At 36.2% G+C, this 144,179-nt stretch overlaps 4 protein-coding genes across 4 annotated transcripts in view; 2 read left to right on the top strand and 2 right to left on the bottom strand.

Annotated features, from left to right (window-relative positions):
• LOC117316363 overlaps nt 1-26,130 on the top strand; it is a 39,586-nt gene extending 13,456 nt beyond the window's left edge. Inside the window, exon 3 of the mRNA XM_033870904.1 lies at nt 25,956-26,130. Within this exon, the coding sequence (XP_033726795.1) occupies nt 25,956-26,130 (175 nt within the window). The remainder of the gene's footprint in view (nt 1-25,955) is intronic.
• A 34,685-nt stretch (nt 26,131-60,815) lies between these two features.
• On the bottom strand, nt 60,816-86,372 carry LOC117316844 (calmodulin-like protein 4). The gene is made up of 5 exons (XM_033871625.1): nt 86,272-86,372; nt 77,213-77,249; nt 71,320-71,463; nt 67,719-67,949; nt 60,816-61,143 (listed from the first exon to the last, which is right to left on the bottom strand). The coding sequence occupies exons 1-5, from the start codon at nt 86,272-86,274 to the stop codon at nt 61,109-61,111; spliced, it is 450 nt and encodes a 149-aa protein (XP_033727516.1). The 5' UTR covers nt 86,275-86,372; the 3' UTR covers nt 60,816-61,108.
• A 3,070-nt stretch (nt 86,373-89,442) lies between these two features.
• LOC117316744 lies at nt 89,443-95,578 on the top strand. Its single transcript, XM_033871505.1, has 8 exons — nt 89,443-89,714; nt 91,679-91,849; nt 92,325-92,499; nt 92,831-93,116; nt 93,795-93,902; nt 94,239-94,487; nt 94,848-94,973; nt 95,298-95,578. The coding sequence occupies exons 1-8, from the start codon at nt 89,546-89,548 to the stop codon at nt 95,511-95,513; spliced, it is 1,500 nt and encodes a 499-aa protein (XP_033727396.1). The 5' UTR covers nt 89,443-89,545; the 3' UTR covers nt 95,514-95,578.
• A 413-nt stretch (nt 95,579-95,991) lies between these two features.
• Nucleotides 95,992-132,578, bottom strand: LOC117316743. The gene is made up of 2 exons (XM_033871504.1): nt 132,267-132,578; nt 95,992-98,273 (listed from the first exon to the last, which is right to left on the bottom strand). Exon 2 carries the CDS (start codon nt 98,207-98,209, stop codon nt 97,157-97,159), a length of 1,053 nt encoding a protein of 350 aa, XP_033727395.1. The 5' UTR covers nt 98,210-98,273; nt 132,267-132,578; the 3' UTR covers nt 95,992-97,156.
• Between the last annotated feature and the right edge of the window lie 11,601 nt (nt 132,579-144,179).

The raw sequence follows: 144,179 nt of genomic DNA, 5'->3' as shown, positions 1-144,179 counted from the left end.
ACAAAATTCCTGTCGACAAAGTCCATCATTTTTGTTTACCGATAAACCAAATTCTGCATCAAGACCCTCTCCCGATAGAGTTATTTTTCGTCATTTATGTGGCTTACAGAAACTGCTTGACTGCAAAAAGTACGAATATGAAGCGCATATAGACATTTAATATATCTAAATGACAGGGTCTGTATGTAAAAAAAAAGCCATATCCGTGCACCAGACACTAATCCATTTGGTCTATGTTGTAATGCAATTATATTGTGCTTGTTATAATTGTGTCCGTCATATTTTTTTCTTTAATCCAGATAACATTTTATCCCCAGACGTCTGGCTTTTCTGTATAGGGTCACATGACACATTCTTTTCAACGTTCATAAGACGTAATTAGACAAGGAAAGTTGCACCAAACCACATTGCAATATGATAAAGGCACTGCAGATCAGCCATATGATTAAAAAAAAACCTAAGTCGACCGTATTGGTAAATATCAGTTGTGCGAGAATATTGAAAGAGGCATTTTCTTGAGAGTCGAACGTTAATCATGGTTTTTTTTAAAGAAATTTCGCTTTTTAATATACAATATATGTCTGTTTTAATATTGGACCAATTCCTTTGAGATAGCTACACTGTCTCAATATGAATACGAATAGCGAAACCATCGTTTATTTAATGATATGGTGCTTCGATCACGAATTTCACTTTCGAACTCTGAGTACAATGTTTGCTTGTGTACCTGTAAAGTGAGAAACGAAAGCAATTCGAAACGAAACGAAAAACAACGAAACGAAAAAAATTCAACCGAAACGAAATCAAACGAAACGAAATCAAACGGTACGAATAAGGGAATAACTGTGCATAGGCCTAAGTGTCCCATTTTCACAGGTGTAAAAACAACACACAGGAAATAATAAATTAATCGCAATATTCACCCAGTTCTTTAAATATAAAATAACTCTATTCAGATAATATGCTTAGTCCACGCTTTATAGTCATGCACATCGTGTAGTGTATTGGTGCACGCTCGATCTAAAATCACGTGACATAGGTGGTTGTAAGCAACTCCTTTAATGGTAGGAAAGCCAGGTGTGACTGTGAAAAGTAAGAGTTTAGGGAAAATTGCTGAACTTGAAAGGCGCGATTTGTATAAAAAAAACTCTGGCTTAACGCGCTGTTACCATATTGCTGGTCTGGAGTGTGGACAGAAAGGAAGCATTAGAGAACGACTCCATTTCTGTAACGTTGATGGACTATGAAAACATTCTGGATATGTTTAGACAATATTTAAGTACTGGATTTGTTAAGTGGATTTCCTATGGTCGAAAAAAAGGAATACATATTATTTCATCTCAGCTTTGCTCGAATATTTTTAGCTTTTAACTTGTTCTTTTTGTTTAAACCCTAGGTCAGACAAGCATTAAATAACGTACGTTAACTAACGAGTGAAAACCAAACACGTGCTGTTGTTAGACAACGTCCCTTCATTTTGAAAGTGAGTCTAGTTGGTTATCAGTGATTATTGATTAGCAGGTGGGTGGAAAATACTTTATATAGTTTATCATTATACTGTTATTGGTACAAATATTATACAGTCAAACCTGCTCTAACAGCCACCTTGAATAAGCGGCCACCTCCGTTAAGCGGCCAGTCTGTGATCCGCCAGATGGAAAACACTATATAATGAACCTTAAATAAGCGGCCACCTGTCTAACGCAGCCAACGACTACAAAAATCTGCCTAGAATCGTTGTATCGTCCTGTATTAAGCGGCCATTTTGTCCGGAAGTAGACATCCGCGATGATCATATGGCCAGGTATTTTTATCAAATTCTTCAAAACTTTGATCTTTGTTGGTTTTCATTTCAAAATACACTGTGTACGGTATATTGTTATCAATATCAATAAGTGCATTATAATATCATAAATTCAATGAACTGTTATAAAAAGAATTGGGCAACAGGCCGTTTCTGGCCAACCTGGTTTAAACAGCCACCTGTCTTAAGCAGCCAATTTATATCGGTCCCTTGGGTGGCCGCTTAATACAGGTTTGACTGTACCCATAAATTTGTAATTATGTTTGGTAAAATCAAATGTTTAGTATTCAAACTGTTTGTACACCCAATACACTACGCGATAAATCGTAGACTAAGTATATACTTCTAAATAGAGTTATTTTGTATTAAAGAACTGAGTGAATATTGCAATAAATTCATTCTTCATGTTTGTTGATTTTACCAAGATGAGAATGGGAAACTTAGGCCTGTGAACAGTGTAATATCTTCTTTATTTTTTCCATTTTTTTTTTCAATGTTTCCTTTTTGGTTTCGTTTCGTTTCGTTTTGCTTTCGTTTCGCACTTCACAGGTACCCTGTTTTCTTCAATAGGAAATAGACTCTTCAAGTTTAGACTCACAGAATACAATATATACTTAAATAGAAAATGGATTCTTCAATCATGAACTCATAGAATACAATGCATACTTCAATAGGAAATTGTTTCTTCAATCATACAAGCAGAGAATACATTGCAAACTACTTACACCACCGTGTGCGGATACTCTTACAACATTATAATACATCTAGTATTGTATGACGTGTTGCCATCCTGGCTACACCACCCTTTATGGGCACTCTTGACAAACAATAGCTCTCACGAAGAAAAAGCAGAGAGAGATCGCGTTTATACCAAAAGGAGGGCCTTCTGTTCTATGGCTTTCTCACTTTCCACTTGATAAATTATTGCTTTGACAAGTCACCAGACGTGCAGATGGTAAATAATTCTTTTCAGAAAAAAAAAATACTGTCGAATAGCATCACCTACTGAAATGTATGGTTCATGCATTTGTTATATCTTATGGTCTACGACACAGAATTATTCAAATTATCTGAACTGTCATACATGTATAAGTTATTATAGGACAAACGTTCCTGGTTTACGACAGCGAAAATGTTAAGAGTCTCAATATATTTCAACTTGTTAGAAATACCTAAAAAAAACTAATATCAATATTCTCTTCTCATTTTGAGTTAATGTTGATTGAACGAAATAATAATCTACAATCTACATGTTGAAGTACATTTGAACATTTCCCTTTACTGACGCCTTGACATGTTTTTACCAGTAGGAGAGAGACTTCTGGTGACCTGAAGATTGGTTCCTTATTAAAAAGTGGTTGGATGGACCAGAGAACTAAATGTTATATGTGTGTCTTAGAATGACACATTATTGTTTATTCTGGAATAATATAGAACACGTTCCTGTAAACTTCCACTAGGGACATGACAGGATTAGTTTTGGTTTATTTTGTTTAGAGTCCTATTAACAGCCAGGGTCATTTAAGGACGTGACAGGTTTTGGAGGTGGAGGGAAACCGACTACCGGAAGCAAAAACACCGGACTACGGTCAGTACTAGGCACTTGCCCCATGTGGATTTCAAGCTCGCAGCCCAGAGGTGGAGGGCTTGTGATGAAGTGTCAGGCCACCTTAACAACTTGACCACCACGGCCCAGTGATAGGGACACAAACATGGCGTCCACAAAACATAGCAGGATAGTGTAAAATTCCAAACAGACATTTTATCCTTATTGATACGCCATTCGTTATTGTATATATTTGCGATAATATCGTTATTCATAAGTCTAAACTTGGTGACAACGGTGTGTACTTCCGGTTATGGTATTATATATCCCATTTAAATACATGTAGTCTAATCAATTATTAACACCAAATTAATAATACTTTGGCACAAAACACTTTGCTACACTATTCCACCGCTTCACGTAACCTATTTCGAACATGGCGGCATTGGTTGTAAAAATACGGAATGCATGTACCAAGCGGAACAAATATAAAATGCAAAGGAAATAGCTTTTCGTTTGTTTTTGACATATATTCCATTTTTGTAGTTACCAGGCCGTCATTTTCAATCCGATTTGTTACAGGAAAAGCAGGGGAAATTAAAGGATCGTCATTGTGTGGATTTAATGACGGATTCATGAAAAAGAAGTAATATCATGACACCGTTAAACACTAAAACGTAAATAATATGCTTGACATGATCATAATCCTGACTTTGAGAATTTGACATTCAGTTGTGTAAAAGTCAACTTTGACGAAGCGTCGACGTCTTTGTTACAGCTCGTGTTGTGGATCTGGATTGAGATTCTATGTTCTGTACTTTGTTCTAGGGATGTAAGAACATTGTTGTGGATCTGGTTTGAGATTCTATGTTCTGTACTTTGTTCTAGGGATGTTTAGAACATTGTTGTGGATCTGGTTTGAGATTCTATGTTCTGTACTTTGTTCTAGGGATGGTTAGAACATTGTTGTGGATCTGGTTTGAGATTCTATGTTCTGTACTTTGTTCTAGGGATGTGAGAACATTGTTGTGGATCTGGTTTGAGATTCTATGTTCTGTACTTTGTTCTAGGGATGTAAGAACATTGTTGTGGATCTGGTTTTAGATTCTATGTTCTGTACTTTGTTCTAGGGATGTAAGAACATTGTTCAAGAGTTCTAGAACAGTAAAGAACAGCGTTCTTGCTGTCACCCAGAGACACCAGTCTCTGGTCAAATCTTTTTATATGGATGCCAGCTTCATCACCATTATAATGTTTAGTGTTTATATGGGAAATAAAACGCTTTTCCCGATTGTTCATATGATGTAAACTGTATGCTGCTATCGTTTATTTTGCATTGTATAACCGATGTGTATCGGACATTTGTAGTCATTGGCATGGTGTGTGTGACAATGACTAGTAGCTCCCGGTTTCCTATTCTCGCGGTACAGATGTTGTGAGCATTGACTTCAGATAAAAACAGTGTGATAAATGATTTTATTAATAATTGCAACTTAAGCAATTTGAAATATCACGTGACCTATTATGATTCTCACAGTACCAAAATAGATCGCCATGGTCCATTGGTGCGTTATGTGTTATGGACACAAATGATATAAAATCGCCATATTAGATAGGAAACGTACACTACCCAACCATGTGTGCCTTTTGTCGAGTGAACTTTTTTTTATCTCTTCATCTTTATACAAAAACACTTCATATTTGATATCCTTTCAGTCTTGAAAATTTCTTTCCAAAACGATAAAGAAAAAGTAAATTGTATTGCGAAACAACATACATGTAATATAAAAAGATAAACTTGGATTCTATATCTATATAAGGATTTAAACTTAGTCTAGCTAATACATGTACTATAATTTAAATAGTTCGTTAACTACTCTTTTCTCTTTTTTTGAAAACAGCGGATCGGTGGACAATGTTTTATATTTATATTTCCACTTAATTCAGACTCAAGGAACCTATCACAGTTAACTCAAGTCATTTTCAATGAACTATATCAAGTCCGGCGTAGGAATACATTTGTCATTCTGAAAGTAGGGGACTTTATTTTTTAATTCCTTTTAAAAAGTGATCATATTTATATGAAATAAATTCCATTAAAAATAATGTTTGTTTTAATTCGTTATTAAGTTTGATCACGAAAGAAATCCTGAACGTAATAACCATATGTAGACGAAGAGTGATGGCGTACATTTCGGTAAGTTCCGTGGTAGACTTGAACAAGTCCCTATTTGTCAAGGATATAATATTATACAAAAATATCAAAAAATATAAATATAAAGGATTTAATAAAGTTATGTTGAGGTGTATGGAGGTATAAACCTCCATAGGTCTTGAGAGAAATTTATTATCAACTGAAGACCTAATGAGATTGATACCCCCATGTACCTCAACATAACTTTATTCAATCCTTTTAGGATTTAAGTTGTATTCTTGGTCAAAAAGCGATGTGAACTCGAGAATTTTGAAAGCGGCCACTGTTAGGTCAAAAAAGGTAAATATTCGCCATAGCTCTTTGTATTCCTCCGGATATTTGAAGATTGTTTCAATATCTGAATTATATTTTTGTGACATTTTGTTGACCTTTGAGGTATTGTACACATGTGATTGATAACTGTCGGAACATTCTGACCAATGTGCGTGATAACATTTGCTTCCGTTGCTCTATCCTCTCCCCTCTGAGCCTTGTAACTTAATCAAAGCGGTCGATCCCAAATTACAGCGGTATGTTCACAAGTTATTAGATGAACGGCGTTAATTTATATAGGTGAAGTGCCATTGCGTTAAATCCATTGTGAATTAACCTTTATTCTGTTCCAGATTTTGTGACCTATATAACAGTCTATGGCTTAGTGATATGATTAAATGTTTTGTATGGAAGTTCACATCGGATGAACATTTCTCTACCTTCAATGTTATTAATGGATGATTAGTTACAATGACTTCATATTAATCGCATTAAAAGGGGAAAATATATACATCAGGCAGTATGCATGTAGATTAATCTTCATAAATCTGTTTAGTGTATTTTGTATATACTTGTTGATATTAATTTGATTTCAAAGTCAAATTAAAACAAAAGTATTTATATAAATAGTGTGTTGCTGATCAGATACATATGATAACTAATAAACATAACAGATATAATGATACGATGCTGTTTTCATCATGTCTATACTGTTATGTAACGTCAATCTTTATATATATAGGTGTCAGCATTATATAAGTGTCTCCTTTTCCTGTTTGTATCATGTATATGTCGTTTGCAGATTGTTACATGAAAATTGACAAATACCACACAATTTTAACCAACAGAACAGATACTTTATATCGTATGTAAACTACACATGTCGATAGGGCAGTCCGATGTTAAGGATGAGGCTCTCATCCTTCTGGAACGCAAGGTCTTGTTATAACATGACTTAGGAAGCGCGTCCATGCAAATATATAATTAGTTCATGTTTTCTGTATTTTAAGACACATATAAAAGAAAATAATACTGGTGTTCAAACAACATGCATATATATATAGGAGTACACATATACTGTTATTTATGTCAATGTTATAACGTATTTGTAGCCAATAACAGACAACATATACCGCGTATTACTTCTACAAAACACAAGGTTAGCAAAAATGGAAGAGATGCTTGAAAATTGTAATAATACCTTGTTCTTTCAGAAGTCGTACAGTTATATATTTCACACTGATTATACAAATGTATCTACACCCCATGTTGTATTGATTATAATATTCATACTACAATTTGAATAATACCTTCTTTAATGGAAACCATAGATCATAATATACATGTATTTAGTATTTGTTCGATTGTAATACCACTATATCACCATGTTTGTTTAAAATTAAAATCAACCCGTACTTATATTGCATTCAGATGTCATAGAGTATGATTGTATTTTTACTCTGTTACCCTGTCTGATAACTACAATGTATTAAGTTTTCTTTATTTTGTAAACAACATTGTATCTTTACTCTGTTACCCTGTCAGATAACTACAATGTATTAAGTTTTCTGTATTTTGTAAACAACATTGTATCTTTACTCTGTTACCCTGTCTGATAACTACAATGTATTAAGTTTTCTGTATTTTGTAAACATCATTGTATTTTTACTCTGTTACCCTGTCTGATAACTACAATGTATTAAGTTTTCTGTATTTTGTATACATCATTGTTTCTTTACTCTTTTACCTTGTCTGATAACTACAATGTATTAAGTTTTCTGTATTTTGTAAACATCATTGTATTTTTACTCTGTTACCCTGTCTGATAACTACAATGTATTAAGTTTTCTGTTTTGTGTAAACATCATTGTATCTATACTCTGTTACCCTGTCAGATAACTACAATGTATTAAGTTTTCTGTTTTGTGTAAACATCATTGTATCTTTACTCTGTTACCCTGTCAGATAACTACAATGAATTTAGTTTTCTGTATTTTGTATGTATCATTGTATCTTTACTATGTTATCCTGTCTGATAACTACATATGTGCTGTTTTCTATATTGACCTCTTCTTGCGCATAAGTAACTAAATCATCCATCAATATACTTAAAATTTATAAATCATCCATCAATATTTTCTAAGTTTATAAATTACCATAATTATACTTTAAGTGAATAAATCATCCATTAATGTACTTTAAGTGAATAAATCATCCATCGATATACTTTAGATCAACAGATCATCCCTCAATATCCTTTAAATTAAACAATCATCCATTTATATACGTTGTACGTTAAATCAATAAATCATCAATCAATATACTTTAAGCCAGTAAATAATCCATCAATAATAAATCATCCATCAAACTACTTAAAGTTAATAGATAAGCCATTTATATACTTTAAGTCAATAAATAATCCATCAATATACTTTAATATACATCATCCAGGAATATATTTTAAGTTAATACATCATCTGTATATATATATATATACAATACGAATACATCATTAAGACGACAAATGTTTGCTGATTCTCCTAAAAACTGTTATGAGAATCCTGATAATGCGATTGTGTTCCTGAAGTTTGTGAGTCTGTAGCAAATGGAGCAGCATGTTTAAAGATGTATGGAAGATAAACACATAATTGCGTAATCATTACGATTGAGTGACTCATCACCATTTAATTACCTGAAAAACAATCAAAGGTCTGACAGTTAATAGAACAATGGTAATAATTGATTCCTCTTTTACTGTTTTTGTTACATTAACATCCACAAACTACAACATAAATGATATATCACGAAACTGAATGTTACATACTTTTGTAATACATTATAAATACGTATGTACAAAGATCAAATAAAACGTCTAGATTATATTATTGAGATTAATCAAAAATGGTTTACTCCGTAATTTGTTAAATTCGTTGTCTGTATTAACAGAACATTCATTGTGTGTGTATATCTCTCTCTACTTCTCCACCATTAACACCAATCTGTTACATCATAGTTTTTAAAGGATTGACACAATTTTCCATGCCGTCACTTCATCCGCTATGTCAATAAACTCATTACGCTGCGAGGAAGATAATTATTAAGGGAAACGTCTCGTTTGAAATCCTCATTAAGTATGATCTATGGGCAGAGTACAGAAAAAGACGGCGTGTAGAAGTAAAAACAACACACCTCAATCATAATAATATAATTGTGCGAGTACAAGGAATGTGAATCATGTCACTAGTACGAAAAATAATTACGAATAAGCGGTACCCACGTAGTCATAGACCGTCAGAAATTCTTTATACACAACATCTTCTATTGATAACAAAACTTTTATAAATATGTTATGCCACCTCCCTCAGGAGTACATATACAACTGAACAACAGAAGTTGCTAGTATTAGGGAGCCTTGGGGTTAGACCCACCTCCACCCCCATCCCCAAAACCTCACCGAAGTATTAATGCTTCTTTTTTTCTTCCTTCAGTATTCTGTATTTTTCAGCTAGAGTGACACTGTTTAAAGCTGAAATCAGAATCAGTTCAGAAGTTCCCTTCCTCTACAACATCTGTGTTATTGTAAACAGTATAATTCGGACAACATTGCTCAAGATTAATATTACTATCATATGATATCAATAGCTTTGTTATTGTTCGAACATTTCCTGATCTACACTAATTGAATATATTTAACGAAGAACTTGATTGGTTATGCCAGGTAAAAATAATTAATGGATTAACGCGCACCAAATTAGTAACTCCATAAATCTTTTCTTATCTCAATAAAATGAGAATGGCATGACACCACTCTGCCATCAGTTGTATCGACTTGGCTTTTAACATATTTTAGAAATAATTCTCTCACAAGAAACTGCGAATTAGGTAATTACTGAAATTAGATCTCATTACTATCTTCACGGTTCATAAATCCTCAGTTAAATTGAAAACAAAGTGTTCGGCAGCGAAATACGAAACCCCGAGAGATGCTAAAGATGTATCTGGATATAATGTTACGGCGGTACGTGCTACCAGAGTAATTACCGTATGGATATCGCTATAACGATTATTTATAGTATGTAACACCTACCTATTGAACCGTTTTCATTTATAGCTGTCAGAAATATTTAGACGTTATATGGACTCTTGTCGGTCCTTCCGGCTCTCGGTATCATAGATTGGCGTGATGGATATCGTAGATATGTCTGACTCTCGTGTTGTCGCCTGTTCGGGAACGTGTTATGGGATGTAGCATCTTCGCACCATCACAGGTCATGTGACTATGGCAATACGGCTGTCATGGAGATACCCACAGCGCACGTCATGTGATCATGGCGGTAAAAGGATCACCTTATATCAGAATACTCGTAATAGTATGGCATTATATGAAATTAAAGATAATTTACAAAATAAAAGTACATTCACATTTCAGGCGGTCTAAACTAGATTGTCAATATGAATAATGTTAGAATGTATTCACGAGCCAACAAAAAGAGATAAGTCGGTCAAAACAGCTTATGACTTAAAATATTTGCCGAGAAACTAAGTAATCAGAGTTAGTAGTTTCATGATGTAGAGTGAAGGGAAACTGTTAATATTGAAATATAACTGTTATCTTCCTCATCTTTACAGATGCTAGTTCAAATCTGCCGCTTCTTGTCTATTAGCTTTCGCTAAGTTTACTACTCAGATGTATTATTATTCCGCTGAATTTTGTACTTCTAAATCTTGGACAAAAAAAATATATAGATTAACATAAGCAAATGCATACAATACGAGTACACAGCAACTATTAAATGCAACAATATTTGGATCAATAAAATTCTTTTCTTCCACTAAATGATTATTGAAAGGTGTAATTATATCATCGTCAACACAACTGACAAACATCGCTAGGCGTGGGACATGTCTATGGATATGAACCGTAGAATTACCTACATGTACTGAAGCTGTTTAGATGATAGACACTACAGATAAATACCAACAAACTTTGTTTATTGAAAATAACAAGATAATTGTATTATGTGTGCTGTATTCAATCACTGTCAATGTCAGAAAATAGTCTTATTCGTTTGTACTGCGTTCTAAATGTAGACGGAGCAGGATCCAAATCGAGAGGTGACAGTTACTTCGGGTTTGATCTTCTTGATATTTATACTGTGGTCTGATTGGTCAAAAGCTTATATTTTTTTCTGTACATTTACTGCGAAACATGTAAAAAGATTTTGGTTCTTGTGTTTAAGGAAGCATAAATATATTAACGCTACATTTGATAAGGATGGTATCGTCACTGTTAAGTCTTAGAGTCTAATCTTTTCAAAGGTTATGTTAATAGTTCTTCCTCGAAAAAAATACTTTGCTTTTAAATGTCGACTTAGTCATGACTTTACCAATATTGCTAACTTAATCATTGCAGAAGCATACACCCCTAGTTCTTGAATCCCATAATCCCAACAAACGGATTGAGACGCAAGAGAGAAAATGTACACGGTACTAAACCATGCAGAAGATATTTAATTTAGAACTAATTACATGAGAACGACAGTTTAGACGATCTCATTAGAATTTAACCAACAAAGGCAATATATGCTACTAACTAGTGCGATCTTTAACAACACGCCCTAGAGATTAGACACTGACAAGCGAAGCTACTTCAATAAATACACGTTCGACCTATGTTTTCCATTGTTGACGAGAGGAACGCCGGACTGTGCTATGTAAATAAGACCTGGCTAAGTGCTAACACACCGCCATTCAATGTTACAATAGAGATGTTTGTGATGAAAATAATACCGTCTGGCTGTGTTATTGTATTCGTATATAATTATCAGAATCTCGATGGCTTTGCCGGAAGCGGAAATAAAGACCATCCTGTATTATACCCGGTGCTGTATGTTGGTGAAAAAAGCTCGGTGATTGACTGATAAGATTGAATAAAGTACATTTTAAGTACATCTCGCTTATAATCAGTTCACCTGGTACTTTTTGTTTAAATGGAATATCCATCATTCGATAAAACGGCGATAGAAACGCAAATTCAACTGTTCGTGATTGTGTGAACGTAATTATGTCACTGGCTCCCGAAACATCCTGTCACTCGTCCTCAAGTGGACATGTGAGTCTAGTTGTCACTAGCCATCGTGACATCCCATCACTCGTCATCATGCCGTCGTTTGGGTCGAGCTGTTACTAGCCATCGTGACATGCCGTCACTCGTCATCATGCCGTCGTGTGAGTCTAGCTGTTACTAGCTGCCGTGATATCCCGTCACTCGTCATCATGCCGCCGTGTGAGTCTAGCTGTAACTAGCCATCGTGACATTCCGTCACTCGTCATCATGCCGTCGTGTGAGTCAAGCTGTTACTAGCTCCCGCGATATCCCGTCACTCGTCAACATGCCGTCGTGTGAGTCTAGCTGTAACTAGCCATCGTGACATTCCGTCACTCGTCATCATGCCGTCGTGTGAGTCTAGCTGTCACTAGCCATCGTGATATTCCGTCACTCGTCACCATGCCGTCGTGTGAGTTTAGCTGTTACTAGCTCCCGTGATATCCCGTCACTCGTCACCATGCCGTCGTTTGGGTCGAGCTGTTACTAGCTCCCGTGATATCCCGTCACTCGTCATCATGCCGTCGTTTGGGTCGAGCTGTTACTGGCTCCCGTGATATTCCGTCACTCGTCATCATGCCGTCGTGTGAGTCTAGCTGTTACTGGCTCCCGTGATATTCCGTCACTCGTCACCATGCCGTCGTTTGGGTCGAGCTGTTACTAGCTCCCGTGATATCCCGTCACTCGTCACCATGCCGTCGTGTGAGTCTAGCTGTTACTGGCTCCCGTGATATCCCGTCACTCGTCACCACGCCGTCATTTGGGTCGAGCTGTTACTAGCTCCCGTGATATTCCGTCAGACGTCCTAAGACGTGTGGGTCGAGCTGTTACTAGCCCCCGTGATATTCCGTCACTCGTCATCATGCCGTCGTGTGAGTCGAGCTGTTACTAGCCATCGTGATATCCCGTCACTCGCCATCATGCCGTCGTGTGAGTCTAGCTGTTACTAGCCATCGTGATATCCCGTCACTCGTCACCATGCCGTCGTGTGAGTCTAGCTGTTACTAGCCATCGTGATATTCCGTCACTCGTCATCATGCCGTCATTTGGGTCGAGCTGTTACTAGCTCCCGTGATATTCCGTCAGACGTCCTAAGCATTCCGTCACTTGTCCTAATGTGGATGTGTGGGTCGAGCTGTCACTAGATCACGTGATATTCCGTCACTCGTCACCATGCCGTCATTTGGGTCGAGCTGTTACTAGCTCCCGTGACATTCCGTCAGACGTCCTAAGCATTCCGTCACTTGTCCTAATGTGGATGTGTGGGTCGAGCTGTCACTAGATCACGTGATACCTCGTGACAAAAACGATTGCATTGACATTAAAAGTAAGAGAATATCAACATATCAAGATAATCTTCTGTTTCATCAACGAAACCTGTCACGTAAATTCACACCAAATCCAATTTTGTCAGGCCTTCACAATGAAAACAAAATCAGTAAAAATAACGAAACTCCATTCCATACAAATGAGAATCTTAAAAGTTAAACGTGACATTGCATAATAAAACAGAATGCTTCAAAGTGACATTAGAATAAAAAGGACAAATACTACCATAAATGGTAATATATATATCAGAAATTGTAGCGTCCCTAAGGATCAGCTGAAGGGCTGCGTGGACCAAGGGATTCAATCATGACCAATTAAAATCGTACAGTTTTATTGAAACATGAGCATTGAAATTATCAATAGTCCATGCAGGAGAACACAATTCAATTGAGCATAAAATGTTGTTATCCATTGGTGTCAATGGGAGGTAATATATTTTAGTGATATAATAGAAGCAGGGGATTTTTAAACAATGTCAGTATGAAACAATGTTGGAATAAACGTCACTGCAGGGACTAGATATAAATCTAGTTATATCACGCGGCGACAGAAAAGTGGTGCTGATTTGTCGAAACAGATAAAGCGATACGACTCCGTCACTGAGACAGGTCCCCTTGGGAGCAGAGTTATCCTGTCAACAAGACGCATGTCTTCACATACGTTCTGAGGCTTCTGAATGTGTGTTACTTGTCTAAATAGATTGGTGTTTGTATTCCCAATTCAGCTGGGTGGGCATCGAGGTGATACTGACAAGGCTCGAAAGGAGTCAAAGACTTTGATAGCACTAAACCACTTAAATTCTTGTTTGTAAAAATAAATGTTTTTAGCATGCAATATACCGATGATGCTCAATATCATTATGCAATGACAGTTCTAAACGATCCTATATTCATTGATGTTGACACTTAGCCTGAGGGTACACCATTACTAGACTATCCCTACTGCTTTTTATCGTGTCTCTGAGACGCTGAATATGGTATTTTACAGCTGCATCGGTATGCCTGGAGAGGTATTCGTCTGAAATACATATAGCCATCAAATAAGGCGGAATTCAATGACCTGATGGAAAAGTAAAAACTGTTAAGGACACCATTGCGTAATGAGTATTATTTGATGTATCAGAATTAGAATATAGCGGATAATGAGTGCAGTTGTTTCTGCTGCTATTTCATATGAACCGAAAGTGCAAACCAATAAGGAAAGTTAAGACAGTGTTAAAGATAGATAAAGGATGTAATCCTGTATATGTGCACGTCAATTTTTGTACCATTCCAAAAGTAACAGGCAAGATTCTCGGAAAACACTCGGAGATTATGCATCACCTGTATATATATTTTTAAAGTTGATTATTATATTTCTCACTTCCTACCTGGATTTCCTCGCCGTTCAGGTCATGTACGGCAACAGACACAATGTCATTATATTTCTCACATACTTTTATACGAGTTGTGATATCTTTAAAGTGCCAACAACTTTACTGACCATGTCGATCGGATATTTCCTACAGAAATCACAGATACTACATGATCAGGGTGATTGAATTTAACTAAGAATGTACAACAATAATAAGAAATGAGTCCCGGAGGTGTAAGCGTCTTTTATTTCGTAAACTGCGACTAACATGCAAATCTAGGTCAAATCCGGATGATGTTTCAATCTCAAATGAGAGAGGCTAGAATGCTTACAACGGAACCGCTCAACATACATGTAGGATTAGTTATACAACACGTCCGAACTTATATCGCATAAGGGAACTATCGGTCCAAGTCTTGTGTTGTTGATTTCTTCGTCAGTAGTAGACATCTGTCACGGAAATCGTTTTAACGGGACATGTTAACACCGTAAGGGATGCAGGGATGTTGCTATCTAGAAATGGAAAATTTACAATTTGGAAACTGAAATAATCATGCTTATCATATACCTTAGTTGTAAGCTGTACCGGTTGGTCATGTTTTAAGTAAAGGTCGAGGTTAGCGGCTGATGTATTTACAGTGTCCATGATTGGAAGTTATGCATGGTAGATGTATATACGATGTATGTATCAGATTGACATATTCAAACGATCTTTGTTACTTAAAGGAGAAACTGAAGGTCTCAACAAGGTGTCTTACCCATTCGTTAAGTTCTTACATTAAATAAAATCATCTGTAATTGAAAAAAAACGAATCGGCCATCAGTAGGGCAGTTTTTCCCAATGGGTATATCAATAGTCTGTCGGAAGATCTTGGCCCAGGTTTTCACTTGATTAGTAAAAATCTATTTTTTCCTTTACTGCAAAACCTGATTGTGTGTATTCCTTGAAGTGGATAGATGGGAAGAGATTGACGAGAGTTGTTGTTTACTAAAAGTTCGTCAATATAGTTATACCAGAAATTGTTTCATCGAGATTTTTGAAATTGTTGTTAAAGTGTGATTAGCCTAATCACCTTTTAAACAGTTGGGCCCTGGTCATCAAACTCAACGAAGATCTTACCGAAAAGACACTCAATCATTTTAACAATTCCATCTCGTTTTCGGCGTATTGTCTATGAACTTTGTTGGAAAAGAAAGCTCTCGTTTCAAGATAACGAAGGCAATCCTGAAGTTTGGAATTGGGAATGGTAGCATTAAGAGTAGATTCATCAGACATGTTGATGGGGACCAGATGTAAATGATTAATCAAACGATCTTTTGAGTCTTTCAAAATCCACATTATATTAAATTCATTTCCGTTGTTAATATTATCCTAATTACACTACAGTTCAGACTTAATAGCACTTAAACAGTAATAAGCAGTTTAGATAAAGACTTGGTTAGACAGCTACTCAACCCAGCACTAGAACATAATTATATCTATTTCTTTTTAATGTATTAAAGTATATTTATAATTTGATAAGTAACAGAAAGCTATAAGCTATAGCTTTGTTAAACATTACATACTTTATGGAATTATCAAATATATGTATGGGAATAGGGATATGTTTTGCAAGTGTACGTGGTTTTATGTAAATAGACTGTGTTCACCTTGGAACATTGTCTGGTACAAAGATGGAAAACACCCACACCAACACTGTGTGATACACTATTGTCTTCGGTATTGTTGGCTTTGTTTACATCACGGAAACAATACAATACTATTTATATATATTGTTTACAGTATTATGTCTTTCGTGCGGTGGCCGAGTGGTTAAGGTGTCCCGACACTTTATCACTAGCCCTCCACCTCTGGGTTGCGAGTTCGAAACCTACGTGGGGCAGTTGCAAGGTACTGACCGTAGGCCGGTGGTTTTTCTCCGGGTACTCCGGCTTTCCTCCACCTCCAAACCTGGCACGTCCTTAAATGACCCATGCTGTTAATGGGACGCTAAACAAAATAAACAAAACAAATCGTGCACTCATCAGTGATATCAGGGAGTCATTGCCTCTAAATCCGGAGAGGAAATCACAGAAAATCAAAGTGAATGGCTGAATGTAGTAATAATTGAAATTTAGACGAAGAGTCACGTACATCAATAGTAGGGCTGGTACAGTTCATATTTCGACTAGGAATGGCATGATCTTCAGTTTCGTATCCTGCTTCATCAGTGACATGCTTGTCATGAAAGGTTTTCAAACATCAACTCAAAGATATAAAATCTCTAAAAGAAATTGATATCAGGACATCGAGTATTCTAGTTAAGTATCGCGGTAATTGATTCTTTGTAAAACAGTTCCTATTTTATCGATACAGGTTGGTACCCTTGAAAGTTTACTCTGAATAAATTTCCAATCCGATTGTCTTCCGTTGTATAATTTTGGATATTGGTACATAAACAATGGCCGTCTTGTTATTCGTACGAATACTTGACAGACAATCCTGCGGAAAACACATTTGGTTAATGTATCTCACCAATGTTATTAATGATGTTAATTATATATCTAGTCCCCACTCAATATTTCGTCACTGATAACACGTAGTTGACCGGTGGCACTTTAGAAGCATTGTTGAATGCTTCATAATCCTGGTATTATGCCGTTATACTGCATACAAAAGCCCACATTTATGTTTTATTGTCACCAGTTAAAAACAGTAGTATTTTATTTATCTATTTATTTCTATATCCATTTTTACAGATTTTATTAAATCATTATTCCACTACAGCTCCGTATATATTGACCTATTTCTTTATGACGTTTACGAATTCACTGCCTTCCCCCGTGGACGTCTATACTCTTCATCAATGTGTGACACTATTGGCACGTAAATGTAGTTCCCTATAGGTGGTCGTGTGGCACAGGTGCGTGCTAACACTTCTCTGACTTTATCCTATTCTCCCACAGCAAGACCCTTGCGTGCTTTCTTCTGAGCCAACAAATGAGATTGATATAATTAATATAACTTATTTCGCAATTGCTGTTTAATAAATAAAGCGTACACTATATGTGTGATCTTCCTGCGTATTTTTTTATTTTTTTTTTATAAAATCGTTGACACAAGCAAATAGATATAATAAATCAGATTTCTACCACAATGGGTGGGTGTTGTTCAACTCCCAAGCCATGAAAGATAATTTCAACTGTTAAGCAACGTTCATTTTATACCACATATTGAATAAACTGTAGATGCGCTTTGATTGGTTTACATAGTGATCTTTAACCGGGACTGTTTCTATAATCACCAGATTTAATGCATTTTGATTTGCAACCTCTTGTAAGCCGCTTCATAGGATATCGGAAATGATAACGCTCAAGAAGTAGTTCGCAGTTGTTTTTTGTCATATCTTTAATACATGTATATGTTTCTATCAATTTAATGTTTTAAAAAGAATAAACCTGCTTATTATTTGTTATGATGTGTAATGCATTGTTATATATCAATACGTTTCCGAAATTGTCATTTTGCATATTACTTAGCGTCAACTCGTTTTCAGAATAGCGTTTCTATTGTGGTAGAAACAGATCACGCAAACTCTTGATTGTTTATATGTTGTTTTTTTCACTCGTGTTACATGTTTTCAAAGTACATATGTACCACAAAACACTCGTTTTTTTGTTTTCTGTTTTTTGCTTTTTTTTTTTTTTTTATATATATATTTTTTATCAAAGACGAGTGAAATAAATACCACTTGTTGTGTAACCTTTATTAAGTTTATTGATATTTTTGACATTTTTTAAAACTATTTTCGTTGAATTATTTTCCATTTCTTTCTCAATATGGAAACAATACATTTCCTTTATATCAGATATGTATATTGATATTCTGTTGTTTACAGCTTTGTTGTCCTTCCTGTACCCACCAGTGAAGCGATTGTCTAGAAATCCGGAAAGTAAGCCAGTGAAAATCATACTGAACCCAAACAAGAGCTAGATGTATGAGAGAGTTGCCCTTTATTGAGATATAACGTCCACATACATCATTGGATAGGACAGTTCTCTACATCGACTCAGAATGGCGTGACCTTTACTTTCGTATCCGACTTTATCAGTAACATGCTTGTCAGGGAAGGTTTTAAAACGTCAGATCAAAGATAAAACATGTCTAAAAACGCCGTGTTCTTTTATCTTCATCTCTTTGTATTAGGACATCAGTCATTTTTACAAAACATGTCACATCATACAGCTATATTTCGGTATACGAGACATAGATGTCCTGTGGTGTCTTAGAGAATCATTGTATGCTGTAGCTTTGCGTGTAACGTTTGAATTCACATGAAGTGTCACTTGTTTTGAAATAAAAGAAAGGATATAATCTTCTTTTAAAATTGTTCAATATCATTTTTTTACAAGATTTATTTATTGGCACTACCCATATGTGTTTCACCATTGATCATGAGTTCTCTACCTTTCCTCCTGACGTAATAACTCACGCCAAGATCCAGACAACTCCTACCTATTAATTGGAAAACTGTTAACGCTTAATCATTCGATATATTTATCTAGTAATATAATTAATTATCTAATTAATTGATAAATAATTAATAAGATGCATGATCTGTCTATATATTCATGTGCAATGATTCACATTTTGTAGAGGTATTATGTATAACTAAGAGTGTGAAAGAATGAAAGAAAACGGATGGGAATATAGAACACCGAAATGAATACCTTCGTAATATGAATATATCATGGGTGTCTGTCCAATAGACCAAACTATTTGACACGAGGTACTGCTAATCGTTTTATTAGATAATCACTAAAACGCACTTAGAATCACTGAAATGTCGACTTTCCTGTAGGCCTAGAGTCGTCTGGCAGTGTTGACATCTGAGTGACGTAGGTGCTTGAAAGGGAAGGACTAAATTCCGCAACATTATAGGTGTTTAATAGTTCTTACGTGACCAAATTCCGAAGCGTCACAGGTGTTCAATAGCTCGCACGTGACCGTGCAATAGTCATTTTAGTCGTGTAATAGTTTAGAATATACCTTATGCGTATAGTTAAGGAATATAAAACGCATTTTGTAATAATAACAATTATAATATCAATGTGAATGTAGAATGTATGTGGAGAAATATGAATGACAGGAGAAAGCCCTCCTGTGTGAGCACAATGTTTGTAATGCTGAAATCAAAGTGGTTTTACAATAAAAAATCCATATTTTCTTTCAATAAAACATACTCAACGTGTATTTTTTTCATCATTTGAAGCAAAATAAAAGTCAAAATAATTAAGATTTGATTGGTGTGTAATATAGACAAAAACATTCTATAAATAACTTGTTGACTTTGTTGATTTGTTTTTCTGACGATGAATAGATAATACAACATACACGTATACTGTAAATGATAAGATTTTCCCTACATCAGATCCACGATTGTTAATTTTTTTATTTGGTTTGGATCATTCGTCATTGAAATAACAATAGTGAAAATTTGATTTGATTACCAAACAGAAAGGCCATCGAATCTTGATATATATTTAACTAGAACTATGTAAGACGAAAACACTTTTGAAGCATACTCTCTCAGAGTAAGTTTAAAGGAGCGGAGACATATTGCATCGAATTTTTCTGTTCCCGTTCCGTGAACATCACCAGCTGAAGAAACGTTCGAGAAAGCTGCTAGTGCAAACTGGTTTTATCGCCCCGTGAACAGGGTTATTTGGAGGCGGGATGTCTTTGCAGTAGATGATGGCTGCCTCACTGAACAACATACAGGATGTCTGTCGCATGTCATCCACAGCAATAAGGATGAAGTGTCTTCCCCCAAGGACACAACCACGACAGCACAGACTGGCCCGTTTCTCAGCTTCCCAAGAAACACAAACCGACGCGGATAGACGGCGTCGAACCCTGCACCGCAGATCTTCATATGAGGTCACGTGGTACACGCTCTGACCAACTGACCAATTGTGACCCCAACATTCGCATTATTCAACCTACTTCATACTTAAAATGTTTAATAACATCAAAATTCGAATTTGTCCTAAGGGAATTTAGAAAATATACAAGTACATGTATAAAAAGGATTTAATTTCAGCACTCGGCACAGAATATGCAGGAAAATGAAAACGAAAATATATAATACAACATTTGTTTTACTTTAAAGTACTCAACTATACATGTGATGTTACAAGTCCGTTGTCACGAAGGTAACATTTGAGAAGTCGAATATCATTATTTAGATAGAACGTCAGCATACAACAATGGTCTGGTATTGTAATATCGACCAGGAATCACGTGACTTCTACTTCATCAGTGACATTCTTGTTAGGGAAGGTTTGAAATACGTCAGATCAAAGATAAAAAAATCCTAAAAACGGCAGTGTTCATTCATCTCTATCTTGTGATATCAGGGCACAGTTTATTCTCGCGAGGTAACACGATAACGATTTTTTTTCGTAAGAAATAAAATATTGAGGTCATATTCATTTGAAAGCTTTTGGTATATGAGAACGAGTCAAGTTCAGTAAATTGATTATGTTGGAGAAAGATAAATATGATACAAATAACATGATAGAAACTGATAAATGACAATATTTCTGATTAAATTCAAATTCGATGAGAAATGTGTGTATTCCCATCGCAATTTAATGGTCCTCCGTGTGTGTGATTGAGTGATATGATAACCACGGTATTGTCAAAGTTTAAAATAATTGTTTTTTTTTTATTTTATTTTATATTGAACAACCAACGTTTTTTTTATACATTAGTGTATTTACTTTTTAACATTATATGTTTTTGTTGGGTTTAAAAAAAATCTTTCTGTTTGAATCGTTTTGTGGTTTTTATATCGCTATTGATCACAGCAATAAATTGTATCCATTTTGTCAACAGTTAACTGGATTTTACGTAATCTGAAATGTTCTAATAGTCTTTAAATGTGGTTTATTTATGAGATACTGGTCATTGTAATTCACTGCCAATTCTCGTTCATTCATGCAAAAAAGTTATCTGTCACAACTAACACGATCTAGCCAGTTATCTTACAAAAACAACATAGTTTCCCGAATATCCTGATAACTAGACACCTACAAAATGTACAATATAATACAAATGATACGAGCGTTGCTTTCTATTGTGTGTGGTGTGACAGATCCCGTGGTTCTCCGCTGTGATCAGAAATGAACAGGGTAATGTCTTGCTTCTCAGCTGTGATCAGAGATGAACAGGACAAGGCCTTGGTTCCCAGCGTTGATCAGAAATGAACAGGACAAGACCTTGGTTCTCAGCGGTGATCAGAAATGAACAGGACAAGGCCGTGGTTCTCAGCTGTGATCAGAAATGAACAGGACAAGGCCTTGGTTCCCAGCGGTGATCAGAAATGAACAGAACAATGCCTTGGTTCTCAGCTGTGATCAGAAATGAACAGGACAAGGCCTTGGTTCTCAGCTGTGATCAAAGATGAACCGGACAAGGCCTTGGTTCTCAGCGGTGATCAGAGATGACCAGGACACGGCCTCGATTCCCAGCGGTGAGCTCGTGTGTGTCCGTGAGTGTTTTTCCCCGGGGATCAACAGTCCCAATACATTTTAGGCTGATATCGACTTATTTTCATGAGCTGGCAAACATCGGAAACAGCCTAAAATGCGAGCTTTTATTTGTGTATAGATAGCCACCGATCTGTCGTCCTTGGACGTTTTTCCTGAATTAATATCTCCCTTTATCAGATATCCAAATTGCTGGACTGACTAGAATGTCTCGATTTTATTACAAAATACCGGAAGTTCTCTCCAATCATCGTTGACATGCGCCAGACATTCGCTAACTGGACCGGAATCACTTCATCACTCCTTTTTGTTTTCTCGTTAGGACTTCCGGGACACTTACTCATTAAATTGGTGACCGTGTGCAGTGTTGTCTATCGGATCATCTCCATGATAATAGCACACGAACTACCGAGATGTGACAAGGGAGGTAACTTGTTATCGCCATGAAATTGACGACTAACGAACTGTCTGATACTACAGGAGTTTACGCCATTTTTTTGGATACGTTCAGTATGAATCATAAGCTGTCTCCGAAAATTCCAATTCAACAATATCAAATCTCAATCTTATCTTTATATGGTAGGCGCATACCTGAAATCATTTCAATGTCAACAGTTGTATGTCCGCCTACTTGGAAAGCCTTCATTTAATGAGGAATAATGTACTTTACAGAGACACTTGTTGAGTTCACCGGGACATTATATGTCAGTAGTCGAAACGCTTGTAAGATATCGTCTATTATTCCAAACATGTATTGCACCCAGATGGACAGAGATACTGTAGCTATGAAGTTGAGGCTGAAGGGACCCTTCATTAAAATAAATGTGTCGACATGATAGATTTAAGTTACCAATAAAACATAAATACGTGACGCTTTAGAACCGATATCGGCTTGATTATCAAGTATATGTAGCTAGAAAAAATGTCGAACGTTTAATTACACATGGAGGGGTAATATTTTTCCGGATTGCTTTTTAAGCCATTTACCTTAAAGGTTATCAAGTTGCATTTCCTGAGGGATACTGTTTGTGATTTATTAAACACCTAGTTAAATAAATCAATTTCTTCATGGTTGTATAACCATTTCATGGATAATTATCGAATGCTTCTTTTTTCATAAAAAAAATATGTTTGGTAACTTGACATTTCTGAAGTACATCTGATCTTTATTTCTTTAGATCCGTTTTGGTTTGCTAACTTCGCTTTGGAGTTTTCACGCGTTTAACTTATTCCCGAATCGCGAATGTACCGATATTGCCAGACGTAGATATTTTACCGATATTTCCGGAAGTAGAGAATGTACCTATATTACCGGAAGTAGAGAATGTACCTATATTACCGGAAGTAGAGAATGTACCTATATTACCGGAAGTAGAGAATGTACCGATATTTCCGGAAGTAGAGAATGTATATATATTACCGGAAGTAGAGAAATTATCGATATTGCCGGAGGTAGAGAATGTAATTTAATTCCAGGAGGTAGAGAAAGTTCCTATATTCCAGGAGGTAGAAAATGTACTGATAATCCCGTGGGTAGAGAAGGTACCCATATTGTCGGAGGTAGAGGATGTGCCAGTATTCCCGGGGGTAGAGACTGTTCCTATATCATAAAGGATTTCCTGTCATCCAGTGATCACATTATGTGTTTTAGTAAAAACTGAGTGACATTGCTTTAGCTCAGTCTAAAAAAAACAACTTTAAACGGACAAAATATATAGACGTTGTTCTACTCTTTTCTTTTAACTCACGCATGTTTGATTTTTAGGAGCGGTATGGCGTTCGGAACGGCGGGGAAGGCTTCATCTAAATCTCGGAATGAATGATTCCGGTCATCAAAGACTGTGACACATCACGTTTATCAGGGTCTTGCCGGTGTCTAAGGAAAAGGCGTCACAAGGCGAATCAATCATACGGTGTTCAAACCGGAGTCGGTATTTAAAGATTATTCACCTCACTATGTTATACTGGAAGGAATCTACTCACCTTTCCGTCTAGCCAATTACAACCCTTCGTGTAAAGTGAAGCAACTCAAGTGATCTAACGGTTGTAATTAACACAGCAAGAAAGCGAATGTAATTGGTATAAGGAAGCGTTAAATAATTATAGAAGATAGAAATAATGAAATATTCTTATAAAACAATCAATTAAACTGAATTAGAAAAATCGATTGGATATTTTATTGTAGAGTTATATGTGTTATATGGCGTATTTCTCTGTACTTTACTATGGAATACAATATGAATGGCGAGGTTTATTAATAAAATGATTGTCGAGAGTAAGTAAAGAGTTTAATCAACAGAGAATAAAAAACAACAAAGAATCTCTACTCAATAACGAAACTATAATTCAAACTCAAAATTTATTAAATAAAATATGAACAAAATGAAAGGGGGGGGGGGGGGGGGGGGGGGTGCTACAACAACGCTAACACCGCACTAGTTACATTTGACCTGACATGGGGAGTGGGGAGGTTTGGATTACAGTAATGTCATCACCGCTCTAGTTATACCTGACCAGAGAGGGGGAGGGGCGGGTAAAAAACAATGTCAACGCCGCTCTAGTTACGCTTGACTTGAGAGGGGTTACAGCTTATTTGCCGTTGTCGCTATTATGATTTGGCTATCTTAACTGGAAATAATTAAGTCCTGAACTGTAATTGAGCTTTGCATTCAAATATCTTATATCACTGTCTCCACCGCCATATTTGGGGACACCGCTATGCGTACTCAATATTTAAACGGCAACAAACTTATGACGGACGCCGTGTAACCTCTAACTTCCCAAGGCGGTTCCACACTGCGCGCGCAGAATTTCAAATTTTCCCAATTAGGTTTTGATTAAAATGAGCTAAATTACACTGAAATGTTTAACGGTGTCATGCTACTACCCCTTTTCATGAATCCATCATGAAATCCACAAAATTAGCAACAATAGAGATAGAATCACGATCATTTACATTTCCAGCTCCCGGATTGAAAATGGCGGTCTGGTATATACAAAAATTAAATATTAAGCAAATACAAACGAAAAGTTTTTTTCATCATACCAATGTACTTTATATTTGTTCCGCTTGGTACACACATGTCGTATTTTTAACATTCAATGCCGCCTTTTTCGAAAAAGGTTACTTGAAGTGGAGGAATGATGTAACACAGTGTTTTGCGGCAAATTATTATAACTTGGTGTGATTTATATAATACACAAACTGTAAGTATGCACTGCTGTCATCTAGTTTAGAGTTGTAACCAATGATATTTTTTACGTGTCTTTCTGCCCTGAAATCAGGGCGGAACTTGCGCAGTTTCAAATAGGGTCTATTGCTAAAGGTCGGTTTGCGTCCGAAACAAAAAATAGCTAGGGACTTGTAGCTAGCTGAAGTAGGCAAGCGTCGTAGGAGGCCACGGCTCAGAAGCGGCACGGATGTGACAGAGGTGAGGAATTATGTTGATATTATTCCTTAAAGATATCATTCGTAGTAATTATACCACGGAACCCAGGGATGTCTTGGTATCCCTAGACGTGTATGATGTGCCGTTTCCTCGGGGACTTCCACAACATATGTTAGATCGACAAAATTACCAAACGAGCCTGGAGAAAATGACATTTCCAGGATAACTGCAAACTTCATTGTTTTTAAAAAGGCATAATGCTTGAAGTGTTTGAGAAACACGTTAAATGTCCCTTTTACGACAAACACTAAAATTGCACATTTACTACCGTATTATATGTGTTGCCCATGGGATCACGACTTTCTGTGACACACGAGGTCATGGCTGTTAGCAATTTATAAGCATCGACTTTGTTATATTTGCTTTAGAGATGGCTTCATCAAAGCTATGTACTTCGAGAAGAAGAAACAACAGGAAAACCAAGCTACATATGCCACATCTGTACGGAAACGCACACATCGGAATCGTCGCTGGCACGACACGCCAGGAAACATGATGGTATCAAACACCAATGCTGTCACTTCGGGAAATCATTCACTCTAGAGTTTACCTCCAACAGCATATCCAACGTTTACAAGAGACACATGTGGGGAACCTTATATGTCCTCGTCGACGTTGTCTCATACAATAATGTTAATCATAGCAAAAAATTAGCAAGTTTAATATTTTACAAAACAATGATTCTACAGGTATCTGTATACTAAATTAAATACGAAAGTAATTAAAACAACACAAACAAAATGCGAACAACTTTTTTGTGTGTCATCATTTCAGCGACCCCATGAAGCAGCCTTCAGGTGTTAGCCAATCTTAACTTATTGAACAATGTGATTAAACAATAGTGCCGGTCAAAAGTCAAAGTGTTAACCACTTAAAACACGTTTAAAGTTGATTCCACGTGTGGTATAAACTGATATTTAACAGTTGTAATGATAATGTCATACCTTGAGAGCTGAATACCGCCCGGGTATTGTGGTAGAAATATTAACTATCAACAGCTTGTGGTGTCGTAATGTATCAATATAGTGCTCTACATACGTGTTCTATGTTACATAACATGCCTGTGAGGCTGGAGATCAAGGAAGTATGAAGCTATACAGTAGGTTGAATATACACGAGTTGTATGGCTTAACGGTAACAACTTAATCACTCTTTTGTATCATTTAAATATGGCTTCCTGTTCCGTATTACTGAACATTTAAATTTGCTTACACGGGAAATCTCGACTACTTCATTGGTGAAAATAACTCGTGTGTTAAAGTGCAATTCACTTGTGTGTAATGCCATTCCATTCAAAAGGCCAGCACAGTGACCTGGAATGGATTCCAGGAAGAAACTCCGTTCAGGTTAATGAGATCCAATTCTAATTTTATGTTATGATTTAGTGTCTCTATATAATCTACATGACTATTTCTTTTTCGAATAATAAGATACTGATGACAATCAGACAGACACAATATTACAAAGCGTAAAATATCGCTACCCGGAAGTAGGAAGCGGGTTCGTTTTTAATGTCCTTATTAGTCTACTACCACATTAGAATGCTTCAAATTGATACATGCTATTTTCGTCTTGATGGAAAAGCTATCATAATGGAGTAAATACAATCATAATTTATTTAAGTATACACTAACTGCATCAACATTATTAATGGCTTTTTAATTGATTCAGGAAGGCTCTGTATTCGCCATTATTGTACTTTAAAGGTAACTTATAAAACGTTAAAAAACTTTATCTGACATTAAACGTTACAAAACTTTATCTGCCATTAAACGTTACAAAACTGTATCTGACAGTAAACGTTACAAAACTTTACCTGCCATTAAACGTTACAAAACTTTATCTGACATCAAACGTTACAAAACTTTATCTGACATTGAACGTTACAAAACTTTATCTGACATTAAACGTTATCAACTTTAACCTGACATTACACATTACAAAACTGTATCTGACATTAAACGTTACAAAACTTTATCTGACATTAAACGTTACACAACTTTACCTGACATTAAACGTTATCAACTTTAACCTGACATTACACATTACAAAACTTTATCTGACATTAAACGTTACAAAACTTTATCTGACATTAAACGTTACATAACTTTATCTGACTTTAAATGTTACAAAACTTTATCTGACATTAAACGTTACAAAACTTTATCTGACATTAAACGTTACAAAACTTTACCTGACATTAAACGTTACAAAACTTTATCTGACATTAAACATTACCAAACTTTATCTGACATTAAACGTTACAAAACTTTATCTTACATTTAATGTTACACAACTTTACCTGGCATTAAACGTTGCCTAACTTTATCTGGCATTATACGTTACAAAACTTTATCTTACATTAAATGTTACACAATTTTACCCGACATTAAATGTTACAAAACTTTACGTGACATTTTTTCCTCTATATAATAAATAACGGGAAACAGAGATATACATGTAGCAAGAAAGAATAAGAACTTCTCATAAAATTGTCAGCGTGATTTACTCGGACACTCGAGATACATATGTAAGGAAGGCAGGATTTATCTTCCATCTGTGTTACTGTAATGTCCCATTATGAATACATTGTTCTATATATTATTCTTATTCAACTTGATGTACATTGCATTGTCATTACAAACAAACGTTTGCATGACCTTTATATCAGTGAAGTGAAGATAACCTGTCGACAAGGATGAAGCATATAAATGACACAGATGTTCTTGTCTTGGAGTAGATAGGGTCAAGCCAAGCAAACGTTCTGATGACCAATAAGTATGTAATTTTGTCTCTGCTTTGGTCATATATGTCCTCTTTTACGATGGCGGGGATGAATATCCAATGAATAGACAATACCATCAGAGATAAGGACGTTTATCTAGGAGGGTAATCGCTGAGAGTGTCTAGAGGGTTCCCGAGTGGAGAATCCCGCTGTTGATAGTATAACCAGAGGACACATATTGCAGACATATTACGTGAGGCGCTTTTGTGTTGTCGCCTGATAGCATCAAAGTTATATTGTATGGATGTACAAGAGGAATTGAGAAACTGGTGTGTATCCATTTCACCTGATCAAAGGCTTGACTTATCTTGTAAAGATTTAGAAACATAATCCGATCTTTGACTATATCTATCTGAGGGAGTTCTCAAAGGTGATGAGGGGCATTTAAATAAAAACAAAAACAAGCTCTAATTTTGATTTATTAAGCATTTCATTGGTGCTATATCTTGCCCCTTTATTTTAGCATTATCTTGGTTTTCAGCCGTATTATGTGTTCATGACAAGTGTCCACGTTTGACATTAAAACTATTGATATATATTTATAAATAAGACTTGATATCGATAGTGAAGTCTTCACCTTACAAACATGCATATCTGGAGTGTCATATAGCTGTTTTGATTTCCTATCACGTGTGATTGATGAAGTCAACCACATACAGTACTCGTTTCAGTGTCACATATGTCTAACAATTACGTTCTTTTGTTCGTTTTGAAATGCTTATGCAATTCATGTTTCCAGCACCCATTTCAACTGTGAAATAGCTGTTATATATCGTTAGATTAGTCATGAGAAATCAACATTTCTCGTTTCCAATGGTACTGACGGACGCAAAAACAACGCTGTATAGACTTTTAATGTCCCTTAAGTTCTCACGAATAGTCTTAATAATATTCAGGATGAAAACATATACCGTGTTAATTACAAACATACCCATTACTGATGGTATTCTTGGGCGATCTAACTGCTCAGCTACCGCTATTCAGGTTTCCCTCGGAGCTGATTGACTACATATTATAGGTAATTTCAACACTCAAGTAGTGTAACTACGAGACCCCTCGGGACTGATTCAGTACAAAGTACAGAGTTCGCCTTTTTGAATAATAATCATTCATATATGTATAATTAATTTTTCTTTGTTTTCATGGTAAATTCTCAAATGTGATTGGTCGAAAAATTCTTTTCATTCTTCTATGAAAGAAATTCCGAGAACGGCGCGAAAAATGTGACGTCACAATACGACAATTGACGTTGCGTATTGATTTGAGAAAAAGAATCCCACTTAAAACCAGTAAAATTGTACATAAACCATGTTTTAAATTAGAAAATCATTTTCAAAAATTAATTATAAGCGTTGATGTCAATTCATTTTTAGTTTCATCGGGGTATGAAACAAATTTTGTTTGCAAACTTCTGTAAGAATCCGCTACGCGGATTCATACAGTTTGCAAACAATACTTGTTTCATACCCCGATGAAACTAAAAAAAAATGACATTAATGCTTAAATAATTCTATCTCTCCCTTTTTCAGCTGAGTAAACTTTGACTTCAAATAAATTAGCGTAAACTCAGTGAAGAAAGGCTCAGCTGATTAATGAGTGCAGGAATCGGTAACATTATAACGGCATCGTCTTTTTGTTAAATTACGAAATGTCAACTAGACGGCGCCATTTTGAAAGAAATGATCAACGCAGTTTTTAGCGTTTTCTCCTGTTAGTCGGTGCTATTGGTACAATAAGCTTATGTCAAGTGAGCATTTTGTCAAAAACTAAAATGAAAATTGCGGAAATGGGTGCATATTTAACATCTCCATGAGGTAGGCAAATAACAAATGGCCGAAGCGTACAGCTCCTATAGAACATTCGACCACGTCACTACTAACTCTGTGTCAGTACCCGCTGTACTTTACAACTAAAGTTAATCTGAGACGGAACATGTGAATATATCAACTAATTGAAAATGTTGAAGGCGTTAAACATAAATGTTGAGTTGTTTATTTTGATTTAGTTAACAACACTGGTAGATTCACTGGAACTATACTATTTTTGCAACCATGGTTGCCGTAGTTACCAACGTCGCAACACATTCCAACTATTATTTCTCTTCTTTCGGTATTTAAGGATTTGCTTCGTGAAAATATATATATTGAACGGTGTTTTTACTGCGCTTACAGTGGTATGAACGCATTAGTATACAGACAGTTTCAATATATAACTCTTATGCGTTTTGTAGAATTTGTCTGTATCCCATTGCGTCCATACCACCGTAAACGCAATAAAAAAACAACAACAAAAACATTTAATCCCTATCTATCATCAGTATATTGTACAGTTATTAATTATAGAGGTTCTCCAACAAGTGATGGTTGTTCATCATGTTTATCAAACTCGAGTCGGTTAATTTTCAAATTTAGAAAGGACACCAGCTTTTCAATTTGAAGAATAACTGACGAAATTAAGGAAAGCATGATAAACAAAATAAACAACCGTCACTGGTTGGGGAACTTGTTTACCCAATAACTTCTTAACTCACAAACATCGAGCTCGAATTCTCCCAAAGTAGCCACTATATTCTGTAAACCGAATCATTACGCAAGAAAATGTGTCAGTTTTGGTTTACCATGATCAATGGTATATCTCGCTTCCGTGCGTAGTCTATTTTACCATATAACATTCTAATTTGTACGACTCAAACCCCCAGATTAATCGACCTTTCCATCAGGACATCCTTCTCATCCAGTTATGTCAAACATGACCTCCGGCAAATCCCCAAAACGTGTCAATGTTGATCTTTAGAATGGCGAGTGACCAAAAGAATAAGTAAAAGTAGTAAAAGTAGATCGTGGTCAAAGGTCAGAGGTCAGCCAATCAGAATTGTGGGAGGTCGCAAAATATATATAGGACCAATCGGAGGCTTTGAAAATGGTTTCACGCCGCGGTGTGTAAACAAAAACAATAACATACGTTACGGGTATTATCACGTACCACACCAGTTGTGAAACAAGCGTATTGATGGGAAAGACATCTTTCCTCATTGTCATTTAAAATGTTGTGTTCGAATATGAGAATTTCGCCTTAGAATAACGATAAACATTTTAAAATTACTTCTGTATTGTTTTCAAAACGAGACGACACCCTAAGATAAACCTGGAGAACATATACTCGGATGCGTTGTACTATATAATACGCTGCGCTGGTTTATATCTGCGTTGTGCCAGATATCTATATAGACTGACTCTCTATTGAGTTACAGATTATCATTGTGGTTTGAAAGTCACGTCATATAAGTTTATAAGACGATATTTAGCTGAGAAGTGTAACATTATTTTCGTTTTACAGTTTAAGGGGCAGCGAATGAACGAGGAGCTTCGTTAGGGATATAATTCCTCGAGGTCGTCATACATTTGTCTAGCAGATTATAAGGAAGAACGTAAATCACCAACGATACTACATAACAAAATCGTGAGGAGTTCTACACCATGTGTAATTACATTTCTGTACGCGTTCTACCGCCGAGTGTCTGGTCCTGGTGAGCGGACGAGCCTTATTCTCTACCTGGATAATAATACGGATTAATACTAATAATCTTATCGGCCTGGGTTTACAATTAGCAGCTTCTTGCGACATCTAAGAAATTGAAGTTTAAACTTGATAGAAATTCCCTACGAACCATTTAGTTATCTTTCATGGGACCGATTTTACAATATGCGGATATGATTTTGAAAATGCACCAATTTATCTTAGTGATAGGTTAGAAAGTGTGCAGATACAATGTAGAGGCAGCCAGAATTGTTACAAGGGAACTAAGCTTCTATCAGGGTTCTCAAAACACATCTAAATAACACGAGTAACGAACTTTCATCTAATTATTTTAACATTGGAAAAGAACTGGTCGAATTCTCCATTCTAGATCTGACAAGAATGCAGTTCAATAAACTAGCATCTTTTTCGTAAAAATAGTGTGGATTCACCTCGATGTGCATGTGGCTTTATGATAGAAGACAGTTTTCATTATTTATTCAACTGTAGTTATTATAATCGTATCAGACAACAATATCTATTAAAGTTAATGACGAAGTATGATATTAATGAAAACCTAGATATTCTCTTATGGGGTGATCAATCGCTAAACATTAAGAAAAAACATACACAGGCCTAAAGTATTAATCAATAAAGCGGTGACAAGATATGAATAAAGCATGTAAAGGATAGTTGCTAATTATTGTAAGAAGACACTTTTAGGTCAGCTGCATATAGTATGCTATTCAAAACATTAGATTTTGTTTGAACTCATAGAAATATCTGGGTGATGGTTCAGACACTTCAATTGCCAGTTAAAGTTTATACAAACTAAATATTAAAGTAGTAGTTATTGCAAGAGAAATATCAGGTTTTGAAAATTCCGATGGAAAACAAATTGGCAACAATGAATTATAAAAGTAGATGAACGAGAGTGGTATCGTATTCTGAGGGGCAGCAAATGTCGCGAATTAGAAACATTTCTTTACATGGTGAGATGTTGTAGACCACAAAAATAAACCCATTGTCTTTATCAAACTCAATCCCTAAAATCCTAGCGTTATCAGTATTTGTCAGTCTTAGGCGCCAGTCGAGACAAGACATATGATATGGTTAAATACATTATTGAAAACTAGGCTAATTGATACAAAACAGATAAGTAATTTGTTCATTTTGTACAGCTGTATCTTAAATAGTTCTGAATACACATATGGAAGTCATTGAAAACGTGCAGAGAAGAGCAACAAAAATGAATCCGTGTATGATAGACCTGTCCTACACAGAGAGACTGACGGTATTGCAGCTCCCAACATCGGCTAACGGACACGTCAGCGGAGGAATGATTGAATTTTAAAAAGCATGAGAGAAAATTATCTTAAAATGTTAATTTTTATGACGTACAGGAAGGAATATACACTATCAAAGGACAGGACGCTCAAAAATATGATACAGAATTAGTTTTGTCACAGTACTGTTGATTTCCGTAACAGTCTGTCAATAAAGATGATAAGAAACTATAAAATCTTTGATTATCAAATTAATGTTGAAAACTAATTACTCTAATTGAGAATTTATGAATGAATTACCTTTTCACCACAACTATGTACACTTGCAAATTGTCTTCATGTCAATTCAGGTAAATATTTTTAGGTAAATTTATATTTGAACCAGCCATCTATCGCTGGACTCGCCACAGCACAATGGGACATGTGACCAAGTCATCTATCGCTGGACTCATCACAGCACAATGGGACATGTGACCAAGTCATATATCGCTGGACTCATCACACCATTAAGGGTATCTCTGAACTAGCCATCTGTCGCTGGACTCGTCACACCATTAAGGGGACCTCTGAACTAGCCATCTATCGCTGGACTCGTCACAGAATTAAGGGAACCTGTGAACCGACAACCTATAATAGTGAGGAATCGCGTCGACTTATTCATGTATAGAATGTCTACCTGACAACAAATCCTAGGGCAACATCCGTTTCCAGACAGATCCTGTTCAAGTCTCGGAAAAATTACGTCAATTTATTTCTGGCGTAACAGGCAGCAGTCATCACTAATTGGCGTCAAATTTGGTTTGTTAGAAACATCCTGCCTACGTCGTCATTTGTCTTGATCTCTCTAAGCCCCCCAGTCTCACACTCGTAGACCAAGGCCGTATTGTCTATAAAAATAAGAACGTATTGACTATGTCTATTGTATGGAAATCATTACAGACTTGTTAACACCAGACGCTAGCTTATCTCAGCAAGATAAACTGACATCGTGCTCTAACGACGATCTCGATTTTTCGAAATAGGGAATTCCCCATCGTCGGTAATAATAACTCTGCCGCCCCATCCCACCTACGGTGTCTACATATCGACAAACATTAGTGATGCGAAAGGTTATAAATGTATAATTGCCCGCTTTAAAACTGTCCTCGATTATATATTCGTTAAAGAAACTCTGATTTATGAAAATCACTACCGTTTTTCCTTCAGCTGATACAGATATAGGGTCAGGTCACTTTGCTAGGTCCTGCGATATTGATGTGGAAATCGCAAGTGAATATGACTTGGACGTGGATCATCGCAACCGATTTACCACAGCATGGCACAAAACATCAACGGATCATCTAATAACACCGATGATTATGTATTATTAGAAAACTAAACTGCCAAAAACACGCCTTTTCCAAACTATCAACAAGGATTTCAATGCCGCCTAGGATGTATCACAACGTCATTCACCGTCCAAGAAAAGACCCTATTTAATCTGGATCAACATAATAAAGAGAATGTGGCCTTCTTGAAGAAAAATACCAAGAATGGGTTTGATTCAGTATGGCACGGTGTAATCATTCAGAAATTGAGACAAATTGGAACATCTGGATCTCCTCGAAATGTCATCGCGTCTTCCTATACCGATGTCAAAAGTTGTGTTTCTGTAAATAACGTCCGATCCTACAGGTACAACGTACGATCCGGGGTAAGACAAGGAGGAGTACTCTCTGGAGTGTTGTACCTGACATACATAAATTATCTACTGATTCAGCTAGAAGAGCTTAATATACATGTAAGCGTGGCGCTGCTTTGTATGACATCCATATAAAAAATCCAACTCTGGCAGAAAATATGACGTCCATCGCTCTACAGAAAATGTTAGATGCAACATCAAACTACGCGATTGTTTGGAAATATCAATACAAAATTAACAAATGTTCTATATCAGTTTTCAGTACTCAATGGACGATGAGTTTGGTTAGGTTTGGTTTGTTTTAACGTCCAATTAACAGCCAGAGTCATTTATGGACGTGCCAGGTTTTGGAAGTTGAGGAAAGCTGGAGTACCCGAAAAAAACACCGGCCTACTGTCAATACCTGGTAACTGCCCAACAAAAGTTTCGAACACGCAACCCAGAGGTGGAGGGTTAGTGATAAATTGTCGAAACAACTTAACCACTCGACCATCGCGGCCCCCTATGAACTATGAATGAAGATATAATACATATAAAAGATGTGCAAAAGCTTCTCGGAATTCCAATGAATTCAAAACTACGAACCTCTGCTAAAATAGAGAAAGGTTGTGGGAAAGGTAGACACGCTCTAATCGCCATATCCAAAACTGGAGTAATATTACTAACATTAAATATTTTACTGTTAAGAAATGATATAAATATATAGTTCTCCCTAACGCACTATACGGATGCGAGATCTGGAACAATATGTTGGCTGCCGACGCCTACACCCAAATACAACAATTTCACCACTATATAGAAAAACGCATATTCGGCGTGGAGGAACGGACCCGCTCGGACATGGTAGAAAGTATAATTGGAGTATACCCAATAATTTTATTCAGAATTGGCTAGAAAACAAATTTTCTTACAACTTGTTATAGCGCTTCCGTCACCAGGTACAGGCGAAACAAATATTCATCCATCGCTTACATTATTATACCAACGACAAAGACTACTCCTTTGTGCACATGAAAATATTATGGACAGTTTTCCTATTGAACTTGATATACGTCCGGTTTACCTGAACAGCAAATGTTAGATGTGATGATCGGTAAGACTTCTGTAATATATGGAAATACAGGAATACACGGAGTCACTATAACAACATATCAGGTACAGAGTTCACTCTAAAATAAGTTTGACATTTTCACAGTTTTATTTATCAAGGTTTCTTTAATTTTGAAGAAATGTCCTACATGTTTCAAAGATTAGAATTGTATTGTTTTGTCACATAAATGATATACATTTCTTAATTAGCAATATGCATATATTAACACCTATCCCTTGAGCATTATCAGTAACACCAAACAGGAACGTAGCAGGTGTTCGTTCTAAAACAACATTATATCTGACAAAACAATATTGTATTACATATATCCAGAGTGATTGATTGTGTACAGTCCCCAAAAAGTATTGTTTGAGATGCCAACTACAAAAGCTATATTCTTGATGATCGTTTTAATAGAATAGAACTTCAAGGATTCTGTATTGTAAACTTTGAATCTTTTGTCTCATGAAATGGAATAGCATGGATGCTTTCTTTGTAGTCTTGGTTAAGACAAATATACAGCGTGCCACCTTTCATAAAATTGGTTGGGATAGATCAATACATTTGACAATTGTTTGTGATAAAAAAATATTTCACTGTTTGTTCAATACTTTTGCTGCAGTTGCCTCAAATTATTATGTAAAACATTCACGATATTTCCCCATAATTGATTATCATTCCCTTCCAGACTCTCGTTATTGCACCAGTAAGACTATTATAATTCAAGACATATATGTTTACGACGTATTTCTGAATAAAACTGCCTCAAGATGTTATGTTTCCGTGCTCATCTACTACCTCTTTAACATAGAAGATGCCTTCATAACACAGATATTTAAAAATGATAATTCGTCTATTAACTTTTATTTCTTTATTAAACCATAGTGGGTGAAAGAAAACGTCTTCCGGGGCTGCCGGTAACAGTTCGAAAAGATTTCCTTAAATAGATATAATTTCGTTCAAATCTTTCCCATAATAATATCTTTTAACTACTTCCTCTAATCCGTGTATTCTTAAAGGTGAATAACCGCCAGAACACATAATTAATACGCCAAATTCTATGACAAAATAATTCTTCATTAAAACACGTTATACACTCATATTTTAAACAATGCTTCATTTTGCATGTATCATTCGTTTCACTTGTTTTGTCTCCAACACGTTCTATATCATTTATTTAAAGCTTTTTTCCAATCTGCATGATTACTTGGATCCAAACATTTCTTTATTGTAAAGAGTTTTAATGATTTACAGAAAACATTCGAAAATTTCAAACCTCCATCTTTATAATCACCAATTAAAAGGTTCGCTTTCAGTTCATCAACCTTTACATTTCATATCAAATGAAAAATAATATTTGATTTTTTATGATCTTAACATTTGGACAAAGAAGAACAGTTAATATTTGTACGGTAATAGGAAACACTATTGTTTTATATAACAGTCATTTCCCCAATGGTAGAAAGATTCCTAAAAGACCAATCTGAGAGAAGTGAATCCACTTATTTCAAGTTTTCGACAAAATTATCTTCATAAATATCATCTTTTGATAATTCACATCTAACCCCTTACAGCTTAATTTATCTTTGATGATTCTAGGCTGAATTATGCTGTTTTTCAATATCTTCTCTACATCCCCGTTATGCCCCAATCCATACAGTCTGTGATTTATCAAAATTGGTTTTTAGACCAAAACATTCTACAAAGCTGTCGATCAGATGGAAACATTTTACTAAGACCTTGCATCATCATCAAGCAATGTTGAGTCATCTGCGTACTGGCTTATTAGATATTCGGAATTATTAAACTGCATACCCTTGACGTCAGGGTCATATTTTTTTTGTTGCACCTCAATACAGATATAAAATAGATATGAAAAGATATGGAGACTAAGGATCACCATGTCGTCTTGTTATTTGGAAAAAGTGGAGCGCTGATATATGTTAGTTTAACAATTTACAACGAAGTTGTTTTAAAAAAGTATACTTTTCCTATAAATGAACACTCAATGGAATCAAATTTCTTTTCAAAATCTAAAATCAGCAAATAGTCAATTGATTGTTTTCTTCTGATTTTCCAATAACATCATGACTTATCCTGGTTAATTCCCCGGTGTAAGGACCTTTGTCAAATCCCGCCCGATTTGACCTACATGTAATAATATTAACTAGAGTTTGTTTAATTCTGTTTGGCAATACCCGTGATGCATTTTTATAGTCAACATTCAATAAAGGAATTGTTGTCCAATTTTCCAGGTGCAATTTGGATTTCCCCTGTTTCGAAATACATTTGATTATTCCCCGGCGCTGACTTATTGGCATTTCCGGACCTCTTAATGATTGATTAATGAATCTTAGCCGAAAGAATTTTAGATTTGTCCAATTTTTGTTCATGAAACTACATTAAATACGTCTAGTCCTGGAGATTTTCAAATATTTTTTTTTATTATTTTTAAACATTCTTCAACCTTGAGTGGACCATTCATAGAATCACTTCATTCATCCGTGAGTTTAGTTATAAACGAATTATTATCATTAAAATGATTTCTTGTGAACTTCATTAAGCAGTATTCTGTTCGTTAATAAAGAATCGAATCAATTGCTGGTTGTTCTTTCAGTGTTTCATGTAAATCATTTAGTTCTTTCCGTTTTCATTAATTGGTTTTGAAATTATTTTTACATTGCATTATCATTTTTTCTAGATTACAGAAACATTCAGTATTGTTTTCGCCTTCAACCTTCCACCTTCCCTTTGCTCTTGTAATTATCCCTATAATTTTCGTATCCTTTATTACCATTTTCCCTCTGTTTCTGAAATATCCTGGAGTCATGGTACATTATGTTATGAATGATATCTATCAAATTTATTCAGCTCGCTTTTCAAATCGTTCTCCTATTGTTCTCGCTCCCTTTTCTTCAATAACTTTTTAATTGTCTTTCCCTGTATCATTAGTTTAAAGGTATATTTATCTCATGTGACATTCTATGACATACCTTGTAACGATGTCTGTATGTGTCGCTGATGTTTGTTTGTGGTATTTTTATCTGCATGTTTCGATGTTTGTTTGTGGTATTTTTATCTGCATGTTTCGATGTTTGTTTGTGGTATTTTTTATCTGTGTGTGTCGATGTTTGTTTGTGGTATTTTTTATCTGTATGTGTCGATGTTTGTTTATGGTATTTATATCTGTATGTGTCGATGTTTGTTTGTGGTACTTAAATCTGTATGTGTCGATGTTTGTTTGTGATATTTTTTGTCTGTGTGTGTCGATGTTTGTTTATGGTATTTTTATCTGTATGTGTCGATGTTTGTTTGTGGTATTTTTATCTGTATGTGTCGATGTTTGTTTGTGGTATATTTATCTGTGTGTGTCGATGTTTGTGGTATTTTTATCTGTATGTGTCGATGTTTGTTTGTGGTATTTTTATCTGTGTGTGTCGATGTTTGTTTGTGGTATTTTTATCTGTATGTGTCGATGTTTGTTTGTGGTATTTTATCTGTATGTGTCGATGTTTGTTGATGGTATTTTTATCTGTATGTGTCGATGTTTGTTTATGATATTTTTATCTGTGTGTGTCGATGTTTGTTTGTGGTATTTTTATCTGTATGTGTCGATGTTTGTTTGTGGCATTTTTTATCTGTGTGTGTCGATGTTTGTGGTATTTTTATCTGTATGTGTCGATGTTTGTTTATGATATTTTTTTCTGTATGTGTCGATGTTTGTTTGTGGTATTTTTATCTGTGTTTATCGATGTTTGTTTGTGGTATTTTTATCGGTATGTGTCGACGTTTGTTTGTGGTATTTTTATCTGTGTGTGTCGATGTTTGTGGTATTTTTATCTGTGTGTGTCGATGTTTGTGGTATTTTTATCTGTGTGTGTCGATGTTTGTTTGTGGTATTTGTATCTGTGTGTGTCGATGTTTGTTTGTGATATTTTTATCTGTATGTGTCGATGTTTGTTTGTGGTATTTTATCTGTGTGTGTCGATGTTTGTTTGTGGTATTTTTATCTTTGTGTGTCGATGTTTGTTTGTGGTATTTTATCTGTGTGTGTCGATGTTTGTTTGTGATATTTTTATCTGTATGTGTCGATGTTTGTTTGTGATATTTTTATCTGTGTGTGTCGATGTTTGTTTATGATATTTTTATCTGTGTGTGTCGATGTTTGTTTGTGGTATTTTTATCTGTGTGTGTCGATGTTTGTTTATGATATTTTTATCTGGATGTGTCGATGTTTGTGGTATTTTTATCTGTGTGTGTCAATGTTTGTTTATGATATTTTTATCTGTATGTGTCGATGTTTGTTTATGATATTTTTATCTGTGTGTGTCGATGTTTGTTTATGATATTTTTATCTGTGTGTGTCGATGTTTGTTTGTGGTATTTTTATCTGTATGTGTCGATGTTTGTTTGTGGCATTTTTTATCTGTGTGTGTCGATGTTTGTGGTATTTTTATCTGTATGTGTCGATGTTTGTTTATGATATTTTTTTCTGTATGTGTCGATGTTTGTTTGTGGTATTTTTATCTGTGTTTATCGATGTTTTTTTGTGGTATTTTTATCGGTATGTGTCGACGTTTGTTTGTGGTATTTTTATCTGTGTGTGTCGATGTTTGTGGTATTTTATCTGTGTGTGTCGATGTTTGTTTGTGGTATTTTTTATCTGTGTGTGTCGATGTTTGTTTGTGGTATTTTTATCTGTGTGTGTCGATGTTTGTTTGTGATATTTTTATCTGTATGTGTCGATGTTTGTTTGTGGTATTTTTATCTGTGTGTGTCGATGTTTGTTTGTGGTATTTTTATCTTTGTGTGTCGATGTTTGTTTGTGGTATTTTATCTGTGTGTGTCGATGTTTGTTTATGATATTTTTATCTGTGTGTGTCGATGTTTGTTTGTGGTATTTTTATCTGTATGTGTCGATGTTTGTGGTATTTTTTATCTGTGTGTGTCGATGTTTGTGGTATTTTTATCTGTATGTGTCGATGTTTGTTTATGATATTTTTTTCTGTATGTGTCGATGTTTGTTTGTGGTATTTTTATCTGTGTTTATCGATGTTTGTTTGTGGTATTTTTATCGGTATGTGTCGACGTTTGTTTGTGGTATTTTTATCTGTGTGTGTCGATGTTTGTGGTATTTTTATCTGTGTGTGTCGATGTTTGTGGTATTTTTATCTGTGTGTGTCGATGTTTGTTTGTGGTATTTTATCTGTGTGTGTCGATGTTTGTTTGTGATATTTTTATCTGTATGTGTCGATGTTTGTTTGTGGTATTTTTATCTGTGTGTGTCGATGTTTGTTTGTGGTATTTTTATCTTTGTGTGTCGATGTTTGTTTGTGGTATTTTATCTGTGTGTGTCGATGTTGTTTGTGATATTTTTATCTGTGTGTGTCGATGTTTGTTTGTGGTATTTTATCTGTGTGTGTCGATGTTTGTTTATGATATTTTTATCTGGATGTGTCGATGTTTGTGGTATTTTTATCTGTGTGTGTCGATGTTTGTTTATGATATTTTTATCTGTATGTGTCGATGTTTGTTTATGATATTTTTATCTGTGTGTGTCGATGTTTGTTTATGAGTTTTTTATCTGTGTGTGTCGATGTTTGTTTGTGGTATTTTTATCTGTATGTGTCGATGTTTGTTTGTGGCATTTTTTATCTGTGTGTGTCGATGTTTGTGGTATTTTTATCTGTATGTGTCGATGTTTGTTTATGATATTTTTTTCTGTATGTGTCGATGTTTGTTTGTGGTATTTTTATCTGTGTTTATCGATGTTTGTTTGTGGTATTTTTATCGGTATGTGTCGACGTTTGTTTGTGGTATTTTTATCTGTGTGTGTCGATGTTTGTGGTATTTTTATCTGTGTCTGTCGATGTTTGTGGTATTTTTATCTGTGTGTGTCGATGTTTGTTTGTGGTATTTTTATCTGTGTGTGTCGATGTTTGTTTGTGATATTTTTATCTGTATGTGTCGATGTTTGTTTGTGGTATTTTTATCTGTGTGTGTCGATGTTTGTTTGTGGTATTTTTATCTTTGTGTGTCGATGTTTGTTTGTGGTATTTTATCTGTGTGTGTCGATGTTTGTTTGTGATATTTTTATCTGCATGTGTCGATGTTTGTTTGTGATATTTTTATCTGTGTGTGTAGATGTTTGTTTGTGGTATTTTTATCTGTGTGTGTCGATGTTTGTTTATGATATTTTTATCTGGATGTGTCGATGTTTGTGGTATTTTTATCTGTGTGTGTCGATGTTTGTTTATGATATTTTTATCTGTATGTGTCGATGTTTGTTTATGATATTTTTATCTGTGTGTGTCGATGTTTATTTATGATATTTTTATCTGTATGTGTCGATGTTTGTGGTATTTTTATCTGTGTGTGTCGATGTTTGTTTATGATATTTTCATCTGTATGTGTCGATGTTTGTTTATGATATTCTTATCTGTATGTGTCGATATTTGTTTGTGATATTTTTATCTGTATGTGTCGATGTTTGTTTGTGGTATTTTATCTGTATGTGTCGATGTTTGTTTGTGGTATTTTATCTGTGTGTGTCGATGTTTGTGGTATTTTTATCTGTATGTGTCGATGTTTGTTTATGATATTTTTTTCTGTATGTGTCGATGTTTGTTTGTGGTATTTTTATCTGTGTTTATCGATGTTTTTTTGTGGTATTTTTATCGGTATGTGTCAACGTTTGTTTGTGGTATTTTTATCTGTGTGTGTCGATGTTTGTGGTATTTTTATCTGTGTGTGTCGATGTTTGTGGTATTTTTATCTGTGTGTGTCGATGTTTGTTTGTGGTATTTTTATCTGTGTGTGTCGATGTTTGTTTGTGATATTTTTATCTGTATGTGTCGATGTTTGTTTGTGGTATTTTTATCTGTGTGTGTCGATGTATGTTTGTGGTATTTTTATCTTTGTGTGTCGATGTTTGTTTGTGGTATTTTATCTGTGTGTGTCGATGTTTGTTTGTGATATTTTTATCTGTGTGTGTCGATGTTTGTGGTGTTTTTTTCTGTGTGTGTCGCTGTTGTTTGATATTTTATCTGGATGTGTCGATGTTTGTGTATTTTTATCTGTGTGTGTCGATGTTTGTTTATGATATTTTTATCTGTATGTGTCGATGTTTGTTTATGATATTTTTATCTGTGTGTGTCGATGTTTGTTTATGAGCTTTTTATCTGTGTGTGTCGATGTTTGTTTGTGGTATTTTTATCTGTATGTGTCGATGTTTGTTTGTGGCATTTTTTATCTGTGTGTGTCGATGTTTGTGGTATTTTTATCTGTATGTGTCGATGTTTGTTTATGATATTTTTTCTGTATGTGTCGATGTTTGTTTGTGGTATTTTTATCTGTGTTTATCGATGTTTGTTTGTGGTATTTTTATCGGTATGTGTCGATGTTTGTTTGTGGTATTTTTATCTGTGTGTGTCGATGTTTGTGGTATTTTTATCTGTGTGTGTCGATGTTTGTGGTATTTTTATCTGTGTGTGTCGATGTTTGTTTGTGGTATTTTTATCTGTGTGTGTCGATGTTTGTTTGTGGTATTTTTATCTGTATGTGTCGATGTTTGTTTGTGGTATTTTTATCTGTGTGTGTCGATGTTTGTTTGTGGTATTTTTATCTTTGTGTGTCGATGTTTGTTTGTGGTATTTTTATCTGTGTGTGTCGATGTTTGTTTGTGGTATTTTTATCTGCATGTGTCGATGTTTGTTGTGATATTTTATCTGTGTGTGTAGATGTTGTTTGTGGTATTTTTCATCTGTGTGTGTCGATGTTTGTTTATGATATTTTTATCTGGATTGTCGATGTTTGTGGGTATTTTTTATCTGTGTGTGTTGATTTTTGTTTATGATATTTTTTATCTGTAGTGTCGATGTTTGTTGATGATATTTTTATCTGTGTGTGGTCGATGTTTTCTTTATGATATTTTTTATCTGTATGTGTCGATGTTTGTGGGTATTTTTATATTGTGTGTGTCGATGTTTGTTTGATGAATTTTTTATCTGTGATGTTGTCGACTGTTTGTTTATGATATTCTTATCGTATGTGTCGATTTTGTTTGTGATATTTTTATCTGTAGGTGGCGATGTTTGTTGTGCTATTTTTATCTGTAGGTGTCGATGTTTGTTTGTGGTATTTTTATCTGTGTGATGTCGATGTTTTGTGGTATTTTTATCTGTGTGTGTCGATGTTTGTGGTATTTTTATCTGTGTGTGTCGATGTTTGTTTGTGGTATTTTTATCTGTGTGTGTCGATGTTTGTTTGTGATATTTTTATCTGTATGTGTCGATGTTTGTTTGTGGTATTTTTATCTGTGTGTGTCGATGTTTGTTTGTGGTATTTTTATCTTTGGTGTGTCGATGTTTGTTTGTGGTATTTTATCTGTGTTTGTCGATGTTTGTTTATGATATTTTATCTGTGTGTGTCGATGTTTGTTTGTGGTATTTTTATCTGTATGTGTCGATGTTTGTTTGTGATATTTTTATCTGTGTGTGTCGATGTTTGTTTGTGGTATTTTTATCTGTATGTGTCGATGTTGTTTTATGATATTTTTTTCTGTATGTGGTCGATGTTTGTTTGTGGTATTTTTATCTGTGTTTATCGATGTTTGTTTGTGTATTTTTATCGGTATGTGTCGATGTTTGTTTTTGGGGTATTTTTTTTTTTTTTCATTTTTTTGGGGTTTTTTTATCTTTTTTTGATGTTTGTTTTGTTTTTTTCTTTTTTTTTTTCTCTTTTTTTTTTTTTTTTCTTTTTTTTTTTTCTCTTTTTTTTTTTTTTTTTTCTTTTTTCTTTTTTTTTTTTTTTTTTTTTTTTTTTTCGATTTTTGTTTTGGTATTTTTTTTTGTGTGCGATGTTTGTTTGGGTATTTTATCTGGGTGTCTTTTTGTTTTTTATTTTTTATCTTATTTTTCAGTTTTGTTTGGATATTTTTATCGTGTGTGTCGATTTTTTGTTTGGGGTTTTTTTTATCGTGTTTCGTGTTTGTTTATGATTTTTTATCTGGATGTGTCGATGTTTGTGGTATTTTTATCTGTGTGTGTCGATGTTTGTTTATAAATTTTTTTATCTGATGTTCGATTTTTTTTGATCTTTTCTCTTGTGTGCCCGTGTTTGTTTATGATATTTTTAATTGTGTGTGTCGATGTTTTGTTTGTGGTATTTTTATCTTTATGTGTCGATGTTTGTTTGTGGCATTTTTTATCTGTGTGTGTCGATGTTTGTGGTATTTTATCTGTATGTGTCGATGTTTGTTTGTGATATTTTTTTCTGTATGTGTCGATGTTTGTTTGTGGTATTTTTATCTGTGTTTATCGATGTTTGTTTGTGGTATTTTTATCGGTATGTGTCGACGTTTGTTTGTGGTATTTTTATCTGTGTGTGTCGATGTTTGTGGTATTTTATCTGTGTGTGTCGATGTTTGTGGTATTTTTATCTATGTGTGTCGATGTTTGTTTGTGGTATTTTTATCTGTGTGTGTCGATGTTTGTTTGTGATATTTTTATCTGTATGTGTCGATGTTTGTTTGTAGTATTTTTATCTGTGTGTGTCGATGTTTGTTTGTGGTATTTTTATCTTTGTGTGTCGATGTTTGTTTGTGGTATTTTATCTGTGTGTGTCGATGTTTGTTTGTGATATTTTTATCTGTGTGTGTCGATGTTTGTTTGTGGTATTTTTATCTGTGTGTGTCGATGTTTGTTTATGATATTTTTATCTGGATGTGTCGATGTTTGTGGTATTTTTATCTGTGTGTGTCGATGTTTGTTTATGATATTTTTATCTGTATGTGTCGATGTTTGTTTATGATATTTTTATCTGTGTGTGTCGATGTTTGTTTGTGATATTTTTATCTGCATGTGTCGATGTTTGTTTGTGATATTTTTATCTGTGTGTGTAGATGTTTGTTTGTGGTATTTTTATCTGTGTGTGTCGATGTTTGTTTATGATATTTTTATCTGGATGTGTCGATGTTTGTGGTATTTTTATCTGTGGTGGTCGATGTTTGTTTATGATATTTTTATCTGTATGTGTCGATGTTTGTTTATGATATTTTTATCTGTGTGTGTCGATGTTTCTTTATGATATTTTTATCTGTATGTGTCGATGTTTGTGGTATTTTTATCTGTGTGTGTCGATGTTTGTTTATGATATTTTTATCTGTATGTGTCGATGTTTGTTTATGATATTCTTATCTGTATGTGTCGATATTTGTTTGTGATATTTTTATCTGTATGTGTCGATGTTTGTTTGTGGTATTTTTATCTGTATGTGTCGATGTTTGTTTGTGGTATTTTATCTGTGTGTGTCGATGTTTGTGGTATTTTTATCTGTGTGTGTCGATGTTTGTGGTATTTTTATCTGTGTGTGTCGATGTTTGTTTGTGGTATTTTTATCTGTGTGTGTCGATGTTTGTTTGTGATATTTTTATCTGTATGTGTCGATGTTTGTTTGTGGTATTTTTATCTGTGTGTGTCGATGTTTGTTTGTGGTATTTTTATCTTTGTGTGTCGATGTTTGTTTGTGGTATTTTATCTGTGTGTGTCGATGTTTGTTTATGATATTTTTATCTGTGTGTGTCGATGTTTGTTTGTGGTATTTTTATCTGTATGTGTCGATGTTTGTTTGTGGCATTTTTTATCTGTGTGTGTCGATGTTTGTGGTATTTTTATCTGTATGTGTCGATGTTTGTTTATGATATTTTTTTCTGTATGTGTCGATGTTTGTTTGTGGTATTTTTATCTGTGTTTATCGATGTTTGTTTGTGGTATTTTTATCGGTATGTGTCGACGTTTGTTTGTGGTATTTTTATCTGTGTGTGTCGATGTTTGTGGTATTTTTATCTGTGTGTGTCGATGTTTGTTTGTGGTATTTTTATCTGTGTGTGTCGATGTTTGTTTGTGATATTTTATCTGTATGTGTCGATGTTTGTTTGTGGTATTTTTATCTGTGTGTGTCGATGTTTGTTTGTGGTATTTTTATCTTTGTGTGTCGATGTTTGTTTGTGGTATTTTATCTGTGTGTGTCGATGTTTGTTTGTGATATTTTATCTGTGTGTGTCGATGTTTGTGGTATTTTTATCTGTGTGTGTCGATGTTTGTTTATGATATTTTTATCTGTATGTGTCGATGTTTGTTTATGATCTTTTCATCTGTGTGTGTCGATGTTTGTTTATGATATTTTTATCTGTGTGTGTCGATGTTTGTTTGTGGTATTTTTATCTTTATGTGTCGATGTTTGTTTGTGGCATTTTTATCTGTGTGTGTCGATGTTTGTGGTATTTTTATCTGTATGTGTCGATGTTTGTTTGTGATATTTTTTTCTGTATGTGTCGATGTTTGTTTGTGGTATTTTTATCTGTGTTTATCGATGTTTGTTTGTGGTATTTTTATCGGTATGTGTCGACGTTTGTTTGTGGTATTTTTATCTGTGTGTGTCGATGTTTGTGGTATTTTTATCTGTGTGTGTCGATGTTTGTGGTATTTTTATCTGTGTGTGTCGATGTTTGTTTGTGGTATTTTTATCTGTGTGTGTCGATGTTTGTTTGTGATATTTTTATCTGTATGTGTCGATGTTTGTTTGTGGTATTTTTATCTGTGTGTGTCGATGTTTGTTTGTGGTATTTTTATCTTTGTGTGTCGATGTTTGTTTGTGGTATTTTATCTGTGTGTGTCGATGTTTGTTTGTGATATTTTTATCTGTGTGTGTCGATGTTTGTTTGTGGTATTTTATCTGTGTGTGTCGATGTTTGTTTATGATATTTTTATCTGGATGTGTCGATGTTTGTGGTATTTTTATCTGTGTGTGTCGATGTTTGTTTATGATATGTTTATCTGTATGTGTCGATGTTTGTTTATGATATTTTTATCTGTGTGTGTCGATGTTTGTTTATGATATTTTTATCTGTGTGTGTCGATGTTTGTTTGTGGTATTTTTATCTGTATGTGTCGATGTTTGTTTGTGGCATTTTTTTCTGTTTGTGTCGATGTTTGTTTGTGGTATTTTTATCTGTGTTTATCGATGTTTGTTTGTGGTATTTTTATCGGTATGTGTCGACGTTTGTTTGTGGTATTTTTATCTGTGTGTGTCGATGTTTGTGGTATTTTTATCTGTGTGTGTCGATGTTTGTGGTATTTTTATCTGTGTGTGTCGATGTTTGTTTGTGGTATTTTTATCTGTGTGTGTCGATGTTTGTTTGTGATATTTTTATCTGTATGTGTCGATGTTTGTTTGTGGTATTTTTATCTGTGTGTGTCGATGTTTGTTTGTGGTATTTTTATCTTTGTGTGTAGATGTTTGTTTGTGGTATTTTTATCTGTGTGTGTCGATGTTTGTTTATGATATTTTTATCTGGATGTGTCGATGTTTGTGGTATTTTTATCTGTGTGTGTCGATGTTTGTTCATGATATTTTTATCTGTATGTGTCGATGTTTGTTTATGATATTTTTATCTGTGTGTGTCGATGTTTATTTATGATATTTTTATCTGTATATGTCGATGTTTGTGGTATTTTTATCTGTTTGTGTCGATGTTTGTTTATGATATTTTTATCTGTATGTGTCGATGTTTGTTTATGATATTCTTATCTGTATGTGTCGATGTTTTTTTGTGGTATTTTTATCTGTATGTGTCGATGTTTGTTTGTGGTATTTTTATCTGTATGTGTCGATGTTTGTTTGTGGTATTTTATCTGTATGTGTCGATGTTTGTTTGTGGTATTTTTTGTCTGTATGGGTCATTTCTGTGGGACATGTTTTCAGTATTTTTCAGTCGAAGTGCAATTTGCCCTTGTGTGTAATGGGTAATTGAATTTACCAAAAATAGCACTATTGGCTAAAAACCCGATTATTTAACATTTGCCAGAAAGTTACTTCTACAGAAGATTGAATACATAAACAACTGTATGCTGTGAAATGTACAGAAACCATCGACACGTAGCTTACGATTACTTCGAAATGTTATTTCATTACAGCCAACAATGTACCCAAGTCAATTTCGTAATAGACAGATGAAAAAATGCGGTCTTCGAAGAATCAAATTCTGTTTTCAGAAATTTTGTTGTTGAATGTGACGCTCCTTACTGAGTTTGCCAATACAAAAACGCAGTATTAGTACACGTAACATTTAAAACTCTTCAGGTTGAAGTTGAACTTCTCAAGCAAGCTATCTTATTCTGTTCGAGTGTCACATTTATTATTGATTTCTGACTTTAAAAGGTTATAGGGAGATACCTAAAATAACTATAATACCACATAACCGACAAGACGGATCGCCCGGTTGCGGGTATCAAACTTCAAGACTAGAACCTAATCAAGTGTCTTACGAATACCTATTACCTGACGATTCTGATCATGCAAAAGGCATTTTCAGAATAAAATACAAGAAGGTAATACTTTTTAAAACACAAAAATGCTAAACTAAAACAAAATAATTAAAATTCTTTCGTTTCCAAAGAGACCTTCGAAAAAGAACAATGCCGCTGATAATTTTAGAAAGGTAATTGTCGTCCTAACCTAAAGCCAGTTTGTTTCTATTATACGAGGTATAAAGTCAACTGCAGTACGTTAACATTGTAAATGGAATGGTGATGTTACTATATAGAGAGGCTGCCTACATCTATGTCGTAGGAATAACACCTGTTGTCTCACTATAATTTCGTAAGGAGCGACTAGATGACGGATTCTCTTCTTCCTAAACGTCTTTCTTTTTGCTAACGTTCACCACTGTGAGGAATACATTGGGTTTTGTTTCATGGCCGAGTCTAAGTATTGGTAGTTGTTATCCCGTTTAACGATCATCATTTTATGAGTGGGACGACTGGTTTACCCGCTGTCAGTATAATGTGACCGAGTATATTGTCCTACTGAATGACTCCGGCATCATGCTTAGTGAGGTAGCAGCATAAAGTCGACATCAGTTCTGTGTTATCACAAGGAGGCAGATATGAACATATTGCAGGCTCACAAAACACACTCAAAACGTGTATGCAACTCGTACACGGGGAGAGCCGTTCTTAATTGACCTTGGCTTTTGGAGGACGTTAAACAATAAACGACAAAAACACATCGAGGAAAGATAGCTAAAATCTGAAAAGCTTAAAACATGTGTATCAGCCGTTGGTGATTACGACGGAATCTAACAATCCAATTGGGTATATTATTGTAGCTGTTCTTATGGTTATGGAAATTAAGGCATGTGCGAAAACGGGGGTTGTTAAGAGTGAAATAATTACCTGAAAGCGGTAATCTAATTGCTGTTTCAGTGTTCTTCCAATTATAAATTGTCTTGTTAGCTATTGTAGGCACAATTACAAATATAAATTCTAAAGCTGTCAGGGAAGCTGTCTTTGTGGCAATTTGTATGTGTGAGATAAGTTTAATTGATAACGCAGTCAATTCCAGTCTAAACCTTACCTTCAAGTTTGATACAAAATAATACCAGACGATCTTTATTTTACATACTGTGAGCGTAACATCGGCCAGTTATAGAGAAATAATTGGTCTTCATCGCTTGCAAAAATACCGGAGAAATTCAATATTTCTTATAAATGGAATGCTCGACTTTATCTCAGCCTCAGTCATTTTCCCTGTAATATGTTAGTTTATTTCATGACCATACACATGTATTTGTATTGCCCGTCGCCGTTCTAGGAAAAAGTCATATCATATCAAGAACGAAGGTATCACCTACATTGAAAGTGAAGTACATTAGCATACAGAAAAAAAGGCAAAAGTGTTTTCAGTGGTAGATATGCAGTTTTGACGAAACGTTTTTTTCTTATGTGATATTCTGTTTAATCCGGTTCTTGGGTTGCATTATAACGGTTGGACTCTAACGCTTTAAGCTATTGCTGAGCAGCGAAGCTTGCTGGGCACGATACAATGTAAAATATTGTTTATAAGGATTCATGTAGACATGTAGCGTAATATTCTCAACGTTTTTGTACCTGCAATACTTTGAAAAAGAAATAAAAAGAAAGAAACTAGATTCAATCAGCCTATCCTCGGCGTATGAGACGGATTTATATTTCTAATATTTAAAGATTTATTTCCGAGAAATGTAATACTATTACGACTGGGTGTATCATGAAGTTTTGTTGAAGAATTATGACCGAAGGGATTTACTAAGTCTTCCTTAGACATTGTCGCCACCTCTATCTAATATCCTTATATAAACACGGGGAGAATGGTAATTCGTTTAGCACTATGTTAACAACACTATTATGTCGGCTATACATTTGTCCGCTTTGGCATTGCTTTAAAATTTGATTTGGAAGAAAATATAAGCATGAAGTGAAAAATACCAGAAAGCATGTCTGGACACGTCTATCTTTTTATTTAATCTTTTCAGTAAATTTAATTGTCTAGCACTTATGTATTTAATGTTTCCATAACATATTATAGAGAATGAACCTAGACACGGGGGACGCCATTCCACTTAAGCTGATTTTAATCTGTTAGACATTCGTGATATCAAGAGGAAGCACACGACTGTTTGCTTTAAGGCGTTTTAGTGCGTTGATCTTCTGTATTTTCAATATGTAATTTGGTTCATTTTGCTGATGTCATTTTAAAGTTTAATACAAAAGTTATCAATCAATTTGATTTATTTATATATTTATTATTGCGATAAAACAAGAAACAGTTAAACACGACCATTATACATTTGGTATGTTTTCAGAGGATATTATCTCTGTAAAGTCTTATTATTTGTTTTTATTTCTGTTAGTAAAATGAGCTAGGCATATAGCCAGGAAAAGCCTCCCAACATATTAATATTTATCTAAGGACAATACACAGTCTAATTATGAGTCAGTATTATAGCAGAAAAACAATGACAGTATTCGAATCGTCTATAATCCTCAACTTCCTAAAAATCCTAAATAGCGTTTCATAGTTGTTCATTTATAGTCCAACCCTGTTATCTCGAATTAGGTAGTTGGGCTTTGAGGATGTTCGAGATAACCGAATATATTTCATGTATAATTTTATTGTCCGGTTTGAATTTTACTTTGAGTTAAGCAGTGCCTTCGAGTTATTAGAGAACGAAATAACGAAGTTGGTCTGTAACTGGATATTTTTCTATCATTCTTAGTATGTTTCAAATCTTCATGTCAAGATTGTGGTCGCAATGTTATATGGACACAGTTGATTCAGTATTGAAATACGTGTTCCATCAGTCACTACTTATTTCACAACATCTGACCAAAACAAAAAACAAAAAAAACGCGAGATATGGACGTTTGTAAAGACGTTAATAAACATTTTATGATCATCACAATTATTGGGAAATGTTGCACTTTATTGTAAGATGGGAAGGCAGAAGGCCACCACCAGTAATCTCATTTTGATTTGGATGGTTGGTGTCTTCGATTAAGTAGAATTAATACTCCTATCCCTCTGCACGCTAAGGATAACGATAAAATTCAGATTTTATTGATATTTTGCAATTTTTTTTATCAATTTCGTTAATGTCCGGTTCTATTAAAGTTGCACTTTATCTGCACGGAAGATCGTGGGGCGCGGGAACGGTTGATGCTGAGGCGTGGGAGGGGTTACTGAGCATGTGGAGAGGTTCATATCGGCACGGTCAACGTAACAGTAATAAATATGGACTACTCTTTACCCTACATCGGTCGCGAGCATGGCAACACAACCCGATATTCTGTAAACCTACCAATTTTGACAAACTCAAATTTTAACGCATTAGTGAACAAGTGGATGCAAAGATGAATTGGCGCACCCCTATAAGTAGTATATAGAAAGTAAAAATAACGAATTTTAGCATGATAATACCATCACAAAAAGAGCTGAAATAGTATTACTGCGACCTACATACGCTTTCATTAATTTTTCAATGGGGAGTTTGATGCGAAATGCACTATTACCAATTATATACACCTTCTAATATACACACCTTGTATTATACACACCTTGTATTATATACCCCTTGTATTATATACCCCTTGTATTATACACACCTTGTATTATACACAACTTGTATTATATACCCCTTGTATTATATACCCCTTGAATTATACACACCTTGAATTATACACACCTTGTATTATATACCCCTTGTATTATATACCCCTTGTATTATACACACCTTGAATTATACACACCTTGTATTATATACCCCTTGTATTATATACCCCTTGAATTATACACACCTTGAATTATACACACCTTGTATTATACACACCTTGTATTATATACCCCTTGTATTATATACCCCTTGTATTATATACCCCTTGTATTATACACACCTTGAATTATACCCACCTTGTATCATACACACCTTGAATTATACACACCTTGTATTATATACCCCTTGTATTATATACCCCTTGTATTATACACACCTTGTATTATACACACCTTGTATTATACACACCTTGAATTATACCCACCTTGTATCATACACACCTTGTATTATATACCCCTTGTATTATATACCCCTTGTATTATACACACCTTGTATTATATACCCCTTGTATTATACACACCTTGTATTATATACCCCTTGTATTATATACCCCTTGTATTATATACCCCTTGTATTATACACACCTTGTATTATACACACCTTGAATTATACACACCTTGTATTATACACACCTTGAATTATACACACCTTGTATTATATACCCCTTGTATTATACACACCTTGTATTATATACCCCTTGTATTATACACACCTTGTATTATATACCCCTTGTATTATATACCCCTTGTATTATATACCCCTTGTATTATACACACCTTGTATTATATACACCTTGTATTATACACACCTTGTATTATATACACCTTGTATTATACAAACCTTGTATTATATACACCTTGTATTATATACACCTTGTATTATATACCCCTTGTATTATACACACCTTGTATTATACACACATTTTATTGTATACCCCTTGTATTATACACACCTTGAATTATACACAACTTGAATTATACACACCTTGTATTATACACACCTTGAATTATACACAACTTGAATTATACACACCTTGTATTATACACACCTTGTATTATATACACCTTGTATTATATACACCTTGTATTATATACACCTTGTATTATATACACCTTGTATTATACACACCTTGTATTATATACACCTTGTATTATACACACCTTGTATTATATACACCTTGTATTATACACACCTTGTATTATACACAACTTGTATTATACACACCTTGTATTATACACACCTTGTATTATATACACCTTGTATTATACACACCTTGAATTATACACACCTTGTATTATACACACCTTGTATTATACACACCTTGTATTATACACAACTTGTATTATACACACCTTGTATTATACACACCTTGTATTATATACACCTTGTATTATACACACCTTGTATTATACACACCTTGTATTATATACACCTTGTATTATACACACCTTGTATTATACACACCTTGTATTATACACACCTTGTATTATACACACCTTGTATTATATACACCTTGTATTATACACACCTTGTATTATACACACCTTGAATTATACACACCTTGTATTATACACACCTTGTATTATACACACCTTGAATTATACACAACTTGTATTATACACACCTTGTATTATACACACCTTGTATTATACACACCTTGTATGATACACACCTTGTATTATACACACCTTGTATTATACACACCTTGTATTATATACCCCTTGTATTATACACACCTTGTATTATATACCCCTTGTATTATATACCCCTTGTATTATACACACCTTGTATTATACACACCTTGTATTATACAAAACTTGTATTATACACACCTTGTATTATACACACCTTGTATTATACACACCTTGTATTATATACCCCTTGTATTATATACCCCTTGTATTATACACACCTTGTATTATACACACCTTGTATTATATACACCTTGTATTATATACCCCTTGTATTATATACCCCTTGTATTATACACACCTTGTATTATACACACCTTGTATTATACACACCGTGTATTATATACACCTTGTATTATATACACACCTTGTATTATATACCCCTTGTATTATATACCCCTTGTATTATATACCCCTTGTATTATACACACAATGTATTATATACCCCTTGTATTATACACACCTTGTATTATACAAACCTTGTATTATATACCCCTTGTATTATACACACCTTGTATTATACAAACCTTGTATTATATACACCTTGTATTATATACCCCTTGTATTATACACACCTTGTATTATACACACCTTGTATTATACACCCCTTGTATTATATACCCCTTGTATTATATACCCCTTGTATTATACACACCTTGTATTATATACACCTTGTATTATATACCCCTTGTATTATACACACCTTGTATTATATACACCTTGTATTATACACACCTTGTATTATACACACCTTGTATTATATACACCTTGTATTATATACACCTTGTATTATACACACCTTGTATTATATACCCCTTGTATTATATACACCTTGTATTATACACACCTTGTATTATATACACCTTGTATTATATACACCTTGTATTATATACCCCTTGTATTATACACACCTTGTATTATACACACCTTGTATTATATACACCTTGTATTATACACACCTTGTATTATACACACCTTGTATTATATACACCTTGTATTATACACACCTTGTATTATATACCCCTTGTATTATACACACCTTGTATTATATACACCTTGTATTATACACACCTTGTATTATACACACCTTGTATTATATACCCCTTGTATTATATACACCTTGTATTATACACACCTTGTATTATATACACCTTGTATTATACACACCTTGTATTATACACACCTTGTATTATATACACCTTGTATTATACACACCTTGTATTATACACACCTTGTATTATATACACCTTGTATTATACACACCTTGTATTATATACCCCTTGTATTATACACACCTTGTATTATATACACCTTGTATTATACACACCTTGTATTATACACACCTTGTATTATATACCCCTTGTATTATATACACCTTGTATTATACACACCTTGTATTATATACACCTTGTATTATACACACCTTGTATTATACACACCTTGTATTATATACCCCTTGTATTATATACCCCTTGTATTATATACACCTTGTATTATACACACCTTGTATTATATAAACCTTGTATTATACACACCTTGTATTATACACACCTTGTATTATACACACCTTGTATTATATACCCCTTGTATTATACAAACCTTGTATTATATACCCCTTGTATTATATACCCCTTGTATTATATACCCCTTGTATTATACACACCTTGTATTATACAAACCTTGTATTATATACCCCTTGTATTATACACACCTTGTATTATACACACCTTGTATTATATACACCTTGTATTATATACCCCTTGTATTATACACACCTTGTATTATACAAACCTTGTATTATACAAACCTTGTATTATACAAACCTTGTATTATATACACCTTGTATTATATACCCCTTGTATTATACACACCTTGTATTATACACACCTTGTATTATATACACCTTGTATTATATACCCCTTGTATTATACACACCTTGTATTATACACACCTTGTATTATACAAACCGTGTATTATACACACCTTGTATTATACAAACCTTGTATTATATACACCTTGTATTATACACACCTTGTATTATACACACCTTGTATTATATACCCCTTGTATTATACAAACCTTGTATTATATACCCCTTGAATTATATACCCCTTGTATTATATACACCTTGTATTATACACACCTTGTATTATATACACCTTGTATTATATACACCTTGTATTATACACACCTTGTATTATATACCCCTTGTATTATACACACCTTGTATTATATACACCTTGTATTATACACACCTTGTATTATATACACCTTGTATTATATACCCCTTGTATTATATACCCCTTGTATTATACACACCTTGTATTATATACACCTTGTATTATACACACCTTGTATTATACACACCTTGTATTATATACACCTTGTATTATACACACCTTGTATGATATACCCCTTGTATTATATACCCCTTGTATTATACACACCTTGTATTATATACACCTTGTATTATACACACCTTGTATTATATACACCTTGTATTATACACACCTTGTATTATACACACCTTGTATTATATACCCCTTGTATTATACACACCTTGTATTATACACACCTTGTATTATACACACCTTGTATTATATACCCCTTGTATTATATACCCCTTGTATTATACACACCTTGTATTATACACACCTTGTATTATATACACCTTGTATTATACACACCTTGAATTATACACACCTTGTATTATACACACCTTGTATTATATACACCTTGTATTATATACACCTTGTATTATACACACCTTGTATTATACACACCTTGTATTATACACACCTTGTATTATATACACCTTGTATTATATACCCCTTGTATTATACACACCTTGTATTATATACACCTTGTATTATACACACCTTGAATTATACACACCTTGAATTATACACACCTTGTATTATACACACCTTGTATGATATACCCCTTGTATTATATACCCCTTGTATTATATACACCTTTTATTGTATACCCCTTGTATTATACACACCTTGTATTATATACCCCTTGTATTATACACACCTTGTATTATACACACCTTGTATTATACAAACCTTGTATTATACACACCTTGTATTATATACACACCTTGTATTATATACACACCTTGTATTATATACACACCTTGTATTATATACCCCTTGTATTATACACACCTTGTATTATATACCCCTTGTATTATACACACCTTGTATTATATACACCTTGTATTATATACCCCTTGTATTATATACACCTTGTATTATACAAACCTTGTATTATACAAACCTTGCCTTGCTTTCAAGCTATGTCATTTGAATTGGCAAACTGGTGATATCCGCTCATGGCGATGGAGATTGAAATGTCACTGCTCATAAACAAAGGATGGCCATCAGGACGAGACAATTCTCGGAGGGCATGTTAATGTTTTAAAGCGTGTACGTTGTGAATACTAACTGTCTCTGTAATTCTACTGCTATTTTGCATTTTTTGTACTTTTTTACATAATGTCTTTCGCAATATCAGCCGTACAGATTAAATCGTACTGATTAAATCCGTGCTGTAAGTTATGTTAAGTCAATAGTTGTGTAGCGGGCCACGTACATGTTGAAAGTCCTCATTGTTTGCTTTGTATTCCCTATCGAGTACTGTTGTAATACAGTAACAACGAGTATCAAGCCGATTCACCTTAGCATTGAGAAATTGTTTTTTTTTTGAATTGTTTTAAATAAACAAAAAGTCAGCAATATACAGCGTTCATGGATACGATACTATATCACACTGTACGGTTTTCCTTTGCCTGGCTCTCGGGTATAAATGTATCCGTAGAGGGTTTTAAAACGTATATATATGGTTTGTTCAGTTGAATTACTGTGACATTTATTACTTTCCATAGAGCTGTTTTATCACCATAAAATCTGAGTGTTGACATTGAAATTCTTTATCAGTGAAGAAATATTATGTCATTCCATTAAACGTACCACGAAACAAGGTCATATAATACTGGTGGCGAATATTGCAATTTGTTTAAAGGATTGGATATCAACCCCAAGTGGATTCTAATAGATACAGTTCGATAAATGGATGTAAAACCTGACCATGCAGATGTTTTGTCATCGCTAGATATTCTGTTGAACAATACAATCTTCCCTACCTTGATGACGTCACCAAGAAATTTTCCCGATACTCTGCAGATGGTTAGACAATCAAAAATATATTCCTGAGGATTTGCCATCAAGATAAGGGTTGATTATTTTTTTCCCTCAACATAATTACATAGAGTCCAGTAGTTCAAATATTGAAAACCCCTATTACAATGCAATAAAATGTTGATGTGATGTGATCGGTTTGTCGCCCGCCAGGCCTTCAAATTGTTGTCGTGACTTCATTTGTTTTTTGATTGTTTTTGTTGGTTTTTTTTCGTTTTTTTTTTTTTTTTTTTTCAGTGACGTCATTGTATTGTTATATAACAAACAGACTTCCGATCTGTCATACTCTAGGGATGACAGAATGCTCTCACCTTAGTGGGTGACGGGAAAAAATTGAACATGTAATGTAGACAAATCTGTGAACGAAGAAAGCAATATTTATATTTTTACCACACTATTTTACTCTAATAATTTATGCGTAAACCTTATCTATTTTACAACGATTGCAAAATAAGTCAATCTATATCAACCAAATGTGATGGCCCGAATAAATCGCCGTACCTGGGGAAATCTACGTGGTCAGGGAGGTGACACCATACCTATTTATGTCCGATCACCTAGGTGATAGACAAGTATATTACAACCCATTACTATATGCATATATCAGTAACACAAATGTAGAACAATGTTGCAAAAGATAAATATTTTTATATATATAAATGGTGTTTTTCTAAAGTATGGTATACTGGTGATGATGCATAGAACCTATACAGGATGGGTGATAAACAATATGAGTACCCCAGGTATCGTCGATAAGGCAGGAGACGCTTACTCTTCTGAAACACGCGATGTTATTCTCATTTTACTTCGTTAATAGTTTTGATGCAAATCTATATATCATTATATTGTGTCATCGTTTTATCGAGTTTGATTTATAGTTTTGATTTCCATTGTATATCAGTTATTCTGCTTGTTTTGAAATGAAATATAAAGTGCAACTTTAATAGAACCGGACATTAACGAAATTGATCAAAAAAAAATTGCAAAATATCAATAAAATCTGGATTTTTATCGTTATCCTTAGCGTGCAGAGGGATAGGAGTATTAATTCTACTTAATCGAAGACACCAACCATCCAAATCAAGACCTACCGTAACAAAAGTATCGATGACTTTTCACCAATTAAAACGACGTAACAGCAGTCGTTTTTGTTTTAGATATACATGTATATGCATAACGATAACTGCACCTAACAAAAGCTAAAGCCGAGAAAATCAGCGGAAAAGATGAAATTTCTTGCAATTAAGTCACTTTCATAACATTCCATCGGAATTAACGACGGGATTTTTCAATGATAGCTGAGGCGGTTGCTACAGTGACATCTAGAACAGACTAGTAATTACAATTTTAATTAAGATATGGTTATCCATTACCAAATGATTCCCTGATTATATTTATTTATATACTTATTTAGGCGCGGTTTGTTACTAATCTCCCTATACTAGTGGCACCCTACATACATCAATATCACGGTAATGTAATTGGCTATGTTTGTAACACCTGATCACAGTCTTATCTATTTGTGTGTTGTTACAATAATCAACTGATCTCTAATTACGGTGTAATTAAAATGGCGTAATATATGTGTGGCTCCGTGGTATTATCTTCAAACACGGTAATCAATAAAATCCTGCGGTTCCTATATTTCGTTGATACCTTCTCTTAATATAAACACTAATTAATTATTGCAGTTACCATTAAGAATGTGTTGGTATAGATGTGAAAGAAATCCGTATCGTGTACACTATACCACATAAAGTAAATTTAACAATATATTAAAATCCATAGTATAGTCGATGATAAAATGATTTTTGTTCGTTCTCAGCCAAGGTCAGTATCCCCGAATGAAATGTCACTCGGGGACGTTAAAATTTCTATCATATTCTCTAGTTTACATTTGGAGATATACCATGGTTATCGAATCATACTAAATGTCATTAATGTTTTCCGCATGAGTCATAAAAACAATCTGTAAAACAAAACATAACTTAAAGTAAAGTTTTTATTTCAATTTGATACATCCACATATTATCCTTTTAATTATCTGTGCATATCATATATCTTATATAAAATCATTTATATATACCATTCATACAAAATGTATAATCTTATTTACTATTCCCAAACAAGAATAACGTACACAACTATAGGACAGATACATAACGATAGACATAACGATAGACATCTGGAAAATGGAATGAAGCTCATAAATGTTATATATATAGAAACTATGCCACAATGAAATCTACGGGGTGTCCAAACAAAGACTCTGCTGAATCACTCAACCTTGTTTCGATATAGCTCAGCAAACTCTGAAATTGTAAAGATACAGTATTAACGACAATGATGAAATCAAAATCAAAATAAATGTTAGTTTGAATAAAACACATGTTCCTATTGTAAAACTAGAATTTGTACTTTGTATTTTCATAATGTTAATTTACATTCAATATTTCCATTACATTGATTATTCTTGTCTTATTTTCTGTTATCTGACGCACTATTTTTTTACGCGGAACAACAATGTGAGCTGTTAACAGGCTCACAGCCGAGAATGGCGGAGAAACTTTCATTCCGTTAATTGAAATGATTTTTCAATGTCCCAAGTGGTAAATATAAGCATTGAACTGATTTCAGTTGGCAGTTGTAGGCTGATAATGCCAACTGGAGAAAGGTAAATTGAACATGAAGCGATAGCGAGCTTTATTAAATTTGCCTTTGTCCAGTTGGAATTTTCAGACCGTAATTGCCAACTGAAAGCTTGGCAGTGATGAAAAATTAAGAGGCATGAATTCAAGCAAACACCGTCAATTCGAACGATATCTATGTCAACTGGAACTAATAAAAACTTTGAAATTCTAAATGATATATCATCACACAAAAAAGATATTCTAAGCATTCTTATGTAGGTGACCTTGATGAATATGTAAAAGTAAACAATTATCACTACACAGGAAATATATATAACTACGAATACATACTGTATATACACTGTAATAAGTGTTAAACCAACCTCTCTCCCATACCTAACTCAAGCACCATCCCCTCTGCCCCCCCCCCCCCCCCCCCCTCCCTCCTCCTCTCCATCATCGCCATCACGGAAACGTTCGAATGAAACAGTCCCGTTATAACAAACACAATCCAATAGTAAACATATACATGAAGATAAAAATACAATTGTTTAAATAAGAAAGTACGAATGAGAGCATTTTAGAAAAAAAAATATACAAAAAGAAACCGGAAATGAAGATAGGTTGATGCCACAGATTTGTGTGAAGTATAAGGGCGGATGTTCTCTATTATTGTAGGAAAAATATTGCTCTTGTGTTTCGCCCGTCGGTATGGTGGTAAAATAGATCGAGGATGTTTGGGAACTGTCCATGTGACATAAGCAATACCAACAGCGCATGCGTCGTCAGTCAATCAAAGGCGAAAGTGTCAGTGTAACCTGGACAGACTGGAAGTCCTTCATGTCGATGTTTCTCAATGAATAACAAGGGTAAACATGTAAAGCAACACCAACCACAGTAAATATCATCATCCCTATACCGGTAAAAGCCTTACGTTAGGCGATCAGCCTTCAGAACTCTATCGTTATAACTTCACAGTAAATATCACCATCCCTCCATTGTTATAATCTTACGTTAGGCGATCAGCCGTCACAGCTTAATTACTTATTACTCGGCGTATCGTCGTCTCGACATCACCGGACGTTACAGACACTATACTGTACCATATATAACAATAATTAGCTATCATAACGCCGATCATCACAGCAGTTATCCTACACCCATATCTAACTACTACTGATAAACAGATACATCGAGCGATCTGCCTTCACTAGACATTCTCCACTACTTCTCCAAACTGACACCAATCCTAAGCTGAATGTCGTTTACATTCGAATGATGACTCGTTACATTTAGATATATGTATATTAGCGTTGTTTTTGACGTCAGAAGAGGTAATACGTGTCGTGTTACATACATGGACACTTATCCATTGTTCATTATTAAAAAAATAATAATAAAATGTATCAGGATACATATACAGGTGTATCATTTCCTTAAGCAAATCCAATTGGACAGGAACGGCGTACATATTTACACAAGCCATGGCTAATGATCTCATGACGTCATTTGACAAACATCGCTTTGATATGAAACCAATTTGAGACTACTATAAAGTATTTCACCAGAGAAAAAAGTCATAATTTTAATATCTGACGCGATTTTTACATTTTGAAATCAAAACGTGTCATTTTTATTGTTAAATTTGATCAAGATTAGTTGAAAACAAATACATTTCAATCATTGACTTCAACAATTTCAATAAAATGCCAAAATTTGTTCAAAAACGAAATTGGTAATACATAATCAACATTAGGCAGAAAGATTTTAATTGACGGAAAGCGTAATAATTGTCGTGAAATAAGATGAAGGTCAATCAAATGACTTCCACGGGAAAGTGTTACGATATTATCGGAATACATTTCTTTGGGATAGAAATAGCAACATATGCCACGCTTGTTAGCAGATCAGATAGTTCAGCTGTCACTCAACCGGATCTTTGGAACGTGACATTACCTGTTCTGTTGTTGTTTTTTTGACAATGGAGATGATCGCGACTGATTTGTCCTGATTTTTCTGGACATTGAGGATGATCGCGGCTGATTTGTCCAGATTTTTCTGGACATTGGAGATGATCGCGGATGATTTGTCCTGATTTTTCTTGACATTGAAGATGGTCGCGGCTGATTTGTCCTGATTTTTCTGGACATTGAAGATGATCGCGGCTGATTTGTCCTGATGTTTTGGACAATGTATAAAGTATTGCTCGATGTCGGTACTCCGACAGATATCAGTTTGTCCGTCGGAAGCTAAGACCAAACAGAGGTTATAGAGTGCTGCATGTCTGCATGGCCTCCTTGGATTAACGTTCAATTTATAGGTTAGGTTCGTGCCGGGCATTATTCAGTTCTCGACGGCACACCTACTGTGTAAAGGCAGTAAAACTAATGACGTCATTACTTCCTGCTGTTTTATCGTGTTGAAGACTTCTGCGGATCACTTGATAAATTCATAATAGGTTTAATTATACCTTGTTGATCCGGCAAAACTAATTCCATTAGGCTTTTCACTCGTGCTATAAATCCTGTTTTGAAATAGAATTCCAATAACTACTTTATTATCATCTTTTAGTTTGCGGAAAATCTATTAATATATCTGTTTCCATTATGAAGGACGTCACCACAAAACAACTCATATTTATGTTTTATGAACTAATCTAACATGTTTGAAGTGTTACAATATTTGATATACCATCCAGCCACAGAAATGGAGGGCCTGGAGAAGGAGTTGTAGTGAGCCGTTTTATTAATATGTTTTTACTGTTTATACATTGTTTGATATCCGGGTATCGTTGTGATCATTTACTCGACTCTCCCGTTAATGATTACATCCTGATCTGTTCAGATAAATACGATTGGACAAATCCATGCCGTAACAACATACGAGAGAATACAAGGCATTATAACGATGGCAATGACTATGTTATTGATGGAACAATTCGAGGATGTAGCACATGGCGACAAGTCTCAATATTTCAAGTTAGAGTTAATCAATGTAAGAAGAACAGAGCTTTATCTTTAACATGTTTCACATTATTTTCTCACAGTAAAATTAATATCTTCTAAAGTAGCAACGATTCATTTTATAAATTTGTTTTAAAGGTTCAACAGAGCGTTCGTGTGCTAATGCAATAGTTTAGACAAGTAAGGATGATAGAATGCGACTTGTCCCACACACCGAGGTTCATATGTACCAGATCATGCGACTACTACCACGGTATTGTGCGGTGTTAATACTACCCCTGAGTCTCAGTCTAATCCTGTCCCTTTTGGGTTAATCATGAAGGCAAAAAGATATAACAATACACTAGTTTGTCTTAAAAGGTGACAGATGATGAATTTTCTAAAAGAAAGCAAGTTCTGTATGCCCTTTTCATAAAACTAGGGCATATATTTTTGTTGTTATTGGATGTATAGAAGCGCGTGATTTGTACAAATATAAAAGCCCGCCCCTCTTGAATATATACATTTGTCCAGGGATTAAAAGGATATCTTAAACGCTTTATTTTATTTAAAAGTGTACCCTTCTCTTTTTAGCTTAAGTTGTCGTAATATCATGTGAGAAAGCGCAGCCTCCCAAATCACACATACGCCAACACACGCACGCATGTCGCACATACGGGAGGCCGTACTTAAATGACCTTAGCTGTTGATAGGACGTTAAACTAAATAAACCAAACCAAACCAAACTAAGAGAAAGCTATACCTTGTACAGAAGCTTTTAAGGAACGAACGTGCACGCACACAAAGTGATATCTTAACTATTTATAACTTTATCATTTATCAATTTACTATTTCCTTTCGCATTGTCCATACACTGAAAAGATAGGAATGGGGACACTTTACAAACATCAGCTGAATAATGAGCATGTCCAGACCATTATAACATTTACAGTTCGTTCTGCCTTACTTATGTCCGTACGTACTCAAACCCTTTTGAGTCTATAGAGCTAGTTTGAAATATATATTACTTTGGTATATGATTGTACACATGTATAGCCCAAGCCATTATTAAATTGATATCATGTTGCTTATATAGGATCACAAACTTGCTTAGTTTGACGAGTTACTTAGCTATGATACAAACATATACATATGTAAGTTCAAATGTATACATATTGTATTCAGATTATGAGAAATAAGCGCCTGTTTGTGTGTGTGGTTTTTTTTTATACAGAGCTAATCAGAAGTTCGGAAATGCAATCCGTATAAACGAATGTAAATGATAAATTTAGGGCTAATTTACCTAACAGTTAAAACATTTTGATAATTTGAGATATGATGTGAATTTTAAAAAGAGTAGTATCAATGGAATAAATATAAAATACTTTTGTGATCTACGTATACAGATGCGATAGTTCAGATATTGCTAAGAGCTCTACCAAAGCATTAATCTCGAGCGCTTAACTACTCCACAAAGATACCTCCCTTCCGACCCATTTCTCATGTAATACGATGTTGTTCCATAAAGTGCTCTCAATCTGTTTTTAATTTCAAAAGAAATGGCAAAGCAATAGGGAAAATATAGCAACTTAGCGCTTTACGGAATAGTAAATAATATCAAATTTATACATTTCAAATAGATAAAAGTACAAGGAAATATCAAAATAAGGGAGATCACTTCAACATTAAAAAGGTCAAGTGAAAGTTCATCGTGTGATTGAACATTTGCACTATCACCACGATGAGCTCATTATTCACTCAGTTTTTATTGGTTCACCAAATAAATATGATCCCGGCAATAAGTCTGTGTTCTGTTGACGTATAGTAGCTATCTAAATGGTGTCGCCGTAGTATAATTCTCATTCAAACTCAGCGATGATGTGAGGCACAATTTCACAGAAATGCCATGTCGTAAGAATATTGTCAAGGCAATCCTCCGACATAAGTATTTCGTAAATCGTGACCACATCATATACGAAGTTGAGGGTCTGTTATGTTATTGGCAAGGAAATCTCAAGGCGTGAAACACTAGTACTTCTTGTGGTTATTCATTGTAATCTTACAGCAGCAAGATATCAGGATCAAATTTTGAGACCAAACATCTTTCTCTTATACATCAACGTTGCAGTAAGACAATACGAGGTCCCTTGTTGTTAGAATATGTCGTGACGTTCTGGCTCAAAACAAGGTCTTGATTGGTCACCATCATACAGTCCATATATGTCGCCAATCGAGCATTTGTGGGACAATCTCGACAGGGGATAAGGAAACGCGTCAACGTCCAATATAAATTATCTCAAGTCAAAGAGGCCCTTATTTAGGAGTGGGGTTGTATCTAGATAGGGTCAATGTTAAGGAGAGGAAAGCAGCAACTGATGACAGGAGTGTGCACACAACAAACTGATTTAGATCAGGAAATGGCGTAGGATACCCTTGTTTTAGCGGTATTCACACTAATACCGTCTGTTATAGGACACCAGAAATCATCAAAATGTATCCAGTAATGATGAAAGAATCATGTACAATGATAGCTATCGGAAATACACTTGTGTTTCCTTTTACCGCTAGTATTTATAAATTCGAACTCGTTAATTTCATTCTAACCTTGAACCGACGAATATATATTTGGCAAATGAACGGAATGTAGAATGCCGCTTCGACAAATCAGAACCACAGGCGTCTGCATCTAATCAGTATTAATAGAAAAAAATGTTAGCCCCATACTCCCACTATATCAACTAGGTATACCACAAGTCGGAAGTAGGGGAAGAGCTTCAACTCACTTTGAATTTATGTTCAATCTGACTTCAATATAAAATGGACACAAACTTTAGTCACGTACCATGGTTTAAAATCCTTATATACAATGATTAAAGGATGTGAAAATGGACCAAAAGTGGTTATGATAGCCGACGATGTATCGACTGTGGAACGGAAGTAGGCTATATATTTTAGATTGGATTTGTAAAGGCCAATCTGATTGGCTGACACATCTGTATACAATACTTACTTTAACTGTCGACCAATCAGACTGTTGGTCTTAAATCAGCTGTAAATGTAAATATCCTACTTTCGATCCACAGTAGAAACATCGCCCCATCTCGAAGTGTTACTAACCTTGTTGCTATAGTTGGAGTAGGGGCTAATACTTCTATAAATACTATCCAGATACAGACGCCTGTGGTTTAACATTGTTAATTGTGTGGGGTGATATGGATGATTTGTAAGATCAAAGGAAATGGTAGAAAACATAGTTGAGGTAATTATATCACTATGCTGCGATGTCTTTTTGTTTGTCCAAATGTCCTGTCTTACCTTTATAACTAACTTTCCCGTCGCCATTTTTATCCGCGTCTCTGAGCAGTTCCAGAGCTGTCTCTGGGGGAATGTTAAGAGCTTTCGCTATTTCTTCACTTGTAGCGTATCCATCGCCATTTTCATCCATTGAAGCAAACACGTTTTTCAAATACTGATCTTCCACTGCTTGTGCTTCTAATAGGTCACGCATAAATGAATCGAACTCTTTAAAGGTCAAGAAATCCTTGCCTGAAATAAAAACATAGATATCAATAAATATGTGTACTTGTATTTGGACATGAAAGGAGGAGTGCCGATTTGGGCCCTCTGATGGGTATCACAGATAAGGTTTTTTTTGTTTGTTTGTTTTTTGTATAAAAGTACCATTAAGTTAGGTGGTTATTTTTTTCATTTTTTTTTTATTTCCGTCATATCAATGCATCAAAATAATGAAAAAAATAGATTCCTATACTATCATTAAATTTTGTCAAAGCTGAGTCCATCGGGAAATTGACACCCCCTCCCCACTTTACCCCTCTCATTACCTGAAATGACATCTTATCCCACTTAAATTACATATCATAACATGACCATATAACCTTATGGTATTAAGAAGTTGGTTTTTTAATATATTTCCTAGGGAGCACTCTCTATAGAAAAAAAATCCTTCACGTGTTCTTACTCTCTATAACCCCTGAATGGCCCGCTGATAATGTATTTATATACACTTACCAAATACGGCAATGCGATTACAGCACATTACATTATGTATATATTACCGGTAATTGAGGACACAAAACGGTAAAGAAAAGTTTACAGTGGTCATAGGTGTCATACACACCATTATAGTATAGTATATAATGTACATTTAATGGGAACATTCTCTCGTAAGATCTACTGTGTACATAAAAATGCCGATATAGGATATGGAATCCTTGTTGATATCACCGACTTCCATTATATACTCACACTTATCTATCAATATATTACAAAACGATAGGTTGAGTACAGACTTTATCCAATACTGAGTTAAATTGGTGTCACGTGCAGAGATTAAGACCAATTATTTCCGCGTGAAAGCACACAGCCTCCGGATTTACTAACGTCAATACCTTAACACCATTCCCGTGGTGTAGCACTCATCACTACGGTCAGGAAAACCCAAGGAAGCTCCCAAACGGCAATGTCTTCAAACTTAAACTAAAGTATGTTATCCAGTTTTCAGTCATTATTTATTAGAAAATAATGTGAGGGATAGGAATAACTACATAAAATACCATCATGAAAGGAAAATGCAATTTCAGATAACCAAGTAAATATGCAATTGATGTTTGATATCCTAAAGAACCCGGATCTCAAATAAGACATTTGCAACACATATCCAATTGTTGTATGATACCGTAAAGAACCCGAATCCTAAACCAACATCTGTAACAAATATATAATTGATGTATGCTACCCTATAGACATTGGACCCTAAACCAGACTTCTGTAACAAATATCCAATTGATGTGTGATACCCTTAGGATCTTAGACCCTAACCGATACATAACTCAGACTAGAAAGAGTGGGAAATTCTACTATTAAATGCATCTTTCATCAAGGTCAGAATGTTATCATTCTATCGAACGGGATTATAAACGGATAGCGAGGATTACCTCCCCTGGTATATCAGGAATGATATTTAAAATGCATGACTCAGGGACACCCTTATTTTAATACATTATTCACATGTCTATTGATCACGAGAACACCCGAAAATAAAAATGGGTTTGACCCCGAGTAACATCTTCAGAGCTGACCTACAAAGTAAATGTTTGTAAATATTCCGGGCATAGATCAAAGAGTGTAGGATATTTTAGAAATCCTCGGAAATCCCCAGAATTGATAGTCAGATCTAAGATGTCATTAGCAAGGCTTTCTCCGCGCACCTGGACACTACAACCGGGAACCATAGGAAACGCATCTCTGTTAGTGTATTGACTGTCAGCACGTGATCGGCACGCAATCTACAAAAACTGTTTTCGAATCCTTGACATCAAAGTTGTACAACATCATTATCTACACTGAATGAACACGTGCAAGTAAATGACGTACGTTTCATACTGGTACACAAAGCTATCTACATACAGGTACACAGTAATCTACATACAGGTACACAGTAATCTACATACAGGTATACAGTAATCTACATACAGGTACACAGTAATCTATATACAGGTGCACAGTAATCTACATACAGGTACACAGTAATCTACATACAGGTACACAGCAATCTACATACAGGTACACAGTAATCTACATACAGGTACACAGTAATCTATATACAGGTACATAGTAATCTACATACAGGTACACAGTAATCTACATACAGGTACACAGTAATCTACATACAGGTACACAATAATCTATATACAGGTATACAGTAATCTACATACAGGTACACAGTAATCTATATACAGGTACACAGTAATCTATATACAGGTACATAGTAATCTACATACAGGTACACAGTAATCTACATACAGGTATACACAGTAATCTACATACAGGTACACAGTAATCTATATACAGGTACACAGTAATCTACATACAGGTATACACAGTAATCTATATACAGGTGCACAGTAAGCTATATATAGGTACACAGTAATCTACATACAGGTACACTGTAATCTACATACAGGTACACAGTAATTTACGTACAGGTACACAGTAATCTACGTACAGGTACACAGTATCTATATACAGGTACACATTAATCTACATACAGATACAAAGTAATCTACATACAGGTACACTGTAATCTACATACAGGTACACAGTAATCTACGTACAGGTACACAGTAATCTACGTACAGGTACACAGTATCTATATACAGGTACACATTAATCTATATACAGGTACAAAGTAATCTACATACAGGTACACAGTAATCTATATACAGGTACACAGTAATCTACATACAGGTACAAAGTAATCTACATACAGGTACACTGTAATCTACATACAGGTACACAGTAATCAACATACAGGTACACAGTAATCTACATACAGGTATACAGTAATCTACATACAGGTATACAGTAATCAACATACAGGTACACAGTAATCTACATACAGGTATACAGTAATCTACATACAGGTATACAGTAATCTACATACAGGTACACAGTAATCTACATACAGGTACACAGTAATCTATATACAGGTACACAGTAAGCTATATACAGGTACACAGTAATCTACATATAGGTACACAGTAATCTACATACAGGTACACAGTAATCTACATACAGGTACACAGTAATCTATATACAGGTACACAGTAATCTACATACAGGTACACAGTAATCTACATACAGGTACACAGTAATCTATATACAGGTACACAGTAATCTATATACAGGTACACAGTAATCTATATACAGGTACACAGTAATCTATATACAGGTACACAGTAATCTATATACAGGTACACAGTAATCTATATACAGGTACACAGTAATCTATATACAGGTACACAGTAATCTATATACAGGTACACAGTAATCTATATACAGGTACACAGTAATCTACATACAGGTACACAGGAATTAAAAAAGAACTTATTCATACCACATTCGTCCATTTTCTTCATCATCGTTGCCATGTGTTCGGTATTTACTCGAACTCCCATGGTTTTACACGCCCTCTTTAGTTCATGCTTGGACAGACGGCCGTCACCATTACCATCAATATCCCGAAACGTAGTCTTGATCCCTGGTAACATAAGTATTTCATACAGTGTTGATACTAATTACATTTAACTGGCCAGTTTATTTACATAGTCATTATTATACGTATTATATTTTCTCTGAAATTGCTGAAACGCCATTATTAGTGATGGCAGATTTGGAGGTAATGTCAGGGTTAATATATGGGCGACCATGCTTTAGAATCTGAGAATATTTTTTGTTTTTTCAAACAAAAATATTTGCGTTCACAGTGCTATGAACATCATGGAAACAGCGCCATTTTGATAATTTAAGAACCAAACACTTTTTTTTTCAAGAAAGATCTGTTTTAAAAAATGTCTTTGTTTCTGTTTGTTTGCTAGTTTTATCGGCATTTTGAGACTGGCTCTCCTTGTAGTAGTTGGTGACTACCTCACCGAACAACATACTGGAAGTAAAGTGTCTAGCCCACCACGACAGACCAGACCGGTCCGTTTCTCAGTTTCCCGAGAAAAACAAACCGACACGGGCATCTCGCATCATGTCTTTAGTAATGTGATCGATAGGTAAAGTGATATAGCGTGTACCTATGTTAATACAGATTGATATTAGTTACGAGACTATTTGGTCCCTATCTCAATACCATGGTTTCTGCTGTTGTTGACACGTGTCTAGTTTTACTACAAATGAAGAACAAAAGCCAATGAATACTAATCGCTTTGTTTCAGTATCACATAAGGTATCAGTAATCTATATACAGCTACACAGTAATCTAATACAGGTACAGTAATCTACATACAGGTATAACACAGTAATCTATACAGGTATACACAGTAATCTATATACAGGTATACACAGTAATCTGGCATACAGGTAGACAGTAATGTATATACAGTACAGTTATCTACATAGTACATAGTATCTTTACAGTATACAGTAATCTACATACAGGTATACACAGTAATCTATATACAGGTACACAGTTATCTACATACATGTATACACAGTAATCTATATACAGGTACACAGTAATCTACATACAGGTACAACAGTAATTACATACAGATACACAGTAATCTACATACAGGTATACACAGTAATCTACATACAGGTATACACAGTAATCTACATACAGGTACACAGTAATCTACATACAGGTACACACAGTAATCTACATACAGGTACACAGTAATATACATACAGGTACACACAGTAATCATTCATACAGGTGCACAGTAATCTACATACAGGTACACACAGTAATCTACATACAGGTACACAGTAATCTGCATACAGGTACACTGTAATCTACATACAGGTACACAGTAATCTACATACAGGTACACAGTAATCTACATACAGGTAAACAGTAATCTATATACAGGTACACAGTACTCTACATACAGGTACACACAGTAATCTACATACAGGTATACACAGTAATATATATACAGGTACACAGTAATCTACATACAGGTACACTGTAATCTACATACAGGTATACACAGTAATCTATATACAGGTACACAGTAATCTACATACAGGTACACAGTAATCTACATACAGGTATACAGTAATCTACATACAGGTACACTGTAATCTACATACAGGTACACAGTAATCTACATACAGGTACACAGTAATCTACATACAGGTATACACAGTAATCTACATACAGGTAAACAGTAATCTACATACAGGTACACACAGTAATCTACATACAGGTACACAGTAATCTACATACAGGTACACAGTAATCTACATACAGGTAAACAGTAATCTATATACAGATACACAGTAATCTACATACAGGTACACACAGTAATCTACATACAGGTACACAGTAATCTACATACAGGTTTACACAGTAATCTACATACAGGTACACAGTAATCTACATACAGGTACACAGTAATCTACATACAGGTAAACAGTAATCTATATACAGGTACACAGTAATCTACATACAGGTATACACAGTAATCTACATACAGGTACACTGTAATCTACATACAGATACACAGTAATCAACATACAGGTACACAGTAATCTACATACAGGTACACAGTAATCTACATACAGGTACACAGTAATCTACATACAGATACACAGTAATCAACATACAGGTACACAGTAATCTATATACAGCTACACAGTAATCTATATACAGGTACACAGTAATCTACATACAGGTATACACAGTAATCTATATACAGGTATACACAGTAATCTATATACAGATACACAGTAATCAACATACAGGTACACAGTAATCTACATACAGGTACACAGTAATCTACATACAGATACACAGTAATCAACATACAGGTACACAGTAATCTATATACAGCTACACAGTAATCTATATACAGGTACACAGTAATCTACATACAGGTATACACAGTAATCTATATACAGGTATACACAGTAATCTATATACAGGTATACACAGTAATCTGCATACAGGTATACAGTAATTTATATACAGGTACACAGTTATCTACATACAGGTACATAGTAATCTATATACAGGTATACAGTAATCTACATACAGGTATACACAGTAATCTATATACAGGTACACAGTTATCTACATACAGGTATACACAGTAATCTATATACAGGTACACAGTAATCTACATACAGGTACACAGTAATCTACATACAGATACACAGTAATCTACATACAGGTATACACAGCAATCTACATACAGGTATACATAGTAATCTACATACAGGTACACAGTAATCTACATACAGGTACACACAGTAATCTACATACAGGTACACAGTAATATACATACAGGTACACACAGTAATCTTCATACAGGTGCACAGTAATCTACATACAGGTACACACAGTAATCTACATACAGGTACACAGTAATCTGCATACAGGTACACTGTAATCTACATACAGGTACACAGTAATCTACATACAGGTACACAGTAATCTACATACAGGTAAACAGTAATCTATATACAGGTACACAGTACTCTACATACAGGTACACACAGTAATCTACATACAGGTATACACAGTAATATATATACAGGTACACAGTAATCTACATACAGGTACACTGTAATCTACATACAGGTATACACAGTAATCTATATACAGGTACACAGTAATCTACATACAGGTACACAGTAATCTACATACAGGTATACAGTAATCTACATACAGGTACACTGTAATCTACATACAGGTACACAGTAATCTACATACAGGTACACAGTAATCTACATACATGTACACAGTCATCTATATACAGGTATACAGTAATCTATATACAGGTATACAGTAATCTACATACAGGTATACACAGTAATCTAATACAGGTGCACAGCAATCTACATACAGATACACAGTAATCTACGTACAGGTACACAGTAATCTACATACAGGTACACTGTAATTTACATACAAGTACACAGTCATCTACATACAGGTATACACAGTAATCTACATACAGGTATACACAGTAATCTACATACAGGTACACAGTAATCTATATACAGGTACAAAGTAATCTATATACAGGTACACAGTAATCTATATACAGGTACACAGTAATCTACATACAGGTACACTGTAATCTATATACAGGTACACAGTAATCTATATACAGGTACACAGTAAGCTATCTACAGGTACACAGTAATCTATATACAGGTACACAGTAATCTATATACAGGTACACAGTAATCTATATACAGGTACACAGTAATCTACATACAGGTATACACAGTAATCTATATACAGGTATACACAGTAATCTACATACAGGTACACAGTAATCTATATACAGGTACACTGTAATCTATATACAGGTACACAGTAATCTACATACAGGTACACAGTAATCTACATACAGGTACACAGTAATCTACATACAGGTACACAGTAATCTACATACAGGTACACAGTAATCTATATACAGGTACACAGTAATCAACATACAGGTACACTGTAATCTACATACAGGTACACAGCAATCTATATACAGGTACACAGTAATCTACATACAGGTACACAGTAATCTACATACAGGTAAACAGTAATCTACATACAGGTACACAGCAATCTATATACAGGTACACAGTAATTTACATACAGGTACACTGTAATATACATACAGGTACACAGTAATCTACATACAGGTAAACAGTGATCTACATACAGGTACATAGTAATATACATACAGGTACACAGTAATCTACATGTACAGAGTAATCTACACAGGAATTAAAAAAGAACTGATTCATACCACATTCGTCCATTTTCTTCATCATCGTTGCCATGTGTTCGGTATTTACTCGAACTCCCATGGTTTTACACGCCCTCTTTAGTTCATGCTTGGACAGACGGCCGTCACCATTACCATCGATATCCCGAAACGTAGTCTTGATGCCTGGTAACATAAGTATTTCACACAGTGTTAATATTAATTACATTTAACCGGCCAGTTTATTTACATAGTCATTATTATACGTATTATTTTTTCTCTGAAATTGCTGAAACGCCATTATTAGTGATGGCAGATTTGGAGGTAATGTCAGGGTTAATATATGGGCGACCATGCTTTAGAATCTGAGAATATTTTTTGTTTTTTCAAACAAAAATATTTGCGTTCACAGTGCTATGAACATCATTGAAACAGCGCCATTTTGATAATTTAAGAACCAAACACTTATTTTTTTCAAGAAAGATCTGTTTCAAAAAATGTGTTTGTTTCTGTTTGTTTGCTAGGTTTATCGGCATTTTGAGACTTGCTCTCCTTGTAGTAGTTGGTGACTACCTCACCGAACAACATACTTGAAGTAAAGTGTCTAGTCCACCACGACAGACCAGACCTGTCCGTTTCTCAGTTTCCCGAGAAAAACAAACCGACACGGGCATCGCGCATCATGTCTTTAGTAATGTGATCGATAGATAACGTGATATAGCGTGTACCTATGTTAATACAGATTGATATTTGTTGCGAGACGGTTTGGTCCCTATCTAAATGCCATGGTTTCTACTGTTGTTGACACGTGTCTAGTTTTACTACAAATGAAGAACAAAAGCCAATGAATACTAATCGCTTTGTTTAGGATCGACTTATGTCTTCGTAACGGGATTATAAGACAGTGCCTACTGAAAACACTTACAACAAAGATTCAAAAGAGGGAGCATATTTTCTTTTTTCACTTGGAAGGCTGACGTTTTGGCGGAGTTTTACATAAATAAATACACCTCCGTGTTTTTGTTATGAATTCCAGAGGACAGATGCAAGTCAATACGAACGAATTCCCTGTAGTCTTAACGAAACACGAGAAAGTGATCATAAAATTGAGGCAAGTTCCAATTTCATCAGGAATCAGTTAAGTAAGATGTATTGAAAACACATTCAAATCGAAATCTTGATATAACAAAATTAGAATGTAAAACTCATTAACTGATTCTTCAACTTAGAGCTGACGCCGAATCCGAGTCATTTACAATGCACAATCGTTCTAAAATCAGTAAAAAAATAAATTCGCATGTTCTTTCAATTTTGTATGGTTACAACACATCCTAGTATTCCCTCTGCTGTTTCTTACACTAACGGTGTCGATTCTGTTCAAACATTCGGACGAATTTGTTAAATATGGGAAGTAATGAACCCATTAAACAGATTCCTAACACTATCAATATAATCACACTCTCCTAAACAATGGATATTAAATCCATTTGTAGAATTAAAAAAGGGAAAGAAAAAGCGAATAAAATGATAATATCCACACAAAACAATAGCCATTATACTCACGTTTCAAATCATCTGCAGTTAGATATTCTGTTTCTGCCTGTAAATAGATATACATTGTAAAAAAAAAAACATACTCTTACTTGCCCTGATATTCATCAATACACACAAATAGATATACATTGTAAAATAAGCAATATCTTACCTGCCCTAATATCTTACCTGCCCTAATATCTTACCTGCCCTAATATCTTACCTACCCTAATATCTTACCTGCCCTAATATCTTACCTACCCTAATATCTTACCTGCCCTAATATCTTACCTACCCTAATATCTTACCTACCCTAATATCTTACCTACCCTAATATCTTACCTGTCCTAATATCTTACCTGTCCTGATATTCATCAACACACACAAATAGGAATCAGCTGTTCATGATATTGTCACAGGGGAAAGTTTCAAACCTTTAATTCGAGAACAAATGTTTAAAGGAAAAGTTCGAGACAGAAATGGAAACCTACCAACAGACATTTGGAATGTTATTGAGACATACCAACAGACATTTGGATTGATCTATGGGAAACAGTTTTACCCCTCTCCTAATTATATTATACGAGGTTTATCATATCAAAGAGCCGATCAGAAAAGGTGATAGAGACCCTGAAAGCGCTTCAATAACACAGGAAACTACATGTATATTAATGACGTGTTATCTTAAATTCTACCATGTTTGCTATGTAACGCCAGTTTTGATTGGTTTAAAACCATGTATTATTTTCCAATAACCCACGCTCGTGCCAATAATACACGGTCGTGAGTCACGGCTGTTGCAATTTTAATTTTCAAAATCAATGCCATATGATAGATGCTCTTGATCGTAGTACTGTATTGCCTGTATATTTCATCAACAAATAATGCAAAACTCAAGAAATAAATTACAAGGTTTTCCCGGGGTTTCTTTGCTGTTTTTCTATTAGAAAGAGGTCGATCTCAGAACTAAACAGTACATGGTAGAATAGAAATAATCAACTTTGACTCGTGTATTGTTGCAGGATATACAACTCGGACTCGGATATTTTGCAATTTTAATTAATAACTCAGGCCTGCGGCCTTCGTTATTAATTTAATTGCAAAATATCCTCGTCCTCGTTGTATATCCTGCAATAATACACGAATCATCGTTAATTATTTCTTAAATAACAATGACTTCACTGGCCGTATCGACGGACACATCCTGTAGAACTACTTACACGGTAACCAGCAGGGGCAGTTTACTACTATGAGTAATTGTTTTACTTCCATAAATATTCCCTTGTCTCCCTATATATGTAAGTATATGACTTTATGAAGCCAGTATTACCTATCCTGAATCCTGATAAACACTTCGCCCTATGCGGTATAATAAGAAAACAATTACAGAGACATAGCTTATGACAAGGGGTTTGTCTACAGCCTGATAGAACATTTCGTCAACCATTCAATCTATCTAACGATTTCATTTCGTATTTCATCTCGGCATTTGACGTTAATGATATACGCTCAAGTATACTTTACTTCACGGCTCTCTACATGTAACGACTTCCGTCTTTCTTGGAGAAGTTTTTATCACAAGGAAATGTATCTCGTTAGTGTTCTGTAGAATATGGAATTGCAGAAACTGGAAAAATCAAATGCTTTAATAGAAAAGACATTTGTAAGAACTAAATGTTCAACATTGATCTAGAAACTCTTCAAAGGTGATCTTAAAAATCCATCCTTCTATGGATTCCACTGGATTACAATTTATCACAATACGACTGCACTCACGACCTTGTCGTCGGGGTAAAAATGGCAGTAGGAAATTTGTATAAAGGCAGGACAATTGGTCGATCAAGTAATACAACGCTGATGATTTTTATCCATAAATCCAATATACGCGAAATAGATCGGATTCCTATCATTAGCAGGTAATTTAAATGACTGTAATGTGATGGATTACAGCCAAATCATTTGCAAAGTCCGATAGCTTTTGTGGCTGTGCGGTTGAGTGTCGTGTCTGTGTTAAGTAATGTTGATCATGGTCAGGTCTTAAACTGGTGACCGCTCCGTTGTACCCCTGGTGCATTTTACAGTTCGTCTTTCTTTACAGGGTAGGAGTTTGATCAGATACAAACTACATAGTACTGACTTACTGACGACAGGGAGGGAGTGTGTCACCCTGGTAAGATATCAGCTACTTATTACCGACTTATTACCGACAGGGGGGAGTGTGTCACCCTGGTAAGATATCAGCTACTTATTACCGACTTATTACCGACAGGGGGGAGTGTGTCACCCTGGTAAGATACCAGCTACTTATTACCGACTTATTACTGACAGGGAGGGAGTGTGTCACCCTGGTAAGATACCAGCTACTTATTACCGACTTATTACCGACAGGGAGGGAGTGTGTCACCCTGGTAAGATACCGGCTACTTATTACCGACAGGGAGGGAGTGCGTCACTCTGGTAAGATACCAGCTACTTATTACCGACTTATTACTGACAGGGAGGGGGTGTGTCACCCTGGTAAGATATCAGCTACTTATTACCGACAGGGAGGGAGTGAGTCAACCTGGTCAGATACCAGCTACTTATTACCGACTTATTACCGACAGGGAAAGGGTGTGTCACCCTGGTAAGATATCAGCTACTTATTACCGACTTATTACCGACAGGGAGGGGGTGTGTCACCCTGGTAAGATATCAGCTACTTATTACCGACAGGGAGGGGGTGTGTCACCCTGGTAAGATATCAGCTACTTATTACCGACAGGGAGGGGGTGTGTCACCCTGGTAAGATATCAGCTACTTATTACCGACAGGGAGGGGGTGTGTCACCCTGGTAAGATATCAGCTACTTATTACCGACTTATTACCGACAGGGAGGGAGTGTGTCACCCTGGTAAGATATCAGCTACTTATTACCGACTTATTACCGACAGGGAGGGAGTGTGTCACCCTGGTAAGATACCAGCTACTTATTACCGACTTATTACCGACAGGGAGGGAGTGTGTCACCCTGGTAAGATATCAGCTACTTATTACCGACTTATTACCGACAGTGAGGGAGTGTGTCACCCTGGTAAGATACCAGCTACTTATTACCGACTTATTACCGACAGGGAGGGAGTGTGTCACCCTGGTAAGATACCGGCTACTTATTACCGACTTATTACCGACAGTGAGGGAGTGTGTCACCCTGGTAAGATACCAGCTACTTATTACCGACTTATTACCGACAGGGAGGGAGTGTGTCACCCTGGTAAGATATCAGCTACTTATTACCGACTTATTACCGACAGGGAGGGAGTGTGTCACCCTGGTAAGATATCAGCTACTTATTACCGACTTATTACCGACAGGGAGGGAGTGTGACACCATGGTAAGATACCAGTTACTTATTACCGACTTATTACCGACAGGGAGGGAGTGTGTCACCCTGGTAAGATACCAGCTACTTATTACCGACAGGGAGGGAGTGTGTCACCCTGGTAAGATATCAGCTACTTATTACCGACTTATTACCGACAGGGATTGAGTGTGTCACCCTGGTAAGATACCAGCTACTTATTACCGACTTATTACCGACAGGGAGGGAGTGTGTCACCCTGGTAAGATACCAGCTACTTATTACTGACTTATTACCGACAGGGAGGGAGTGTGTCACCCTGGTAAGATACCAGCTACTTATTACCGACTTATTACCGACAGGGAGGGAGTGTGTCACCCTGGTAAGATACCGGCTACTTATTACCGACTTATTACCGACAGTGAGGGAGTGTGTCACCCTGGTAAGATACCAGCTACTTATTACCGACTTATTACCGACAGGGAGGGAGTGTGTCACCCTGGTAAGATACCGGCTACTTATTACCGACTTATTACCGACAGTGAGGGAGTGTGTCACCCTGGTAAGATACCAGCTATTTATTACCGACTTATTACCGACAGGGAGGGAGTGTGTCACCCTGGTAAGATATCAGCTACTTATTACCGACTTATTACCGACAGGGAGGGAGTGTGTCACCCTGGTAAGATATCAGCTTCTTATTACCGACTTATTACCGACAGGGAGGGAGTGTGACACCCTGGTAAGATACCAGTTACTTATTACCGACTTATTACCGACAGGGAGGGAGTGTGTCACCCTGGTAAGATACCAGCTACTTATTACCGACAGGGAGGGAGTGTGTCACCCTGGTAAGATATCAGCTACTTATTACCGACTTATTACCGACAGGGAGGGAGTGTGTCACCCTGGTAAGATACCAGCTACTTATTACCGACTTATTACCGACAGGGAGGGAGTGTGTCACCCTGGTAAGATACCAGCTACTTATTACCGACTTATTACCGACAGGGAGGGAGTGTGTCACCCTGGTAAGATACCAGTTACTTATTACCGACTTATTACCGACAGGGAGGGAGTGTGTCACCCTGGTAAGATACCGGCTACTTATTACCGACTTATTACCGACAGTGAGGGAGTGTGTCACCCTGGTAAGATACCAGCTACTTATTACCGACTTATTACCGACAGGGAGGGAGTGTGTCACCCTGGTAAGATATCAGCTACTTATTACCGACTTATTACCGACAGGGAGGGAGTGTGTCACCCTGGTAAGATATCAGCTACTTATTACCGACTTATTACCGACAGGGAGGGAGTGTGTCACCCTGGTAAGATACCAGCTACTTATTACCGACTTATTACCGACAGGGAGGGAGTGTGTCACCCTGGTAAGATACCAGCTACTTATTACCGACAGGGAGGGAGTGTGTCACCCTGGTAAGATATCAGCTACTTATTACCGACTTATTACCGACAGGGATTGAGTGTGTCACCCTGGTAAGATACCAGCTACTTATTACCGACTTATTACCGACAGGGAGGGAGTGTGTCACCCTGGTAAGATACCAGCTACTTATTACCGACTTATTACCGACAGGGAGGGAGTGTGTCACCCTGGTAAGATACCAGCTACTTATTACCGACTTATTACCGACAGGGAGGGAGTGTGTCACCCTGGTAAGATACCAGCTACTTATTACCGACAGGGAGGGAGTGTGTCACCCTGGTAAGATATCAGCTACTTATTACCGACTTATTACCGACAGGGAGGGAGTGTGTCACCCTGGTAAGATATCAGCTACTTATTACCGACAGGGAGGGAGTGCGTCACTCTGGTAAGATACCAGCTACTTATTACCGACTTATTACTGACAGGGAGGGGGTGTGTCACCCTGGTAAGATATCAGCTACTTATTACCGACAGGGAGGGAGTGAGTCAACCTGGTCAGATACCAGCTACTTATTACCGACTTATTACCGACAGGGAAAGGGTGTGTCACCCTGGTAAGATATCAGCTACTTATTACCGACTTATTACCGACAGGGAGGGGGTGTGTCACCCTGGTAAGATACCAGCTACTTATTACCGACAGGGAGGGGGTGTGTCACCCTGGTAAGATATCAGCTACTTATTACCGACAGGGAGGGGGTGTGTCACCCTGGTAAGATATCAGCTACTTATTACCGACAGGGAGGGGGTGTATCACCCTGGTAAGATATCAGCTACTTATTACCGACTTATTAACGACAGGGAGGGAGTGTGTCACCCTGGTAAGATATCAGCTACTTATTACCGACTTATTACCGACAGTGAGGGAGTGTGTCACCCTGGTAAGATACCAGCTACTTATTACCGACTTATTACCGACAGGGAGGGAGTGTGTCACCCTGGTAAGATATCAGCTACTTATTACCGACTTATTACCGACAGGGAGGGAGTGTGTCACCCTGGTAAGATACCAGCTACTTATTACCGACTTATTACCGACAGGGAGGGAGTGTGTCACCCTGGTAAGATACCGGCTACTTATTACCGACTTATTACCGACAGTGAGGGAGTGTGTCACCCTGGTAAGATACCAGCTACTTATTACCGACTTATTACCGACAGGGAGGGAGTGTGTCACCCTGGTAAGATATCAGCTACTTATTACCGACTTATTACCGACAGGGAGGGAGTGGGTCACCCTGGTAAGATATCAGCTACTTATTACCGACTTATTACCGACAGAGAGGGAGTGTGACACCCTGGTAAGATACCAGTTACTTATTACCGACTTATTACCGACAGGGAGGGAGTGTGTCACCCTGGTAAGATACCAGCTACTTATTACCGACAGGGAGGGAGTGTGTCACCCTGGTAAGATATCAGCTACTTATTACCGACTTATTACCGACAGGGATTGAGTGTGTCACCCTGGTAAGATACCAGCTACTTATTACCGACTTATTAACGACAGGGAGGGAGTGTGTCACCCTGGTAAGATACCAGCTACTTATTACCGACTTATTACCGACAGGGAGGGAGTGTGTCACCCTGGTAAGATACCAGCTACTTATTACCGACTTATTACCGACAGGGAGGGAGTGTGTCACCCTGGTAAGATACCGGCTACTTATTACCGACTTATTACCGACAGTGAGGGAGTGTGTCACCCTGGTAAGATACCAGCTACTTATTACCGACTTATTACCGACAGGGAGGGAGTGTGTCACCCTGGTAAGATACCGGCTACTTATTACCGACTTATTACCGACAGTGAGGGAGTGTGTCACCCTGGTAAGATACCAGCTATTTATTACCGACTTATTACCGACAGGGAGGGAGTGTGTCACCCTGGTAAGATATCAGCTACTTATTACCGACTTATTACCGACAGGGAGGGAGTGTGTCACCCTGGTAAGATATCAGCTTCTTATTACCGACTTATTACCGACAGGGAGGGAGTGTGACACCCTGGTAAGATACCAGTTACTTATTACCGACTTATTACCGACAGGGAGGGAGTGTGTCACCCTGGTAAGATACCAGCTACTTATTACCGACAGGGAGGGAGTGTGTCACCCTGGTAAGATATCAGCTACTTATTACCGACTTATTACCGACAGGGATTGAGTGTGTCACCCTGGTAAGATACCAGCTACTTATTACCGACTTATTACCGACAGGGAGGGAGTGTGTCACCCTGGTAAGATAGCAGCTACTTATTACCGACTTATTACCGACAGGGAGGGAGTGTGTCACCCTGGTAAGATACCAGCTACTTATTACCGACTTATTACCGACAGGGAGGGAGTGTGTCACCCTGGTAAGATACCGGCTACTTATTACCGACTTATTACCGACAGTGAGGGAGTGTGTCACCCTGGTAAGATACCAGCTACTTATTACCGACTTATTACCGACAGGGAGGGAGTGTGTCACCCTGGTAAGATATCAGCTACTTATTACCGACTTATTACCGACAGGGAGGGAGTGTGTCACCCTGGTAAGATATCAGCTACTTATTACCGACTTATTACCGACAGGGATTGAGTGTGTCACCCTGGTAAGATACCAGCTACTTATTACCGACTTATTACCGACAGGGAGGGAGTGTGTCACCCTGGTAAGATACCAGCTACTTATTACCGACTTATTACCGACAGGGAGGGAGTGTGTCACCCTGGTAAGATACCAGCTACTTATTACCGACTTATTACCGACAGGGAGGGAGTGTGTCACCCTGGTAAGATACCGGCTACTTATTACCGACTTATTACCGACAGTGAGGGAGTGTGTCACCCTGGTAAGATACCAGCTACTTATTACCGACTTATTACCGACAGGGAGGGAGTGTGTCACCCTGGTAAGATATCAGCTACTTATTACCGACTTATTACCGACAGGGAGGGAGTGTGTCACCCTGGTAAGATATCAGCTACTTATTACCGACTTATTACCGACAGGGAGGGAGTGTGTCACCCTGGTAAGATACCAGCTACTTATTACCGACTTATTACCGACAGGGAGGGAGTGTGTCACCCTGGTAAGATACCAGCTACTTATTACCGACAGGGAGGGAGTGTGTCACCCTGGTAAGATATCAGCTACTTATTACCGACTTATTACCGACAGGGAGTGAGTGTGTCACCCTGGTAAGATACCAGCTACTTATTACCGACTTATTACCGACAGGGAGGGAGTGTGTCACCCTGGTAAGATACCAGCTACTTATTACCGACTTATTACCGACAGGGAGGGAGTGTGTCACCCTGGTAAGATACCAGCTACTTATTACCGACTTATTACCGACAGGGAGGGAGTGTGTCACCCTGGTAAGATATCAGCTACTTATTACCGACAGGGAGGGAGTGTGTCACCCTGGTAAGATATCAGCTACTTATTACCGACTTATTACCGACAGGGATTGAGTGTGTCACCCTGGTAAGATACCAGCTACTTATTACCGACTTATTACCGACAGGGAGGGAGTGTGTCACCCTGGTAAGATACCAGCTACTTATTACCGACTTATTACAGACGGAGAGGGAGTGTGTTACCCTGGTAAAAAATCTGGTTCCTGATTCATTATAACATTCGTTTACCTCAGGTAATTCACCATCTTACAATTCAAATGGAAAATCATTACATAAGAAACGTTGATGACCAATACAGATATTATCGACTCCGCTAAGGTGAAACTGTAGGATAGTACATGTAATCTAGTGGTCCAGCGTTCGATCTCTATTGAGGGCATTATATTAGGTATACTTATAAATTCTGTCGCACGATTATAAAAAATGTTACAAAACGGCCTCCATATAGAAAATATTAAAGAATTTGAAATGCACGCTCGATATAGGAAAACCGGTCATCGAATTAGACATTTGTATGCAAAATAAAACAAAATAAGGGAAAAGTTAGTAAATATTATAAATATATATGTAATATATAATTAAAAATATATAATGTCCTTGTGATGGATATACATAGTAATAATAATAAAAAACACAAACCAGAAATTCACACTAGCGCTTTCACATGCCTTGAGAGCAAGCTCTTCAGGTGTAATGAAAGGATTTATGAGTGACTATATATATATGTAATATATATATAGTCATGCATGGCAATTTTGTAGTACAGTAAGTTATGAAAATTTGATTGAGGTGTTAAACGAAATCGTGCGCGAAGCCACAATCTAAATGAAGTTATCGACGATGATTGTTGAATGTGATGATTAGATTATTTCAAAATAATAATTACCATTTTGTTCTGTCGCTGTTAGTGCTGAATAAATCCAATAGTGCCACCTATTGCTTCTCTGATATAGCTGATGTGTTCTTCACTGTAAAATATGTTAAATTAAAATACCTATATAAATACAAGTACTGTACGTAGAACATTAACACGTGGCGTGTTAATCCTAATTAAACAGAACGCCTTTTGATTGACCATTGACGCTAATCCGTGAAGGGTATTTATCCCTACTTAAGTAGTGTTATACGTTCTTAAAGGATTAAGATCTATATAATAAATTACTAAACGACTGTACATACATGTATACCGTTATATACCACACGACAAAGTTACGGAACAGATTAAAACGTCAAACAGAGGTCACTTAATCGCAGAGGGGATCATATATGATTTCATTATTTTCAACAAAACTGATTCCATCAATAAGTTTTAAATAAATTATACCCAAATGTAAGAATACTATAAAAGACGTTTTTAGAGGAAGTTAATTCCTGACATATGGAATTGTAGACACAGCCCATAATTGTGGTATTATAAGATGACGCTTTTTATCTCATCGAATACAAGTCAAACCAGAAAAAGAAAAACGCACAGATTATTTTGCTTGTTGGAATTATGTAGAAGCTGTCGCCGACGGGAGTACTGAGATAAGAGTTCGGGGGATTAGATGATATTCTTGTCTCTACCTGGACTCTGTCACCAAAAATCTGTCATCATCACATCACGCTATCTCATTGTAACAGACATTTCTGTTAACAGGAGATCAAGATACCGACTTAAAATCGTCAGAATGTTGGGTAAGAAACCATTATTACATAAATCATTATCGAACACTGGTACCGGCAATATAAAGACGTTCTGACGGACTCCGAGACTTAATCTGATTTAGAAGTAAAACATAATCACACTAACGGCAGCATGTCCCCTTTGTATATTAACAAGTACATGAGGGATTATAGATTAATAGGTGTGAATAGTGTCGTAATAGTGTGAAACGTATTTAAATAAAAGTATCGGACGGACAGGACTGTTAGCTTAATTAGGATCTATAATAACCACTTGAACCGTTCATATTTTTAAAAGTAATGCTAAGTATTGAGATAAATTTATTTTTGATGAGCATGACTATTTTCTAAAAGTTGGAAATATCTCCAGCATTTCTATTATTCATCAAATTAACAATTTTATTCCACATTATGCTACATTAACGGATTAGAAAGTTCAATGATTTAAACCTTTCACGATCAATACAGTCACAATAGAACAACCCGTCGATCTGTGTAATTAAAACATTAACTGCACTTAATTCTTATAACTGAACTGTTTTATATAATCTCCGTGACGTATGCTGGGGAAGGACTTTTTTACTTATTTATTTGAAATCATAACAATATACTTACATTCCTGGGGTGTGTTCGTTATAGGACATCTGACGTGTAGGAATACATTGTTTATAGCCAGTGCACACAGACGCAGTTAGTGTGAATGCGCAAGTAATATTTTCACTAACATGCGTCATTTAAAATATCTGTAACGAAGTACAGTTTACACACCAGTAAACGATAAAAAGGCCGGAACTATTCCTTAAATAAAATAAGTTCTTTACAGAAAAGTTGCTAGTCTTCATAGTGCACCATATGATGTTTTCGTTAGTATTTAAACTGATAAGTAGTCCCGGAAATTCCTATACATGTTGTACGTCAATGTTATCGCCACTAATGGAAGAGTATACCGCCACATATATACAAATGTAGATGTCACGTCAGTACACAATAAACATATACGTAATAATTGCGAAACAAGCTATATCTACTGGTATTAACTTGGTCAGATAGGTGACCTTATACCTTTTCATGTCCGATCGAGGAATCGGACCCCGACCACCTAGGTGAAAGGCAAGTGTGTTACCACTATGCCACCCGACCCTCCCAGAGCTGATATCGTGATAGGTAGGCGTGACGATTCTCAAATTTCTAAGAATTATAGCATCACCACTCTACCTATGTCCGATTTGATCCAATATCTAGAAAGTCATTATATTTTCACGATTTCTTTGACAAATGGCGACTACCGATGGGGGAAACTAACGACACATTTTTTGAGAGATGTAAATTTGTGAAGTACATGTGGGGGATTCACTGTCGACACCAGGATCTCATTGAGAAATCTTCCTTGTGTGATAAACAGCCAGGGTCATTTAAGGACGTGCCAGGAAAGCCGGAGTGGCGGATAAAAACCACCGACCTACGGCCAGTACCAAGCAACTGCCCCACGTAGGTGTCGAACTCGCAACCCAGAGGTGGAGGGCTAGTGATAAAGTGTCGAGACACCTTAATCACTCGGCCACCGCAGCCCAATTTAACAAATCAACAACCATATAAAAAAATACAAATATAAATAAGAGTTTCTGTTATAAATTTGAAATGATAATTTTTATGAATAATTTTTTAGATAAATACTTTTATCGTTTGAAATATGACCAACATTCTATGTGAGGTTTTCATACAATGATGTACTTTCGTACGCCGTACAAGGTAAGTCCAATCAAACTCTCGTAATGTTTCATAAATGTTGACATACAAAATATGTAGTGGTACAGACTCGTACCTGTTAGTAATCTCGATAAACAACTGATAAACTACAGACATCAAATCGTATTCATCCTCTAAAATGAACCCTTAAACGTTGTGTAATGTTGTTACGGTTAAATTAACAGCAAATACAAACTATATAGGTTTCCTTTGGCTGTCTATACAATTTGGAATCTTTCCGAGTAAATATCAAAGTTAGATGAATTGTACCGAGTTTGTGAGAATGTGTGTGACACTGGTTCTATAACCTAACAATACTGGGTACAGGGTGTACCATTAGAGATAGCTGTCCGGGGTATCATCAGGTCTCCCTCCTTATAGATAATCTACCCGGTTTCTTTATCCACGTCTGGTATGTACAATGTATGGTTAGTCGTAACGTATCAAAAGTCTAGAAGTCCAGGGTAAAATACTACATGATTCGGGCATTTTGATGATCTGATTTTTCTAAAATCTTTGATTATTGAACGTCATATATGTATCATGTATAATGATATGTCTACAAACATTTATTCTGTCTGTTAAATCAGATATGCAGATCAGGTTAGGCGGATGCAAGCATCAAGGTTAACAATCATCCGATTGTTAATATCAATTTTGACCCTGACCGATCAAACGTCACTTCCGGATATAATAGTTGGATAACAGACCCGTTGCAGTGAATTTTGTTTTTGAAGCAAGCGTTTGCAATGGAAAGTTATAAGACGCTTTTCGTTTTCGCTATCTTCATGACATGTGTGGTGTCCTCGTTACAGAGGGTGACAGTCGACATATTGACACCGACGAAAACTGGACCGGAAGTTGGGCTGATAATTGTTCCGGGGGCTTACATACCAGGAAGGGCCTACAGACCAGTTGGTAAGATTTGGTTTCTCTCAAGTATGTTTAACTTGATCCCAACATAAACATCCATCCAACAGTAATACCACAACAGAAATACCACAGACCTAATTTTAGATATATTGAATGGAGACCTTGCATAACGGTCTTCAAAAGTTTTAACAATATCATTGGTCAAAAAGTATCAGCTGACCTTTTAAAATTCACGTGGGAATTTTGAAATGCTAAAAACATAACATTAATGTGAAATTTACAAAGGCCTATGTTGATGGTGGAGGACTAAATGAAAATATTTCTATTGAAATCCGCGAGATGTTTTTAACAAGTCAAGGTTTACAAAAGGATTGAATAGGGACGATAAAATGTTCCAGGTTGCAAGGACACCACAGTTCATCCGGCGTCAAATGGCAAGACAGGGGACATGTAGTAATAAATATGCAATATAAATACTGTCTATCATAAATTATACTAGCGCTCGTCTGTTTGGTGGTACATGAGGTAAGTCTCCATGTTCCGATCTGCCCCTTTCATTCGCTGTTAGACAGTTCTTATTTAATATTTTAGAAATATTACAATGTATGAATCTCCAAAGAATCAAAATAAACAGATTTCAAGCCAGATATATCTGTCTAACTCCAATCCACTCCGGACGAAACATCAGTCCTGAATGTTCGTTTAACCTCCAAACTACGGAGTATAGACGTGTTAAGAGTCGAGACAATGACAAACATCCAGTTTTTATCCGATAGTTTATAACCAATATGGAAGTACAGAAGTACTCTCACGAGAACATTTTGTCTGTACACAAAAACTTTCTAGATCAGTTGCTCATCTGTTACCAGGAAGTCAGAAACCCTGACAGAACTTATTACTTTGAAAAAATCATCAGAAAGACAATTTAATCGTTGTATTCACATTCGTATTCTTAATACCAACAGAGTCTAATTGAATAATATCGTTTGTATTCCACCAAACATTTTTGCAATATGACACATAAAACTTACTGTCGAATACATCCAAAAAACAGATGTACATCAAACGAGGGGGGACATTCGGGAACCTATATATTGTACACATATTTAAACCGATTTTCCATAATAATCACACTCAGACATGATTTTTGCACAAAATCATAAAATGAATTGTTGATGCTTGCCTTTATTTTCCTTGAGGATCTGTAGTCCTTGTTACTTGGAATCTTTGACATATATTCCCGGCTAACGAAACAAAAAGATCTTAAGTCTGACTGTTTTATGTCATTGCCAACCTCTGGTATTTAGACGGAACTTCAACAACAGAGGATATCATTGCGTCTGTTATAGGTATCAAGTAAGAAAACACGCAAGTAAAGAAATGAACCTCGCTATATATATCATGGACAGATTATGTAAGGTAAAGCTAGAGTACAATAAGTCGTTACGTGATATATGCCATAATGAGTATCGCGATTATTGGGTCACTTCGAGAACAAATTGACTAAAGTTAAAATCTGGCATGCATTCAAAAGTCAGTTATTTACAGATCTATTAATGGACAGTATCACTATAGTTTGGTTGGTTGAAAGTCAGTCATAAAAAAAATAAATGTCTGTTACCTGTGTCTATATGTAATTAAATTAATTATTCCATGTCAATGTAAGATTATATAAGATAGAGAAAATACGTGTTGATTATAAATAAAGAACAAAAGTTGGGAGAAGCTGTAACATACAAATGTATGGTGTTCCGTCAGTGCCAAACAATATCGCTTTTTCGCTCCTTCGACCTAAACGCGAAGAAGCGAAGAAGCGAAAACACGATGGCGAAGGAGCGAAGGAGCGATATTGGAAATTTGGCCCTAACGGAACACAATATGTTATAGTCGACATAGATCAAACGTGTCAAAACTGTGGACTATACCTAGACGTTATCGCTTAGCAACATATACTCCTACACGACAGTCTCCCATAATACGTCTCACGGAATGTGTGGTTTTCGTTTAAGGGGAGGCAATCCAAGCCGACAGTGATCTCAAGGTATGGGTGGCATTGTTGGATGGCTTTTTCGGAAACCTCGTAAATCCCTTACAGATAGGGGGCGCTGTAAACAAAGCCAAAGGGGAGCTACTGAAACGAGGAGCGAAACTTATTTTCCTGGCAGGACATAGTCTCGGCGGTGAGTAAGAACACAGATAGTTTGTTTTTTTCTGTCAAGCTGAAACATTCATCAGGACAGTCTCAGCGGTAAGTGTGAAACTAGCATAGTCTGTTCTGTTAATCTGAAACAGTCAAACTGGTATAAAAGTATCAATTTGTTGTAAAATTAACAGTATAGAAGGACAGGATTCGGTTATCTGCTTATAAATCGTTAAAACAGACTATGCTGTAGTAGAATATTGAATTATATTAAAACCATCGTGTTTTTTCTTTCTTTTATTATTATTTTTTAGTTAAGCATTATACTTGTGATTGCATGCATACATACAGAAGACAACTGTATTTTAAACAGTATTATATATCTTCATATTGACTCCATACCATTCAACGTTTTCTTTTACGAAACTACCGCAGTAGATTTGTTGTTGTTGCTGTCGTCGTCGTCGTCGTCGTTGTTGTTGTTGTTTTATCTTATTGGTTTCTGACACAAACAGGACAGATCACTGCGAACTACGTACTAAACCATCACAGAGGACTTTCTGGGGCCCTTTTGTTTGCATCATACCTGTCTAGAAACGATGACCCGACGTCATATCCTGTTCCGGTGCTGACTCTCTCTGGGGACCTTGATGGTTTGGTCAGATTGACAAGGATAGAAGAGTCGTACCAGTACGTGAGATATTGGTTTATGTGTCTGGGGATATTTTAAGTTCTAAAATGGTGCATTCTTATCCTTTTTATTCACTTTTTAAAAACATATCTAGATCCGCCGTTTACGACATATCATATCTTTAAATGATTCCTTCCTGCTTAAAAACTAAAATTATATTCGCTAAAATGTTGTCTTCCCAAAACAAAGCAAATAACGCCTTTATCTACGCAATTAGCTGGAAGTGTTTAATTTTACTTTATGGAGCCATACAGATAACTAAAAAGCAAACAAACAAACAAAACACACATCATGGTTAACCTGTATTTCTAAATATCTCTATGGTTATAGGACACTAGTCGCATATGTACAAAGGAACAAAAGCGCGATGTACACAACACCAGTTATAACAATGGAGGGAGTCAATCACGGCCAATTCGCTTCTGGTACCATGCCAAGCGAGGTTTTGGCCTACGACCTTGAACCGGAAGTGACGAATGCGACAGCCTATTCACTCATCGCAAAGTACACAAACGCCTTCATGGCAGCCAATATTCAGACAGCTGACAGTTCTGTGATCGCGGACGGACGGAAAACTCTCCTGGAAGGATACACAAAAACCGGATACATCATGGCGGTAAGATCATGTACATAATATACATAGGAAGACGAATGACAACGAGGCTCAACTGGTGTAAACGAATAAATAAACTACCATTTAAAAGTATCCGGGGAACAAATCCACTGCCGGTGTAAGGGAAATATCTATGTAATGTCCGCATGTTGAGGTAAACTTTGCTTATAACTGGTTTTAATTTGTTCTATTTTTTCTCAATTTTAAAATGGGATCCACAACGCTACCAAAAGGCACGAGCGCATATTATACGAGATTCTGTGTACTTGTACTAGTCATGTGTGGCTTCATAAATACACGCACATCCTTTTATAACTGGTCTGCACGAGATTTACATGTATCTCAGATATGAACTCTTGACTTAATAATGAATATGTAATCAATTAATATCAACATCTATTTCTAAATACATTAATAATATTGTAAATCAACAACGATAGAAACGTCCAGCGTGTGCAAATAAACTATGTGATTGTCATTTTCACCCAGTTTCCGAGTGTCCACGCATTGTGTAGAATTCGTTCGTTCACATTGTACACAACAATTTGAGGTTACACAGCTGTACAGTTCGGTTGTACACATTGTACACAACAATTTGAGGTTACACAGCTGTACAGTTCGGTCGTTGACTGTTATTTTAAAAGGTTTTTATACGAACATATGTTTTACTTCCTTTATCAGCCTCTGACGAACATGAAGAGTGTCTCCACGAACCCGCTACATGTGTCTCGGTGGACCAGTGAGGCCCAGTCTGTTCTGATTGGACTTCGGGACACCTCTAATGTCAGGGTTCGTATCCATGTATACCATGTCTGACTTCGGAACACATTTAAACTCAAAAAGATCAACCACTGATGTGTACGCCCATGCCTCAAAGTTCGAATATCAAAATGGCGATACATTACAATGCAATAACTTGATGTGGTTAACTTATCCTGATAAAAGCTCTAATATGAAAACATACCATTTTTAAATATGTGTTAAAATTTGTTTCAAAATAAATATGTAGGATTCATTCATTAGATAATTCATGATAATATTTGTGAAATTAAGATATACCATTAACAGTAATAATTTTTCTCTTTGTAAACAACAATAAAATATCGAGTATTGGTTAAAATACAGATAATAAACAAGGTGGTGTCCGAGAATCAGCTGCCCAGGTCGGTACCGGATATGACGTATAAGGATGGCCTTCTGACGATTACGACATACACACAAGTTTCGATGCAGTTGAACCCTCTAGATGTATCCACTTTCTACATGTCGCCGGCACAGCTCCAGGCGGAGATGAAGTCACGTGACGCCGTCAAGGTCTTCCTGCCAAATGAGACATACATGGAAAACAACGAGAGTTGTAATTCAATCAATCAGGTTCGTAGTGACCAGTTACCTCCCTTGATGTATTTGGGATTTGGTAACCGATATATAACGTATATTTGGACATTCCCTAGTGTGTATATAGAACTTCTTTTATTATTTTTTTTATAGAACTTTTTTTTTTTTTGGGGGGGGGGGGGGGGGGGGGTTAAAATTCGGTGAAAATGGCACCCCGGTGTTCAAGACTATATAATGAACACCGTGAACCTCCATCGTCGCAATACATTATAAATAAGATAGTATGTTTATAGTAGGTCAATTTACCGTAAGTTTGGGGAATGTTACAAAAGCGTAGTGGACACGTCGTCTGAGTCAATTCCACCGACAACAATATTTTGATTCGACTGTTTGTAGGCAGCCCTGCAGTACGCACTCGGCCAGTCGTCTGCCCTTGCTGTCAGTCGTTTCGGCAAAAAGGGGCGCCCTGTTATAGCTGAACAAGACGTTGTGACCCCCAGCGCTCAAACATGGTTGCTTCAGGTAAATATTACAACATGTGGTTCTTTTTTATTATGGACAGTCTATTGTAAGATGTAATGCTTTGTAAAATCTTCTATAAATATCATAACGATAAAAAAATATATAGACTCTCTTATGCTGAATTGTTTCTTTGGAATTAAGTATATTCTTAAAAAATGAAAATGAAAAATGAAACATTCTTTTATGCCTTGACGTCAAAGAAGATAAAAAAAACACATGGACAATGGGAGATAACTCAATTAAGCACTGACAAATGATTCTATGTCAAAGGGGAAGTAACTCCTCTGAACCCTGTAGTCACTGATAATATGTCGTAATCTATAGGAACTGCTGTACGATGATGACGTAGATGGCGTCCATGTCACGTCCGAATCCTTCCACGTGCCATACAAATCATCTCAGGCTAGCACGAGCGGTCTGTACTACTGTAAACTATTGGCTCCATATAGGGCGATGGAGTGGATCTATGTTGACGGCCTTAGGAAACTGGACGGATTTAAAAACCTGGAATCGGAATGGGAGCACGACCTCAAGATTTAAACCAATTGTATATGGATGTTTCTTTCAGAATTCGAATATGAATAAACTTTATAATTGATCATGAATTATTGAATCTTGTATTTTTTCTTCTGCTCTTCTGTTCTATATTTTGCCTGTATTAAAAATGTTCCGATAGTTTCTGGTATATTTCATCACAATCCATGCTCTTTAAAATGATTCCTGGTTGGACACGGAAGAGTCTGGTAACGTGTTAACGTCAAATTGACACTGAGTGTGTTATATATTATATACAGAGGTGTGTATCGGGTATTAATCCACGAATTCTACTGTAAATAGGACAACCATCACGGAACTTACCTTCTGGTCGGCAGATTGTGTCGTTAATACACGATGTTTCGATAAATTGATTGTTGAAATGGAATGATATTATTTGTTCGTTTACGTTAAAAAACAGTACAGGTAATACCTAGCAATATGTAGTGTAGAAAAAACAAACAAACAAAAACAAAACTCTAGATTCGGTGTATTGTGTTCTTTATTCAATAAATTAACTTTAATTTTAATTTAAAAAAACAAACATATATGAAATACATTTACATATGTGACAATTCAATCTTTACTGTTCGTATAATATTATAAATACCATAATACTATAAAACCTATCCTCACACTAACTCTAACCGAGGTTCCCTGTGAGAGTTATCGTTCCTGATACTCACGCGAAGTTGTAAATCAGGAACGACAACTCTGGAAGAGGTAGGTGACGACGATAACACTATCAATATTGAACATTATACTACACGGCTCTGTTATAACAAGATTTACATTCATTTTCCAAGTCGTTTTCCTACGTCTCATCCGTTATCTCCGATTAAACGTCATCAAAGACATCAACTGCTACGTCACCGAGTCTAACTACTACGTACAAACAATAACGGTGATCACGTGGTAACAATTGGATACACAGGGGCAAGACACGTTACAATGGTTAATAATAAATTACATTTTATACATTATTTATGTTTTATGAGGGTGCCGTGTCCCTGGGAAAAATTAACAAGTACTGAACATATACCTGGTAACGCCCCCCCCCCCCCCCCCCCCCCCCGATAATTAATACTGTTTGTAAATAAATACATGCATTTCGGTGAACATTGTGAATATATTAATGTAGCAATACACTTTGTCTATCTAAACGTTGTTTATAAGATTCATTGTATAAATCAAACAAAGGTTTGTGACTTTACTAAGCTAACTAACATGGAAATGTTTGTTTTGTAATACATGTACAAATACGGCAAGCATAAGACCGAAATACATTTATGAACCAGGATTATTATTCACATAAAAAACAAAACGGTAAATTAAATTATTTAGTCTATAAATTTTTTTTTTTAAATTAAACTAGAATAAGAAATTTGATATAACGTCAGAAACAGATAAGAAAATCCGTAAAAAAAAAAAAACTTCCCTAGTTATCTCCCTTTTTCGCCCTGTGTGACACTCTGGTAGGTTACCAGCTGTTCCCTACCGACTTTTACTACAGGCTTTTTTTTTACTTTAATTTAATCAGTACAACATCAGCCTGGTGCGCCAGGTGCCCTGGGTTCGATCTCTAGCGGCTGCGTTGGAACTGTTATATATAATAATGATCCATGTTACATCCGAAAACCTTGCCAATTTCAATCCTGGTCAATGGTCACAGCCGTAGCTTTAGGTGTAGCCCCTAAGTGACTTCCTCTCCGACCCTTTTCGTCATGGTTGTTGACGGCATCTGATGGTGCGGTGACGTCACCATCAGCAGTCAGAACTGGCGTTCTCGGACGAAGCATTGGCGTTGTGACCGAGTTTGCTTCTATTTCAAGTTTTGCTTCTTTTGCCTTTCGTTCTTCAGCTTCCGCAAGTATTTCGATAAAACTCAGCCGAGAGGGGGCTTGTCGACTCTTTATGTCGGAAATGACACTTGTTCTTCCCCCTCGTGGCTCAGTTGTTGAGAAATCACTTTCATTATCGGTACTAGAAATTCCAGTTTTACCAGATTTCGTCGCTTTTCTGGATTTTGAAGATTGCAATTTGCCAGAGGTGGTAGATAATGAACTAAGTTGAACTCCGCTATTCCGGGAACTGTTCAAATTTGCACGTGAATTTATTTTTCCACTTCGAGGGTCAGGCATGCCGCCTCTAGCGCTCACTGAACCGTCAATGAAGTCATTTCGAGAATTTAAAACACTATTTCGTGATTCTAACAAACTACTCCTCGAGTTCACTTTGTCGTTTCTCGAGTCCACCAATCCGTTCCGTGAGCTTGAACTCACCACTACATGACCTTTTGAACTTACGAAACTTGTTCCTGGGTGGAAATTTGCCCTGGGGGTTGGGGTTGAATCTCCAACAGACGGATATATTGGCTTTAGAGTTACTTTTCGGACGGGTTCCTTTTTGCTCTTGGGATTGGCGGACATGCCATATATGGTAAAAGGTTCGATGTCTGTAACTGTGTTCTTAGCGAATGATAAACGCGGAGAGGCTATAGTGGACATACTTAATTTTGTACGTAATAACTGGGTCTCTTTTCCGAGGTCTTTTAAAATGACCTTTTGTGCTTTCTCGTACATTAACATCTCGCGAGATAATCTATTATTAGCTCGGTTGTTGTTTCTAAGGACGCCATCGTTGTATTCCGACCGCTGGATTTGGTCTCCATAAACTATTTTCTTTTGACGCTTCGCCATCATAGGTACTTATGTAGAATGTCTATCTGATGACGTCACAGTCCTGGTAGATTACGTCATATCATTTCTGTAAATAAAGAGAAAAAATACATGTAAGATTTACAAGAAAATTTTAACTTTATTTGTAAGTATGGGTTGGGTAAATAGTCCCATACGTATAGATTCTTGTCAACATTTCAACGAGAATTTCAGTTTAGAGGTTTGATTTAAACATGTTTTTATCTGTAACAAAAGGATTAGGCACAAGTCATACAACTTATATAAAACCCTCCCCCGAGGTAACCAACTAATCCTGTAGGAAAACTACGCAATCAATGTATTATTTGATGGTGTAAAGGGGCAATGCCAAGTAAATATTGAGGACAGACGAGTTTGTATAACCCGAGGATTCCAAGGCTTCCACATAATAACGTGCAGTGTTATTAGAATCACATTCGTGAAGTGGGTCTATGTTTGTCAGGTCGACACAGAGCAAACATTTCTATGTCAAAATGATTTCGAGTGAAAAAAATGGTAGTATGCTATATAAATCGTGGTACATGTTACAGTTATTTAAATGTACATTTGTTGTGATACACTGTAATTTACTGGAATACATTATACAATAACTGAATACATTGTATATTTATTGTGATACAATGTACAGTTATTGAGATACATTATACAGTTATTGGGATACATTGTATAGTTATTGATACATTGTATAGTTATTGGGATACATTGTATAGTTATTGGGATACATTGTACAGTTATTGTGATACATTGTACAGTTATTGTGATACATTGTACAGTTATTGGGATACATTGTATAGTTATTGGGATACATTGTATAGTTATTGATACATTGTATAGTTATTGGGATACATTGTATAGTTATTGGGATACATTGTATAGTTATTGGGATACATTGTATAGTTATTGGTATACATTGTTCAGTTATTGGTATACATTGTTCAGTTATTGGGATACATTGTATAGTTATTGGGATACATTGTATAGTTATTGTATACATTGTTCAGTTATTGGGATACATTGTACAGTTATTGGGATACATTGTACAGTTATTGGGATACATTGTATAGTTATTGGGACACATTGTATAGTTATTGAGATACATTGTATAGTTATTGGGATACATTGTATAGTTATTGAGATACATTGTACAGTTATTGGGATACATTGTACAGTTATTGAGATACATTGTACAGTTATTGGGATACATTGTACAGTTATTGGGATACATTGTATAGTTATTGGGATACATTGTACAGTTATTGGGATACATTGTATAGTTATTGGGATACATTGTATCGTTATTGGGATACATTGTACAGTTATTGGGATACATTGTATAGTTATTGGGATACATTGTACAGTTACTAGTATTGGGATACATTGTGCAGTTATACAGCTATACCTTGTATAGTTATTGGGATACATTGTATAGTTATTGGGATACATTGTATAGTTATTGGGATACATTGTACAGTTATTGTGATACATTGTACAGTTATTGGGATACATTGTTATGTTATTTTGACTAGTGTGCTCCGAGTAATCAATGATTAGTCGTTTTACCTCTAATTATCACAAATCGATTATGATTTATTTTTGTGTTTTGTGATCGATCATTCATTGGACATTGTCAAGATCTACAGCCTTCTTCAAAAATTAATAAATGAACAATATCATTGGTTATTTGAAATAAAAATGCATTAAAATATTATTTGAAAACATATCTAGATGCCTTAAAGCATGTCCACAACATTTTCCCCTATTTTGGTTAATATTTTGTGCAGATATTTCCCTTTCTGCCCATGATCATGATTGATCAGTAATCGATCATCGATCGTTTAGGAAATGGTGATGATCAATGATGAAGTTTATAGTGATAATACAATTAATGTGATACACTGTAAACATTAGTTAGCTATAATAATTAAAAATAAAGGGAACAAATAACTAATTTTTGTCAGAGAATTTATCAGACTCTATCAAACAGGGAGACAATATTATCGTATAGTAAGTGATCGATGGTATACATATATTTCATTCCAAATTTTATTTGCATTGTTAAGTACCATCAAATTATCCTACAGATATATATCATGTACATTGTATATTTGTATTTGTACAGTATTTCAGTATATATGCGTATAAAAAGGACGTAAACAAGTTAACATTTCAAAAAGGATTGCAGAATTAAAAAAAATAAAAAACGAGTTATGAAAATCTCATAGGAAATGGAAAAAAAATGCTTCTATTTTATAACTTAGAAAAGTTACATTTTGACATGTTTAAAGTCAAAATGTTGAAGGCAAAAACAAACGAAGGCAGCCATTTTATTGCACCATTACAATTCATGATATAACACAACAGTCTGTGTTATGACGTCACAATCTACTTTTGATTGAATACACGGTGGAATTCACTGGATAACAGGCCGATTATGAGATAACTATGGATATACGTTCCTGGTAACAAAAGACACGCTAATGTTATACATAACCTTATTGTAGTTTATGACACATAAAAATAAACAAATTTATAAGAAAATCCTTTTGCAAATTTTGTATTATTAGTATCTACCTGTATATCTACCTGTACCGTGCTGGTGGAGAAATCTCGTGTAATTCCAGATAGTGAAGTAGCATCAGTTTAGGATCGGTATGTCTGACACCTGATGATACAACTCTCTCCATACCTATCAGGTAGGTATGATAGGCTAGTTCTCGGTAAACTCCCCATACCTATAAGGTAGGTATGATAGGCTAGTCCTCGGTATACTCTATATACGACTTATGTACATATATCTAGTTACGTACCGATACAGCAAGCTGTACAGAACATGGACCAGTATTGACTATAAAATCGTCCCGTCAAATTACTAATATTAATGACAATGTGTTAGAATCTACCTCCATGTATATTCTACATTAAGGTTTATATTAATGGCAGTTAACCTAATAGGGTAAAAATACAAATACGATCACGTACAAAATAAACCTCGAAGCAGCGGTTAGTATACTCTGCTTTTCTTTTTGTCATGTTTTCGAAACGTGAAAACAAATCAATCAGTTTGATTCTGATCATTTGATTGACATGGATATGACTGAATATGTCATGCAAGATGTACTTCAAGACCACAAAGCCAATCAACATTGTCGTTACAAACAACGACGGCATGTGATGATATGAGATGATGGATTCTTAAGCCAACAAATTGTATTTATCTTATTTATTATGAATTATATATTTATCTTTTAGTCAAACATGCTTCATTTGGTGTGCACACCGAATCTGTCTATAAAACCAATCTAGAAAAGTGTACACAGAAAATAAATCAAATAATCATAGAAATAACCAAACACAACAGCAGCAGATCTAGAGCGTCAGCATGCAGCACCACAGCGCCAACAGGCAAGGCCACAGCGCCAACATGCAAGGCCACAGCTCCAACAGACAAGGCCACAGCGCCAACAGGCAAGGCCACAGCTCCAACAGACAAGGCCACAGCGCCAACAGACAAGGCCACAGCGCCAACATGCAAGGCCACAGCGCTAACAGGCAGCAGCACAACACCAACAGGCAAGGCCACAGCGCCAACAGGCAGCACCACAACACCAACAGACAAGGCCACAGCGCCAACAGGCAAGGCCACAGCGCCAACAGGCAGCACCACAACACCAACAGACAAGGCCACAGCGCCAACAGGCAAGGCCACAGCTCCAACAGACAAGGCCACAGAGCCAACAGACAACTACACAGCGCCTAAAGGCAACGCCACAGCGCCAACAGCCAAGGCCACAACGCCAACAGGCAAGGCCACAGCGCCAACAGGCAACGCCACAGTGTCAACAGACAACACCATAGCATCAACAGGTAGCGCAACAGCACCAATAAGTAGAGCCAACATGTTACGCCACAACGCCAACAGGCATCCTCATCGCGCCAACAGGCATCCCCACTGCGCCAACAGGCATCTTCGCCGCGCCAACGGTTAGTGCCACAATGCCAACAGGCAGCCCCATCGCGCCAACAGGCATCCCCAACGCGCCAACGGTGAGTGCCACAACGCCAACAGGCATCCCCATCGCGCAAACAGGCATCCCCAACACGCCAACAGGCATCCCCAACGCGCCAACGGTTAGTGCCACAACGCCAACAGGCATCCCCATCGCGCCAACAGGCATCCCCAACACGCCAACAGGCATCCCTAACGCGCCAACGGTTAGTGCCACAACGCCAACAGGCATCCCCAACGCGCCAACGGTTAGTGCCACAACGCCAACAGGCATCCCCATCGCGCCAACAGGCATCCCAGTGCGCCAACAGTTAGTGCTACAACGCCAACAGGCATCCCCATCGCGCCAACAGGCATCCCAGCGCGCCAACGGTTAGTGCCACAGCCCATGACAGACAGCGTCAAGAAGGATTGGTTTGGTTTGGGATATTTTGTTTAACGTCCTATTAACAGCTAAGGTCATTTAAGGACGGCCTCCCGTGCGTGCGGCATGCATGCGTGTGGTGAGTGCGTATGTGTGTTTTGGGAGGCTGCGGTATGTTCGTGTTAAGTCTCCTTGTGATAGGCCGGAACTTTTGCCGATTTATAGTGCTACCTCACTGAAGCATACTGCCGAAGACACCCAGCAGCACACCCCACCCGGTCACATTATACTGACAACGGGCGAACCAGTCGTTCCACTCCAAATATGCTGAGCGCTAAACAGGAGTAGCAACTACCATTTTTAAAGACTCTGGTATGTCTCGGCCAGGGGACAGAACCCAAAGCCTTCCTCACAGGGGAGAACGCTCAACTTAAGGCCAAAAGTGAGGCATTGTCAAGGGAGACATTAGGAAGAAGAAAGTTGTTAAGAAAGAAGAGAAAAGATAAGATCCCAAGTTTAGTCGCCTCTTACGATCATGCAATGGGGGCAGCAGGTACGATTCTTACGCCCCACCTGCAGGGCAGGACAAGAAGGAAGCGAAGGGAAACTAAAACGAAAGAACGACGATATGGACCTGACACCAGCTCGCTGTATGTATGCATCTCTATGGACAACTGAGAGCCCGGGCGAGAGTATAAAAACCACAGGGATATTTTTGTAGGAGATTCATTTGGAGTATTGTCTCACTGGAGCTCTTGACTGTAGTTAACTGTTGGACCTAATTAACAGTTTATGGGGAAATAGAACTGCTTCAGATACCGTTAGACTAATCATGTCTATTGTATAGAAGCCTCAGGGGATGTAAACCCGAGATAGGGGGAGATTGATGCTTTTGAATTCTCCATATTTATCAAATATTTAACACCAAATAACCGCTGAGATACATATGTAGGTACAAGGTAGGCTACACACTGTTTCAGAGTATGCATTCACTGAGGAGTCAAACAGAACATCAGGAAAAGATACAATTTCAACTTGTCTTTTTAAAGAACAATAGAAAATATGTGGTCAATCCTGCAGCACACAACATTCTTCGTACACTGTGTATATGTTTTTACTTTGTGTCTTTCTCATCACAGGTAATCCAACACTTTTGTAGAAATTCAAAAAGTATTTTACAAAGCGGTATGGCGCATATTGGCCTGTTTCGACCTAATGGTGACCGTTTTCAAAATTAAAAAATTATTGGTAAAAAGTTAGTTTTTGAATACAAACTTTAAATCTATAACATATAAAATGTCTTATTTGCGAAAAATTTGTTCGTCCATTGCAATGGATATTTCATTAAATGGCCGTAAAGTTGCATCATCGGGCTATTTGCAACTTTCGAGGGGGGTTTTCCCGCATTCATATCATTTTTTGACACAGAGCGCATCGGAAGACCAATTTTACCATGTCTTATTTTATTATATGTACCAAAAGACAACTAAAATCCTATTCTTAAAAAGGGGTCCTCCGATGCGCTGGTATCGACAAATTGAAAAAACGTAGTTGATAAAATATCTAATTTTCGCGTTTAGCAGACTGACTATAATGTATAACATGATCATCACATTCCTATAAGTCAGCATAGTTCATATGGTAGAGCCATCGCTTAGCAACCCGAAGGTTCCGAGTTCGAATCACCAAGATGTATCTGATTCATATTTTATTATGTTTAAGAATAATACCATTTAATTTTTCTTGGTCATATTTGAAAGAATTTTTTTAACATTAAATGCATATCTAATATAAAATATTTAGTTTTAAGTTAGTTAATTTTCACTTGGACAAAAAAAAAATAGTGAAATCATAACCGATTTACTCCAAACCATTCAAAGTGAAATGTGAATGAACTGCAGCGTCGACCTCAGGCATACATGAATGAGTAGTGTTTAATTTAACATGTCAATTTAACTTTATTTCATATGGTATTGATTGACTATATACAAGTAATCCGTTCACAACACACAGCGCGCCAATGGACCATGACGATCTATTTTGGTACTGGGAATCACTGGGGTCACATGATATTGACCTGTATTTTTAGCCCAGACTATGTTGTCCGTGGCCAAGGTCAGGATAAGCGGAAAACGACCATACCTCTTTTAAGAAGTTACTCTAACTTATCTTCTGATGATGAAAATGTCCTATTAATGAGTATCTATTTTTATAATAGTCTTTATAAATGGTTGTTTAATGACGGACTATATTTTTATGCGTAGTTATTATTGGTAGATATGTAAGTGAACGCCCCGGTTCCAATTAAACCTTGCGCTGTCGATGTTGGAGGGCGATGTATGAAGTTGATCTTGTGATGAATTGAAAATGAACTGTCGTTGCCTTGGCGAATTAATTAATTTGCCAATAGGTCTATATAGCTAGGCCATCTACTTTGAAGTAATTAAAAGAAAAAAAATCCTTTGGAACATTTAGAGATGAATGTATTTTCTGGATATGTTATGTAGTTTGATCAACGCATCTTCCGTTGGAATTGTTTTGAGGTTAAATGCTACTTAAGTAACCCGTTATAAGAAAATGGCCGACTCCATATCCTTGGACCTCCCGACAACATCCTCAAATCTTTTGATCTCCGTCTGACTTTAATTTATCTGAGCGCTGAAGACAAACACTGTGCTATGTCAAAATATTGGAGATTCGCGCGTGATTATAAACACGTGATTTTAAAGACTACTTTCACGTGAAGTATAGCGCTCCGGGAATACAAGACGTTAATTACGTTCGTTACTTGTAAAAGCCGCGTGTTTAAGATTTCCCCAATAAATAAATCACCGACAAAGCCGACAAATAATTACAATGATATGTGTATTGTAAATACAAATCTCCTGCGGTTTCGACATAGATAAAACGACAGAGATCAGATTTGAAGACATTGTCTGACGATCCGAGAGGTCGTCAATGAGATGTGGGGGATACACGTAACCCATTACACCATTATCTTAGTGTGATAACTACACTCTCATAGTCATACACAAGGCATTAGTGGACCAGTAAACTAATAACATTGTCTGGGTCATAGGGGTCAGTACAGAGCTGGACTTGGACCAGTATACCAATAACGTTGTCTGGAGGTCACAGGGGTCAGTACAGAGCTGGACTTGGACCAGTATACCAATAACGTTGTCTGGAGGTCACAGGGGGGAGTACAGAACTGGACTTGGACCAGTATACCAATAACGTTGTCTGGAGGTCACAGGGGTCAGTACAGAGCTGGACTTGGACCAGTATACCAATAACGTTGTCTGGAGGTCACAGGAGTCAGCACAGAGCTGGACTTGGACCAGTATACCAATAACGTTGTCTGGAGGTCACAGGGGTCAGTACAGAGCTGGACTTGGACCAGTATACCAATAACGTTGTCTGGAGGTCACAGGAGTCAGTACAGAGCTGGACTTGGACCAGTATACCAATAACGTTATCTGGAGGTCACAGGGGTCAGTGCAGAGCTGGACTTGGACCAGTATACCAATAACGTTGTCTGGAGGTCACAGGGGTCAGTACAGAGCTGGACTTGGACCAGTATACCAATAACGTTGTCTGGAGGTCACAGGGGTCAGTACAGAGCTGGACTTGGACCAGTATACCAATAACGTTGTCTGGAGGTCACAGGGGTCAGTGCAGAGCTGGACTTGGACCAGTATACCAATAACGTTGTCTGGAGGTCACAGGGGTCAGTACAGAGCTGGACTTGGACCAGTATACCAATAACGTTGTCTGGAGGTCACAGGGGTCAGTACAGAGCTGCACTTGGACCAGTATACCAATAACGTTGTCTGGAGGTCACAGGGGTCAGTACAGAGCTGCACTTGGACCAGTATACCAATAACGTTGTCTGGAGGTCACAGGGGTCAGTACAGAGCTGCACTTGGACCAGTATACCAATAACGTTGTCTGGAGGTCACAGGGGTCAGTACAGAGCTGGACTTGGACCAGTATACCAATAACGTTGTCTGGAGGTCACAGGGGTCAGTACAGAGCTGGACTTGGACCAGTATACCAATAACGTTGTCTGGAGGTCACAGGGGTCAGTACAGAGCTGGACTTGGACCAGTATACCAATAACGTTGTCTGGAGGTCACAGGGGTCAGTACAGAACTGGACACTGTACATGTCCTCCTCGAGATTGCAATGGAGTAAGATATACGGAACCGCAACAGCTACTCTTTCATTTATTAACGAGAAGTAACTCCGAAAATAGGTAAGAAATAACGAAAAAAAAATTAAATGGTCTAAATTGGAATGGATGATTATAAATCTGCTCACTGTCCTAAACTCCCCTGAACACAACCCTCTTACAGAGGCGGTAGCGGGGCGATACTACAGAATCTCCATGGTGGCTTTTATTGTACAGTGGATCGGAGTATCCGCAGAAAAACGCGTCTTCGAGCGGGCCACCTCATTAATTTGCAAGATGCAACCCCGGTCATCTTGGCCGTGTGCGCTACCCGATGCGCCATCCAACCCCATTGCACCGTATATTCAATGTACACATCACTTCAAGTATTTATTCATTTTGTCAGTGTTTGTATACATGTACTTGTCATCAACCATGAAATCCTTAATGAAAAAATAACCAAACAAACAAACAAACAAAAACTTCGAATTTTAAACTCCACTTTAGTTTGCAGAAAATTCAAACGCCAATCCGAGCTAACATCTGCTGTAATGAGCTGTTCATCATCACTGCTGGTAGAAAGGTATACATAGAGTCCGTGATTATACATGTTTTATCGGTATCGGTCACAGCGAACTTTAATTAACGAAAGGAAAAGGGTCTCTCTAAAAATACTCCGAATTCTCAAAATAGCTCGTCTTTACCAACACGACACGATACACCTATATGTCCTGTATACCGAGGACTTGTCCTAATTTACAATCACTTGATTTGGCTTCTTGGTGACCTAATTTTGTTTCGTAATCTCGGTCAAAATAAAAAGGTGCGTATTTTATTTAACACTTTAATCTAAAAGCTATAAAGAATTTCGATAGATCATTAAGGAACTTGTAGCAACACGCGATATCACGTTTCGAGATTGACAGATAGAGGGTGCCTCGATCATACATATTTTATTTCTGGTGCGTTTGATGTGTCGAAGTACCATTAAAAGGAATAGGGAAACACACCGGATGTAGAACTCTCCTCATTTGGTCGTTAACGCGCGCGACGCACGCATATTGCCAGAATATCACATTCTTAATTATTTTGTCTGAACTGGGTGTTTATGAACGTACCGATGATGGTCGGGAAGTGCAGTGCTTACAAACTCGCCTGCAACGTAGGCGACCGGGGTTCGATTCCTCGATCGGATGTTAAAAGGTTTGGGGTCCGTAATATGTCCGACTACGCGGGTTTTCTTCGGATACTCTGTTTAGAAACCTTGCGCACTTCCATTCAGGGCGACAAGAAATTAATATGAGTGGTCCTTTTAATCAACACCCAGCACTAATGTCCATTACATTTGACTTGTCAAGTTTTAATGACACAAAAGTTAATTAAAATGCAAGTCAATGGTCGATTACAGAAAATAAACATAAAATAATTAGGAATTATTCATAAAATCACTAAAAGAAGTCTGTAGATTGGTGTTTTGCACTACAATGTTTTACGGCCACCCTGGCCTCGTGCTCTCATTAAGGAGGGCATGACGCTGTGTACATGTACTGTAGCTACAGTTGGTTCGATATCATATACTTATTTTTGTCTCATAATGGAGAGGATTTACGTCATAAACTGACAATTATGTCACGTGATCGAATAACAACCACTGTCTTCAGGAAGTCGGTAACAAAGGTTAAAGAACTGACGAAGTGCGCATGCTTCAATTTGTTTTTGTTGTAGGACCTTTGTTTTGGTTTAATTTGTTACAGTTCGAATCGTGCATTGAAGATCGATCGTTAAGATCGATTTCTGTTAGACTTTTAAATTCTTTATTGACAGAATATATTGCATTACCTTATCACACGTGAAAGCTTAGCCTTGGTGTTATCCCTAAACAAGCATTTTAATGACACGGTCATGAAAAAATGGTATATACAATGTATATATATATATATATATATATATCTACAGGGGTTTGGATGGGGAAATAAATCTATACACTGATACCAGGCTGGGTACCATATACAATTATATGTCTACTGGAGTCTTTATCAGACGCATAGCGTATAATTCATTAAACGTGTTGTGTAACTCATTAAAACGTGTCGTGTAACTCATTCAAACGTGTTGTGTAACTCATTAAACGTGTTGTGTAACTCATTAAACGTGTTGTGTAACTCATTAAAACGTGTTGTGTAACTCATTAAAACGTGTCGTGTAACTCATTAAACGTGTCGTGTAACTCATTAAACGTGTCGTGTAACTCATTAAAACGTGTTGTGTAACTCATTAAACGTGTTGTGTAACTCATTAAAACGTGTCGTGTAACTCATTAAAACGTGTCGTGTAACTCATTAAACGTGTTGTGTAACTCATTAAAACGTGTTGTGTAACTCATTAAACGTGTTGTGTAACTCAAACGTGTTGTGTAAATCATTAAACGTGTCGTGTAACTCATTAAACGTGTCGTGTAACTCATTAAACGTGTTGTGTAATTCATTAAAACGTGTCGTGTAACTCATTAAAACGTGTCATGTAACTCATTAAAACGTGTTGTGTAACTCATTAAAACGTGTTGTGTAACTCATTAAACGTGTCGTGTAACTCATTAAAACGTGTTGTGTAACTCATTAAAACGTGTTGTGTAACTCATTAAACGTGTTGTGTAACTCATTAAAACGTGTCTTGTAACTCATTAAACGTGTTGTGTAACTCATTAAACGTGTCGTGTAACTCATTAAACGTGTTGTGTAACTCATTAAACGTGTTGTGTAACTCATTAAAACGTGTTGTGTAACTCATTAAACGTGTTGTGTAACTCATTAAACGTGTTGTGTAACTCATTAAACGTGTTGTGTAACTCATTAAACGTGTTGTGTAACTCATTAAACGTGTTGTGTAACTCATTAAACGTGTTGTGTAACTCATTAAAACGTGTTGTGTAACTCATTAAACGTGTTGTGTAACTCATTAAAACGTGTTGTGTAACTCATTAAACGTGTTGTGTAACTCATTAAACGTGTCGTGTAACTCATTAAACGTGTCGTGTAACTCATTAAAACGTGTTGTGTAACTCATTAAACGTGTTGTGTAACTCATTAAACGTGTTGTGTAACTCATTAAAACGTGTGTGTAACTCATTAACGTGTTGTGTAACTCATTAAAACGTGTTGTGTAACTCATTAAACGTGTCGTGTAACTCATTAAACGTGTCGTGTAACTCATTAAACGTGTCGTGTAACTCATTAAACGTGTTGTGTAACTCATTAAACGTGTTGTGTAACTCATTAAACGTGTTGTGTAACTCATTAAACGTGTTGTGTAACTCATTAAACGTGTTGTGTAACTCATTAAACGTGTTGTGTAACTCATTAAACGTGTTGTGTAACTCATTAAACGTGTTGTGTAACTCATTAAAACGTGTTGTGTAACTCATTAAACGTGTTGTGTTACTCATTAAACGTGTTGTGTAACTCATTAAACGTGTTGTGTAACTCATTAAACGTGTTGTGTAACTCATTAAACGTGTTGTGTAACTCATTAAAACGTGTTGTGTAACTCATTAAACGTGTTGTGTAACTCATTAAACGTGTTGTGTAACTCATTAAACGTGTTGTGTAACTCATTAAAACGTGTCGTGTAACTCATTAAACGTGTTGTGTAACTCATTAAACGTGTCGTGTAACTCATTAAACGTGTTGTGTAACTCATTAAACGTGTCGTGTAACTCATTAAACGTGTCGTGTAACTCATTAAACGTGTCGTGTAACTCATTAAACGTGTTGTGTAACTCATTAAACGTGTTGTGTAACTCATTAAAACGTGTTGTGTAACTCATTAAAACGTGTTGTGTAACTCATTAAACGTGTTGTGTAACTCATTAAAACGTGTTGTGTAACTCATTAAACGTGTTGTGTAACTCATTAAAACGTGTTGTGTAACTCATTAAACGTGTTGTGTAACTCATTAAACGTGTTGTGTAACTCATTAAAACGTGTTGTGTAACTCATTAAAACGTGTTGTGTAACTCATTAAACGTGTTGTGTAACTCATTAAACGTGTTGTGTAACTCATTAAACGTGTTGTGTAACTCATTAAACGTGTTGTGTAACTCATTAAACGTGTTGTGTAACTCATTAAACGTGTTGTGTAACTCATTAAACGTGTTGTGTAACTCATTAAACGTGTTGTGTAACTCATTAAACGTGTTGTGTAACTCATTAAACGTGTCGTGTAACTCATTAAACGTGTCGTGTAACTCATTAAAACGTGTCGTGTAACTCATTAAACGTGTTGTGTAACTCATTAAACGTGTTGTGTAACTCATTAAACGTGTTGTGTAACTCATTAAACGTGTCTTGTAACTCATTAAAACGTGTCGTGTAACTCATTAAAACGTGTTGTGTAACTCATTAAACGTGTTGTGTAACTCATTAAAACGTGTTGTGTAACTCATTAAAACGTGTTGTGTAACTCATTAAAACGTGTTGTGTAACTCATTAAACGTGTTGTGTAACTCATTAAACGTGTTGTGTAACTCATTAAACGTGTTGTGTAACTCATTAAACGTGTTGTGTAACTCATTAAACGTGTTGTGTAACTCATTAAACGTGTTGTGTAACTCATTAAAACGTGTTGTGTAACTCATTAAACGTGTTGTGTAACTCATTAAACGTGTTGTGTAACTCATTAAACGTGTTGTGTAACTCATTAAACGTGTTGTGTAACTCATTAAACGTGTTGTGTAACTCATTAAACGTGTTGTGTAACTCATTAAACGTGTTGTGTAACTCATTAAACGTGTTGTGTAACTCATTAAAACGTGTTGTGTAACTCATTAAAACGTGTCGTGTAACTCATTAAAACGTGTCGTGTAACTCATTAAAACGTGTCGTTTAACTCATTAAACGTGTTGTGTAACTCATTAAACGTGTCGTGTAACTCAAACGTGTTGTGTAACTCATTAAAACGTGTCGTATAATTCATTAAAGCGTGTCGTGTAACTCATTAAACGTGTCGTGTAACTCATTAAAACGTGTTGTGTAACTCATTAAACGTGTCGTGTAACTCATTAAACGTGTCGTGTAACTCATTAAAACGTGTCGCGTAACTCATTAAAACGTGTTGTGTAACTCATTAAACGTGTTGTGTAACTCATTAAAGCGTGTTGTGTAACTCATTAAAACGTGTTTTGTAACTCATTAAACGTGTCGTGTAACTCAAACGTGTTGTGTAACTCATTAAAACGTGTCGTGTAACTCATTAAACGTGTCGTGTAACTCATTAAAGCGTGTCGTGTAACTCAAACGTGTTGTGTAACTCATTAAACGTGTTGTGTAACTCATTAAACGTGTTGTGTAACTCATTAAACGTGTTGTGTAACTCATTAAACGTGTTGTGTAACTCATTAAAACATGTCGTGTAACTCATTAAACGTGTTGTGTAACTCATTAAAACGTGTCGTGTTACTCATTAAAACGTGTCGTGTTACTCATTAAACGTGTCGTGTAACTCATTAAACGTGTCGTGTAACTCATTAAACGTGTCGTGTAACTCATTAAAACGTGTTGTGTAACTCATTAAACGTGTTGTGTAACTCATTAAACGTGTTGTGTAACTCAAACGTGTTGTGTAACTCATTAAAACGTGTCGTGTAACTCAAACGTGTTGTGTAACTCATTAAACGTGTCGTGTAACTCAAACGTGTTGTGTAACTCATTAAACGTGTCGTGTAACTCATTAAACGTGTCGTGTAACTCATTAAAGCGTGTCGTGTAACTCAAACGTGTCGTGTAACTCATTAAAAGTGTTGTGTAACTCATTAAACGTGTTGTGTAACTCATTAAACGTGTTGTGTAACTCATTAAAACGTGTTGTGTAACTCATTAAACGTGTTGTGTAACTCATTATAACGTGTCGTGTAACTCATTAAAACGTGTCGTGTAACTCATTAAAACGTGTCGTGTAACTCATTAAACGTGTCGTGTAACTCATTAAACGTGTTGTGTAACTCATTAAAACGTGTCGTGTAACTCATTAAACGTGTTGTGTAACTCATTAAAACGTGTCGTGTAACTCATTAAACGTGTCGTGTAACTTATTAAAACGTGTTGTGTAACTCATTAAACGTGTTGTGTAACTCATTAAACGTGTTGTGTAACTCAAACGTGTTGTGTAACTCATTAAAACGTGTTGTGTAACTCAAACGTGTCGTGTAACTCATTAAACGTGTCGTGTAACTCATTAAACGTGTCGTGTAACTCATTAAAGCGTGTCGTGTAACTCAAACGTGTTGTGTAACTCATTAAACGTGTTGTGTAACTCATTAAACGTGTTGTGTAACTCATTTAACGTGTTGTGTAACTCATTAAAACATGTTGTGTAACTCATTAAACGTGTTGTGTAACTCATTATAACGTGTCGTGTAACTCATTAAACGTGTTGTGTAACTCATTAAAACGTGTTGTGTAACTCATTAAAACGTGTCGTGTAACTCATTAAAACGTGTCGTTTAACTCATTAAACGTGTTGTGTAACTCATTAAACGTGTCGTGTAACTCAAACGTGTTGTGTAACTCATTAAAACGTGTCGTATAATTCATTAAAGCGTGTCGTGTAACTCATTAAACGTGTTGTGTAACTCATTAAACGTGTTGTGTAACTCATTAAAACGTGTTGTGTAACTCATTAAAACGTGTTGTGTAACTCATTAAAGCGTGTCGTGTAACTCAAACGTGTTGTGTAACTCATTAAACGTGTTGTGTAACTCATTAAAACGTGTTGTGTAACTCATTAAAATGTGTTGTGTAACTCATTAAAACGTGATGTGTAACTCATTAAGATAGTTGCCTACACCTACACCTACCAGCAACATTTTGCTGTTGGATAGAAAAAAATCCATTTGATTTTCACTGATTATCTAGGTCATGAAAAGGCAAGAATTGAAAATAAAAGATAAATGGTCTTATAGATTATTTGAAAACAATCCCATAAATGCTCAAATATAACCCTGTCTGAAAAACTATTAAAGAATCAATTATTTGTGGCATGTTAATTCTGTACACAAAGAAAAAAAACACTTTTTTTTTTTTAAATTCCATATAAGTGTATTTTATTGATGGCAAGATCCAAAATCAGACACACAAATCAAAATCTACTAAAATATTGGTCTGAACTCCTTGTGGAAGACTTAATTTTCAAATCTACATCCAACTTTAAAATATTGAAGCAGAAAAAACCGTGGATGGATTTAGCTAAAATACATATTTCTCGCTTTACTATCCTTAAGCATCATCAGTGATTTTTGTTCCTGAATATGCCTAATAGTTTTTTGTGATTTCAGACAATAACCCATCCCATCCCCTTTACATGACAGCCATCGTATCAGGCAGGGGGATAAAGACTTCCAGATTTATAACTGGTCCAATACATTGATTATATTTATATTGAATCGCTAGGCATATGTATCATTAATCTGACCATCCATATATATATCCGTACATGAATTAATATGTAAATATCCACTCGATATCAACTTATATGAATAGCAACATGTAAAGTCTGGAGGTTTATTGTTCACGACTTAAGGATACAGTTTGACAACACTTGTATTAACTCAAGGCCGGGATATTGATATCAATTAGCTTTTGATCGCCACAACGTGCGGCTGAATGAACTTTGATAGATTCTCTAACATATTGAACCTACGTGTAATTATAAACAGCTGCTATGTATACATTTTAATAAAGAAATTTATCAAATATTGCGACCATTAATTATATGTTGATATATAAAAACCAACTTAATTTAATCACCTTAATACATTTCTGTAATGGATTGTATAGCCAGGTATATTATAGGCTGGTTCTCCTAGTTAGAACTAGTACAGACAAGCTACAGTAAAACTTTTCATCTGAAATATAATTATCAAGAATTAACTTGAATATATTTTATGTTATGGAGATGTAACACAAAACACGGCGTGTAGTCTAAAATAAACTGCGAACAGAAGCGGTCTATGATGAGAGTACAATCCGTTTTATTTTGCTCATTCATTTATTTTTTTATTTATTTTTGATTTTATCTTATTTTTGTTATTTGGTGTTTTTGTTTTTTGTTCTTGTTTTTCTGTTTTTTTTTGTTTTTTTTTTATATTCAGATCAATAAGATTTTTATGTAGATGTTTAAATGATTTTGAATTCGGTATCGTAGATTATTTCATTGTCATGTAGTGATCAATTACCGACACGTGTATGAAAGCGACATAATGTTATATTTCAAATTAAAAAGTTGTCTCGTAAAAACTCAATTTAAATCAAAGATGAAAGTGTCTATATATTTATATTTTAGCCGTCGATTCCCGGACGTATATAGTATTTACATGTACTTAATAGTGACACCGTAAGTCATACACGTATGTACACTAGGGCGTAATCTGGAGTCAATTTACATAATGTAAATGATGTTTTTTTCATCCCCACGACTCCATAATTGTAAAGGTTATACAGGTACATTAGACATTTTACATGTATGACGTGAACTCCATATAGGTACACACTGATGGGGAATAAAGTATCCATTTAATAACGAAACACACATTTACATAATTACTTGTACATTCTTTAGAACTTTCATTCCCTTTCATTCAATACTCAGTAATTAAATTAACATAAACACAATTCAGTGAGGTATTCACAAACGCGTGTTTATAAATTAGTTTCCATTAGATAGCATAACTACAGTATTTATAACGATCTAGGGGGGGGGGGGGGGGGGGGGGGGGGGGGGGGTCCGGGAGACTCCGAAAAGGGGACAATACAGTGTATAGAGTGAATGCCTTATCAAATTATTGAACGAGTGAGGTAAAGTTTATATAACATGGCAACGAGTGTGAGATTCTGTTTATCATATAATCACGACTGTAAGATTCTATTCATCACATAGTCACGAGTGTGCGATAAGATTCATCGCATAACTCGTATTACAAATGTATGAGAATGGTTTCAATATATTTCTAGATAGACATTTGAATATAGTCTCGAACGGAATTTATTTTTTCTGCAGAGACACTTGTGTGACGTCATCTGTTCATTATGACGTCATATATTATTAACACAACAGCTTAATTACATGTACACATGTGTCGTACGATATTGATGTCAAGGCAGTATTACACGCGGTAGAACATGTAAGTTATGTGATAGGATGTTGATTATAATTGAAGATAAGGTGACGAGTTGTTGTTGTTGTTGTTGTTGTGATAAAATTTAAAAACCTTTGTCGATGACTATTTACTTACTGCATGTAGCAAAAAACGACCTGTACACACCATTCCTTACAAACTAATTTAATATAATTCATTTTCGCAAGACTTTAAAAGGAATGAGGTCATGTTGATGAAAGCCATCATCTATCAACTTATAACTTTTTACATCTGAATTATAAAATTCGAATATGCTGTGCTTCGATTTGTGATTTGGAATACACATGATAATGATGGCTATAATATCAGATACTGGCCATTTTTCGGGGACTTATTGAATTTAAACAATGATACACACAACAAAGATTTTTGCTCGTAAGACGATGTAAATCAAGGTTATTATATATTCTTATTCAATTATTTCTACTATTGACAGTATACCTATTATATATAATACTGAACTTGGATATCGTTTTTATTGTTACCAAGGTCCTTCACGTGAATTCACGCAAAAACAACCTTATACATCGTTAATCAACTCTCACACACACATTACCTTGTACACACAATTCTGACGCAAATTAACCTTGACATTGCCAATTGACTCTCACAAACCCCGTTAGTACCTTGTACACACGATTCTCACACAAATTAACCATGAGATCTCCAATTAACACTCACAAACCCCTTTATTGCCTTGTACACACGATTCCAACACAAATTAACCTTGACATCGCCAATAAACTCTCACAAACTCCTTTAGTATATTGTACCTTGTACACACAATTCTCACACAAATTAACCTTGAGATAGCTATTAACAGTGTAGCGCTCACAAACCTCTTTAATTACCTTGTACACATAATTCTCACGCAAATTAACCTTGGACATCGTTAATCAACTCTCACAAACCCCTTTAGTACCTTGCACACTTTACTATTACGCAAAAATAACCTGTGATATCGGTAATTTACCGTTACCAATGTCCTTTACACACAGTATTCTGTATCTACGCATGCGTGCATACACACACCCTTCCTAACACGTTTAATACCCCGTCAATCAAGTATGGTCTTGGCGATTCATGACTGTCCTGCACGCGACCGTACGACCAGGCGACATTTCCACACTATGTAAACCTGTCGTGGATATTGTAGTCCCGTACTTCCCCCTCCAACCCTAGATTAATCCCAATACATTGAACACAAATTGATCGCTGTTTCATCACCCTGGTTAATTATTGATATTGTTTAATGGACGTATAATTTTAGTACCACTCCGTACTTGTTTGACCTGGTTGTGAGGAGGGTCAACTTGTATCCACCGTGGGGCTATTGGCCGTTTCTGGACACATTTGGCGAAGTCGGAAGAGACTTCGTGACCAGAACGCTCTCGGTTGAAAACTCCAAGACGATACAATATATTTTACATCGTTACCATGTCTAGGAACTGAAGTATATATTGATAATACCGTAATAAAATTTGTTATAAAACACATTAACTGTTACATATTAATCCCATGTTTGCTGTAGCTGTACGACTTATTAACGATATCATTATTTCTGGTAGATTTTTCTCATTCCTCCGCCCACGTGTGATAGACGTTACATTCATTAAGCGCTATAATTAACACAATTTGGAAGTAAACAGGTACAATGTGATGCTTATTGTGTACAGATAATGAGCGTGAATACAGCGGACAAGGAGGGTTCAGGGAGAAAGCTATTGTTATCAACGAAGTTCGTACTACCGGCCAGGTATGATTATTTTGCTAAATGTAGATTCTGGCTTTGTTACTACACGTGAATCTCAGTTTTCTTGTATAATAGACAGTGTACGTGTGAAGTTCATTAATGTCAGACAATATATCTATATATATACATACCAGGTGTGCCTCTCGCCTCGCCATCACACCATACATGTAATTACAGGTAGGCAGAGGACATTGGCTCCATGATTAGATTTTTAATAGAGTTCAGCGAAAGAAATGTATAAGCTAAGTCAATGTTTTCTTGGTATTCCAGATACAAATGTGCTTTCTGAAATTAATGTGATCAATTACTGGAAGTTTGTAAGTTACTTGTTTTACGGTGTAATAACTCCACACGGAGCTATCATCGGGGACAGTGCGACTGATTATATGTACTTGTTTTACGGTGTAATAACTCCACACGGAGCTATCACCGGGGACAGTGCGACTGATTATATGTACTTGTTTATTAATATGCTTTCATGGCTTTCTTTAAGAACATTAAAACATTTCTGAAACATCGTGTCATCATGGACCATACTGCTTATAAACCGGATGTGACGTTTTATCTTAACTTCATGAGAATCGACCCGGACACATCAGCCACCTAACAGGTCCCACTCAGTGGAGGACGAATCTAAAACTTGTCCCGAAGACACAGATCACGGAAACGCGTGAATTAGATTGGGCGTTTCCGGATTGATCAGAAGAATCCCACATTTGACACTAAACGCATGTGACAGATCTAGAACTAAAATTGATATTGTTATGAAGATCGTTAAAATAAAAGAGCAAAAAAATTGTAGTCGTCTATCTACAGTATACTTTATCTAAAACTCACATAGAAGGACTTCCTATACAATCATGACGCTACACTCACCCGGGTACATTAGTGGGGTGAGGTAGGAACGAAGTGAGAACGTCCTCGGCCCTCAGTGTCAAAGTTAATGATATACTGACAGACGGACTCGGAGTGAAGGAACTCGGTCAGAGTAGTGTTGACTGAGAGAAAGTTAACACAGAGTTGTACCTATTTCGTTGTGGGGTACAACCCATAAGTTAAAAGGACAAAAGCCAGCACCCGACAAGTCCATCGACCAACACGATGTTACCTCAATAGTCTGTCGATGTTAAATTCCGCTATGGATCGAACCCAGGACCTCTGGTTTACCTGTATGGTACTAGCGATTAGTTAACGGGTCAGCCTACTCGAATTCTCCTTCCCTTATTGGTTCTGACGTAACGGTGATGCTTGCGTTTAGTAAAGTGTCGTTCGGTAGTAGACGGACGGATCACGTGACGTGTAAAAAAGATGAACCAACTAGCTATCGATAATCTTTGAAAAAATTTTCCCTTCGATAAGTGTTTTTAAAAAACCGTGAAAATATCCCAATGAAAAAATAAATACCATATCTCTATGAAATCCGCGCAAGGCTTCTCTAAAATGCTCACGAAATAACATGCAGCTCGTTTAGTCAAGATATACACTTCATCAATAAAAAGTTCCTAGTCAGTGATTTGTAGATCGATATTTGTATCGGCGTGCATTTATAAATGGTCCTAATTATATCATAAAAAGTCCGTCTTATCACCAATGTCAGGCACATATTTCCCACACGTACAGTTAGGCTACAACAAACAGGTATCGATAAAGTCCGCGACAGACACAATATTAGCTGCAGCTATTCCGGAACAATTGACCCACATATGATCCGTCAACTTGTTTATATTTTCCCTATTTACAGAGACATCCAGAAACCGTAAATATTTACTGAGACACCAAGAGATTGTTCCTAGTTACTGTGACACTAAGAGACTGTTCCTAGTTACTGTGACACCAAGAGACCGTTCCTAGTTACTGTGACACCAAGAGACTGTTCCTAGTTACTGTGACACCAAGAGACTGTTCCTAGTTACTGTGACACCAAGAGACTGTTCCTAGTTACTGTGACACCAAGAGACGTTCCTAGTTACTGTGACACCAAGAGACTGTTCCTAGTTACTGTGACACCAAGAGACTGTTCCTAGTTACTGTGACACCAAGAGACGTCTCCTAGTTACTGTGACACCAAGAGACTGTTCCTAGTTACTGTGACACCAAGAGACTGTTCCTAGTTACTGTGACACCAAGAGACGTCTCCTAGTTACTGTGACACCAAGAGACTGTTCCTAGTTACTGTGACACCAAGAGACTGTTCCTAGTTACTGTGACACCAAGAGACTGTTCCTAGTTACTGTGACACCAAGAGACTGTTCCTAGTTACTGTGACACCAAGAGACTGTTCCTAGTTACTGTGACACCAAGAGATTGTTCCTAGTTACTGTGACACCAAGAGACTGTTCCTAGTTACTGTGACACCAAGAGACTGTTCCTAGTTACTGTGACACCAAGAGACTGTTCCTAGTTACTGTGACACCAAGAGATTGTTCCTAGTTACTGTGACACCAAGAGATTGTTCCTAGTTACTGTGACACCAAGAGACTGTTCCTAGTTACTGTGACACCAAGAGACTGTTCCTAGTTACTGTGACACCAAGAGACTGTTCCTAGTTACTGTGACACCAAGAGACTGTTCCTAGTTACTGTGACACCAAGAGACTGTTCCTAGTTACTGTGACACCTAGAGACTGTTCCTAGTTACTGTGACACCAAGAGATCGTTCCTAGTTACTGTGACACCAACAGACTGTTCCTAGTTACTGTGACACCAAGGGACCGTTCCTAGTTACTGTGACACCAAGAGACTGTTCCTAGTTACTGTGACACCAAGAGACTGTTCCTAGTTACTGTGACACCAAGAGACTTGTTCCTAGTTACTGTGACACCAAGAGACTGTTCCTAGTTACTGTGACACCAAGAGACTGTTCCTAGTTACTGTGACACCAAGAGACTGTTCCTAGTTACTGTGACACCAAGAGACTGTTCCTAGTTACTGTGACACCAAGAGATTGTTCCTAGTTACTGTGACACCAAGAGACTGTTCCTAGTTACTGTGACACCAAGAGATTGTTCCTAGTTACTGTGACACCAAGAGACTGTTCCTAGTTACTGTGACACCAAGAGACTGTTCCTAGTTACTGTGACACCAAGAGACTGTTCCTAGTTACTGTGACACCAAGAGACTGTTCCTAGTTACTGTGACACCAAGAGACTGTTCCTAGTTACTGTGACACCAAGAGACTGTTCCTAGTTACTGTGACACCAAGAGACTGTTCCTAGTTACTGTGACACCAAGAGACTGTTCCTAGTTACTGTGACACCAAGAGACTGTTCCTAGTTACTGTGACACCAAGAGACTGTTCCTAGTTACTGTGACACCAAGAGACTGTTCCTAGTTACTGTGACACCAAGAGACTGTTCCTAGTTACTGTGACACCAAGAGACTGTTCCTAGTTACTGTGACACCAAGAGACTGTTCCTAGTTACTGTGACACCAAGAGACTGTTCCTAGTTACTGTGACACCAAGAGACTGTTCCTAGTTACTGTGACACCAAGAGACTGTTCCTAGTTACTGTGACACCAAGAGACTGTTCCTAGTTACTGTGACACCAAGGGACTGTTTCCTAGTTACTGTGACACCAAGAGACTGTTCCTAGTTACTGTGACACCAAGAGACTGTTCCTAGTTACTGTGACACCAAGGGACCGTTCCTAGTTACTATGACACCAAGCGACTGTTCCTAGTTACTGTGACACCAAGAGACTTTTCCTAGTTACTGTAACTAGTTCGCAAGAACACATAACCACCCCCACCCCCAGCCCCACCCCTACACCTTACACACACACGTCGCCTGGACATAGGCTATACCGTTTTGTTTCATGGTGTCTTAGTCTACGGGACAGCATAGGCCATGTGTTGGCAGTGCCGTCGTAAATGATGCGGCCATTCCCTAATGTTGTCTTAGTGCCAACACACTGAAATGACATAAAAGGACATCTTAGGCTGTCTATGTGTTGTACGTACAAAAATAAATCCCCGATTCTGCCGGGAGTTCCTGTCTACTCTTACACACGCGAGGGATTGGGTAACAGTATAGTAATAGCCAGCCCTGAAGACGGCCATTCTTTGATATCATATATCAGTGTTATATTGAATACATTTTATATCCCGTACCAGGAGGGTCGTGGAAGCATTTCTAAACTTTTGTTAAATTACTTCAAATCAATAAAACATCGTTTGACACGATAAAACCTTACCAAGCCACACTGTCCCTAAACAATGTGCGACTGGTAAAATCGGTAATTAATTACATGAATGGTGAATTGTCCGTGGGTATGTGTTCTGTACGGAGGTCGATATAGGTACAGAGGTATTCAGTTTAACTATCCTATAACACTATCCACCAGTTGTAGGGTAACTTCGCCCATAGCTACCAGCTCAAAGATATACGCTTGGTTTACCAATCGGTATCCAAAGTAACCGAAATTTACATAAAATATCAATCAATGTCTATCAATGATATTCACAAACAATCCATTCTGACACCAATCATTGTAAATATTGGCAATAACTAACGGCCAAACGTCTGTGCAGCATAAAGTTCTAAGACGGTTTATTGTCTTACCAAAGGTTATTTACTATAATAATATCATTGATTGGTCTAAAGTCTACTCGATCTTAGCCATTCTATTATATAACCAAATGTTATTTACTATAATAATATTATTGATTTGTCTAAAGTCTACAAGATCTTAGCCATTGTATTATCTTACATGTACCAAGATGATATCATTGATTACACGATCTTAGCCAAAGGTTATATACCACGATACAGCTGTGTGATCGCACAACGTTCTCCGATTGGAACGGTACATCGTGGTAGATATAAAATGAGGAATGCGTCATATAATGATTAAAACGTGTGGAACGAATGTAAAAGATATTCAACGATTGTAAAAAAAACTTACCAAAGGTTATATACCACGATAATATAACTGATTGGTCTAAAGTCTACACAATCTTAGCCATTGTATTACAATGTATCTTACTAAAGGTTATATACCACGATAATACCACGATAATATCATTGATTGATCTAATGTCTACAAGATCTTCGACATTCTATTATCTTACCAAAGGTTATATACCACGATAATATCATTGATTGATCTAATGTCTACAAGATCTTCGACATTCTATTATCTTACCAAAGGTTATATACCACGATAATATCATTGGTTGGTCTAGTGTCTACACGATCTTAGCCATTTTTATTATCTTACCAAAGGTTTTATACCACGATAATATCATTGGTTGGTCTAAAGCCTACACGATCTTCCACGTTCTATTATCTTCCGTAAGGTTTTGTATAATACAATGATAACACATTGTCTATTTCCATATATCGGGTAGTTGGTTCAATGGTGTTATTATATACTTGGTACTTAGGTTAAGAGTGTAGTTGATCTCTGATTCTTTTAGGTCAGTTCGATACTCCTTGGCCTCCATTATATATACAGTGAAACCTCACCTTACGACCACCTCAAAATTACGACCACCCCGCTATTACGGGCACTTTTTTTCAGTCCCGATTTTTTCTCTATATAACAATGTAGACCAAAAAGTATCGAACGGATTATTATTATTATTATTTAACAAATCTCTATTTATCAATTATTTAATGTGATGTAAGAAAGAATTAGAATTGTTTTATAACCATTCATATGGGAATTGTATACTGTATTAACGATAAGACCGATTTAAAGAAATATTTTTGTAATTTCGACCGAGTTTTTTTTATCGGAGTTACACGAGATTAGTGGGCGTAAGTTGGTTGTATTATTACGCATTGTAAATAAGATTGGTAGTGAAGGAGAGTATATCATTAGTAGTAATGTATATGTTTGTAAATATGTGGTAAAGCTATCGTTTAAAACCATTTCTTTTAATCAACATGTTTATGATTAAATACCTTACGTGAAAGCAGAGACCTATTATCTTAGTATATAGGTCTCTGGTGAAAGTCAGAGTACTTCACTTATGTTTATGAGTAGATACACGATGTAGGTTAACATAAATATCAGAAACACTTGTTCATAGTCCTATATACACAGGCATGCGACACATTGCTAGGGCCTTCTATATATAGTGAGCGTGCAGACGTGAATAGATAACTATTATTCCTGTGATATAAGCAGTATAGCTGGCCCCTGTGAATATGTTGTTGTGTGGAAACAACGGAAAACACTTTCTCTACCAAGCGACTTGTTTGTCTTACTAAATGACATGGAGAAGTACTCCCAAACAGCACTCACATAAACATCTGTCTGAACAAGCTCCCCCAAACAGCACTCACACAAACATCTGTCTGAACAAGCTCCCCCAAACAGCACTCACACAAACATCTGTCTGAACAAGCTCCCCCAAACAGCACTCACACAAACATCTGTCTGAACAAGCTCCTCCAAACAGCACGCACACAAACGTCTGTCTGAACAAGCTCCCCTAAAACAGCCCTCACACAAACATCTCTCTGAACAAGCTCCCCCAAACAGCACTCACACAAACATCTGTCTGAACAAGCTCCCCCAAACAGCACTCACACAAACATCTGTCTGAACAAGCTCCCCCCAAAAGCACTCACACAAACATCTGTCTGAACAAGCTCCCCCAAAAGCACTCACATAAACATCTGTCTGAACAAGCTCCCCCAAACAGCACTCACACAAACATCTGTCTGAACAAGCTCCCCCCCCCCCCCCCCCCCCCCCCCCCCCCAAAAGCACTCACATAAACATCTGTCTGAACAAGCTCCCCCCAAAAGCACTCACATAAACATCTGTCTGAACAAGCTCCCCCAAACAGCACTCACACAAACATCTGTCTGAACAAGCCTCCCCCAAACAGCACTCACATAAACATTTGTCTGAACAAGCTCTCGTAACCTAATGATTATCGTTCTGTGGTAAATAGCTTCAACGCTCAGTATATATTTTACAGGTCGAGAAATTATTATGAATACACGCACGTAAGAATCACTGGATAGCTCAGTTAACTTTGGTATAATATAACATCTTTACCTGTGAATTCTGTCCTTTATTACAAAAACCGACCAGATGTTTTAAAGAAACAATGAGAGAATGAATACGGCTATTGTAATTGTTACAATGATGACAACAGACACATTCTCGTCTCTATATAGACAGAACAAAGATTCGAAAGATACAACTCGTATGGCATTCACAGAACCATGAACGTCAACAAGTGTCAATTTGTCCTGAAACAAACGTTAAACGTATACCGTGACATATCAGCCTAGAAATCTAGTCATAAATCACAATATCTGCTTTAAGTTTTAGTTGAAGTTTTTAAACCTTTTTCCCAATATGAAAGGTCAGACCATATGGTTCGCCGCTCCCTATCCAAGTCCGTTTGTGTTCCTCGGGAAGCTGAGAAATGCCCGGCCTGTGATGTCGTGGTTGTGTCCTCGGACAAGACATTTCACCCTAACTGGTCTGGTGACATGTGGCGGGCCTCCTGTATGTTGTCAGCTGAGGTAATCACTACGCAACAGCTAAGGAGACCCGGCCTCGAAATGATTATGTCTGTTCACGGGGCGAAAAATAACTCGGCTGTTCTCCCAGCAAACTAATAAATTGTGTCATATAACTTCCATCATATTTACATTACCAACCCGAAGAAAGTGTTGTTCAAGAATATCCTTTCTAAGACCATACGTTTCCTCCTCATTTACATTGCATAAAGCGTTTAAAAACAATACCTCTGTTCTTCTTCAGTCTCTAGTTTTGTCTTGTAGTCCTTGAAGTGCAAATAAAATTTGTAATACAGAAACTAGACAACATAATAAATAGCCAATATAGATTACAACACTTCCAGTTGTGTTATAATATTAACGTTATCAGATCTATATAGCGCATTGTAATCTGGAAATTAGGTCTGGTCCCGGGTCTGGATAGTAGAGGTACAGTGAACAGTGTGTCTCAAATAAACCAAAAGTTTAATATCTCTGACAACACATATCAATTTCATCGTTATTTTGAGGTTTGTTTGGGTTTTCACGGCCCTTTATTAAGCCCGCGGATCCCCACCACTTGAGACGGTGTGGGAAGTGTCGCGGATTGATCGATTAATGTTCGCACCACCGTGTTAGGTAGTGTTATTGTATTTGATCAACTCAGGTTCAAGAGGCATCCAGACATCTTAAGTAAACCTATACAGAGGTGAACTGTTCATGTCAGGATCGACTATTGTCACGGTCGACTATTGTCTCTATCTAAAGACTTAGCCTGATGTGAGTTCAACTCCTGTCAACATTCGATCTAAAACACTGCAGACGAAACATCGTATTGTTTCTCGTCTCTCGTTTCTAACGAATTTAATTTCGCTCTCTTTGCAATGCGAACTGTGTTGAGTTTAATATAGGTTACTATCAAAATGAAATTGAAGAGATATATGGTTTTGAAGACAGATTAACTATTTATAAGCTAGTCATTTTTGAATCATGTCATCAAACTCAAGTTTCATAATTCTACCTTTATAAACGAACATGTTCTGAACTTATTTGATTAGATAAAGTTCCTTGACTTAAAACCAATACTGTTTGTCTGTGCACAAACTTAGGTTAAGGTTTTATAGAGTAACGGAATGACGATGATACCACGGTCTGGTTAACTAGTGTCAATTATTGATATAACACGAACGACAAACACATATTCTGACCGGGGTGAGAAAGTAGGGGAACCCAGTCAGAAACCTGACCACTACCACAAACACATATTCTGTGAGAGAAAGTAGAAGAATCCAGTCAGAAACCAGGCCATTTAAGAGTTACTTATTTAAATGGATTGCACATGCCTTTATGTAACTGGAGTATAAACAGTAAACGATTCTCCTCGTCAATCATCTCTACACCTCCATAAATACCGCTATATTTACACAGTACAATTGGCTTAACTATTGGAATGATTCACCCTGGCTACAAATAATAATCCTTTTAAAATTAGTTGATGTATTTGAGCGCTGTCAGGGAGCAATTTCAAAACGACAGATAATTTTAAGTACCCAAATTAAAATCCGTACATGCATTAATACTGGTATCCAGAAAAATTTGAGACCACATTAAAATCCCCCCCCCCCCCCCCCCCCCCCTTTTTTTTTAAATTATTTCCCAACGAGTTCACTGATCCACATTTAATGTAAACTTAAAGTATCAAAATTATTAAAACACATTTCCGTGTTTAATTAAAATCTTTGTGAAGAAAAGTTACTTAAGTAAAGCCCGCCGCTGGTGCGAACTCACTCTCCTTTTGTCTGGAGTGAAATAGATATCAATCAAACATTCTGTTTACAACAGTGACACCAATAATAATGACAATTGGGGATCATTATAAATCAATAAATCACTAAACGATCGACCTTTAGGTTTCAACGAGATTTCAATTAAGATATGTATTTCATTTCACCGCCCATTCACCCCGATAGGACCTGAACTCAAAGAATGGTTAGGTTAGCTTGAACCGTTATGGGAAATAAATTCCGAAGGCTAGTGAAATATAAAGGATATCTAAAAACAATGTTTGGGTTTTGCATTTAAATTACAGTCGTTCTAAATCTTGATAGATGTCATGTAATTTTCTTTTAAAATAACTAGAGAAATGGAAAGTCTTTATCAATTTTGTTGATGGCAAAGTTTGCGATGTTTCGGCTGTCACTCGATATTACGAACTAAGTATATATCATCGACCGGTTCCAGTCAATATAACAGTTTAACAGTTTCGGCCATTGTTCTCCTCAAGGACATAGTTAATTAGCAGACAAGGCTACCTTTTGTCCACTATAAATACCTTCTGTTTCTCAAATTACTCAGATCGAGTATCCTGACCCTCAACAAACGTTTAATCTTCCCAACCATGTACATGTTAATTGTGAGGATCCTCCCTACCTCTCGTCCATTGGCTATCCTATCACTGCAGAGTAAAACATATTACGTGGATAAAATTAACTAATTAAAACTGCAATTAAATAAAGATTTACAGTTTACATATACATGTATGTATGTACGTAAAGGCTGTTCCAGGAACTTTTAATTCAATAAAATTATCGGTATATCCTACCCAGTAAGTCCGGCTGTCTAGCCGCCAGTTATAGGTTAATGTAAACACTAATATCTCTGCCCTGATTGACTGGCCTCATATATCAAATGGGACAGGTCAGCTTAAACGTGTGCAAGATATGAAATAAAAATCAAAAGAGAGAATTTGCAAGTTTTTTCTTCAAAGCATTACATGTATGTATGTATGTAAATATTCGCGTGTATGCAATTAATATCGTTTAAATGTATGTATTTATATATTCGTTAAATTGATTTAGCTGTTTTATTACAATTTAAGTTGACTCGGCGTTCAAACATCTGATTCTAATAAACCATTAAAACGTTGTAGGTACATCTCTAGGCGGTTTATAATGTGACTTATACGTATTGACACTTTACCCATAACGAGATCATTTGTAAACAATTTTAGATGTAAACAAGTCTTACGTATTTGATTTCCATGTTGATTGGCAGTAGCTTTATCAAAGGTTGTAACGTCCATGTAGAAAAATACTATTGTCTTCACACCATTGGTAACCAAGGTGACAATTTGAAAGAACTATCTAATATTGTAAAATTCTTATTTTTGTCTACAAAACTTGGTAAAGAAAATGTATGATTGTGTCAATTTGCCTTGGTATTTATTACATATCGTAATAATGATTTAAAGCTATCCTATTTTTGACCTCTCCTAACATTTTCATGTTTGATTAACTGATGGGCCTCTGGTCGAAAGGAATAAAAATGATTTGAACACTGATCTTTTTTCGCTCTCATTACCTCAACATCCTTGGTTATAATTTACAAACTACCCAAGGAAAGGCTTAACCAGCACATTTACCTAGAGTAATCTGTCAGCAAGAGAGATACTATAGGAGGTGCTGTATATACACTGTATCGATAAGCATGTAAAACCTACTACATTTGTATAAACATCAGTTAATGGCATCGTTATAATTGCACATGATGCATATTTTCTCTTAACAAAACTCAAATTTTATTCTAAATACCTTTGAGATGGAACCAGACCCAAAGTTTGGACTGAAAAATGTTAACTTATCAGAACCTCATCTTACATTAAGCCACATCAAAAATAGACCTTGGCCTTTATCTTTACCGCGAACACTTATATTTGGTATACACCATTTCGCCGTGTATTTTATAACTATAAATACATATATATATATAATTCAGTGTCATGTTATCACCAATATCATCAAATAAAGCGAGAAAAGAGTTTGATACTAAATGTCTTCCTATTTATGGACATCCGAATTTGTAAACAAGTATTGACAGTATATCAGAAGCTGAAAACAATTAGAGTACAATGTTTTAATGTTAAAATAGATGGCATGGCCTAAAATATTTTGCCTCCAGGTTTAACAGATTAACTGTAACGTTGACTAGAGTTCCTAATTTACAATTTCATTCTTCCTTTAATAGTGTCTGATGGATTCCAAATACAATGAAATCAACATCAAACTCAACATTAATTGCATTTAAAAAACTAATATTTTAAGTTTAGATATTTGTTAGATTAACCCGTAATAAACGTACATTTAACAAGCTATGTAATGAAGTCTTAAGTGTTGACAACATATATGTTAATGTATGGTGATCTCCGTGGTAAATGCTCTCTATTATATATATGAGAAATCCGTAACGAAATGAGCAAAACATATCCTTGAATAGATCTAATTTAATTGATTTATAAGTAGTAACTGTAAACCTGATATAGGACCTATGACTTCCATCAAGTGACGAGTGTGAACAACTCAAATACCTGACAAAGTTCATGGTCCGTACTGTTGTAAAGTCCCAGCTCACAGCTACATATAGCGATCTGGTAACTTCTATCAAGTGAGGAGTGTGAAAAACTTAAAATACCTGACAAAGATAGGGGTTAGTACCGTTGTATGGTCCAAGTCCACAGTTACGTAGTGAGCGAGTCTTATGACATTTTTATTGGCTCAACTATGATATTTTTTATTTTATTCGTTAGTTATTCTTGAATTATAAAGCTAACAATGGGAAACATTGGGAACTCGTGTATCGAGTCATTTAACACAGCAAATCCAAAACATGCTCTCCGCGAAAGTACGCCAATAGCATGTCCTCCAAAATCTCTGGTTATGTCCTCAAATAACCCACAACAGATCTCTAAAAGACAACACTATGTCGCACAAAATGCAAACATAAGGTCCCACAAAAATCCCTCAACAGATCCCACAAAAATCCCTCAAAATACCACCAACATATCCCATAAACAACAAAAGAGAAACAACAGGTCCTACAAAATAACAACAACAGGTAATGATAATGATAAAAAGATTCTTCAGCAAGTTAAACCCATAACAAGCCTCCAACAAGAAACCGGAGGAGACCCAAATGTTGTGTATGTCTTACCAGTGATTAAACCCAGCCATATTCGGTCCGACGTCCGTGTTGAGAAAGGAGGAGAGGAAAACATACTGACACCAACTAACAGACTAACCCTAGTGTAGTTTTATAGTGGTATGGTTGATTAAACTATATAGAAACTTAAAATCTACAACCAGACTAAACCTGTGATTGACCAGACTAACCTGTGATTGACCACACTTTTTACTACAATGCTGTGTCTTGTAACCAGACTGGCTGGATGTCAATACAATGATATACAGTTTGTACAGTTTTAGGACTTCTGGCATAACTTAAATACTTTTAATGTTGATATGTGAGATATGGAATATAAATCAGTTGTTGTATGTATTGTTTTTATAGCTGTTCAGTGAAGAGATCTACTCTTTCCGTAGAACTTTTCAATATACGTTTTTACAGAGCAGTTCAATATTTACACACACACACACACACACCGCTAAAAATGTCGTCCTTTAATGACCATAGCTGTTGGTATGATGTTTAACAATACAAACCAAACCATACCCACACAGGGGAGTCTGCCCTTAAGTGACCATAGCTGATGATATGATGTTAAACGAAGCATACCCACACAGGGGAGTCTGCCCTTAAATGACTAACGCTGTTAATATACGTTAAACAATACAAACTAAAACATACCCACACTGGGGAGGCTGCCCTTAAATGACTAAAGCTGTTAATATACGTTAAACAATACAAACTAAAACATATCCGCACAGGGGAGACCGTCCTTAAATAACTATATCCGTTGATAGGATGTTTAACAATACAAAGTAAAACATACCCACACAGAGGAGTCTGCCCTTAAATGACTAACGCTGTTAATATACGTTAAACAATACAAACTAAAACATACCCACACAGGGGAGACCGTCCTTAAATAACTATATCCGTTGATAGGATGTTTAATAATACAAAGTAAAACATACCCACACAGAGGAGTCTGCCCTTAAATGACTAACGCTGTTAATATACGTTAAACAATACAAACTAAAACATACCCACACAGGGGAGACCGTCCTTAAATAACTATATCCGTTGATAGGATGTTTAACAATACAAAGTAAAACATACCCACACAGAGGAGGCTGCCAATACGTTAAACAATACATACAGCAGCTCAATTTTAAAGTAAAAAAAAAACGTTCAAAACTACATATGTTCAATATATGCTACTGTATAACACACATGTAACTTTTCAATGTAAAAAATGTTCAATAGTACATACATGTATGTTCAATACTACATCTGTTCAATACTACATATGTTCAATACTACATTGTACATATGTTCATACTACATATGTTCAATACTACATATGTTCAATACTACATATGTTCAATACTATATATGTTCAATACTACATATGTTCAATACTACATATGTTCAATACTACATATGTTCATTATCTGCTACTATATAACATACAATATATTTCCAAGTTATTAATGTATTTTATCTGTTCGTCATTGCGGCTTGTTTTCAGCATTAAGCTGACCCTCTCCCGATCAAATATTTGGATGATACGGATTCTTTGACACGTTAATATTAATAGTATATAGTTAACAACAAAACTGTAAGTAAACAGAACTAGATCTTAGATCCCCACCAGGCAGTAGTGTATCAAGACTTAGCCTAATTAAATTAATGTTCTAACAGTACTAATCCTCAGCTAATAGTAATCTATATACGGACTAACAAGTCCTTGGCTGTATACTAGAGATTAATCTCCCATTGAGAAGTCCTCGTCGTGATTCTAAGCTGTTTACCTTATGGCCATGGTGTAATACATTATACTTACATTAAGTTTATTTTCAGGGTCAAAAGATACCTTTAACACGTGTTCAAATATGTTTTCTTACGATTTACAAGTTTTAATTGTCAGACACTTTAGCAAATATCATTGTCATAATATTATTTACATATTTATAACATTATTTACATATTTCTATTATTTGAATATTTTTGACTAATCTATACACAGTAAACAGTTACTGATATTTCCCCTATTACCTGTTTCACGGTGCAGATTTTAAATTACGTTACGTTAATGAAACAGTGTAAGATATTAACAATAAAAAATAACTTACCTTATCAGAAACAGGCCTGAGAATCACCTGTTGAATTCGCACCTGTCTGACGTATCCAGAAGTAAAGTATAGTCTGTCATCGTTTGTCTCCTAATAGCTATATACGTACAATTCATCCATGTATTACTGGGGTATAGAGTTAGACTGGGTTTAATGACGTAGTTGACCGGACATCTAGTCGTTAATCACGAGCACGTGTAAGTATGCCCGTATATCCTTCCATCTATAATCCCGTTAATCCTTCGGGCGGCCCTTCCGTATACCCGGTCGGCTCTCCACACAGATTTATGGCTCTTCCGGGAATAACGTTGTCCGCCCCACGTAGAGATCTAACTCAATATTTAATGTTGAACTACTTTGTGAAATACTTCAAACGTCTGCTGTACATGTATATATATATGACTAGGTATATACTTACACACAAGTGCCTCAAACAGCGGTGAAGTAGCTGTTTAAAAACGCTCCACGTAACTATTGATTACTGAGTTCGATTTCTCTAGGAGATTTTTATATGGGCGGATGGACGTCTGATGTTAGCCTTACAGAAGTCAACATGCTGTTAATTTATTAGTTTTCATAAAAGTCTGTGTTAATCACGCGCTGTTGGACGGAGAATGGGTTTCTTTCTGCGTGTTACGTGTAAAAAGAATAGAAGTTCTGAAATAGTAAAACAAAAACTTGGATATCTAAAATCTAAATCTTGAATTTAGAGATTCTTTAATATCTTGAATCTTAAACTAGTCCTCGTCTTCAAAGGCTAAGATGCAGGTGCTTATAAGTTAGTTTACTTAAATGGAAGCTTCAAGTATTAAAAGAAATAAACTCCAAATTAAAAAAAGCATGATGGGAGAAAAAATCCTCCCCAACATTGAGGACCTTACAGAGAAAGCTCCTACCCTCGGGGTGATATTCTGAATTTTCTTACATTCGGCAGATCATCAGGTTAGACAACAAAGAATATCACCCCCGGGTTAGAGATGTCTCTAGCACACCCTCAGAACCCCGAAGTTAGACAACAAAGAATATCACCCCTTGGGTTAGAGATGTCTCTGTCACACCCTCAGAACCCCGAGGTTAGACAACAAAGAATATCACCCCAGGGTTAGAGATTTCTCTATCACACCCTCAGAACCCGGGGTTAGACAACAAAGAATATCACCCCGGGTTAGAGATTTCTCTATCACACCCTCAGAACCCGGGGTTAGACAACAAAGAATATCACCCCTGGGTTAGAGATTTCTCTATCACACTCTCAGAACCCGAGGTTAGACAACAAAGAATATCACCCCCGGGTTAGAGATGTCTCTATCACACCCTCAGAACCCGGGGTTAGACAACAAAGAATATCACCCCCTGAGTTGGAGTTTTCTCTATCACACCCTCAGAACCCCTGGTTAGACAACAAAGAATATCATCCCCCGGGTTAGTGATTTCTCTATCACACCACAGAGCCAAACGTAAGACAACAAAGAATATCACCCCTCGGGTTAGAGATTTCTCGATCATACCCTCAGAACCCGAGGTTAGACAACAAAGAATATCACCCCTCGGGTTGGAGATTTCTCTATCATACCCTCAGAACCCGAGGTTAGACAACATAGAATATCCCCCTCGAGTTGGGGATTTCTCGATCATACCCTCAGAACCCGAGGTTAGACAACATAGAATACCCCCCTCGAGTTGGGGATTTCTCTATCACACCCTCAGAACTCCAGGTTAGACAATATAGAATATCCCTTCGAGTTGGAGATGTCTCTATCACACCACAAGGTATGGAAAACCTTACAATCGAACGTCCAATCTGTTGAGAAGGACTTACATGGTTGTCGTATGACATTTGTCCGTCTGAAGTTGTCACGATAAGTATATCTGAATATTTCCGTGTGATAGTGTAAACTGGGGGTCGAGTATATAATGGTATATACGTGCATTTAATGAATATCACTCAACCTTGTGTAAATCAAAAGGGGCGAGAAGAAACAGGTCGTGTGCAGTACTCGTAATGCTTAATTGGTTTTCTGTGTTTTTGAATGTTCTAAATTGTGTATGATGTGTTTTAGCAAGTTCTAAATTGTGTATGATGTGTTTTAGCAAGTTCTAAATTTTGTATGATGTGTTAGAGGAAGTTCTAATTTTTGTATGATGTGTTTGAGCGAGTTCCTCATTGTGTACAGTATGTGTTTGAGCGAGTTCTTAATTGTGTATGTTGTATTTGAGTGAGTTCTTAATTGTGTGTGATGTGTTTGAGCGAGTTCTTAATTGTGTATGTTGTATTTGAGTGAGTTTTTAATTGTGTATGTTGTATTTGAGCGAGTTCTTAATTGTGTATGTTGTATTTGAGTGAGTTCTTAATTGTGTATGTTGTATTTGAGTGAGTTCTTAATTGTGTGTGATGTGTTTGAGCGAGTTCTTAATTGTGTATGTTGTATTTGAGCGAGTTCTTAATTGTGTATGTTGTATTTGAGCGAGTTCTTAATTGTGTATGTTGTATTTGAGCGAGTTCGTAATTGCGTATGTTGTATTTGAGCGAGTTCTTAATTGTGTATGTTGTATTTGAGCGAGTTCTTAATTGTGTATGTTGTATTTGAGCGAGTTCTTAATTGTGTATGTTGTATTTGAGCGAGTTCTTAATTGTGTATGTTGTATTTGAGTGAGTTCTTAATTGTGTGTGATGTGTTTGAGCGAGTTTTCTACTAAGAATAACTATAACCATATCAGTGTGGTGAGAACTGGGTTTGAGTTGTGCGACACGTTTCCTTCATAAGACTGCCCTATTGGTAGGGCGTATTTAAAAAAATATTCTTCGTCCTTTGATACAGCCTCAAAGCAGGCCTTTAGTAGAGTGTTCGATCATGGGAGGAAGGCTTTGGGTTGCATTCCCTGTCAAGATTCCATATAATGGTAGTTTCCGCTCCTGCTTCGAAGGTGTAAAAGAGGAATCAAAATCCCGAGGCGATATTCTTTGTTGTCTAACCTGAGGCTCTACCGAGTGTAAGACACTGAAGGATATTACACATAGGACAAGAGATGAACACCAACTAATGCGAAAAGATAATAAAGAGTCATGCTTGCGTATAACACTGCATTTATGTACCTAATAAAGAGACGGAACACAATGAACGGTCTTTTTTAGTTACAATTAATCCTCTATCCATTTTAAAAAAGAGAGAAAAAATCTCGAACTTTTCGAAGCTAGTGATAGCACGAAGAACGTATTTTTGGTATAAAACTACACAACAATCTATACTTCAGTCGATCAGGATTGATCTTTGTTGACGATGTAGCATCTTGAAGTCCTCTCCGGGTTCTATCCCCAAACCCTTGTTAACTTGTCACTATAGGAACGTTCTTTACTGGCCCCATCAACAACCAAGTAAACAGTATATACATGTACATTCCCCAAACATGGGCATGATTTTAGCATAGATTTATAGTGCAATATGTATTCTAGTAAGAGAATTTTGGTTTGACAATATTCCCTTGTTTGTTTGTGTGCCAGGACACAGGGAGTTATAAGGCTTGAGTGGTAATATTTTGTGATTTCTTGGATTTTCCCACAATATAGTGGGGTGGTTAAATATCTTTCTTAAATTCTTGTTCTTGAGGTACTTTCCAACTCACTGTAGGATTAACTTAAATAGTTCTACAACGTGATGTGAAAACCAGATTTTTTGCAAAATTCTGAAATATTTTAATTTTGATTTTTCTTTGGTAGAATAAAGAGGGAAAAAAACTGTGGTCTGAGGCCAGATATCGGCTGCATTTGAGCTCAAGTACCCATGTCAAACTTCAGTTATCTCAATCATACAATCATACAAGAGTTATTCCCCTTCCGCTGTTTTGGCGTCAATCCGTGGCGTCATCAAATGACTTCTTTGCTTTAAGCGCTTTATATGAGTTGATATCTAGGACGGATGGATCGATTGTTGGGGTTTAACACCGTTATTCCGGTTATCACAGAACCTAGGACACATCAAGGACTGGTTAGCTCACCAGATTTAAATCTGAGCGTCGGACAGAGAGCAGTAGGTATAGTATTATAGACCTTGTCTCTCATGTTACAGAACCTATAACCTTTTCTCACAAGGTCGAACGCAAAGTAAAACAATAAAAGAGCAGCAGTGTCGATTGATACCTTAGGAAGAAATGTTATTTAGAAAGCAGAAAAAAATATAGTATCCTAAATTTAGTCGCCTCTTTCGAATTAATTCTTTAATACGCCCTACCATTTTTGGTCTGCATCAGCTGTCAGGCATATCGATATAGTGAAACGAATGAAAGTAACCCTATTAGGTCATATAAAACTGAAGGTCAAGCAGATATCAGTACGTACCAATGTTACTCCCAAACGTGCATTGTTTGAATGGACGCTAAACACTAAGACCGAATGACCATGTGTAGCCTCGGGAGATTTAATGACAATGATAAAAAACTTTATATTTAACATCACATCTAGTTGACTCATTAACGGTTAACATTTCATCATAAACATTTATATAAACGTACTGGTCTCGGGAGTAGATAACCTCACATCTAGTAGCTTCATTAACGGTTAACATTTCATCATAAACATTTATGTAAACGTACTGGTCTCGAGAGTGATTAACCGCATATCTATTAGGCTCATTAACGGGTTACATTTCATTATAAACATGTATATAACCATTAATGGAATTATATTCCAATAGTATGTTCAAAATCAACTTATTATCTGAACACTTATAAGCCTGCCGTACTTGAAACATAATTCCTAGAATGAACAATCGAATCCATCTTTCCTCCAAAACTTTTATTTGAAACTAGTTCAATTCCCTTCAGCTGGATGATGGCTAATATTAATGTTATTTATAAAGGTGTCTATCTCTGGTACCCCATGTCGTTATCTATACAATCACCTATGATTGATACACGTATTTCCCGCCGAATTGTGTTCATTCAAAGACACTTCCGTAAATACACGAGAGGGCAGGGTTGTTGATATAGTCACATTGAAGGTATCACCATAGTTTCGCCTTTGTTTTATTTCTCTTTTAACAAGATGATACATTGAGAAAACATATTTATAATATAATATATACAATTATTGAAGTGTTAGTAGTCGATGCACAGAACTGTTTCAAAGGGGCCGCGGTGGCCGAGTGGTTAAGGTGTCCCGACACTTTAACACTAGCCCTCCACCTCTGGGTTGCGAGTTCGAAACCTACGTGGGGCAGTTGCCAGGTACTGACCGTAGACCGGTGGTTTTTCTCCGGGTACTCCGGCTTTCCTCCACCTCCAAAACCTGGTACATCCTTAAATGACCCTGGCTGTTAATAGGACGTTAAACAAAAACAAACAAACAAATGTTTCAAAATATAACATTTACATTTGAATCAAGGTGGACAAATAATGTTGACATTTAGAAAACATATCTACAACATGATACATTATCTACTTTAGTGTTCATAGTCGATACACAGAACTGTTTCAAAATATAACATTTACATTTGTATCAAGGAGGACAAAAGCTGTTGACATTAATTATTATGTAATGCAGACATTTTTATATCAAATATGGTTTAATGTCTCATAAGCAGATATGGCTTCGCATTTTCTGATGTTTCTACTAAATGTAATAACTTGTAAAAAATATGTGACACTGGAATATATTTCATTGATTGATTGATTTATAAAAGTAGACATTTTCATTAGAATTGTAATATAAGTTGTCTTGTTCAGTTTATTAAACTTAATAATATTCGGTCTTGACCAATATTTTTTGTCTATACAGTGTGCTAGTATATAAAATTATATGAACAATGTACATACAAATAAATAATGAAATTCATCATCAGTTTTTTATTATTACAATATTGACATTTTCTTTCATTATATTCGGTCTGTTGCCATCTGTCAGTTTCAACAATAAATTTATGATAAGTTTTACGAAAATAACAAAAAGTAATTCATGTATCCTAAGCAGTTAAGGTGTCTAAATGATTTTGAAAATTACATTAACAATTCTATAACATATAGCTTTTGATGAATTGTGTACATCACTCTCCCAGTTTAGTAAGTACTGGTCATACAGTCTTATCTTAATAGCATGTTTTAGTCATACAGGGCTGCATTCAGTAGAATGGGGCCGCGGTGGCCGAGTGGTTAAGGTGTCCCGACATTTTAACACTAGCCCTCCACCTCTGGGTTGCGAGTTCGAAACCTACGTGGGGCAGTTGCCAGGTACTGACCGTAGGCCGGTGGTTTTCTCCGGGTACTCTGGCTTTCCTCCACCTCCAAAACCTGGCACGTCCTTAAATGACCCTGGCTGTTAATAGGACGTTAAACAAAAACAAACCAAAACCAAACCATTAAGTAGAATATTAAATATGTTTTGTTTTTTGTTTTTTGTCCATCCTATCATAATCGATAATGTAAATTGTTGTGTTCCTCTTGTAAACACTTTTACATGTGTCTGAGTGTTCAAATAAAATCTTGAATCTTGAAACCATAAGTAGCTCAACTCACATTCATTTAAAATGTTTTTTAACAGACCTTATGTATGGAAAAGGTTTATCATCAAAATGCTGACAGTAACAAAGAAACGGATTACTATTTTAACATTATCGTACCTAACTTTCTGAGTGAGCGACCCCAACGAACAAGAAGATGGTGTGTTTACACGGGTGACAACCCATGAGATTGTACGCTTTCGACAACAGTTAATGGTCCAGTAACTATTAACGCTCTACAGATTTTTTACGGAAACTTATCTACATCAAGAAAAGGGAATATGTGTCTACTTCGACTTGGTTTATTGTGAGACATCGGTTTCTTATCCTGTCATCTTATTTTGTGCTTTGATCCTATATTTTTCCATATAAAGGGGACATTCTCGTTCTAAGCTCGTCATTTATTAATGAAAGCACTGTGACTTATCTTTTGGTTCATGTACGCGTGAAAACTATAAAGGTATAAAGGTGATAAGTATGAAAACTGACTCATGTGATTTGCTTTGGAGGCAGGCCTGTATCACTTAGTTCTTCTGAAATGTGCACATGTCTTTAAAAACCAGCAATATATTCAATACATTGTAATATATAAAATTATGTTTGTACTTCCTTTGCTTTTGAATTTCGGAGAGAACAATATCACAAAAATACTCATTTGATGACCTTCACTTTTTTTGCTAAATGTTGAACTTTTGTACTTATTTGGGAAAGGGCTTTAATAATGTTGTTATAACTTTTGCTAAATCCTATTTGCTTTGATTCATGGCACTGATAATATGTTTAAATCAAATCGCTTTTTTTTCACTCGCTTTCTTCACTTATTAATCCAGGCCAGATTAAAACAAAACACTGTGAAAGTAAAACAATGGAAATGACCTGATTTAGGTTGAATGATGAAATACATGTACAATTGTATGGATGATACTGGGCGTGTCCATGGACATGTTCAAAAGATGACGCCATTTGATTTTATAAAGGAACGTTAGGTGTTACTTTTTCGAATTATCCTGCATTTGAGTAAATCATTAATTACTCAAAGTAGTTGCATATGCTAGGTTGTGATCAACCTGTTGTAAACACTATATCACGTGATTCGCTGATTATTGATCTGTTTCAAATTTATACTAACCTGCATTTTCCGCCATGATGCTCGCGTCAACCTTCCCAGTTTATTAACGCCAGCTGGCTGACTTGTACCATTTGTTGGTGTCTTTTGCATTTGTGTTCGTTGCAATATAGTAGTAGTAGGGACTTGTTAGGTTCATCGTCATCAAATGACGTCAACGTTTGGCTACAAAAGGAACTGGGTCATTGTTATGAGATTTTATATCAATAATACGCAATAATGAAAGTAATGGTAGAAAGCAGACGACCTTGACGTAACGGTAACATCTGGCCTGGGACATGGCGGTATTACGTCAAACCTCGCCCGGGACACGGCGTATTACGTCAAACCTGTACCATAGCTCTGTAGACATTTGGCCAGGAAGCTAATTCTACTTGATATCGATCAAAACTAAAATGTTCACCTGTTTTAGAGGCAGTCCGTATTGTTCCCCTTTGCCGTCGGTAAGCTTAATTGTTCAAATCTGCATTTGTTTATGCATATGATGTAAACAATCTGCACGTGGGATTAAAGCATGTGACAACAAAAGTATTCCCGGTCAAAATTCACCGTGTTAACCAATCACATCGCGTTAAGAGTTTATTTCACGTGCGGTATAAACCGTTTGTTATTCAATTGTTGTAACGATTAGATCTTGACTTGTGATTTGAATAACAACCACATCCTGTGATAGAAATGTTGTTACCCGTCGTCAAAAAAAGAAAATACCGAATAACTGTATACATGCACACGTTTATCCTGGCTGACAATTAAAACAGATTGTATGTATTACATCAGTAACGGCCATTTTGATAGCAAATCAACTTATATTTTCACAAGATTATAAATCAATAATCTGGGGAAATAAACGAAAGCAATTGATCAGTTTTAGTATGTGTCATGATTAAATATGGGCTTTGCTTATGACATGTAATTTGTTAAACTGTTTGTTATTTTCGGCAAAACATGTGATTAAAATGAATATACATACAGCTGTACTAACAATTGATCAGGTTACTTCTGTTAAATTTCATCAGAGTAGTGATTTAACGATTTGTGTAAATATCCTTGGATTTGCTATTGCGATGACCCTTAAGTATTTGAGGTATTATGTAAAATGTTTGTATTTTGAATTAATTCCGAGTGTAACGATCTCACTGTAAAGATGTGAAAATAAAGGAGACATTTGATGTCACGCAACCTAGAATTACACACAGAAATAACACAGACATTAGTAAAAAGTTATCATCCTCAGTCCCAATCGGCTGTCACCATCCTCGGTCCCCATCGGCTGTCACCATCCTCGGTCCCAATCGGCTGTCACCATCCTCGGTCCCAATCGGCTGTCACCATCCCCAGTCACAATATGCTGTCACCATCCTCAGTCCCAATCGGCTGTCACCATCCTCAGTCCCATTCGGCTGTCACGCAAGTTAAACGAAGGGACGTAACTCTGATATATCTGAATGGCTACAAGAATCAATATCCAAGTTGAATTGTAAGTAGTTGGCATGTAGAGTCGGTTAGCTGTACATAATTCACAAATACAGGACAGGTGTACATTATGTCACGGTTAGCTGCACACATCTTAGGACAGACTGCGTTATCTTCGACATCTCCAGATTGCACGGTTCGTTGCCTTCAAACGAACAAATAAAAGTGCACACTTCGGCGGTACATGTGTGCATAATTTACCTGCAGTATAAATGTTGTGAATATTGATCGGGTACGGTCTGTGATTTTATCTCTTATGTTGCTTAGGAAGACGTGTTAACGTCTCGCTGCCAACTTTCAGTCGCTGAATGTTAGCATTTTCATCGCACTCATAAATACCCCAGAAACCCTTTTTTCAAATGTCATGGCTCTCAATTATCGCAATAAAACATTAATTGCCGCAGCTGTTGTATAACAATGGGACACGACATGTTTCACGTCTATTCAGTAATGTATTCTAGCTGTAACATCAGTCGTGCGCCAGAGTTCTACCTGTTCTCCCCTTCGAATGAGAGACACGACTATATAGATTCGTATATGATGGTGGGGCTAAAAAGCGTCATCGTCGGTAACCTTCAGTCCTCACTCTCACGGTCAAATCAAAGATTGATGCAGATAATTTTATTTTGGCTTTAAGCATAGTATGAGGTTTTTTTTTCAATTTCAACAAACCTTATTGTCATCAAATGCGACAAATGGATCAGACATCAGGCAACACCTATTTAAGTCTTCTCCTTATAACCAGATAACATTTGCCACGATAAGCATCCATGTACATGTACGTATCAAATAATATACATAATATACAAACATAGAAAAATATACATAATTTAGTAGTAGATTACAGTATAAAGGAAGTAGTGAGATCGCTCCATACAGACCAAGTGTAATCAATTAATTGACTTATATAATCTGTTAATGTGACAACTTATAATTGATTAAGGCATGATCAGTATATGCATATTTGGTGATGCTTTTTCAAAAATTATTTCCTTTGGTTAGAGGCTCTAAAGTCCTCGTGTAAAACACATTGACCATTGACCCCAAGGAGATGTATGAAAATCCATTAACAACTTTACATTTGTTGGTATTATAGATAATGAATCTGTCTTTTGAATAAGCGGTGCAATTTGAAATAAAAAAAAAACAAAACTGGAGCAATAAAAAGTAGTCTTAAAGTTATCATTCCATTTTTAATACGTGAGGAAATTTGTTAATTTTGGCCATGAGTAATTATAAGTCAATGTAAAATAAGATAGGTGCTATCAAAAATACATTTTCAAATGGGGGTGGGGGTGTTCATGTATGTACTAAAGACAAAACTTTGCAATACTTGACAAAAACTTTGTACAGAATGTAGCCGATCACCGAAATCAACTTGCACGCCCAGAGAAAACCTGGTCCTTGACTCGAAAACCTGTGTCCAAAGGCAAGGACTAATATCTAGACCCAAGCAAGCCCGATTTCTCCCGGCTGACAGATTGGACCACTGACGTACTACATACTGTGCTCGATATCTCCGGTAAGTCAGAGGAACAAACTTCGGCGTACTAACAGCAAACTGGGTATTCGCGTTCGTGTTGTTTATTAGGTTTATTAAGTGGAGAAAGACTGTGTGGAACAGAAAAGCACGCCTGAGTTACATGTTACAACATACCGCACGCCACGCCTGAAGTAACATGATAAAAATACAACCGACATAAACTTTGACGTTCTTCCACTAAAATCACTGTCGAGACTTTAAAGTAAGAAACAGCTGTATGATTTCCTTAATATCACTGACGAGTTCAAGAAAGACGATACAGCTGTATGATGTCCCTAACATCACTGACGAGTTTTGGAATGACTTATAGCTGTGATGATGTTGAATTCATGTTTGGTTCTGCTGTCTCTAATTCTCTGTACGTATTTAATGTCCTGAATATCTTACGTGTCTTTTATACAATCTTGTATTCTATTGTGTATCAAGGAAAAAATGTTTATTTGAGTATTATTTTTTTATTAAGAAAAATCAGTTCAGAAGACAATGTACATGTATGACATTACCCTTGCTTGTTACTAATTCATGAATTATGCATTTAATTGTACATCTATATACACGTCACTGATACAAGTCAATTAATTGTACATTAGATTGTACATCTTTATACAATTCTCCGATACACGTCCATGAATTATGTTTTTAATTGTACATCTATATAGACGTCCCTGTTACAAGTCTATTGATTATGTTTTTTTATTTGAATGTATAACTAATGGACTTGTATCGGGTAGGTGTATATAGATGTAAAACAAAATGTATAATTGATGGACGTAAGGTATTTTAGTATATTTAAATTGACAAAAATTACAACTATCAGAAGAGTATTGATATTATAGTGGTAATGTTTATTTGTTTACTGTCAAACAGGTTGAATTCATTGAGTGTTGCATGGAAAAAACTGATCAAGTAATTTTCAGTTCTACAAAGTGGGAGATTGAAAGGTCGATTATTTCTGAATGGATATATAATGTGTGTGATACCATTTATGTGTGATTCAGCAATAGCTGCCAGGTACTTTGGTGTTTCGGTGTTAAGTATTTTGTACATTTATACAAGTTTATGGTTCTTTCGTCTTTATTCAAGAGTTTAAATTCCAGTTTCAGTAAATATATCATAGGATGTCCCCCTTCTTTACCCTGTTGTTATTTTCAAGGCTTCCAATTCAATTGATTATAGGCAATTTTTATTTTGGTTTGTACAGATATCTCAGATTACATCCTATATTCTAAAACTGGTCTTATACATGAGGTATAAATAGTCAAGAGACTTGTCTATCAACTTTG

The sequence above is a fragment of the Pecten maximus genome, chromosome 18, assembly GCF_902652985.1.
Source record: "Pecten maximus chromosome 18, xPecMax1.1, whole genome shotgun sequence".
In the NCBI taxonomy this organism is placed as follows: domain Eukaryota; kingdom Metazoa; phylum Mollusca; class Bivalvia; order Pectinida; family Pectinidae; genus Pecten; species Pecten maximus.
Note: the sequence above shows the minus strand (reverse complement) of the source record. Positions and strands in the feature narration are given on the sequence as shown.

Coding starts and splice junctions, on each gene's coding strand:
- LOC117316743 (XM_033871504.1), bottom strand. CDS start 98,209: ATGATGGCGAAGCGTCAAAAGAAAATAGTTTATGGAGACCAAATCCAG.
- LOC117316844 (XM_033871625.1), bottom strand. Junction 71,464..77,212: donor AACTGCAGATGATTTGAAAC/GTGAGTATAATG, acceptor TTATGTTACCAG/GGATCAAGACTACGTTTCGG. Junction 61,144..67,718: donor CGGGAAAGTTAGTTATAAAG/GTAAGACAGGAC, acceptor TTACAATTTCAG/AGTTTGCTGAGCTATATCGA.
- LOC117316744 (XM_033871505.1), top strand. CDS start 89,546: ATGGAAAGTTATAAGACGCTTTTCGTTTTCGCTATCTTCATGACATGT. Junction 89,715..91,678: donor AAGGGCCTACAGACCAGTTG/GTAAGATTTGGT, acceptor TTTTCGTTTAAG/GGGAGGCAATCCAAGCCGAC. Junction 93,117..93,794: donor AAACCGGATACATCATGGCG/GTAAGATCATGT, acceptor TTCCTTTATCAG/CCTCTGACGAACATGAAGAG.